This window comes from Amblyomma mixtum, chromosome 1 (genome assembly GCF_055824585.1).
Source record: "Amblyomma mixtum isolate Tamu chromosome 1, ASM5582458v1, whole genome shotgun sequence".
Taxonomy (NCBI): Eukaryota; Metazoa; Arthropoda; class Arachnida; order Ixodida; family Ixodidae; genus Amblyomma; species Amblyomma mixtum.
The window spans coordinates 174499720-174643898 of NC_143012.1; the positions used below are offsets into that span (position 1 = coordinate 174499720).

A 144179-nucleotide genomic window follows, 5' to 3' on the forward strand; every position below is an offset into this window, starting at 1 on the left:
GTCTTCTTCTCTGCCTGGATTGTCATCACCACGTGACAATATTTAGCGCAAGAGATAACAATTTTTCCTTCGTTATTTCAAAACCCGGCATTGTTAATGCTTGTATCTGTGACGGAAAATCCGATGGCGCAGTGTGCCATGACGGGCGGTAAACACTGACTGGAAAATCTTGTTATGAGCAGTTGCAACAAAAAAAAATCGGTAATCACTTGATAGTTGGCGACAAAGCTATATTCTAAGGGTCGTTGCCCTTCACTGACAAGTGACGGAAACACTGCTGTGGAGATTTCATGTAATTAGTTAGTGTCATCTAATACTTCGTTGTGGCTTGCCTCAGCAGTTCGCGCGAAAAGTCTGAAAATGAAAAGTTACACTAATATTCTTGCCCCGCAGGGGAATTTGCGACATGCAGATGATGGTGATTTCCGACAGCACGGTCTCTAGAGCATGCGCAGGGTCATCCCTGCTGGAGGAAGCTGATGAGCAGTGCGTTACCACGGGCCCGGGTACTCACGTTTTACCGTACGTGCCTGAGCCGTATGTAAAAAAGCGGATCCTGATGGTGGAGCCAATGCTGAGTGTGTTCTGTATCAGCAGGTCGCTCTGATAAGATTGTACCAACAATGAAGTGTGCCTGACCTTCATGCAGCGTTATCTATAAAAGTAGGCTGCTGCCTCGAATAAAGAGCTTTTTGCGTTGCTGCCACTGAAGCGTCTGTCTGGTGCTTAGAACAGAACATCTGGCGACGAGGATGGGATCCGGCACGCAGTAAACCGCCGCCGGCCAGCAGCAGTCACGAGGCTGAACTGCCTACGGTGCTAATCGACACGGAGCCCTTGCAGCCACGATTTCATCGACGGCTAAGAGCAGCGCAAGAACGTCGCTAGGAAGCAAGGCGTCACGGAGTCCTTGCATGGACTTCAGCTGCTGGCGGGAGCAAGCGAACAAGAACCGGCAACACGGACAAGGCACACCGAGGAAACCAGCTGGGCAGATAAGTGAAATTTGCTGTTTATGGCAGAGCCCAGATATGGTCCTAAGCTTGGTAGAATGCCCGAATTCAACCCGAAAATCGACAACATACGCTACTATTTTGAACGCTTCGAGAACTTCCTAGACATAAATGATGTCTCTACAGACAGGAAACTGAAGTTGTTTCTGCACGTACTCGGCGCGCAAGCATACGAAGAGCTAAAGAAAATAACTGTGCGTCATTTGCCTTCTCAGAGGACCTTCGAAGAAATTAAACAGCTTCTGGAAGCTCAATTCAGCCAAGCTCACTCAATTATCGCAAAGCGTTGTAAATTTTATCGCGGAGTGCAGCAAGAAAATGAAAGCGTCAAAGATTTCATCACTGAACTCAAGCATCTTGCAAGAGATTGCAATTTTGCCACGTTTTTGAATGATGCCTTAAGAGACAAACTTGTAGCTGGTTTGCGTGACGAGGAAACGCAACGGGCTCTTTTTGCACAGGCTGACTTGACGTTCGAGCTGGCGTGCAAAACGGCGCTAGAAAAAGAGCTAGCGGCACAACAGGCGAAGCAAATGAATGAGTTTGACACAAAACCGTGCAGCGTCAACGTCATTCAGGGCGAACGCCACCATGATAAGGAAAAGAAATCGAGTACGGTTGCATGGTCAAAAGACAAACGAGAGGAAGAGCAGCGAAGTGCTTGCAAGCATTGCGGAAAGCGTATGCAGGAGAAAAATGTTGGTATCGCAACCACACCTGCAGAAATTGCGACAAAAAAGGGCATTTGCAAGCCGTCTGCAAAAGCGGAGCCAAAGCAAAAGCTGTCAGATACGTCCACACCACTGACGACGAATCCGAAGACTTTAGTTGCCAAATTGTGTTCTTCTCGGGCAAAAGTTGAAGGGGCTACAGCGTCGACCTGAACATTGAAGAGAAGACTGTTTCGATGATAACTGACACAAGTGCAGCCGTCACGATCGTACCAAAGCAGTTCTACAAGCAGTATTTCCCGCATGTTAAATGTGTGGAATCAAATGTGTCGTTGCGCACTTACACCGGAGAAAAGTTGGAGGTACTTGGAAAAGCAAACGTCTTAGTCAAGCAGGACGCAAGCGAAATCTCTTTGCCCGTAGTCGTAGTGAAGGGGAACGCCGATGCCCGCTCTCATGGGAAGAGACTGGCTGGAAAAACTGGATATAAACAGGAAAGGAGTATGCAGTCTGTCCACGGATAGGCTATTGGAGCAGAGGGTAGAGAAGCCTTACGAAAAAATTATCCCGAGGTTTTCAAGAGCACCCCGGGAGTCGTCAAAAACTTCGAAGCTCGCATCTATGTGAAGGAAGGGGCTCAACCAGTATTCTCAAAAGCACGGCCAATACCGTTTGCCATCAAAGAGGAAGTAGCAAAGGAGCTGGAAAAGCTCCAGCAAGCCGGAATACTAAAGAGGGTCACGAAAAGTGACTGGGCTACGCCTCTGGTGAAGGTCGCGAAGAAAGGCAGCGCAGGATTAAGGTTATGCGGCGACTACAAGGTCACGATTAATCCTGTTCTAAAAACTGACCATTACCCTTTGCCACTGCCGGAAGATTTGTATTCTATGCTAGCAGGAGGTAAAATCTGGACCTATCGCCTGGATAGGTCCAGATCCTGGACCTATCGCAAGCCTATCAGCAAGTGCCGCTTGCTGAGGAAAGCAAAGCGCTGTTAACTGTTAACACTCATCTCGGATTATTTCAGTTTCAGCGCCTTCTATTCGGTATCTCTAGCGCACCCGCTATCTTTCAGTAGTTAATGGACGAGGCCTTAAAAGGGATTCCAAAAGTTGGCTGCTGTATCGACGACGACGTCATAGTAAGCGACAACATAGACGACTGTCAAAAACCGTGGAAAAGGTACTTTAACGACTGATAAAGCACAATATCACCGTAAAAAAACAGAAGAGCGAATTTTTCAAAAATTCCGTCCTTTATCTTGGACACAAAGTGACAGCAGACGGCATTTTTCCAACTTTAACAAAGATAAAATCCATCACGGAAGTACCTCAGCCAAGCAACGTAACTGAACTACGAGCCATCTTGGGCCTGCTGAATTTCGACGCCAAATTCATCAAATATTTAACTACAGTAGCTGCACCAATGTACGACCTGCTCAAAAAGGACATGAGTTGGGCGGGGACGGACGCATGTTCAAGATCATTCGTGGAAGCCAAGCAGCGCCTCATCGACAGTCAAATCCTGACTTTTTACGACGAGAAAAAGCCAATCGGTTTAAGCTGCGACGCGTCGGCCTGCGGTCTTGAGGCAGTAATTTTTCACGTTATGCCTGATAGTTCAGAAAGACCCATTTGCCTCCAGAACATTAAGTGCAGCGGAGCGTAACTATGCGCAAGGCGAGAAGGAAGCTCTGCCTTTAATTTTTGGTCTCAGCAGGTTTCATGGGCTGCATTTGTTTTTCAGTCCCGGACTGTCCGGGACTACTTGCGGACTCGAGTCCGGTATTTGTTTTTCTCGGGCAGGCCGAAAGCTCCGCCCACCTGCCTGCATCGCCATAGCAACGCGTTCGTTTTTAGCCTATGGAAGTCCGCGGGCTGCTTGGGGCTGCTGAGAAGGCAGCAGACGATAGCTGCGCGCCGCGCTGGCAGCCATATTGAGTTAGACTCCGTGTGCATTTCGAGTACTTTTCGTGTTCCTGAAGGTCGATATCATGCGTTAAACCTTCACATGAGCTCCGTAGCTGCTCTCTGAGCCATCGCAAGACTTTTTGTTCTTGCATCTTTGTTTATTTTCTTGAAATCCACCGCACACGGACGCGCGTTCGAAGCTGCGAGCGCGTATTGTTTGCTCGTGTCGTCAAGAGGTTCTCGTTCCCTTGTTTTGCGACATGCTGTCTGTACGTTTACCTGAAAGCATCGCAGGTGAACCACTAGTATAATGGAGCAGCTATAGAGCTTGTTGTCAACATTTTTGCGAAGGCTTTCGTCTATCTGCCTATCCGCAACGAGTTGGGCTACTTTGTGCGAACTTCGCCGCAAGCAGTAGCGGCGAGCATACCTCCGAAGCTGAGTTCTGTAATGCACCTACGCTAAGCTGACAGTACAGTCTTTAAATCGACTCAGTATCATGATCGAGCGCACGGCGTTGCTTCGGCGTCGGGGTGGCCGTGGCTTGCATCGTCTGCTAGCAGATGACAGCGTCGTTGTACGGTAACCGAGGGGGAGCCCGGCTCTGGCGGCGAGTTCGAAAGCAGCCTATGGCAAGTAAGTCATGTGATCATGATTCTTTTCCTGTCCGAGCGGAAGCCGAGGCCGGCCAGCAAGTAGTCCGGGGGCCTGATTCTCGATATTCGCCAATCCGCCATGAGCGGGGCGTACCCGTGACGTGTGAATCGGGGCGGTGCGAAAATGCGTAACAGCAGAATAGAATGACGACATTGAAGAATAAAGAAAAAAGTACGACAAAAAAATGAAGTGTCGTCTGCTACTTGGCGCCAAGTACAAAAAACAACGCCGAGTTGCGGCGCGAAGGTGAGTTAGCACAGTAGCGCCGTAGAGATGGACGGTGAAATGCGTTGCGGCGGCGGTCTCGGCGTACTCGCCGCACACATTAGCTGAGTGATGGTTCTGAATGCGACGCTAAAGACCCTGTGGCCGGTCGTCACGGAAATAAGAGCGACCGCTTATTGCCCGAAGCCATCGCGCAGCGTGTCGCGTCTCCGTACTTGTGAGATGCGATCAGCGTCACGGGGAGAGGAATTGGCGGAGAAACGGCTGGCTCTCGATCGTAACCTCAACGCGTCAATGGCGTTGGAAAGCTTTACCTCACCGTGTCACTTCTTCAGGTGCATAGAACTTAACGCTACCCTTGGTTACGTTTGCAAGCGGCCGCGCACGAAACGCGACTGCGAATCGCGTCAAGTGCAACGCTATGAGCGCGTACTTCTTATTATCAAAAGCGTCAAATGCGAAAGCAAAATAGGGAGATATTGTTTCCCGCCAGTACTTAAAGAAAAACAGACACAGCTAAAAGTCCACTGTCAACAGAAGCATGTATTTCAGTGTTGGCGTTTCACTTAATCTGAATAGGACATGGAACTCATCGTTTTCTTTGTGAACATAACCAAGTCTGCCGGCAAGCAGACTTCACGGACTTTATATAAAAGCACCTCACGAATGCATGGCGTAGAGTGGCAGGTACATTATTCCATTCAAATAAAGAAAGGCTCTCAATAATGCTATTTAATTTCAATGTTTGAAAAGGCCCTCAATCTCTTTAATTCTGTCTAACAATGAGCACACAGCACTTACCAAGGGCATATAGGCAGCTACACCACTCGTGTGATGCAAGCACGCACCAAAATGTGAGAGGTGAAACAAAATTTGTCATGCCCATCCCTACAATTCCTTTGCTGTAGGACAACAGTAATGCATCTACAGCAGCACCAGGCAGCTCCTTTCAATGCAGCAAAATTCCTTGTAAGAGGGCAACGTGTGATGTCAAGAGAGGTGAAGTCGGCTGGAAAAAGATATCTTCACATATGCTACTCAACATTGGGGAGTGGGACGAATATAGAAGAGGATAGTGGAAGTGGAGGGTGATGCCACATTACAAACAGCTAATGCAGCGTGCAAGACACTTGCTTTATTTGCTTCATGCAAGTTATTGGTTTGGTTTATTGGGGTTTAATGTCCCAAAGCAACTCAGGCTATGAGGGACGCCGTAGTGGAGGGCTCCGGAAATTTCGGCCACCTGGGGTTCTTTAACGTGCATGCAAGTTATCATAGGATGCACATACACGCGTATTATCTAGTGCACATATCATATTAAGCCTGAACATGCCATGGTGTCCGGTAAAGGAGCTGAAGGAGAATAAAAACAATGGTGAGTTAAGAAGGAAGAACAGCAACACAACAAGAAAAGCACAAGCATTGCACAGCAGCAAGATAACACACAAAGGGGGCATGAAATGCAAGGCTAACATGACCCACAGTATTTGAGGGAGGCAGCATCACAGACAAGCAGTGGTATTCTGGCAGAAGGTCCATTAATGCAGCATAACACTGGATAATGTGGATTGGTTTTGGCAAGCCATGTGCACTCCACGAGCAATCTACAAGAGGCCTCAGTCATGTTTCTAGCCTGATGTGCAAGTGCATGACTTTCGTTTTGTGCAAACTCCTGACCACATACATATCAGGGCCATTGTTGGTTCTCTTTGAGTGGTGGATCACAATGCCGTTAGGCAACATTTACACCATACGCTGATGCAATAAAAACGCTGTGATGCCACTATTGTGCACTACAGGAGAGTAATGCTCAATGAAATGCGTTCACTCTCAAAGTACTTTCCTTTACTGTGAACTAAAATAGACAACCCTCTATGTACACTCAAAATATGACATCTACAGTTCAGTGAAGGGCACCATACCAGATGTAGGTGCTGAAATGTCGGCAAATGTCTAAAAGGACACTGAGGACCAATCAAAGTTGCTCTGCAAAAGTAGATTACCATATTCCAATAACAAAGGGCCTACCTGTACTGAGAACAAAGCTTGTGTACAGCTCAGAGATTATTTGTTCAATGAAGCAGTTCAAAATTACTGTGGTGAAGCGCGTTGGCAGGAAGTAGCCCTTGGTTGGTAATAACTTTATTAGTCCCACTTCAGTGGATCAGGTGAGGGTGGCTGAAGGGGTGTTGAACAGGTTGGCGACGGCTGTCAGGCCACTCTAGGTGACCAGGCACTGTTTGGCTGCGGCGACCTTCGAGGCCTAGACCATGATGCAATGCGCAGAGCAGCCTCCCATCGCTCCTGTGATTCCATCCCTTGGAAAGGAGGTTTCGGTTTGTTTGGGCAAGCCTGATATGTGCATTTAAAATCCGCTCTGGTGCTTGAGCATAAGTGACAGGTTGGAGATTTCTCCCTTCTATCTATGTATTACACTCCACTGCATGAAAAAAAAAATAGAACACTTAAAATGCCTAGTGGTGTGTGCGCATGGAGGGTAAATTGTTTTTTTTTTTAGCATGATTAAGGCAGCTTGAAAAATGTCAAGCAAGTTTGACTCAGAGTTTCCACGAGGAGAGTGTTAAATGAATGAACAGAAGCTATTCATCGCCAATATAATGATAGAACAGGTTGGAAAATGTTGATGAAATTGGAGTCATTGCAAGTGCCTGTGCATAAAATTTAAGCCCCTGAAAAATTACCGTCTTGTACAGCTTTGCTGGCTAATTTCTCTTTAAGTTCTAGCAGAAGTATGAAACCAAACCAAGTCAGGTGGAAACAGGCTGCTATTCTTTTTTCACACTATAATAATAATTTTTTTTTCTGACTACCACTAAGTAATATCATTAGTGCTGTATGGTATGTGATGGCATCGCAATTAGTACTAAGAAGTTATTGGGTGCCATGTGCAACCAGAAAAGAAAGGTACGGAAAGCCTGCAAACACCACTGTCAAGGAGAGAGGCTGCGATTCTGCAGAAGACCCAGTGTTATCCAGCTGGCATTGTGTCAAAAAACAAGCTTCACGCGTGGATGTCCGCAGTGAAAGTCACTGAAATGAGGATTTGTAATCTGAATCAAACGTCAGCACATTTCTGAAACTACTTCACTTTATAAAATAATAGATTATACGTACAGAAAATTAATAAATTTCTGTCTGCCTTGAAACCCATGACCCCTGGATCGCCAGCCAGGCACGCTACCAACTAGGCCGTGCAGGCACATTGACTTTACTGAGGTACAAAGTGGGAGGGAGTGATGCGTGGGTGCTGTTGGCTTAATTTGAAGCCTAGCATTGTAATTACTGCAGTGAACTAGAGATGTGCCAATTAGTGAGAAACAAATTACAATAACATTATGTAGGTGAACTACAGTGTGGAAGAGTTCAAAGAACCTGTGTTGAGGCAACTGTGATAAATGTGTGAACACGAATGCAGAACAGTGACTGTGTGTGTGATGAGAAACCGCTGCAGGGAGCCATAAACACTGTTGTGTGATACCCATGTATGCTGAGCTTAAGTGTGCCCCTACATTTTTGGGGAGCGATACAAGTTGCATTGCCTCTTAGGTGTTACAATTTGCTTAAAAAAAGTGAGGTGTCTTTTACATGCAGAGTGAAAAGTTTGTGGAAGCCATTATTGGCAAAATAATTTATTTCCATCACTGAACTTCATGCATCCTAGAATTCATTATGCAGCCTAACTGCGAATCATTACCTAGTGCAACAACACACATTGACGAATATGTCTCGTCTACAAAGATGAGATTTTTTTTGGGACAGACCCGTCTTTCATAACCGTTTGACATTGGTATACATGCACATTAGTGTTGGCTAGTTCGCAAACTTAAGTAGCCAGCAGTCGCCTTTGCTAAACAGAAAAATGGCAGCACGTACAGTGATATGGTCCAGTCACACTAAGGGTTCAGGAAGTGAGCAGGTTGTCTAGGATTTTTCATAAAATGACCAAACAGCATCCCCAATTTGCACGAAGCAAAACGCAAAGGAACATGTCAATGAAAATGGGATCTAACAGAGTTTCACTGGAAGGACAGGTGGGCAGTGATCTTCTAATGCATGCATTCAAGCTTGATGGCCCAGCACAGAAAAAGAACACAGACTGCAAATCCTGGAAAGAGAAAAAGATCCCAAACCTGGGAAGACCGCTTGAGTAACCCAGAAACATCAACAAAGTTTACTACTAATACTACGACTATTATGATCCATTTCCAGTTGAATTATTGAACGGGATCATGCCCTTCCAGCTACAAAATGCCATTTGGGGTTTTATTATTGAAACACAAATTACGTCCAGCTGCATAATTTATGCCTCCATTTACCTTCAACTGAATTAATGTACAATTTCTAGGTTTCCGTCACGGGTACAAATTTGAGCTAGAAGATGAGAATGGGTACACGTGTCAGAGCGCTGGCCAGGCCTTGCATTTTCATCTGGGAAAATGACCATGAAACAATTACGTGACTTTTCCTTCAGGAAAAATAGTTCACTGCTGTATAACTACAAGCAGCATGTGAAAGAGGCAGTCGAAAGCAAGCACACAGAGGCAACCAGATGCCATGAGACAAAGCATGTTGCGATCTTATCACACAAACAGTACCACACAAGGCATGTTGCACCCTGAAGAACAGATGTTGTAAATGACTAGAGACACAACGACCATGCTGTATGTTGAGGATGTTGTGGTCTGCTAGCTCTCAACAAACACCAAAGCAAACAGAAAAGCACTGGTGAACGCATGTGCAGTGAACACCCTGGTGCTAGAAGGAAAACATTTTGGTGGCTTCCTGTCTTTCACTGAACTTAAGCATCGAATAAAATGTGCGTTGTGTACAAGCAGAACACATAGGGAGGCACCACATGAAGGAAAGCACTTCTTCACAATCACCAAAGCATGTGTTGAAGCACGCACTCAGCAAGTTGGCAGACGGTAGGTTGAAAACACTTGGGACACTTCCTGACTCACAAAAAAACTGCAGCACCAGACAAAACTGATTGGTCCAGTTTAATGAAGAACACCAAAATGATGAAGACTTCACCGGCTTCCTAGCAGTATGCCATCAGACTTGAAGCAGAGCAAATGTACACTGATTACTTGTGGCATAGCTACACGTGAAAACCGTGACAGTGAGTGCAATTCCCGCACGCAGCGGCTGATCATGCACTTCCGGTCTGTCAGGCAGAATCCAAATGGTGCTGTGTCCTCCTCCTTGTTGTAGATGTTGGTGCTCCTGTTATTACCACCACTTGCCAGTGGTGTCATGGTCCTGCAGCTGAGTGTGGATGAATATGTTGGGTTGCACAATGCAAGCTGTGGTTACCTTCGCAGAGGACTCTGGATCATGCTGTACCACGGCCTTTGCAGACACCTCAGGAGCCCGGTATGGCCACCCAGCTGGGTAACCAGACCAGCTGGGAGGTGAGCAAACATGAATCTGGTATCCTGGCTCCAGAGCACATGAGACCCCATGGTGAGGGTGGTCTGCCACATCTGCATAAGATGCACACCATCACTTGCACACTAATCAATGCTGTGCACTGAAATCTCCCAACGGGCTAGACATTGTGTTAAAAAATAGTCTAGTTTTACATACAAATGTAAAATACACTCACTGCAAAACCAATCATTAGTATCAAAACAAACTTTCTATATAGCTAAAGGTACTTGATGGCAGATTTCCCAAACTGATGCACAGAAATAATTACTACAATCCTTTTATACTCAAGAAAACCGCTACAGAATGCACTGCAAGGAAGGGCACAAGTTTAACTGTGTATGACTACCTTGAGTTTTTTAGTATATGCATGCTTTCGCATTTTGCACCAATCGAAATGGGGCTACCTTGACATTGTGGTCACTGAGAGAAATTCAAAACCACAGAACAACACTGTGTGTCACGCACACCTATCTCCGCTGTCACTTGAAAAGTACAGACATGATTAATTTACATTATTTTCATACGTGGTTCTATTTACACTGTTCGTGCTTGCTGAATAAACTATATATAAATACAATCAGATATCATTAGCCGTACGCAATCTTACTAAAGGCAAACATGTTATTCCTTAATGCTTGCCACTACACGCACACTAAGCGCGTGCTCACCAGTTTGACGATTTCCATGCGGGGCAGCACATGAAGAGAGATTGCACACAAAAGGGTCATGGATGGATCCCGCACAGACTTCGTGTGAGCTGGAACCTTCACCGGCAGGAACAACACGCCTGTAAATGAAATGTACAAGAGTCATAGATGTTTGTCTTTCGCGCGTCCTAAGAGAGATGATTTTTTTCACCCTCCTACGGTCATTTCCACGTGACTGCTGTGTAACTGATGATGTAACACTGTTATGAAAATTTTACCTTGAATAGCAAAATCACTTTTGTGTGCTTCACTAATAATGCTTAAGCCAGGGTATAGTATTCTTTTAGAGTTTCACGCATTTTTTTTTCCACACTTAAGGAAACGACGCCTTCCAGCTGATTCCACCTATGCTGCCTTTCACATTCATCAACACCAAAAACAAAGAAATCGACCAACGTACTAGCATGCTAGAATTTGTTATCTCAACTTGAGCCGTGTGAAAAACTGAAAACAGTATGATGAAAAAAGCAACGCGAAATGCCGAATAAAATTTCGGATTCGCAGCATGCATGCCAAAGGAATGAGAATGACGCTACACACACACGGATGTCTCGTCGAGAAGCCCGACACATTCCTGGAGTTTGTTGCTCGGCCGCGCGAGCACCTGTCGTGTCATCCGCTCATCACGCGCGCAAAGCCCATCCGTTCTGCGACGGTTCACAGCTGGCGATCGCCCCTCAGAGCTCGACAGTTCGGCACTGCTTCTCGCCGCAATGCATCCTTGCATAGCCACCACATCATATGCCTCGTCAGGTGATTGCACAGACGAGCTGTCTAGTCAGAGACAACTCGAAAGCATCGCGGTTACCTCGAAAGTCGCTCACCTTTCCCACTTCTAGGGTTTAACAAGCGACGAATGAATGCAAGGAGCAGCATATCGCAGCGCCGGCACCGCCATTCGAGCAATTTTCGCGCTTCACTAACCGCACGGAGGGATGTTTTCTCACTGCGAGCGAAGGGTTTGCAACGGGAGAGCAATTAGCGCCCCATGCGGCTATACGCTTAAGCCTTCACTATTAACGCTCTCAAGGGTTGCTTATCTCAGATGTGCTCTTATAACGCCATACCATTACATTGTGCAATCAAAACAAGACTTTTGTAAGCTTAGTTTTGTCTTGAAATAAATACCCGGTAAAGTGCGGCTACCTAACGCCGTATAAATCAACATTTCACTAACTCATTTGCATGATTCGGGTACCTTTCGCCGGGCGAAATGATGGCGGCGAATTTCAGCCATTTTTTGCGATGGCAGCACAACGTAAACGTGGTGAAACGTCATTCTGACATCACTCCAACATGTGTGCCTATCACGTGATTTACGTGATATTGTTCCAACCAATCAGATTTTAGGAAGTTGCCATTTCCGGTGTGCAGCTATTTTCTCCAAATTGGCAAGTCGAGCGCAAGTGCTCTCGCGCGGACCACTTGTAGCTTCTTTTCCCTTCACAATCACATATATGTACCAGCCGGGCACCAAGAATAGCGCTACGAAAATGCATTTTCAATGCCACGTCAAACGACGTCACCGCCGAAAGTGCTCGTGTAACCGACCCTGATTGACACGCCCATTGACGGCGATTGACACTTCTGACAGCCAATCAAAGAGGCAATATGGCGCCGACAGGCGAATGTGAATATCGAGAATCGGGCCCCGGGACTGGAAAAACAAATGCGGCCATATATACCTGTACGGGCACAAATTCACGCTGTATACAGACCACCAACCACTGCTGGGGATCTTTGCATCAGATAAACCAATTCCTTCTCTGGCTGCAGCTAGGATTCAGCGTTGGGCTATCACCTTAGCAGCTTATCAGTACACACTGCGCTACAAGAACGGCAAAAACAAGGAAGTTGCCGACGCTATTTCAAGGCTTCAACTTCTGGTCAAGCATAAAGACGACACTGAAGAATGTCTTGCAATGTTTGAGTCGACGCCTCTCACTGCGAGCCAGGTTGCTGCTGCGACTAAAAGGGATCGCCTTCTTTCCAAAGTCGTGCAGTTCACCTTATCTGGCTGGCCCACGCACCACGATGATAAATTTCAGCCCTTTTACGTTCGTCGAAACGAACTATCGTATGAGCAAGGCTGCATCACGTGGGGCCAGCGAGTGATCACTCCGCACGAACTTAGAGAAGCAGTATTAACATTGCTACATGAAGAACACCCTGGAATGCAAAGATGAAAATGCTTGCTAGGTCGTTTGTTTGGTGGCCGTTGATTGACAAGAACATTGAAGACACTGTCCGTCAATGTACAGTGTGCCAAACGGCCATGCCTGCGAAGGCACCAGGGCCATTGCATCCATGGACTTGTCCCACTCGTGTTTGGCAGAGAGGCCATGTCGATTTCGCCATTAAGGATGGCTCAAACTTGTTCCTTCTAGTAGACTGTTACTCAAAGTGGATAGAAGTAAAATGCCTCCGCACTACGACGAGGTCGAAAACAATCGACTATCTCAAGGAGATATTGGCATCGTATGGCTACCCGGAGGAACTGATCAGTGATAATGGACCTCAGTTTACTGCGCAGGAGTTCTCCAATCTCACCTCTTCTCATGGGATTCGCCACACGCGTACGCCACCCTACCACGCTTCATCGAACGGGGCAGCAGAAAGGCTAGTTAAGACGACAAAAGCTACTCTACTCAAGCAAGTGCTTCACGATAGCCTAACATGGCAGAACCGAAATCTGCATCAACGACTTAACGACTTCTTGCTTGCTTACAGGAACACCCCGAATTCCGTAACAGGAAGAACGCCGGCTGAGCTGTTCCTGAAATGACAACCTCGAGTGAAGCTTTCGCTCCTGCAGCCAAGTTTTGTGCAGGACATGCGCAGCCGTCAAGCCAGAGACACCACTCATCGCAACGAGGGCCGAGGAAGGGACCAGCAGATGGAAGACGGTGACGCAGTTCTCGTCAAGACTACGAGAGGGGAAACCCTGTCATGGGAGGAAGCGGCCGTAGTGCAACGCGTACGCGACTCTACGTTTGTAGTCAAAGTCGATGATCAGTTTCGTTTTGTGCATATCCACCACTTAAGACCCAGCTGGATATCTGGTGCAAAGACGTCACTCCATCCGGACGTCGCAAAAGAAGCGCATCCTGAGTCCACTCTAAGTGCCGCTGTTCAGCGAGACTTGCCACCAGCTCCCTCGGAAAAAGATCCTTCTGCTGACTCCATGATTACTGGTCTTACTGCGGACAAGCTTGAGCATGCTCGCTTAGATGACGCCACTTCAAATGAGGAACCGGCATCGCAGCCTGAGGCAAGACATTTGGCAGCGCAGCCTTCAAGTACCACCGCATCAACCATGGCTACACAAGAAGAGGCCCATTTGCGAAGAAGTACTCGTACAAGACGTCCTCCTGATCGTTATCAAGCCTCCAGTTACGAACGCGGAAAGAAACGCGTCTAGCTTTGATTAAAGAGGACGGAACGTTCTGTATCAGCCAGTCGGTCTGATAAGCTAGTACCAACAATGACGAGTGCCTGACCGGCATGCAGCGTTATCCATAAAAGTATGTTGCTGCCTCGAATAAAGAGCTTTTCGCGCTGCTGCCACTGAAGCGTCTGTCTGCTGCTTAGAACAGAACAGAGCGTTTGGTCGTTTAAGGCTCCCTCGGCGAAGGTACACACCAGTTTGGCCGAAACTTCTGGTAGACGGCATTTCCAGCCTTTCTCGACTTCCCTATCGTCTATCACAAGCTTCCAGTCTCCTCCTCCATTCTTGGTTTTTCTTTTTTGCTGCCGGCTAGGGTTAACCCTGTGCGCCAGACTACTCTGTGTTACGCCATGCTTGGTTATAGCCGGGCTGTATAAGTGACGTAGGCTGGTCTTGGAAGTTCCTGTCTCATTCCCTCGTTGCGCTGCGTGGTGGGCTGGTGGCAGCATGGCCGAACATTAACCATCTCTATGGCTCGACCTAACACAGGCTCCGGCCGCGCTCTGAAAAGGGTGCGGACCGAATACATCACTCGCCAGTGCTTCCGAAAAACGAAAGAAACCATTCAAACGTACCCCGTCCTCCACAGCGAAAAAAAGAAAGGCGGGAGCGAAGAATGGACGGCGGCCTGAGCCGTAAAGTAGCGGCAGCAAGTAAAGCGTATGGAAACAGACAGTGGCCGAAGCTCAGCATAGATTTGAGATGCACTCTCGTGTTGTCCATTTAAACGAGTAAACAACATACAACGAAGTCCGCCGCCCCTTCCCCATTTGCTTCGTTGTATTTTGTTTACTCGCCAGTACTTCTGCAAAAAGAAAGAAACCATTCAAAAGTACCACGTACTCAAAAGGAAAAAAAAAGAAAAAAAAGGCGGGATAGTGCATCTCAAACTATGCTGTGCTTCGGCCACTGTCTGTTTCCAAACGCTTTACTTGCTGCCGCTACGTTACGACTCAGGCTGCCGTGCATCCTTCCATCGCGTCTTTTTTTCTTTTATTTCCTTTTTTTGCTTCGTCTTTTCTCCCCGCTATCGCAGACGTGGGTGGCGGGCGACGTACCCTCCCCCCTCTCTGTTCCGTTTGTGTGTTTTCTTTTTTCTTCTTTTTTTCTTCCTTGAGCCGTTCTTCCCTCCCGCATCGTCTACTTGTTTTGTATCATGTGTCGAACACCTGTACAGATGGAAACCCTTTAAGAAGAGGAGCAAGAACCATGTAGCTTCAATCTTAAACAAAGGACAGGCTCTGTACGAAACGTCGACTCCCAATAAATGTTTACCTAAATGAAGCGTTTCTCAATTTCGCATTTTACCTCTAGTAACCAAGTACGTTTATCTTTTTGTGCTATATATATATAACCTCGAGCCGCACCTAACAGTTACACTACATGACTTAGAAACATTTTAAAACAGCTACAAGAACCATACCTTGTTTTTGGCGATATTAATCACCCCTCCGATTTATGGGGAGTGCACAAACTGATAGTGGAGGTCGTATGTTAGAGGGTTTAATTCTAAAAAACAGTTTATGCCTCCTAATACAAGCAAAAACGCATACTACTCTCCATGATGGGGCAATGTGAGCGGCATAGACATATTTTAGTTCGCCCTCTGTTTTTATGGATTTTAATAGAGATGTTCTCGAATAAATCGAACGGAAGCGTTCGCCTCTCTTTTGTAATAATCTTATCATCATCACCGTCAATCGTCCCAAGCAAACCACGTTGTTGGAAGCTCCACATAGCCCACTGGGTGCTGTTTCGTGAAAAGACCACTGTGGAGGGAAATTTTTTCATGCCATCTAAATGCCGATGAAATGACCGAACTGATCACAACCTCTCTCAATACTGCTGCACACTAAAATATTCCTCGGCCCTCTGGAGTGGTACGACAATATCACAAGGTTTGGTACAACCAAGAAATTAGAAAAAAACAGCATAAAACCTGTAGATTGTTTCGCAGGTACCCAATGCACCAGAACTTTACAAACTTTAAAACGGCGAGAGCTAATGCACACCGTATGCGTCGCAATGATAAGAATATTTCTTCAAAAGGGTACGCGTAATTCATAAAAAGTTCAATCACATAAAAAAATGTGGGATCAAGGTCGTAAACTACATGTCAGCTCCTCCCCTTCCACAATTCTTTTTCTTACGGCGCCTGGTAAACAAACCAGTATAAAGGAACAAGCAGATATCTTAAGTGAATATTTCTCATGTGTTTCCAGTTCCTCACACAAAATTTTTTTTTTTAACTACAAACGACAGGTGAGAAATAGACATCCAGGAGATGGTAACGCAAACGAACCGTGCAACACTTTAGTTACAGTCCAAGATATAACAGAGTTCTATCTGCCGGCAAACAGACTGCGCTTGGCCCTGACGATGAACACTGCGAAATGCTGGCGCATCTTTACGAACCTTCTGTAAACGCACTTTTGAATTTTTAAACAGGAGTGCTTGGAAAAAATACCGAAAGCTTGAAAAAAAGCCATTACAGTGTCCGCTATCAAACATGGAAAGCAGCCAACATCCTCTGGTAGTTATAAGTCAATAGCCCTTACCAGCTGCCTTGCCAAATCTTTTGAATGTGTTGTGAACATCAGGATAACCTTAGTGCTTGAACCTCGTGAACTTCACGACAATCAGAAAAGTGGTTTTAAAAAGGCATGCTCGACCACAGGCCACCTGGACCGCCTTGGATATACTGTCTGATAGTACTTGATACACACGCATCACTGTCTTGCTGTCTTCTTCAATCTGGAAAAGGCATACGACACAACTTCGAGACTGTGGATATTCCGCTGCCGAGCAGAGCTTGGCATATGGGGCAGGATGTTGAACTGCTTAAGGGACTTCCAATCCAACCGTTCCTTTTATGTATGCGTAGGCTCAACCCTCTCAAAAAAATTTAGTCAGGAGAATAGGCTACCTCAGGAGTGTTCTTAAAGCACAACACTCTTCGTCATCAAAATGATCTCCGCTGTCAAAATATTCAAAAAATCAATTATGTATTCAGTTTATGCCGCTAATCTTCGAAAGCCTGCGCGCCATCCAAAGTGTCAACATGCGAGAGGCCAGTAAAATTCACAGCACATAAACTAGCGTCATGGGCAGACAGAAATGAATTCGTTTTTTTCCTGAGAAAACAACGGTTCATACGTACTCGCTCAAATGAGGTTTACAAAGCGGTCCCACCCTATACCTAAGCAAAACCGAATTGCCACTAAAAAATGAACCTACATTTGAAGGCACAACTTTCGAAAAAAATTTCGAGGGGACACTTTGGTGATCTAAAGTGCGATGAGGCGAAAGCCTTTCCATCAACGCTCTCCAGCGTCCTCACCCTTGACAAAGAGAACTGCATGTGCGTTGACAGGAAGTCGGAGTAGCATGTTACCAGTTTAAAGTTTTTACAGGGAAACGACTTCTTTTTACCGTGGGGAACGAACTGCTCAATTTGTAAACATCCCGGAGCAATAGACCATATTTTTTTGCATTGCTGGGAAGGGGTTTATTTTTGGGATGTGTTACACAGGACAATAAATAAAGAGCTACCACCTGAGGCGCAGGGAAATCGTTATTTAAGCACTGATAATGAGGATGGGGTGCCATTTGATCTCATAATGCTCTTGGGCCTCCACTGTATATGGTGCTCAAGAATGGCAGGCTATCATTGTGATACAGATGCACGACTTGCCCTATCTTACTTTAGGGAAAGTATGGAGTGGTTTCTTGCCATCCACATAGCCGCTGCGGAGCCCCTCGAGTGGATATCAAGACTAGAGCCGTTGTGTATGTTACAGGAATTTTAATCTGACGAAGCCGGACTCGTGCTCACTGACCACAACAGTGTCGCATGTACATAGCGTTTTGTGTGTTTTTTGTTGAGTGTTTTTTGGCTAAATGTTATGTGCCGAAGCAGGGCAATAAATAGAAAATGTCGGCGTACCATAGTGGTTAGCATGCTCGGCTATGGAGGTTTGGAAGGATGGTGGTTCGCTTCTCGCCGTGCACAAGATTTTAGTATTTCTTTTCTGGCTTATGACTAGTTAGACATGGCTTGTGACTATTAATGACTAGTTAAGACTTTAACTTCAGATGTAACGGACGGACGAACAGAGTCATGGCCCCGAGTATGAGCCATTAAAGTTCACACATATACAACGTGAAGAAGAAAGATCCTCTGTGCTTGAATATCCAAATGGTTCATGGCGTGCATTTTGCTCATTTACCGCGCTTTAATATGATCCTGCCTAGAATAGGTGTGCATAGTGTAGAGGTTCGCAAGTCCGTCTTCTCTAAACAGATTGGACGCAGCACATAATGATGGACTGCGCCTCTCAAGTGGAGCATACAGGACATCGCCCATAAACCGTCTCTGCGTGGAATTCAATGAGCCAACCTTCGTAGACAGAAGAACTATGCTGACATGCACGTTCGTTTTAAAAACCCGCTCACTACATATCATCTCTGGTACCCCGTAGTTACGAAGTGCCTATTCAAAACAACAAACCCCAAGCACTCAAACTGTCCCTTCTCTGCTTTGAAAACAAATGCCAAGAATTAGGCATCCTGAGCGAATTGCCTCATATTAGCCAGAGACCTCACCAAATGCCACCGTCGCACACTTTGCCTTGTGTATGCCACTTTATGTTGACACAAATTCAAAGAAGTGGACCCTACAAGAACACATACTGCAGGAGAATTGCGCAGTATACAGAAATACACTTGCACTGATTTTTACACTGATGGCTCGAAAACGGCACTCTACATTTACAGTGCCGTAATCAAGAAAAATGGGCAAAAAATAGTCAGGCTACCTAAGACACATCATTGTGTACTGCCGGAAGTTGCGGTGGGTGTAGAAAAAATAATGAAGAAAAAAATTGAAAGCAGTGTTAGCTACGCTGACTCCCTCAGCGTAATTACATCACTAAACTCCAGAAATGCAGTTGAACCCATAATGGGAGACATAATACGTAATGTGAAAGCAGAGACAGACGGACGTACAATAAAGTTCTGCTGGGTCCCTAGTCACGTGAGAATTAGAAGGAACGAGAAAGCTGATGCATGTGCCGCAAGGAGAAAAAAGACAGGATACATGGGCCAACGAAGTTAACAATCTGAACACTGTAAACCCCTTCTTGGGTGAATGGAGCACCTGTAGACACGAAGAATGTTTTAGGGAAATAACTTTACGCTGTCTCCGTATTGGAGAAACACACCTTACGCACAAATTTCTGTTCGAAAAACATATCGAACAATTCTGAACTAACGCATTTGTGAACAGGAGAGTTTATGAGCTAATGTTTTTTTCATATATCATAAGATTTCACTAAAACAATCAACATATCCGCAGATATCCCGTCGACAGGCTTCCATTTTTATGCTATTAAAGAAGTGTAGGTACCTAAATTTGGTGGCATGTTTACTTCTCTACACTGATGCGGAAGAAACTGCTATACATGGGGTATTCACCTACGACCGCTAAATAGTTCATAATCAATTTTGCTTTCTTTGCTGTTGCTTCGGTTTCGGCTTCAACAGCAGAACGATGGCTATGACGTTAATGTGTAGTTACATCTCATGTGAGGCATGAAAAAACTGCAATATATTCGCTGCTTCATCGTTTTATCTCACGACAGTGCTGAAGCCAGCCTTCTTGAAGAGCCTGAATGACAATTAATGTAGAAGCAACGATTATATTCCAGTTTTTCATTTCTCACGTGACTTATAACCTCTCTTTGCCATCACAACCAGCCGCCGCGGTGGCTCAGTGGTTATGGTGCTCAGCAGCTGACCCGAAGGACGCGGGTTCGATCCCGGCCACGGCGGTGAAATTTCTGTGGAGGCGTAATTCTAGAGGCCCGTGTACTGTGCGATGTCCTTGCGCGTTAAAGAACCCCAGTTGGTCGAAATTTCCGGAGCCCTTCAATACGACGTCCCTTGTAGCCTGGGTCGCTTTGAGACGTTAAACCCTCATAAACCATGCAACCAGCCATCACAACCATCGTTCGGATGTTGAAACCGAATACGAAACAGCTCATGAAATCAATGCAATTTTCTATTGTTTAGCGGTCGTTGGACAACAGTACATGGCAATGCAAGTATACTAATGTCTTACGCATCATTACAATGAAGGAAACGCGCACCCAGAAGTTAGGTGTCTATACTCTAACATTTATGCTGTCGTCAAAAGCGTTGGCCATTGGTTTTCTACGGCAGTCCACTCCTCGATGCGAGCCATGAAAACACTACAAAATAAACGTTTTGCGGCATATCGGAAGAACGAATCATTGCTCACATTGTTTGTATACCAGTGCCTTACGATTTCTTGAATATTCAAACTTTATCCAATAATGTTGGACTAGGCTAAGGGAGTTTTCATTGAACTTATTACGGAATGCATTCCTTTTCACCCAACGCCGCTGTTAGGTGATAATATTGTTGCTGGCATACCTTACCTTTTCGCTTTTTAAGAGAACAAGGTTTCCTCTAGAAACTAAATTATGACTTAATGCTTCGCTTGACTTTCTGATACACTTAATCCACTTTTTCATCCGCGAGAAGAAGCCTGAGGTCTTTATTTGATTTGTTGAGACCCTGGAGATTCTGGCCCAGACAAGGATGGTCGCCAAGGTCACCCGAGCTTCTCTAGGGCTTTATTATGAGCCATTTCTAAGATTTGTTTCGTTTGTCGTCACTAGGCAAAACGAACCAAGGTTTTTGTGTCTTTTAGATCACCACTGTTTCTTTTGCATTATATAAAATATCTTGAGAAACCAACTTTTCTACACCTTGAGTTTGGCACATGATAGCTTAAAGTGCTCATTCACTACTAAACCCAACACAATGCAACAAACAAGTTCTTGGCGCTTTCTGCCTTCTGAAATATATATTATAAAAGTTTCTACCAGTTTCATTTTATCGAAAAAATTGGCGCAACTATCTACACGTTCCTCCATTTACGCCTGGGTTAGGTTCTGTGCGAAGCAAGGCTTGTCTGTGGTGCGAAACATTAGAGGTTTACAAGCAGGGAAGTTCGTGCGTGCGTTCAATCGATCCCAGAAGAGATTTCCGTCAGTTCTCACGTCTCTAGATAAAGATGACGCCATAATGAGGGCGAAGTGTTAGTAGAAATGGCTTGCCTGATGGTGTCATTGTTACGTAACGGCCAGCAGAAGAATGAGAGGGTTGACTGATGCCAATGAGATGATTTAATGGCCGATGGCCTAGCGCGAGTTCTCCGTCCCGCGCCACTGCCAGCTTCGCCTTCTTCGTCACATTACCCGGTCTCACCGACACCGACGAAGGGACGCCAGAAATGAAGATGGGCTACAGCAACGGCAAAACAGAAATGGCAAGGTGGTGAAGAGCTGGCCGCCACGATGAGAGAGATGAGAGAATAAGTCCCACTCCATGAAGCTGCCGGACCGCAGGTTGCCAGGAGCCGACAGCCGAGGCTCCAAAACGCGCCGAACTGCCTGGGCAGGGGAACGGTGTCGTCGCATGTGGGCAGCGGCTCGGGTAGCTCGTATCCGAGTTTCTAGTCGCGGCAGCGTGGTCGTTTCGTCGTGTCTTTTGGTCATGGAGGGGGACGGGGCTGTAGTGAGTTCCGAGGTTGGTTCAGGTCTGAAAGTCTTGGGCACGGCCGGGCAACGCAAGCCAGGAACTCACGGCCGACGACCATAGATGACTCAGGACGCCGAAGCTCTAGAACCAGGATGCCTCACTCCATTCTTCGGCCAGCCGAAGAATGAGAACAGTTGGTTGATGGCAATGAAATGGTATGATGGCCGCTGGCCTAGCGCGAGCGCTCCGTCCTGCGCCACTGTCAGCTTCGTCTTCTTGGTCAGAATGTAAGGTGAATGTCGGCTTGAGCCGGGGCTCACTTGGAGTGTCGTATTTGTAAACTTGGCGACCGCTTCGTAGCACCGACTTCATACGCGCTGGTTGGAAGGAATCGCTGAAGCGACAGCGCCTCTTTCGTGATCACCTGCATCCATTCCAAGCGGACAACCAGGACAGAATACTACGGCGGTATGATTCAGTCAGTGAAAGCGCCGCGTTTATACCAAGTCTGGTGCTTGGTGACATGGTGTGTCCCATGAAGTGCGATGATGTTATGTCCGCGCTTCTGAAAGCTGTTCTCGAGCTGCAGTTTTTTGTTGAGGGCAATCTGCGCATCCCTGCGGGGGCGATATCAGTGTCCACGTCAACACAGCGTCATGGATTGTGCCATAGTCCTTCAATGCTTTTATGGTCATGAAACTTCTTCGTAACGCTATGGGAGAACTTCATATGCAGGCCGTGCCTTCCAAGAGGCGGCGCTAACAGTCTCTAAGGGGGGACTGGGAAGCCGACGGTACGGCAGCAACTATTTTCTTTTTTCACGTTGCCTTCGTTTGCAAAATAAGTACAGTGCCCGTGACGTGCAAGCCTGCGATGCCGAATACTTGCTGCATGACGGGTTGCCGCTCCGGCTACGGAATTACGCAGGAAAAGGCCTCGCTGTTCTGTCTGCCGAGCGACGACGAGCAGCGTAAAATATGGAAGCGGGCGATACCCCGACAAGAAAGCGGTGGCTTTAGCTTAGACTCCAACCATATCCGTGTCTGCGAAATGCATTTTGCCCCGCGGATTTAATTCGGCCTCACGATTTCGTGATCAACGCAGAAGCAGTGTCGCCTCAACGCGACAAGCTGAAACTCAGGCCCGGCGCCGCCCCACGGATATTCGAAGGCCTACCAGCGTGCTTGAGCACGAATCTCTGACGATGTTGCATCTCAGACAGCTGTACTCTTCAATGTGCTCATGAAATTTGGTGCGAAAGCACTACTTCATGGGTTCAAACCCAACCAAGAATCTTGTGGCATCCCTGAATTTAAGGGTGCAGAAATAAAATAAATATTGCCGCGACTGCGAATTTCGAACCCCCGGCGGCGCGAAAGGACCAGCTTTGCTGGCCACTGCACGAGAGCACTGTGCTATCGGAGCAGCCGATCACGCTTCGTGTCGTTGTTTTTGTTGTTGCCTCAAAAACGATGGCACATACCCACGGCGGGAGATTGGCCAGGGTTTCGTGCAGACCCAAGCTGGAAAAGCCGCCGCGGTGGCTCAGTGGTTATGGTGCTCGGCTGCTGACCGGAAAGACGCGGGTTCGATCCTGGCCGCGGCGGTTGAATTTCTTTGGAGGAGAAATTCTAGAGGCCCGTGTACTGTGCAATGTCAGTGCATGTTAAAGAACCCCACGTGGTCGAAATTTCCGGAGCCCTTCACTACGGCGTCTCTCATAGCCTGAGTCGCTTTCGGACGTTAAACCCCATAAACCAAACCAAACCAAGCAGGAAAAAAACTAAACTGCAACACACTATCGCGCTGCGCGCATTGCACACCATCGTCTTCATCAACGTCCGCATTCGGAACGAACACATCAGACCAGTTTAACCTGGATCAGAGCTTAACTTCAGTCTAAAATCGTCGCCAGACGTGCCAACGACCCAGCAAAGCAAAACCATGAGCCAAACAGGCTAAACACATGCGTTTGCACGTCTGCTTGGTTTAACCACGTTAAACACCTAGCAGTTTTTTTTGGTACATGTTTCTCTGTGATTTCTATCATTCCTCATTTTTGGTTTATTGCGTGGCCGCTCACAGTTTGTCTCTTATTTTGGTAGTGCAAAGCCAGTACATGAGCAATGAAGAACAAAAATTCACATTTTTTTTGCACTCGTCCGCGCCTCCACAGTCGCAGCGTGACACAGTGTAAATAAATGGCTTATGTAGCAAGTCTTCAGCAGCTGGCTTTGCCACCTCCGAAAGTGTCAGCAAAAAAAATTTGAGATAGCACCATCAAAGTACCGGTGCATTCGTCATGCGATCGCTTTTGTAGCGTGCATGCCGGTTCATAAAATGCCTCCGTAACGTCTTGTTATCAGCATTATTGAGATTGCAGTATTTCTCAGAAGGTAAACGCCAGCCTTAGGCAGCCTTGTGCACTTAGATGAAAGCGAGGCCTCGGTCGAGACAGGCGCAACCCAGACAAATATAGATATGTTACTGATCGCTACGCTAATCTTCCAGAATGGCGTTGAAGGCAAGGTGCGGTAAAAATGAATGCGAAGGCTGGACCAAGGTACAAAAATAGCTTTTTTTGTAAAAAGCATGACAGAAAGTAAGCGCGTTAATTGTTTGGCAGAAAACAGCCGCTAACACGGTTTACTAGCGGCCGTCGCCGATCGCACAGGGTTTTCAGTGTCTCTATGTTGCAGCCAAGCTTTTAGGTGATAACGAGTAAAGTAGCGTCCATCCTAAGCCCAACTACTGAACCCCAGAAAGCACAACTAAAAAGCGAATATGTGCCTGTTGGCCGGAAAACAGCCGCTGCCGGCAAGGCTCGCGCACCGACAGCAGCGCCAGTAGTGGTGCGCGCTGTCCCTATATGAAACTTTGGCCGGAGTTTCGTGACGAGAAAAAATATTCAAGGACTATGATTGTGCGAAGTGTGGCGAAGGTTCATGTTGGAGTTGACTGTGGCGTCATTCGTACATGATGGCAGGACAGGGCGCGAAACGAAAATAACACGAAATGCCATTTTCCCTTCCCTTCGTCTAGCGCTTGAACGTGCCTATGAGCTCTTCTCCCCACCTTCTAACCTTTATATAGAAAATACAAGCCGTTCCAGTGCGGGATTCTTGGATGTGTTATTTGCTTTTTTTCTGAGCACGGTTCTTTTAAAAATATTTACTTTCATCTTTTGGTTCCTAAAGGGATGCATGCGCATTCGTCTGTTCCTACAGAAGATGCGCACTCCACTAGCGCATCAAAAAGTACGACTTCAGTTCATAACGTAACATAAAATTGTCCGTGAAGAATGCTCCGAACAAGGCGGTTATAATTCTTAATTTTAAGATAACTGCGCCCTCTTTGATACATGTTGTCTTTTTGCCTCGGCCGGTTTTGAATTCTTCACTTTTTTACCAAGCATACTGAGATCACCCCTGAAATCCCAATAAAAGACAAGCAAATTCATTTCGGCTAACTTGACAGCTCGCTTCAGCTTATGCAAGTCCACGATCGTCAAGCTACTTTTGAGAGGCACTCATACGTACGAGGAAAGGGATGATTGTCTCCGATTTCAGTGTGCTCTGATTGCGAACATCGTTTTTTCACCAAGGAGCGCGCTATAGATTATCTGAGCTTGCGCTAATGGCACAGGCTCTAACGGCTTTGGTGGAGTTTTTTTTTTTTATTAGCGATATGTTTCCGGCGGTTTCATTTCCTATTAGTAACAGCTGGAGGAATGCGCCCCGGTTGTCTGCTATGAGGGCACTATACCTTTATTCCAAAAGATTTGTGCTTTATTCTTTTTTGATAGATATTTGCCTGCTTCAGTCTTGCACTTCCACCGACAGGATTCGTCCCACTTTGGTATAATATCGCTATGCATAAGGAATGTTGCTGCGTTCGCAGGACAGCTGTTATCAGTTTCGACAGCTACACCGGATGAGCTGCATATGAAACACTTGCACGCAAAGCACCGGATCCAATTCGAGCGGGCTCTATTGCGGACTGCGGCCTTTTCTCTAGCCACGTGCCAACCAGTGCTGCCTCACCGAAGTTCTTGTTAAAAAAATGGCGACACTGTCAACACGCCCCTTACATGGAAAGCCCGCATCTCCTGCTGGCGCTTCGATGGATGAAAGCAGTCCTGTTCCACACTCACGGCCCTTGCTACCACTGGTGCGTAATTTCGAAAGTCATTGCTACCTTCACAACGCACTACTCCTGACATTGTGCGGCCACCAAGTAAGATTAATTATTTTAGATATACTGGGGCAAACATATTGCATCTTTCATGCACTTTTGCTTTTCAGGAAGAACTTTTGGAAAAAAATACTTAGCTATTGGCAAAGCAGCCAAGTGAAGAGATGTATTTGGTTTTTTCAAAAATGTCCTTGGCATTTGCTAATGAAAGCAATCGTCTTGCTGCTCCCAGTCATTTCAGATTGATTCATTATATTCACAAGCAACCATTGACCAAACGGAAATATGTATTAGAAAGAAACCTTCACTCACAGTCGTTTCCACATCTTTAGTGCAATCTCTAAATACACGATAAATTGGTAAATTGGTAGACTGAAAATCGTTGTAAAGAGCCAAATGCTCTGCATTACGTGCTTAACGACATCACGTGGAGGACGATTCGAACTGGTTATTTATATAAAATTAAATAATATAGAATATATTCAGTACAAACAAATACGTCAAAATAACAACCACTTTTATCGCTTGTAGCGAAAGTTCAGCTAATTATCACTGTAGTGCTTGCTCAAGAAAAATCTAAATCGTGGTATATAGACCACAGATATAAGTGGGCCGGGGCGAACAGCAGGCAGGCCAGATGCCAGGTGTGACTGAGAGGATGGGATGAGAAAAGAGAGAATACCATCTAACAACGCAAATAAATATGCAAGAATAAAAACCGACTGAAAAAAAAGGAAGAGAAAATTGCAAATTCATGAACAACACTTAGGAAGCCGAACGCAAAAGCAGTAGAAGTCACATATTCCTCCTTCGCAACTTCGCAAGCACGGTTACTCTAAGCACGAATCCGTCTCAGAGCGTTTCATTTTCAGCAACGCTCCCTCCCAGCTCCTCTGCAAAGCCGGCCGCGTCATCCGCCCAGTGACTAGACACGTGTACCACAGAGCAGTCAGAATTTTCCTCACGCTTTGACAGCTGGGCAGCTGGCACCCCGCAACCCCTACACTCTCTATTGCTGACGTCATACCTCGCCCTTATTGACTTACTGTGATGTGACATCGCGACCTCTGCCAACCAATATGAATGAGTGTGACAACGAGCACGGCTTTTCTTCTAAACGTTAGCTCTAGCACTCTTGCGCTAAAAGAAAATGACGGCAAGCTCTGAAAAACGCTGCCCTCAACAATTCCTTCGAACCTGTTGAAGAAAGCGCCAGGAAGTGTGGAACACGTGCAAAAGTGAACATGATAAAACCGCAAGAACCGCTTTCGATTAGTGTGGCGTTTTTTAACGACAGCTAAATTAACAACAGGCTCAGATACTTGTTTCCTGCTTTGATAGCGCGACATCCTTCGATAATCACTCCTTCCGTACTGGCTTTCGATCTGGAGATATCTGAGGTTGTGGCGGTGATGAAAATCTGCTACTCTTAGGAAGCGTGCATCTAGGAGCGCTCTGTAGTCCAGCATTCTGGTAGCTTCCGCTATTCTGTGGTGTGGTATATGTGGTTACGAAGGGGTTAAACACTCTCATGTAAAGTGGTATACGCTGTTGCATGACAGACAGTGCTAGCGATACATAGTGAAAAAGGTGGGCTTCTGAAGAAGCTCAGTGGTTAGAGTTCGCCTTTTAAAGTGCCTGCCCCCAATACAGTCCTTGAAAATGTGCTCAATGTAACCGCCACAATCACTTCACATTAATAAGCTTTGTGAAGTTGTTTATTCTACAAGATATGGACTGGTTTGCGCAATGTGGACACCACCACATGTCCGGAAAATCTTCTGTGGCACTCCTCAAACACAATTCCAGAACATTGTTTAGTGCTTCTACGCGCACTTCTGGCCCGTTGTTTTTCACTGCAAGGCCTGCATTGTTAACTTAGCGTGGTGGGAAGAAAACCATGCTGACGCCATTTCTACCTGCTACTTTAATGGTTTTAGGCCTGTCTCGATGTGGACGGCGCGTGACCTGTAGTAGTTGCCTACCAGCTGTTGGTTTTTCTCTCCTGCTACGTTTTGATTTTGTCATAAAATTTTACGAGCACCGGATCAGACTTTAACTATTCGTAGGGAAAACGGAAGCGCTGCGCTTGCTCGTTGAGATCTGCTTCAATTTTATGAAGACATAACTTTCCCGGCGCAGATTGGAAAGTAAAACATGCTTTCATTTTTTACTTGATAAGAATGAGCGCTTCAAAACTAAATTCTCTTGGTTTGTAATCATCCTTCTACTCTGTGTACTCTTTTTCAGCGTTTTGCAAGCGTGCGCGGCGATCTATTTTGGACACCTTTGATTATTATTGTATTGTTCATTTATATTTCATCTGTTTCCTGGGGAAAACCTTGTCGATGTCCTCATAACCTTCTAGGAACGTTTCCCCCTGTTTCCAAGCGAGCAAAATTCATTAACAAATTGGCTAGTGAGAACTACTTGCTTATTTTTTGCTTTTTCAGAGGTTTGGAAGTGCGCCGATAAATTTTGCACACCTTTGATTAATAATGTATTGTTTATTTATATTTCATCTGTCTCCTAGGGGTAACCTTAGCGGTAGCCTCATTAGCCTTCTAAGAAGGATGTCCTTTGTTTCCAACCCAACAAAATTTATTAACAAAGACTTCTCCCATGTCTCTCCAATTAACGCGATCCTTTGCGCGGCCACCTTATCCCCGCAAACTTCGTGACCTCATCCACCCACCCAACCTTCTGTCGCCCCCTGCTACGCTTGCCTTCTCTTAGAATCCACTCCGTTACGTTACAATTAAGCACCAGCGTTTATCTTGCCTTAACATTACAGACCCTTACGTAATGCCCTTGCATTGCGCACTTCAAGTTTATTGATTTTAACCTCGAACCAATGACCTAGTAACTTGGCTGGTCATACAGCCCACGTAAAGAAATAAAAGCCTGCTGTTATCTGACGAAGCGCATTTAAAGCTACTGAAACTTGGGACCATAATCATAACCCGCCAGTCTACATTCGGAAAGTCATATACGCATAAATTTCACTCATATCTCTAGTGTCGGTAACATGCCGAAATTTCATATACGTTTGCGCGGACTGATCCTCACCATGAAGCTAGTGTTTCTCATTGCAACACTAATGATAGGTGTAATGTTGAGTCATACGTTGGGTTGGACACCCTAAGAAATATTATAGGTACCGCCCTAAGCACAACAGACTTCATTTAAGGAATAGGAACTGTGGAGAATAAGGAATAGAACGCAAGGAACCAAGAATAATTGGACATGGGAAAAATATGTAATGCAAAGAAGTAACAACCGGTGTTTTTTTTTCGACAACGGAGTGGATTTTGACGCAAACGTAGCAGGGCACGGCAGAAAGTCAGATAGTAGGATGAGATTAGTAAATTCGGGGGATAAGGTGGCCGCTGCATGCACAGCACAGTTTTTTCATGAGGGGGCATGAGGAATATCTTTTTCTTGGAGTGGCCAAAGTCAGGTTAACGATAATAATGAGGAATATCTTTTTATTCTTTTCTTCCGAGAATGCCAAATGAAGAAAACCACTTTCCTTTCTCTATCGCAATTGACGTTCCTGCGTCTAAAACCGGCATTGAGGACTATTTCACTACACATGTTTTACCACTCTCGTTACGTCTCTTTTTATAAACCACTGCCTTCCGTAACGCCTTTGGGCATCGATGGTCTTGATTAAGTAAATAGATAAGGATATTCACAGATTTGGTTCCTCAAAACATCCTTCGTATTGAATGCTGGTTAAAACTTTAAATATGATGTTAAAAGTAACAGAAGTGTAAGAAAACATCTTATAAAGAACCACGATAAACAAGAACCAACTGCTAGGCTTTAGGTGCAATTCATTTTTGCGTAACACCAAAAAGACAACGCAAGGATACGATGCCGGGATTATTTTTTGCTCCGAGCAAACTTAGAAAGCTGTGCCCCATAATGAGTGCAGCAGATGCAATGCTGGGGGTGTGCTCAAAGAAGCATGCCAAGATATTATCCGAGCATATTTCAGGAGCCGTAGAGATGATTAGCAATCAGCGTGTCATTGGAATGGTTGTCGTTTCCAGACGGTAATCGGAAGGAAGGGAAAACTTTATTTTCACTAATGGTTTTTCCTGCGGTTTGGGGGCATCTTCAGAAACGTCTTGGTTCTACCCCCAGGAGCCTTCTCTGTCGAAGTCGTCCGCCTCTAATCAGTGGTCGGTTGCCCTCAGTCCAGGGCTCCGCTGGCCACTGCCGCCCGTTGAGCTCGCTGTACCAGACCTTGTTGGTCTTCACAGCGGTCGCTGGACAGCAGAGTCTCCCACTGCTCCGCACTCGGGTTTTGTACTTTGGGAACCACGTCTATGTTTTGGCAGACCCATGTGATGTGGTATACAGAAGATTTTTCGTCGCACCAGGGACATTTGTCCGCGTATATCGTAGGGTGCATTTTGTTTAAAACAATATTTTTGCGCCGAACTAACAAGTGGGCGGAAAGCTTAGAAGAATTTGATGTTAGAAAAGCCGGAGACAAGTATATTAGCCAGCCATCATTTCACTTCCACTGGTAGAAATGAGGTTCTAAAAGCCTTTGACAAGCTGACATTTAAACTTATTGTTTCCCCGTTCCCGCAATCATGTTCGTGTCACTTTTAGGGCTTTGTTTTAAAAAGGAATTTAGTTTAATCACCTACAAGTGCCCTTTCATGGTTTCAGGTTCTCTCGTGTCTGTAGTGTTCTTTTTTTTTATGATGTCGTGTTGCAGTGTTTCATTTCCTCGCCGTCAGTTTTACCTTACATATTTGTCACTTTTGATTCCGTACTGTTTGCGAATTGGTTTTCCTCTGCCTCTTCTCTATGCTTTCTGATCCGCCGTCACAGTGGTCGGATATCTCGTGTGCACAGGGCTTCATCCCGGCTTCGTCAACAGTACAGCTGTTGCCTCGGGTTCTCTTGTGTTTTTCTGTTGCCTGTAGTGAGAATTTTTTTTCTCTGGGAAGGAAATGTGCTCATACTTTTGTAACATGCCTGAGTGATATATAGAGTTTTAATAGAGTTTTTTTAGCGGATTTAGGTTTTCTTTTGCCTCGGATTTAGCTTGTCGTGAGCAAACACCCGGAATCCTGCGCATGAGGTGTATTTTATGCCTATGTACCTTTATCTCTTTTTCTGTACATTTCAGTTTCCTGTGTAAGTGTCTGTGTTGAAAAAACACCGCAGACTGGACTGGACGCAAAAAAGCAGAAAGACAGCCCACGCACCATCTGTTTCATTTCAACCTATCAATGATGGTCTGGGCATCGTTCCTGTGCACTGATAGGGTATTGAGACGAATACATGGCAGCAGAGAAACAGAAATGTAGCCACCTGTCTAGGCGGCTGCTCTGAATAGGTTTCGTGCCCCGAAGTGCGCAGAAAGACAAACGAAGCCTGCCCCTGGTCTGTACTTATGTGTCCCGTCCAGCTAGCGTTGTTCTTTTCATTAGTATGCCCAACTAGCCTACGCTTCTGCTTTTGAACATCAAATTGTCCGAGCTAAGATATCACGTGTATAGTAAGTGCGGATCGTGGAGGCCATCCAAAGACTCATGAGGCAAGTCTGCACCGAACAATCACCTGAGTGAGTGATTTCCAGATTCCACAACATAACGCCTATTGCACCAGCCGTGAACCAGGAGCAATAACTTATGCTTTTGCCTGTATGACTAGTAAATGCACAACATCATACTCCTAAACGTGGTGGCACGCAAAGGGAAAAAAGCTGACAAGCTTCCTTGAGATGTCCTGCACGATACAGCCCGCGTTTGGGCTGCTGCAAGTCGCAGTTACCAGCGAGACGTCTCCCGTTTATTAAAGCTGCTTGTGTCGAGCAAAGGGCTGAATCACATAATGCCTTGCTTGCAGGGATTCAACGCTGCACAATTGGTGAAGATGAAGGCCCGCATCGAAGAAGCCGTCGTCTATTCGCCCTTACCCAGCATCGAGATTCCCGTCTGCTCTTTCTATGTCCTGGCCAGAGAAAGGCTTCTCATGAATCCAGACAAGACAGCACTGGTGAGAACATTCTTGTTCGACAGCAGGCAGTCTTCTATGCCATGCTTCAATAGTCAAAGCGACGTTGGTCGCGATACACACTTTGTGTTTCCACGAGCTGCTTCCAAATAATTATTTTTTCTCTCCCATATTTAAGAAGGCATGTGTGGACCACTGGCTAGCCCATTTCTACTGAAGATTGTGAATGCATGTTTACTTTTTAGATATTAGGGATGTTTGCAAGGCCAGTAGAGTCAGGTAGATTTAAAGTAAGCAGAAAAACAATCAATGGGGCCAAAACGTGCAGGCTAACGAAGATAAATGGACTTCAAGTGAGGACAGCGCAACGAACAATGGGAAAGAAAATCGGAGGTGTAACGCTAAGAGACAGGAAGGGATCGGAGTTGGTCGGGCAACAAACTTGGGTGAATGACTTCCTCAGAGCCAAGAAGGGGTCGGCTTGGGCAGGGCATGTAATGCGAAGGCAAGATACTCGACGGTTACTATAACTAAAGTTAAGAAGCGCTTTGGACTGGGCTATAACTAACATAGCCCCGCCGCGGTGGCTCCGTGGTTACGGCGCTCGGTTGCTGACCCGAAAGACGCGGGTTCGATCCCGGCCGCGGAGGCTGAATTTCGATGAAGGCGAAATTGTAGAGGCCCGTGTACTGTGCGATGTCAGTGCATGTTAAAGAACCCCAGGTGGTCGAAATTTCCGGAGCCCTTCACTACGGCGTCCCTCATAGCTTGAGTTGCTTCGGGACGTTAAACCCCAATAAACCAAACTATAACTAACATACTATACTATAACTAACCTACTGCATTACTAGAGAAGGCAAGGTTAGCACGGAGGGGAAGGGGAGGAGGCATTTGGATGGATGCATGACACTAAGAAGTTTGCAGGTAATGGTTTGCGCGAAGAGGCTCTACGATATGGGGGACTTTATATCCGTGTTTGTAGGAAAGTGAAAGACGTGTTCAATAGTATTACGTAAATGGTTCTATTTTTTAGTTTCAGGATTCAGAACATATATTGCCAAACTGGTGACATTAAATGCCGTAGGCGAAGCCTGTTTTAAACATTTCTTAATGTGTATTCTCGTTGAGACAGAAAAACGTTGCATTATGCGCGTCGCTACCTTGCACAGAAACGCACGGCGCGAGGTACGTTGGAAGTAGTATAGCCCCACCTCAAACAGGGGATGTCGACCACGAAAAAAAGAACCCCCACATATTGATTTCAGAGAGAACCACCTGGCTGGTAGCGTTCTTGGTTAGGTGATTCCAACTAGGCCAGCCACGGCGGTGGCTCAGTGTTTATGGCGCTGGCTGCTGACCGGAAAGACGCGGGTTCGATCGCGACCGCGCCAGTCGCACCTCGATGGAAGCGAAATGCTAGCGGCCCGTGTGCTGTGTGGTGTCAGTGCACGGTAAAGGAGCCCAGGTGGTTAAAATTAACGAAGCCCTTCACTACGGCGTCCCTCATAGCATCAGTCGCTTTGGGACGTTAAACCCTCATAGATCAAACCAAACAAACTAGGCCACTGGACATAGCGTAATCATAATGGCTTACTCCACATCGGGCTTCCGCTGCGTTCTTGGCAGTATTAAAACAGAGAACGCTGTAACGGCTTCCGCTCTCGCTTATCGCTTCATCTCGTCGGCCTAGCCGTTGCATGCTTGCTCTCTGCGGAGCTGTACTGAACACTGCGCTAATCGCGCAATTAATCGCCGAAATATAACAGTCTTTATTTGGCGTCACAGCTCCTCCAGTGAACAGCAGAAAAGCGTCCTCAAGTTTCGGCACCAACATTGTCATCACCTACGCGTGCGACGCTTTGCGGGACCCAGCTCGAAATGATTGTATAGGCTATTAAGCATAAAAGTGTGCTAGCTCCCATTCGCGGCGTATTCAGCCCAGCATCATCTGGTGATCGCAGCACACTTACTATATTTATCATCGTATACGTTCAGTGCCTCTTAGTTAGGAGCGAAGAAAGTTGAAATGCACAACGCGCATAGTGACGGCTACTAGGCCGGACCTTCGTAATGAGCCCTTGCATTATTCGCTCGCCGTCGATGAGGTGAGGCACCTCTCATGACAGCGCTGTCGGTATTGGCGGCGCTTCGTCCGAAGCAGCTGCTGATGCTTCGGCGCCTCTAAAAGCGTCCGTGTTTCATACTTTCGTATAGGCGCCGGGACTTGCAGCGTCACGCTATTGACCAAGCAATGCCTTTAAATGCCTGGTGTGCCTGCGCTTCCCCTCGTTCCTTCGATTGCATTACTTTTGCATTAAAATGGGACGCTGTCGCTCGTTGTAGTGGAATTTGGTGCTGTCTTAAAACCTGCGCTGGCTGCCGCCGTTATTACGAGAGGTATATGCATGACGTTCCTGTTGCTTTTTCTAGTGCAGCAGCTAGCTGTGCAGGGCGGTTGAACCCTTTTCTCACCAGGCGTTAGGGGCTAGTTGTCAGCAACGAGCACATGCGCACAAAGGGAGCTGAAAGCTTCAGTTGCGATGTTGCAGTGGCGCGCATACCTCGGAAAACGTGATTTCAGTCGCTGCCGCGAGTTCGGCGTGGCTTGGCGACACTTTTGACGGACGTTTGGTGCACGCTTGGTCACTATCATGACGCTATACAGAGCTGGCTGGTACATAAGGTTGAAACACGCCGCGTTTTAGCAGCGCAACGCGCCATCTGCTGCTTCTCAGGAACCACCGCGACAGCCGTCACCCATAGCCCCGCTATAACCTTAAGCGTTTTTTTTCTTTACTGACCGCCAGAACCTTTACCGTTATTGTTGCAAAAGAATGCTCAGGCACATAGATCAGTGAGTGTGTCCCACCTTCAGGTGGAGTACTTAATTACGCTAGCTGCGCATTTTAGTTTCGTTGAACCAGGCTATGTGGCAATCTACAAATTTTTTACCTTGGCAGCGTAATTGGCGTTCGGTAATCGGACGTCAAGACGTACAGCCTTTCACAAAAAGTTCACAGTACAGGTGGTTCGCTCCTAACCCGTGTAGTGGTGCTTCGACGACATCCGTCGAAACCCTTGAACAGGGGAAGACCGTAGTTCCCTCATCTTCACGAGATTCTGAACACTGTTGTATAACGAACCACACATCGTGGCTTATAAGAAAAATCGCTTTGGGCTACAACCTTCTGTAAAAGGCTGTATTTCACAAACGAGTTTTACTGCGCTTTTGGTAATGAACAGCTTCAGGGCTCCGCGGCTTCGGAGGTTCCGAATCCGGCGGAGAGGAACGGGGTACATGGAGCAGATCAGTGAAGGAGGGTATTTGCCCGAGCGAATCGCAAGAGGGGTCTAGGCTCCCTTTGGTTGCATGGAAATACTTACGCGCATAAAGTCATGGAAGATTAACGCGCGTAGGGGGGTGAGCGGGAAGGAACGCAGGTGCTACCGACTCCGCAAGTAGTCATAAATTGAGCTACACTGAAGAGCTCTCTCTCTGCGTCTGCTGCAATGGCACTTCGCAAGCAGAAGCGCCGCTGCCATGGTGAGAATATCAATTATGAGTATTCTGCTGCAGCGGAAGAATGCGTATCGGGCACCAAAACACCCCTGTTCTGCTATCCGATGTGGTACCGAGCGGCGCCGCAGCGAGCATTCCACGTTTTGCCTAGTTTAAATGGAGGCCAAGCCGATGAGGCGTGAAGCATTATCAATATCGAATGCCTTTATCACGTTCAAACTACGATCAATAATCTCAGTAATGAGCCTATCGGTAAGTATCCCCCGCAGCTCCGCTGAATTTGAACTTTCCGAGTACTGAAACAGCTAAAATCAAATCAAATCAAATTTATTCATCTTCATTTAGTACATGAGTTTTCCCGTCCAACCTAAGCACAGCGTGCTTGTTGGTTGTTCAGGCAGTACAGTGAATCACCGAATGTGTACAAAAAATTATCCACAAAACATTAAATTTAAGAACACTAGTACATGCATATTATACAAAAATTATGTATGCATATTGAGCAAATAGAATTACAACTCGAGAAAAAGGAAAACAAACATGAACAGACGTCATCATAACTTGAAATGAGCCATCTAAACAACTGAAGAAATCTAAAATATCTAAACAACTCTAAAATCTGAAGCAAAAACAGGGAAAGTAGATTATAGCAAAAACAGGAAAAGTAGATTATAGCATGCAAGAGGCCATCAGTGATTTATCTGCAAGGATGAGCACCATTTTCTTATTGCTTTAGTCATTTTACGTTTTGTTTTGAAATTGTAAAATTCTTCACTAAGTGTATTGAATGCCTGTAGCACGTAATATATCCGTACCTTTTTCCCATATTGCGTGAAGCAGCGCGGCTTAATATAAGCTTCTGTCTTTCTTAAGGCAGCGTATTTCTTGACGGGTATTTTGAAAGCATTTGTAAAGTAATGACGTGTGAGCACTGTGTAATAAAATAGTTCCCGCATTTCCAGTACACCTAGTATACTGTATTTTTCCTCCTTATCAACCTCCTGCAGCATAGTACCATAAGTTATACGTTTTAGAAGTCTTTTAATTATGCGATTTATGGCTCCCATTTTGTGATCAGAGCTGGTGCCATATAATGTAATGCCGTAGGTTATAATAGAATCAGCTAGCGCCTTGAATATGACGCGCCTTAAGTGCATCGAAGTCTTACCTCTGAGGTTGTACATCACCGCGGACACGGCTCTAAGCCTGTTACATATATACTGCACATGATTAGTCTATGTCATATGCTCGTCAAATATTATTCCGAGATATTTTACTGAAGGTTCAAATGGTATGACATTACATGTGCACGGATCACAATGCGAGCCATGTAAAAGGAGTGACTCATTTAGGAGGACTCGCTTGTGCGGGTTTCTAAAACAGAGAAGTTTCGTTCTTTGCCGGTTTAAATAACTTGAGTTTTGAGCAAGCCAGTCTATTACCTTGCATATACCCTGCTGAAAGCTTTTGCTTGCAAAATGAAGATCAGTGAATTCTAGTGCTAGTGCTGTGTCATCTGCATACTGAAAGATTCTCGACGTTAATTCCAAAAAACCGAGTTCAGAGACGTACATATTGAATAGTAATGGGCCCAGTGTACTTCCTTGTGGAACACCAAATTTGTTCTTCTTAAATTCACTGTATTTATCATCAATTCTATCGCACTGTGCTCTGTCTGTGAAATAGCCCGGAAAGAATTGATGAAATCATCCCCGGAAACCCATGTCTTCTAATTTTTGCAACATTAATGCCTGATCAATAGTGTGAAAGGCTTTCGATAGGTCTAAAAATAGTGCTAATGCAAGATGATTGTTCTCAATTGCGGTGTTCACGTAATCCGAGAATTCTTCTAAGAGCGTAGTTGTGTTCCGGTCCCTTCTAAAGCCGTATTGTGCCGGGTTATTTAAAGAAAACTTCTCGCAAAAAGACTGAATAACTAATCCCACGTGTTTTTCCAAAATATGCGCAAGAGCAGATATAATAGAAATCGGTCTGTAGTTTGCGCAGTCATTTCTTTTTCTGCTTTTATACACAGGCGTCAATATCAATATTTTCAATTGTCTGGTCATTATTCCGGTTTCTAATATGCCGTTTAGTATTTTGAGGATCACACCTTTTAACATGTTAAAGTTGCAGTACGAATCGCGCACACGGATCTTATCAAAACTTGGCGGCTTGAACATCTTCATTCTACGTATGATGTTCCACAACTCAGCTTCTGTTAACTCGGGAAGGTATGATTGCATCACGAACTTCATCAGCGACAATCACGAAACTAACTTTCCTCCAAGCCGCCTTCCAGAGTAAACGCATGAGAACATTTTCCAGTGTTGTTCTCAGCGGAACAGTCCAAGTTACGCGTTACCGTTTTTTCGGTAACGGATGGATACTGCCAACGTGTAGTCACAGAAAAGCATGCGACGTTTTTGAAGTGCGCACTTTCAAATGGCCAAAAAGAAGAGAGTCGTCTCCTTGGCGCACCGCGTCAAATAGCACATGTTCACCGGTATTTTTACGGGACACACTGAAAACAGCCATACTATTTCTAGCACAATAATCCGCCATTAGAGAGGCCGTAGCCGTGAGGTTGTGGGAGTATAACTGCGTGGCAGTGCTTCCTTACGATTCTACCGCACAGCCATAGCGGCCTGTATGGACATTCTTTCGGTGGCATCTGATGTCACAAAGCGCCGCGCTGTAGCCGTCTTGAACAAATACAGCGAGCTTCACCAGCAGCACAGTGTCGGCCGAAGTGTCATGTGCGCAGGATTTGCCGAGCTAGTATTTTGCATCCCGAAGGCACCATTTTCAGAGCAGTTCGCGAAGAATCGAAAAAGATATTCCACTCACTTTGTGTTAAGCCTCAACGCCAAAAACCAATACAAGGGAAGCAGCTGCCTTTTGCAGAAATAACAGAAACGGATTCAGCAGAGTTAACCACATAACTAATCTATATCAGATCAAGACTCAGCAGAATAACAATAGCATATGTCACGAAAGAATACAGGTGACCTGTAACCTCAAGTGCGGTCACTGAAACATACCAAAGGCGTCACTGGAGAAAGCATGACCTATTTCAAGGCAGTTTGTTCTATTTAAGGATTGCTACAGCAAAATTAGAGAACAGAGGTATGTCAGAATGGCATGTCATCTCGCCTTCTTTAAACATATAGCCAAATCGGTCGAAGGTATGACGGGATGTAAGTAAATGTTTCCCGATCAGTACCGACAAGGCAATGTTAAATCATGCGACATACATTGAAGCGCCGCTTACACATTGAAGACACTGCTGATATTCCCATTGGAATCGTTCTTCCTGCAAATATCACTTCTTTAAATCCCTGACAAAATTCAAAATTTCACCAGCGCTGCGACTAGGAACAAGAACAGAGAAGGAAGGGCAAGGACAAGCGCTCGGGCAAAATTCGGGCTGCGAATTTCTCAGGTATTTCTATTCTTGCTACCCTTGCGCTTCCACTGAATCACAGACTGCCCAAGCCGATTCAGGATTTCACCTAGGTTTGTTCTAATACAAAAAATCGCATCCCACGATGAAAGGCTCAATACGTGTGATGTAACCGAGCATGAAAAGATATAAAGATGCTTCGGGTCTCGTTTTCACTTGATATCTTCTTTTCGGCTGTGACCATATGTTGCGTGACTCCTTTTGAACTCCGTGGTCGTTCTTGTTTCTAATCACAATGATTCTTTCACCGTAAAGTGAGTATTTTGTGTCGATGCCGGTAACGAGAAGAAATATTTCAAAATTGATTTCTTTACTTTTAGTGCTCAGGCAGAGGCGAATAAAACTTTCTGGGCGTTTAGTCATTGCAGTGCTTCAACAATAATTTCGGACTCCCACAGGAAGCGGTGAGAGAACTACAACTGTCTAACAGCACTAGCCCGTTGTGCTCTAAGCGGCGCGGGCCGGGAGCTATTATTTTTAATTCTTTTTTACTCGCCGACCCTGATTTCTGTCTAACAGCACTAACAGAAGTTTAGCGACATTAAGCGACGCATCTGAATATGCACCTCAACGTGTAACAAGTTCATTCGATTGGTGTCAAACAGACGGGGACTTCATAGGACGCGCCTAATGTGATCGCTCTTCACGGCCACTCGTAGGAGGCGAGGCTATGGCGGCCCAGGCCCCGCCCCTCGAGCTCTCTGCAGCGGCACGATTTTCCTCCAGCCCTTGCAGAGGGCACTGCGAGACTCCACGCGGATTGGAGTTCGCGCTAAGTGTGGACCAAGTGTAGTTCGTTAAATAAAACTTCACTGGCACTTAAAGCGCTCTATCATTCTTTACAGGTGGATGACGTCATGAGCCTCACTCGCGCAGAGGTGCTCACACACATGCAGCGGTACGCAGTAGGGTTTCGCCAAAATGGCCTCCTACCTGGCGACAGCGTGTGCGTGCATCTGAACAACACCGCAGCTAATATTATCGCCATGTACGGCTGCGTTCTGGCAGGAGCGACCATCGTGTTATCCAAAACATCACTGACTGAAGGTAAGGTACCGGCTGGAAAGCTCTGATTTTTTCGGTCCCACGTGCGCCAGAAAGGCACACATTACGTAGCTGAGCCGTCGGCAGAAACTCCTTTGGCTGTCGAAATGTTCCCCAGGTGGGGCAGAACTATTTAATCAATTTTCGCATAATAAAAAGAAAAGCAAGTATTGACCCTCTACGAAACCTACGGGGCCGTTTTTGACAAATGCACACATTTTAATCGTCTCTGCCTTTAAAAGAAATTTTAATTACATTACGTGTTCAGAATGCGATAACATTGAAGTCTGATGTCCGCTTGGCTTCCGTACCGTATCCCAACGACCACACCCGAAGCGCTAAATGTGTAAAGCGAAATCAAGAGGAAGAAGGGGCCTTGGCCATAGAATGTAATGCGCAGGCAAGACAACCGCTGGTCTTTAAGGGCAATGGAGTGGATTCCAAGAGGAGGCAAGCGTAGCAAGGGGCGGCAGAAAGTTAGGTGGGCGGATGAGGTTAAGAAATTTGCGGGGATGCAATGGCCGCCACTGGCGAAGGACAGGGTTAATTGGAGAGACATGGGAGAGGCCTTTGCCCTGCAGTGGGCGTAGTCAGGCTGCTGCTGCTGCTGATGATGATGACCCGCATTCATCAGAAAGGCTACAGCGAACGTGCCGGAATGGCCCCCGTGTTGCATTCTCACAGTGGATGCTTGTTCGAGTTCATCTTTTAGGCGAAAATCAACGGGAAAGAAAAAAGAAAGCTCTTGAAACGCTGTTCTTCACAGACATCTGTGCAAAACTCCCTTAGGGATTGTAAAAGACGTTTCCCATGCTTCATTAAAAATACTTCCTAAAAGCGTGAACTGACCGTAAACGCCAAAAGAAACTTGTGCTAGCCTCTCCCCTTTACTTTGTGGATTTCATGTGTAGTTCACCATCGTTTTGCTATACGTCGCGGCTTCTTCCGGTGATACGCTGCCGTTTAAGGTTATTCCTTTGTATTTGGGGCAAAATCTTCTACCGTTGCGGTCAATCATTTCCTAAAGAAGAGCATGATACACCTATACGTGTGACAAAACCTGCTGATTTCAGTGCATTGCTTGAAAAGTTAGATCAGTGTTTTCTCTGTTTTTAGCGATTTAGTACAGCGCAACATACACTGCGTTTCAAGTATTTCCCCCCATTTCATGACAATGTTGCGACTAGAAATCGAGGAAGTTTCACTAATGTGGACGTAAATATAAGGAGCTCATCCAAATAATAACATGACTTTGTATTGCAAGCTTGCGGTGATAGGGGAGGCATTTGACCTTTATGCGTGCACCGAGATCTGGATAAGAACGGATCTCACGCATAAGTTTTCCCTGCTATGATTATTTGTGTAGGCTAAATAGCTATCTTCGTGGGAAGTCTGGAATGTTTAGTTCAGCGACACATTTTCTTAACATTCACAGCTTTTATGGCAGATTTCCTTGCTCACTGTTTATTGAACTAAGAGTGTCTTCTTTTCTACAGGGTAAGATTTGTATTATCGGTGATACTAACATACACTTAAAAAAACTGACGCAGGTTCATCGCAATTCTGCCGAACTGTAATGCAGAGCGAAAGTTGGTTTTCAGCAAATCTTTACACATTTCTTTCTGCAATTATTTACCAATTCTTTACCCAGTTCTTTCTGAAATTCTGTACTTTTATATAAATGGCTTTTCATGTTCTTTTAATTCTCTTCTTTTCGTTTCTTTTTGTTTTTATTTATTTTATTGATTTCCTTTGTTTTCTTTTAGTTTTGTTTTGTAATTTCTGTTTAGGGCTCCGCTGCCTCCCAAGGTTGTTTTGCATAGCGACATGGCCTTCAACGAGAGGACCAGAGCTTTGGCCCTAAAACCAAAAAACAAATTGTCCTCGGGAATCTAACACACTCTTGCTGCTTCCGGTTATATCTACCACCATTTTTTCGACGGCGCGAGTATAACTGTCAGTAAGCTCTATCGATTCATGAAGTTCTGAATGTTAACATAAGATTTGAGGAGGGCAATGCATTTTCCTATCGAGGAAACGATGTCCGATCATTTCTTCGGCAGCCAAAGTTTTCTAGTGCATACTCCATGTCTAAAAATTGTGTCAAGACGCTCGACTTTTGTAGGTACTGATAAATGTTAGCTCGGCTCGCTTTTAAGTAATTGTAGCTAGAAACGGTTATTGAGTGCAGTGCTAAAAGGCGATATTTATGACATGCTTACTGAAATGCTTTACAATTTCATGCAATTCTTCGAACAGTTCCACTCAAACCGCTGGATCCTGTCTGCCGTTCGGATTAGTTCGCCAGTGTTGAATTAGAAAAAAGCGAGTCATAATTTATAATTTATGCATTTCTACGATATATAGTTACAAATTATTGTAATATGAGATAATAATATTAAAAATTAGAATAAGATTGCAATTAAAGCCTTCTCTTCACTATAATTTCATTTGAAATGTTTTCTTCTTATCCGCAGAAGCCATGAGTGTTTTGTTTTTTTCGGGCCACACAAGTACAGCGAGAGAGTGCAATTCAGATGCATCCACAAAAGTCAAAGAGACATGTATTTGCTCATACTTTAACCACAACATCACAAAGAAGTTCTCGTATGCCTGCTAGGAAAAACACTCACTGGTTGGGTCTCAGTTGATAACATTGTTGCCAGTGCTTCTCTGACGGCGCGGAATAAAGTCGGCCACACTTTGTTTTCTTTACCATCATAGTCTCAAGACATAAAGCTCCGTGTTCTTTTAATTGCAGAGTTTGTTGAGGGTAGGCATTGCTTACCGCATGCGGTTCATGCGGCAGATATCGCGCTTCGTCTACATGAAGTATTTGGGGTGATTGCATAGCAGCCAGATAAAAATACCATTTCTTTACATGGGAACGTACCATATTTGTCAAAAGTAACCAGGCTGCGTAGTTTGTTTCTTAGACGGGTAGTGGACCAGTTATGCCACTCTTCAAGCTCTAAATCGCTGTACGGTAAGAAAAGCCTTTGACATCAACATTCAAATTTTTTTATTGTTAGGAAAGCCGTAAAGGCGTTACTGTATTAGTAAGAAGCAAACCATACAGCCTGATTACTTTTAGTGATGAGGCTATACACGCCTGTCACTCCCCGGGACTGGCCGTCATTGTCCAAAAATGTTTTCACTCGTCTTCATGAAAGATTATTATAGTGTGGCAGCTGCTTCGAATTTGACCGGCTTTACATGAAACCGACAGCTATATCTCTTGAAGGCATTTCATTATCGACAACCCCCACCTTTCTCCGTTATATGGCGTCGATAATAGAAAATTTATGGCACGGAATAATGCAAATGCGTCGTATATTCCAGCAATCAAGCTCATTTTTAAAAAGTCCCGACAGAAGTTCTGCTGAAAGTTACAAGCCCATCTCGCTCACATGAAAACTACTTGCCGGACTTATATCTTTTTATCTTCGGCAGTCATTGTGAGTCCAATAAATTTCTCCTTCCTAACCAGCGTGGCCTGGCCAATAGTACACAGCTTCACGAGCTAACAGGTTATCTGAACATTAATAAGGAGCAAATGAACAAACTAACTACATCTTTCTTGTTTTTTTTTATTTGGCAGTGATTTTATTGGGCTGCCAATTTTTGTCTGATCTCCAAATTCTCACATTTTTTTTTTCGATTCCCTAGCATTATCATTGCTTCGAAACTTTTCCTTCGTGAACACTTCAGCTTGGGTAAAAATTACATCTCGTCTTGTGCTTATGTTACCTCAAGTTTTCCATAAGACAGCGCTCTCAGTCGTTCCTTGTTCCTTGTATATTTCTGATCTACAAACTAATAACCATTTTGTGCTGGCGCCTGTTTTCCAACGACTGCACATTTTACCATGCAATAAAATCCACTGATGACCATCACGTTCTTCTACAGGATCTAAATAATATTTCTAGGTGCTGTGAAAATTACATCACGACTCTAAACACCACAAAATATCAAATAGCGGCTTTCAGCCGAATGCGCGTCAGCTTCAAATTCGCTTCCTAAATATTGCGCGTGCTTCTCAGACTGGGCCCTACAAATACCTTAGGGCTCATTTATCGTGTAACCTGTCCCGATTCGAGCACATATTTCCATGTGTTCTAAAACTTCCCGTTCACTTGGTTATCTCCGTTGGAGCTTCCATCAAGCGTCCGACCGTGTCGGCAAATTAGCGTACGTAACCTATGACTACGCCCACGCATGGAATCTGGTTCTTCTATGCTCTCATCAAACCAAAACTACCTGAACAAAAACCAAGAATATACAAACAAGACCTGCCAGGTGCCCTTTCAACAACTAGAGCCACTATTCTAATGTATCTTAATATATCTTAAGTTGCGAGAGTACTTTGTATCTGTATAGATGTTCTGGTGAATAACTGTTTTCCATTGTCCCAAATATTTTTCTTTATATTTTCTTTTTTTTTTCACATCACACAACCATTGTAACCACATTATATAAACTGTTTGTTATTTTCTTGTGCACTTTTTTCTCTCTCTCGTGTTGGACTGATTTTATTTATTTTGATTTTGAATGTGTTTAAATCATCTATATATATGTTCTTTTTTCACTTTTTACATTACTTCACAACTGTACACACGGTTCTACTTGTTACCGTATTTTACACGTCTGTCTGTGCTGTGTGTTTAAGTATTGATATTTTTATGTTCCTTTATTTTGCTGTTTTTCAATGTCTGTATGACTTGCCCTGCCTTGTATGCTGGGCCCTGGGCCTCGTAAAGCTGACAAAAGCAGCTTTTAGCCCAGCTGTCCCACCAGAATTTTTTTTTCGGGAAATAAACTGAAACTGAAACTGAAATAAAAACAGATAACCTGCTCCCACTTTCAGGACAGCGTCGCCAGATTGCTTTCTTGACTTTTTGCTCAACTAAGCATATAAAAATAAAGCTTCACCCCCGGCCACTCAGCGCTCCTCTGGGCACGTCTGGACGCTTGGATAATGTTAGTTTTTCGCACATCTGCGTACCTGCAAAGTCTTTCAATTGGTCGGCATATCCTCACGCCATAGCACTCTGGGTTGACCTTCCTATTCCAACTGCGTCATTACTAATCCTCTTTCATTTCGCGAGCATGTTTCCCTTGTAATGTTCAGATACATACAGCTCCTTATACAGCTTTCATCGCATGCATGTTTGTTCTTATTGTGTATTGGTTTATATTTTTCTATTTATTTCAACTTTATTTTTGCAAAGCTTCAATTTACAACTGGAGCTAAAAAACTTATCGAACCCCCAAAAATTTTGGGGGGTATTCTTAACTAACAAAGCTACAAAGTATACGCACTGGCGACAGTGGATAGGACGCGGCGTTGTCATCCAGGAAGGTATTTTTCTTACAACAAAACACCATTACTCAAAACAAAACCTACACACCCATACAAGAAACATAATCAGTGCGTATATGCGGACGTAATACATCACATTACCAGAATTTCATGTTAGATGCCACGTTGGCACTCTGCGAAAAAATGGGATATTATGTTTCTTAACTAGCAACTGTGTTATGTGGTCCTGGACGCTCTACAATTGCAGTGAAACATGCATATTTCTGTTATTCTTAATAAAACTGCGACGCTTTAGAAACTACGGACTGCCTAGTGCGTCGCGCTATGTGTATTGCATCAGCTTTGATACTATAACCACCCTTGCACAAATGACCACTAGGACTTGTGTATTCAAAAACTGGAAGTAACAAATTGGAGACGCGTTAGAGACCGGCGATGTGCAAATACACTGCGCCGATAAGTAACTGACAGGAGAAATTCCGCAAATTATCATAAATTTTAAGATGAGCAGTGCTCAATTCCATGAACAAAGAATCAGAGAAAAAACGTTTACATCCACATTGGGTCTCGACCACGCGAGCGAGAAAGGAGGGCAACAAGAATTTTCAGGAGTGCATTTGGCATGCACCCTTAGTTGAATAGCAGGCCCCTTTAGGCCTACCCTAGAGCTCAAGAACAATGTATTTTCTGGTTGTTGCTTTCAAGCACTCTTCTATGGGGCACAAACTTGAAGGCCAACAAAAAGTCTTCAAAATTAAGTTCAGAATAGCTGAAAGAGGTATAAAAAGAAAACAATTGGGGTAACGTTAAGATACAGTAAGAGAGACGAGTGGGTCAGGAAACGAAAGCGCCCAAAGATACCTTACCTAAAGAACATCAGGAGTGTAACACCAGGGGTCTCTCAATGCGCCGGACTGTCACCGCTTCTATTCCTCATTTACATTAATGATCTCCCTTCTAACATAAACTCTAATTTGCGGCTTTTTGCAGATGATTGCGTCATATATGGAGTTATTTAGGCGACCAACGATTCATCTTTACTTCAAACCGATCTTAACACACTCGCCTCATGGGGTAATAAGTCCCTCTTTTACTTAAACATTAACAACTGAAAATCTATGTCTTTCACAAAAGACGCACTGTAAATACGCATCAGTACAGCATTGCCTCACTTTTTGTTGACCCCCAATTATCCTACAAATATCTCGGCCTCCACCTAACACCATCACTCTCTTGGATAACCCACATTTAAAACATTTTGCGCCGAAGCCTCACGCACACTAGCTTGCTTACGACGTAACTTGAAGGCCGCATCCCCTGAAGTAAAGAAACTAGCATACATGACATTCATTCGCCTGAAATTCGAATATGCGTCATCCATTTGGCATCCATCTCAAGCTTGTCTCGCCGCCGACCTCGAAACCGTACACGCCGTACACGCCCCATCGCCAGGAACATCAGCATCTGATAATTTTATCAGGCATATAAAGCCCATGCTGTCATCGCCGCCGCTCTGTGGGCTCGGTAGCTGTGTGTCAGCACAGACTACTAATCCTCTGCTTTTCGCAATGCAGGTTAGTAACAAGTTTTCCCTATTTGCTAAAAAAACCAGTAACTACTTTTTAATGCAGCTGCCGAGCCCTCAGTGCTGCTGTAGTATTGTTGCCGAGTGTTCACGTGTTCTCCGTTTTCTTTTACTATTGTCAGGCGATGTCGAATCTAACCCAGGCCCCGACCGTTACGATTGCATACTTTCCGAGCTCCAAAAACTAACTACCGGGCAAGCTACGTTAATTTCCGATCTACAGGACATTAAAGATCAACTAAACACTACCGAAACAACCTTGACCGACTTAAACAAGCACATGGACTCCCTGGAATCACACTACGCCACACTTTCCACTCTTCATTCTGAGATAGACGCCCTGAAAACTTTAAACACCAAACTTACCTGCAAGATCGACAAACTTGAAGCACGCATCGACGATGCAGAAAATCGCTCTCGCCGTAACAACCTCATATTTTACAATATTCCTTACACTAACCCCACTGAAACGTATGCAGACTCGGAAGAAACAGTCATTCGTCATTGCTCCACTCAACTAGATTTTGCCATCGAACCCAATCTAATCGAGCGTGCTCACCGCCTCGGGCGCCACTCAACTGATCGCACCAGGCCAATCATCGTTAAATTCACCTCCTCGAAAACTAAAGAAAGCATCCTTTCTTTAGGTACTAAGCTTAAAGGCACCAACTACAGTATTGGTGAAGACTTCTCCCTTCCCGTTCGTAACGCCCGCAAACATCTTGTAACCTTTGCCAAATCAGTATCCGATAAGTTCTCCTTGCGCTTCAAAACGTTACATATTGGTCCCAAACGCTACATATTCGATGAATCATCACAAACAGTAAAAGAGGTGAAATAGCAACCATCTCAGCACCTATCGACAGATCATTTGAAGCATGCACAGCAAGAAGCACTTTCATTGTCAGCGATCTTTACTAACGTGCGGAGTTTCATTTCAAAGCGCGACATTATTTCCCATATTGCCACTTCATCTGCTAGCAACATACTAGTCTTGACGGAAACGTGGCTGAACAGTGACATTCCTGATAGTGAAGTCCTTGCTGACTTGCCTAATTTCAGTGTTTTTCGGAAAGATCGCCCAGATCGAGGGGGAGGGGGGGGGGGGGGTACTGATTGCAACCGCTCGGGATCTATCATGCTCAGCTGTTCACCTTTCATCAGATATAGAAATATTATGGGTTTTATGCCATGCTTCACCTAAATCAGTTGTGACTGGCGTTTGCTACAGGCCTCCTAGCTGCCCAGACTTCCCTCGAAAACTTCATAACGCATTAAATGAAATTAAAGCTAAGCACCCTAACACCTGCACTATCCTATTCGGAGATTTCAATTTTCCGAGCATTGACTGGCATAATCTAACTGCTACAGGTAATAAGGAGGCTAATGAATTTCTAGACGTCTGCCTTAATTTTAACCTCGTTCGAACTATATCCGAACCAACCCGTGTAACTGTAGACTGCGCTAATATCCTGGACCTAATATTAACGGATAATCCTGAATGCGTTCATTCCATCACGTATCTACCAGGCGTCAGCGATCACCGCGTCATACATGCCGGCTTCACGATTAAACCGTCCTTACGCGTAACTACAAAACGAACTATCCGACTGTACGATAAAGGAAACTACACAGCAATAAATAATGAACTTCGCGCATTTTTACCAATATTTCAATCCAGCTTTCATCAAAGATCCATCCATGATAACTGGTCCTTGTTTAAGAGGAAAATCGAAGATTTGGTCGACAGGTTTATTCCAAACATAAATATACGAAATAACCCTCAAAACCCATGGTTCACAAATACACTCAAATGTCTTGAAAATAAAAAGAAGCGTCTTTTCCGATCAGCCAAGTTGCTTCGTAGTCAGAACGCTTGGAACAAATATTATGCAGCCGAAAAAACTTATTTATCAAGTATTCGAGAAGCCAAACGCACTTTCTTTAACTCCGATCTGCCTAAAATGTTGTCAACTAACCCCCGTAGGTTCTGGCAAGTCATTAACCCCCAGCACACACGCACTGTTTCCCTCACCGATGCTTCGGGTGCAACTGTCTCTGAAACTGAATGCGCCAACATGTTCAACACAGCCTTTTCATCCGTGTTTACTAATGAAACAGAGCCGACATTTCCTCCAAACCCCCCAATTATTCAAGATACTATGCCTCCTCTTATATTTTCTTCTGCAGGAATTTTGTCACTAATAGAAAACATTAAAATATCATCCTCTGCTGGAATTGACAATATCAACGCTAAAATACTGATTAATACCAAAGATATATGTTCATCTCTGTTGTGCTTGTTATTCGCTCAGTCACTCTTCACAGGTCAACTGCCCATAGACTGGAAAAATGGGAAGGTCGTTCCAGTCTACAAATCAGGTAACAAGAACTCCCCGCTTAATTACCGTCCCATCTCTCTAACTAGTATTCCCTGCAAAATCATGGAACACGTACGTCATCTATACCCACATCATGACATTCCTTGATTCGAATAACTTCTTCCATTCTGCTCAGCACGGGTTTCGCCGGGGTTACTCCTGCGAGACCCAACGTGCCACATTCATTCATGATCTGCATGCTAACCTTGATTCTAATCTACAGACTGATATCATTTTTCTAGAATTCGCCAAAGCCTTTGATAAAGTACCCCATAAACGCCTGATGATAAAATTTTCTCGATTAAATTTGCACCCCCATATTTTGAAGTGGATCGAAGAATTTTTGACTAATCGTTCGCAGTTTGTCTCCGTTAACAATAAAAACTGTAACTCACTCTCAGTAACGTCGGGCGTCACTCAGGGATCTGTGCTTGGCCCACTACTGTTTCTTATATACATTAATGATCTGCCTTCAAATGTAACATCTAACATACGCATGTTCGCTGACGACTGTGTACTTTATCGTGCTATTCTCACCACCGCTGACCAATCTTCTCTTCAAAATGATCTTAATGCCGTTCAGGAGTGGTGTAATAAATGGCTAATGGAACTTAACCCACGTAAGTGTAATCTTTTATCCATTAGCCGTCGCCGTAATCCTTTAACCTTCTCTTACGTAATATCTGAAGTTCCCGTACAACTAGTTCAATCATACAAGTATCTAGGCATAACTATTTCTAGCGATCTTTCTTGGAGCCTGCATGTTACTAATATAATATCGTCAGCAAACAAGACATTAGGTTTCCTAAAGCGTCATCTTCATCATGCTCCCCATCCTGTCAAGTTATTAGCTTACAAGTCATTAGTCAGGTCCAAACTAGAATTTGCGTCGCCCATCTGGAATCCTCATCAAGCATATCTCATCAATGCCCTCGAATCTGTTCAGAATCGCGCTGCTCGTTTCATTCATTCATCCTATTCTTATGACATCAGTGTTTAGTCCTTAAAAACAGCACCCGGATTATCACCCTTATCGCTCCGCCGTCGCATTGCCAGCATGTCTTTATTTCACAAATTCTTCCACAGCCCTATGCACATCGCACCTTATATTCTTTCACCCGCACGCATGTCTCACCGCACCAGCCATCACCTACAAGTTTCCCGTCCACGATCACGCACCGTCACTTTTTCTAATTCCTTCTTTCCTCGTGCAGCCGCAGACTGGAACGGCCTTCCAAACAACGTTGCCATCATCACCTGCCCACGACTTTTCACTGATAATGTAGAAACTTTCCTGTCATTGTGAAATTGTGCTTTTATTCTTGCCACCCCTTATGTAACACCCCTTTTAAGGGGCCTTTAAGGTAATAAAATGAAATGAAATGAAACAACCGCGCCATCCGATTTATAACATCTTCCTATTCAGGAAAAGCAGCATCACAGCAGTGAAACAGTCCGTCTCCATTCCATCGCTCACGTCACGCCGCATCATATATCGCCTCTGTCTTCTGCATCATTTCTATTATCATCCGCGCTCAAGACGCGCAAAACTAGAACCCCACCACAGGACGCCTAGCCGCTGGAACCATAATCATAGCGTCGCTCGCATCAACTGTCTAACGTTAGCACTCAGTTCTTTTTTCCCGCACGCAATAGCACTGTGGAATGCCCTGTCAAACACCATTGTATCATGCACTAATCGCAAATCATTCCGAGAACTACTGTAAGACCATTTTTCGGGACAGCAATCTTTTCAATTATATATTGTACTTTATACAACCAATTGTCTTTGCTTTTTTATATCATTCCTTCTAGTCTGTGTTTACTCATGTGTTCTATTTTTTTTAGTACTTCATACATATTGTATAACCTTTTCGGCGCCACTTACCGGCTGTACATTCTTATTTCTTTTTACTGTTATTTTTTTATTTCTCAGTAGAGTTCTTGTTTTCGTCCGCACAAATCTTGAGTTTGCTCCCCCCTTATGTAATGCTCTCGGGCCTTTAAGGAAATATAAATGAAAAATGATGAAAATGGAAAACTCTACGTGCAGAAGGAATACAATACGCAAGCGAAGTAACCCATCTTCTGCTAACAGAGCTGATAAGTAGAATTCAAGACAAGACATGGGCAGCAGAGGAGAAACGTTGCGCATCTGACACCGGACAGAATTATTTGGAAGGGGCCTTTGGCCTTCAGTGTGCGTAGTTGGGCTGACAGGTAACGTCACAATGAGTAAACTCATGAGTGAGCCCGCCGGCTTGTGGGCTCGATAGAATCTACTTTCTGGAAAATCTTTCGGCGGCTTTAAAAGTACATTATCTTCAAATATAAGCAAGCACAAAAAAATATTTATTTTGAACATACTGCAGGCTGAGCGCCCAAGCAGGAGTGGTATACATTTACATAAAATAAAAAAGCATGAAAGCACAAGTTACAAAAGGCATCAACACATTGAGTAGACCAGTTGAAGCGGGTATTACTGCGCATAAAATATGAGCGCAAAAATATTAATTTTGAACATACTGCTGGCTGAGCGCCCAAGCAGGAGTGGTATACATTTACATAAAATAAAAAAAGCATGAAAGCACAAGTTACAAAAGGCATCAACACATTGAGTAGACCAGTTGAAGCGGGTATTACTGCGCATAAAATATGAGCGCAAAAATATTAATTTTGAACATACTGCTGGCTGAGCGCCCAAGCAGGAGTGGTATACATTTACATAAAATTAAAAAAAGCATGAAAGCACAAGTTACAAAACACATCAACACATTTTCGTTTCTACTTCAACTCCAATGAGTACAAGCGATGACATTCACATCCTACATTCAAAATTTACCACTGGTAATATTTAAAGTTTTCATTCAAATTATCTGTTCAGTCTCGTCAGCTCTTTTAAGCAATTGTCCTCAGATAAAGAAAGTCTGTAGTTATAGGCATGGCTGCAACTTTTCTTTTTAATACTTGCTACGTGACTGCACTCTCAAATAATACTGGAGGGTGACAAGCCCCTAGCCGGTTTTTCTTGTTTTTACATTGTTTTTCTTCTTCTATAGCAAGTTCTTCTTGCGTAAATACGTTTTGATTACGTTATCGTTTTACCAAGTCGATGCCACTCTCGTGGGCGTTCTCTTTTGATCCAGCTCTGTTTAGGCACCGCACTTTGATTCCTTTTTTATCGGGGTCAACGTCCCAAAGCGACTCAGGCTATGAGAGACGCCGTGGAGAAGGGCTCCCGAAATTTCGGCCACCTGGGGTTCTTGAACGTGCACTGACATCGCACAGTACCCGAGACTCTAGAATTTCGCCTCCATCGAAATTCGACCGCCACAGCTGGGATCGAACACGCGTCTTTCGGGTCAGCAGCCGAGCGCCATAACCACTGAGCCATCGCGGCGGCTTTAGTTACTTTTGGTCCTGTCAACTCCTTTAACCACGGCGCATTGTATCTTTCAGGGGAACTTCGCTATCAAGCGCAGGACAGCGACAGCACGCACATCCTAACCGACGAAGAGTACACAGAGAAGGTCAGCAAAGCTATCGCCAATCTTAGAATGAAGGTAAGTTGTTGCGCTGAACACTGCCACGCGCGACGATAAGGACAATAAAAAAATTACCGGGGAACCACTCTATAGGTCGGACCATATTGAAGCACCAGGACAGCATGAGATATGCTAAGTAAGCTGTATTTTTGGAGGAAAACAATAGACTCAGCGCCATCAAACTTCAGCTCAGAACGAGGAGCAGGAGACTTGAAGTATAGGCGCTGCAGGATTCTGAAAAACCCAATCAGAGGAAAGTGCGACAGCTCCCACATACGCAAACGTACGGCTAGTTATTACATTTTCTCGATGGGACTTTTTCTACGATGTCAAGAGGAGCCAGGAATGATACCATATATTCATTAAATGTCGCAGGTGTTAATGGAGGCTGCAAGCATGCGCAGAGTACGGGCAGTTTTAATGCGCGAAGAAAACTAATCGTCTTCTACTACGAAATCATTACAAGATAAAGCCGTTTAAAACATAAATGTGAAATTAAGCAATTTGAGTTCTTTTTTTAGTGCAAGAAAGAAATCTTACATGAAAGCCCTATATCACTTGGGAGGCTCTGTATCAGGCAGTCCATCAGGTGTGTAAACGTGCGGCAAAAACTACACCAGAATAAGTGAAAGAAAATTAGCCACCCCGGATACTTTGCATAGCATTTTCGCCGGCGAAGAGTCAAGTGCACGCCATGGTTGTAAAAACAGAAATAAGTGTGAAAGAGACAGATAGGAATGGGAAATCTTGAATGCATTTGTGATACTGAGTGCAGGCACAGGAACGTGCGCGAAGAAACCATTTCAGGGATTTTTTTTTTCAAAATATCGCCAATCCACCTATACTCTAACAGGGAAAAGCACTCAAGTCTATTATGTGCATAAATTATAGTGCTAGAGAAGCTGTTATTTAATAAGTGTCACATGTTACAGCACGCATGGGATGGTTGTTTTTAACGTCTACAGATTTGTATTTCAAAAACCATGGAGAAGCGTAGGCGGGCGCGATTTGTGAATATGATCAAATAAAAGGTAGTTAATAGGATTTTGATGACAATACAACCAATACAACACACAACTACGCCATTCTGTGAATACGCACTGTGGGAAAGGCCACTCGACAAGATTTCGGGAGATGATTTTTGCCGTTCCTTATTTCACACTACGGGGTCGTTTAAGAAAATTTAAAAACTATGCTGAATTTTAATGTTGATGGCCGTCAATTTGGCAATATATTATTTCGCCTTAAAATGAAGAGTAAAAAGTTTTTGCTTAATTTTAGTGATTGATCGTCTATTCGTTTGTTAGGCTTTAGCACTGACTTTGTCAGTCTTGCTGTACAATTCACCTGCACAGACCACACCGACATATCTCTAGCAGATTTTAGACTGGAAAATCAGTAAACGTTAAAAAAAAATCGCCTCCTACACACTACCGTGGACTGAAAAATTATGCAGATAATTTGGTCAATGGCTACATAAAAACTTTGAATTTCCCTCTTTTCAATGTAAAACTTAATAGTAGTTCAGTTTTTTTCACTATGCCTAATTGCTGCAGTAGTAAGTGAAACTCTTTGAAAACAGATCATATTAACACTAAATATGCTGTGAAGTCAGCACGAACACTATTCGGACGTTCATTGTGAGCAGCCAGGAGCACTTCTGTGGTTTAAGACCAAAAGTACGTAAATATTAATAAGTGGCTTCGGTTCAAAATCTCTGACGTGACAGCCTTCTTTTCTTATGTTCTCACTTTGGGAGCGGAAAAGTAAGCTAGCTAGGTTCTATTATATGTGGAGTTTATTCTGCTTCACTGTAGCCTTACGAACTTGTGAGTTGTGGCGAAATGACAACTCAGGCAGGAAACATAATTTCAATTTCAATTCAATTTCATTTTTGATTTATTTCTCATGACAGTAGAGTCCGTAGTCTTGACGTTTCCTTTCTGCCATTTCGCTAGCAATCATAAGTTTAGGAAGCCAGTACCAACTAGTCCATGTAAACGCTTTATTGTTCAATGTAGCGATTGTGCATCAATGCTTCTTTGGGGATGAGGCTACGGATATCTTCGTTATTGTCATCTTTAGAGTTCAGATCTTCCGCCGGTCTCTTCATACCGCAGGCAGTCGGTCGTCAAGAAGCGCTGGTGAAGGAATAAACGAAACACGAAACCACGCTGGAAATGGTACAAGCCCTGAGGCTGAAGTTTTCAAAGAAGGCCCTCACATGTAAACGGGACGAATGAAACAGACTTGATGCTTCGTGCGCTCTTTCAAGAAGTCATGTACTGTAGATTTGGGTAATTTAATCCGTACATCTGCCGGATGGAGCTCATTTTTTATTTGAAATACGATTTGCGCGCAGGCTTTGTACCATTATAGGGCAACTTTCGTTGTCATATTTTTTCTAAAGGCAAGATGTACCAACTTTCTTAGTTTCGGTTTCTAGATGTTGTTCATTTCAAAAATAAAATCTCCTCCTGAACAGCCTTTCCATAAAGCAGGGTTGATATGATCGCGCTTACACCGTCAGGAAGAGGACAGGGTTACTTTGCATCCATGCAAGTACGACATTTGCTGGTACATAGCTTTAATTCGAAGCAACGCTTATTAAGACAACCGGTTTCAAGAGTTGGAAAGAGAACAAGCGAGGAATCAGAGATAATATTGCAGTTTATTTTCACGCTTCATGAACATAGCTTTGAAGTCACGATCATCGTATGGTTCTTGAAATCGAAGCAGCCTAAACAAACAAGAGAGTCAGTTATAAATTATTCAGCGATCGAAGGCAAATGGAACTCGGTGATCCATGTATATTAGTGTCAAACGCATCATTTCAAATAAGTGAACACGCAAGCCGAAATTTCGCATCTGTACTTATTTAAGCTTTAGCATGGTGTGCACTGACAAAACGGGTAACTCGGTGAAAGATCTGCACAGGTCAGCGGCAATATAACATGGGGAAAATTATATTCGGCCATCTTGGAGCCAACTGCAGGGAATTCGGGTGCGTACCGTCCTTGGGAACCCTCTAGATAATCATTAAAAGCAGAAGTCTACTTCAAAGACATGTTATAGAAGCCTTGCGACACTTTCGCCACAAAGACCAGTGTGTGAGCGTATCTTCTATGGTCCTCACTAAAAGGCAAGAGGAATATCATTGCGCTAAATAGGATGTTGATTCGGGACTTCCGTACGTTGCATTTTTCTACTCCCTCTCCGGCAGGTATAATTTTTTGCACTTATTTTTACAGGTCTCTCACCCGCGCTCTAAGATAGCAAACTCTCATCCACTTTCCCAGAGTGGCGCTACAGGGCATTGCTAAAGCATTGTTGCTTTCTAATCCGTAATGACTGAACAACGAATTGTTCTTCCACCTAAGGTGTAGGGCGCTATGAAAGCAGTGATAGCACGTACCGTGTGGGTCAAAAGTTGCCAGGCCACAGGGTTTGCTATTAAGCAGTATATTTTGCCGCTTAAAGAGACTCTAAAGCAGCCAAAAGTGATTAGAAGTGAACATAATACTTCTACTGCCTCCTACACACTTGACAAGGTCATTCACTTCAAGCTGCACACCGACCACCACTGGCTCTTCTGCCATCACCGTTTTTCCGAGCAGCTACTGACTGCAGGCCTACTTGATATCATAGTCATCGTTTCCACGCATCCTTTCTGAGAGAATGTAACCTATAACTATCAATTTTAACTATTCTTCCCTGTTTTGAAGGGCGATTTCACCCCTTATGTGATATTGGGTGTATTTAAGAAAACAGCAATTAACAGAACTGAACGATATTTCTTCGCGTTTCCTCAAACTATCCCACGTATTCTCTGTAACTGTCAGTCCTTGATGTTAAACAAGTTGAAAGGAAGATAGTCTGTAGGACTGCATCGATGGTTGTGCCCACTGTTGGCTCAGCATATCCTCATGCCTTTCATATCAATCAGAAGGTAACATCCGGGTGCTGAATCGTACGGTAGGAGCAATCCAGTTCATTTACCACTTATAACGAACAGTATGATACAGAGTGAATCCTAATGAACTTTGATCAAGCTTTTTTGCCCGAGCCCACCCCAATATGCGAGAGCGAGCACTGGTCTTGAAACAACCTTGCGGCATTGGCTGCATTTGCTCGCAGCACGGACTGTCTTTGCAGCTAACACAAATGAGACTATCAAAGGATTTATGTTTACTAACCGCAAGACATTTACACAATTCTAAAGAGGCAACCACTTTGCTGACGCCTCAGGAAACCAATGTCGGAATGGTCGCTTACTAGTCTCATCGGACGCCGGTGGCCCATAGGCGGCCTATATATAAGCCGGACGGCAGCAGCAGCACCCAATACGAGATCGGGACTCAGTGATCTGAGCGATGTGCCCTTTAATATTAGGGTATTGCACGTTTTGGGTACCATTTTCGTTTAACTGCCTCGTTCACAGCTCGCATCGCTTAAATTGTTTTGACACTTGCTGCTAGCCTGGTTGGTGCTATCCGATTTTGCACCGAAGTTTTCTTCTCTCAGAAGTATTTCGAGATCTGTGACGGCACCTCTCGTTCTGTGCCAGGGCCTCTTCTGCATGGGACGCGCTGCGGGTTTCGTCTCAGCCTCGGCGTTTTCAGCGCTGGACGAACGACAGTTCGAGGAGAGCCCGGTCCTCGATCCTCGCAACACAGTTCTCGCTCTGTGCTACACGTCAGGGACTACGGGATTGCCCAAGGGCGCTGAGGTGACCCACTATAGCTACGTCAGCAGCTTCTACATCACCAGGTACGAAGTGCTGTCACAAGACGAGCGGTTCTTGTCCTGAAAACGGCATAAATATCAGAATCACATTTAGGTTTGGTAAGATCAAAATAGCGAATGCAGGTTGCAAGAATCTCATTCATGATATCACTATTAATTTTTACGCATTCATTTCCCACAACTGCGTAGATTGCAGTGATGAAAAAATGCTTGAACTGAAAACTTTATCTCACAGGAGAGGTTAGTGGGAACCAACGTGAAAAAATGGAACGGTGATAACAGGCGGAGTTGAGCCATTTTTTGGCTCTAGCCGCACGAGATGTATATTTCCAAGTATAGAGAAGTGTTTTCTTCTTCAAGACGCAAAGCATTAAGTAGATAACGAATCCCAGAAAGAAATTTTTTATGCAGATACCTAACATTTCTTGAGACGAGAGTAGTTAAGCGGGTAATTATAGCGGCGTGTTTCGCTAATGGCTTTCAGAAAGTTTGATAATTCTTCAGATGATGGAACACCTGTAGTAGCAGAACTTTAAATCGCATGTATTATTCAGCAAAGAACGATTTGTTTCTTATTAGGAACGATCATAATTTAAACAGCGAAGGTGTGCAGTCACTATAAGGCCAAGCGGAGACGGTGAATCCGCTCTGCAACAAGAAAAAAAGCCCGACAACAATAATTAGTTGGTTACTTATCTGGATGTCGTAACCGATAACCAGTGGTTTCGGTTGCACCAGACCAATGAAGCCCATAACCATTGCAAACGTGACGCTTCCTGCAAGTCTTCGACTCTTTGGGTTGAGTATCTCAAAAGGCTTGGTTTTTGGTTTTTGGTAGGAATATGCAATGTCCAGATGATATAGTTCGTCGCTCCTTGTGGCAATGCATTAGATACATGAAGTAAACAGAAGGTAGCAAAGGACGCCGGACGTTCCTCGTAAAGGTAATGTGAGAATACATTACATGTTGCATGATTTTTTCTCGTAAGGTAGTCAAGAAAGTGGCACAGTAATTAACAGATTAGGCATCTTTTTACCTAATTTTGTTGACGACGACTCTTACGAATGTTTAACCGCTTGGTGACGCTACCTCCCGATGTGTCTGTGAAAACAGGGTTGATAAATAATGAGCAAAATTTCCGAGTACATTTTACAAGGTTGGAGGTGATGTTGTGTGCGCGTGGTGATGGTGACAGCTGAATATTCTCGATAATGCAGGTGAGGCCAAATGCAGAAAATGGGATAGAAGTGATAAGAAAAATTGGACAGGTACCTGTCAGAGATAGCGGTGTATCAGTTTATTTTAGCAATTCAGCGGGGCACGGTTCCCGGTCCAGCATGCTAGCAATTTCGATACTGCGTCGCGTATTCAATGGTTTTAGTTATGCCCGCGACATTCTGGGGCAAATAATTAAAGCGTTCAAGTGGTCGCTTTGAAAATTTATGAATTGGCTCGAAAACTTTCTTTTTTCTCGGGCGATTGGGCTTAGCACTGCGTGTCGTAGAAATGATTTTTTTTCGCTATTTATGAGAGAAGCCAACAGCCACAGAAACCAAGGGACACAAGGGATTTTTAATTAATTTATTCATTCTGTGCTGTTGTTCGATTTATAATATTGCTGAATATGTTATCGCTTAAAGCTAATTGATTAGAAAAGCAGAAGAAAAAACAACCACATGCCGCCGGTGGGATCCAAACCCACGACCTCCGAATTACGCGTCCGGTGCTCTACCTCTGAGCTACGGCGACGGCTGTCAATTCTTCTGCTTTCGGGGGTATTTATGTTTACAAATAACCTAACCTTTAGAGTGTTCACCAGCGCCACCCACGCTCTTAAGCGGCGGACGTAGCACGTCCTAGCCAGCAGGCAAATCATTTATTTTTTGCTCCCTACGAGGACCACACTACTTTTTCATCGCGGACGCAGGCAGACCAAACAAGAAGATTGGTTTGAGGAAAGGAAAGGCGCCGTCTCAATTTTCAGTGGACACGTCAACGACACCGTAAGAGAAGGGAGTAAGGTGGGAGTGAAAGAGGAAAGAAAGGGGGAGGAACGCGCTGGCTTTTAGAGCTGTGCAGGCTGTGTATGAAACGGAGATATGGTTAGCAATTGGGCCAGATTTTCATCGCGAAGGAAATTATGTTTTTTCCGGATAGCATTCGGAGCAGGCTTTTAATGAGAAAAAAAAATGTTTTTGCTGTTAGCCATGGATCTTGTTTAGCTGGAATGACAAGAGACAGGCTGCCAAAACAGTGGGCAAAGCTACCTTTCCTTGTTTTTGGAGTCATTGTTGTCGTTAGTTCTTAATATGTATAAAACGCAACTAAACCAAAAAGCATGCTAATTAGCCGAGTTTATACATTCAGCAATAAAAGTATTCCTTTTCCCCTCAGGAGTTTTCACATATTTCTGGGGTGTATTTCATGCTAAATAAAGGTTCTCATTTGTAATCTTTTGCAGTCTTTAATGAACATTTGAAAACAATTTTATTTCACGCTCCACTCGGGCATTCTAGGGACTAAAGAAGGTACTCTCGAGAGTACCGTTAGTTTTCATTCCAGTAGTCCTACAGAAGCAATATTGGTGCACATATTTCACATTAAAAACGCAGGACTGTTCTGCAAACTTACCTGGCCTGACTTAAGTGGCGAGTAGAGGGCCTTGCTCACTATAGCCGTCCGGACAATTTCATTTTTGTGCTTGTCGATGCGTTCCATGTATTTCGCGGAGAGAAGCATCCCTCATAGACAAGCAAAAAAAAAAAGAACAAAAAATGAGCGAACAAAACACCGGCAATGCCCTAAAACATTCACCTTTAAAAACTTCGTAATCAGTGTTGAGGATCAAATGCCCGGGCGCTTCGCCATTGTAGTTGCCGATACGGACAACGTGCTGTTCTCCGGGATATTTTTTTCCACAATATATAGCCAATATTATTCGCGGGACGTAGTTTCCGCGAGGTTTGTGGAATTGGAGCTCACCTGAAGGACATTAACCGCCACATACAACACACAATAACTGTCGCGTGTACATCAGTACATTCTTACGTACTATAAACGCAGTGTTCAATAAGAATGTGCTCTTTGTTTGCAGATTGTCATGTCATTCTTTTATGCAGCTTGCATGTGCCCTATGGAGAAGGTGACGTGGTGCTGGGTCACAATCCAATCACACATCAGTCCGGGATGCTCTACTACTTTATAGCCGTCCTAGACGGTGCCGTGGGTGCTGTCACGCCGGCCATGATTGGCCCCCATGAACTTATGGATGCGATCTATAAGTACAAGGTAAAAATCAACGTTCCATCGCAAAAGCTGTCGCGATTATTTTACTGATATCTTTGTGGCAGTTATTGCTCGTGATTTTACAAAGAACTACATTAAGAGGCCGCGGTGGCTCAGTGGTTATTGTGCTCGGCTGCTCACCCGAAAGACTCGGGTTCGATCCCGGCCGCGGCGGTTGTACAGCATAAATCTACAGCACATAATCTACAGCATAAATCTACAGCAGCATAAATCTAGTGTCAAATAAACGAGAAGGAAGCACGGTGGCGGAACACTGCGAGGCACGCCACAGCAAGATTGACTTCGAGGAAACCATTGTGCTGGACACCGAGCCTTGCCCACTCAGAAGACTCTTACTACAGTCAAGGCATACTAAGCAGACGCGGGGAAATAACAGCTCCCTAGGAACCCTTCTCCCTCTTACATCTACGCTTTGCGGTCACTGACCAGGCGCCTGACTAAACAAGGGCTTGAAAAGGAGAGGTGCCACTGGCTCGCAGTCACACCTGATGAAGAAACCGAGTAGGTTCTGAAACATCGTGTGTGTAGTTTATAAATAAGAGCCTTTCATGCTATATCACAGCTTCCTTTCAGTACGTGAGTACCTCCTACCTTTTTTTTCTAGTTATAACCGGTTAACAATTGAAAAAAGTATCGGGAACAAATTAGCAAAATTTAATAAAGAAACCTTTGACATTAATTAAATAAACACGTTTCTGCGAACAAATATTTCATTTCACGATCAGCTTATGATTTCGGCGCCACAGTTATTAAGTTTGCAACCCGCGTAGAAATTAACCTTTTCAAAACCTCACCTATCATACACCCTGTATTGAATACTTGCCGCGGAGAACTACATTTAGAGCTTTGAAGCTAACACACCAAGTTAGTTTATGAATGAGGTTTAGACTATGCTGAATGAACTAAACAGAGCACGCTTCTGCACTTTCTTACATCCGTTGTCTTTCCTTTTACTCTTGTATTTGTCTTGCTTCATATATGTGTACAGTGATAAAATGTATGAGCGCGAACACGGGAGCGCGTGTCTGATAGCCTCGATAGTAGGATAGGATGGGATAACTTTATTTAGCTCTAGCACAAGTGCTTTTATGCGGTCAGATGAGTCCATCCGTAACGGTCGGTTGCCCCTACTCCAGGGCTCCGCTGGATTCTGCCGTCAGCTGGGCTCGCCGTATCAAACCGATCTGGTCATCGCGGCAGTCGCTGGAGAGCAGACCCTCCCATTGTTCCGCACTTGGGATTGGTATAACTGGGACGACGTCGACTTTTTGACATGCCCATGTTATGTGATACAGTGTAGGTTTTTCGTGGCTTCACGGACAATTGTGTGCATAATGTGTGGGGTGAATTTTACTTAGTGTGTTTAGATTTGGATATGACCCAGTTTGAAATTGTCTCCATGTGACAGCCTCTTTGTTTAAGGATTTGTGCGGTGGTGGGTACCGCATCCTGCTGCCTTTGTAGTTGTTCAGTATGGCCGAGTATTCCTGAGGTACTGGCAGGGATTCCTCAAGGTCTTTGACGTTGGATTCTCGGTAGTTACTATAGTAACTACCGAGCATCCATGATGGCCTCGAACTCTAGTTGCGGCGATACGCGGCGGCTGGTGTCCGCAACGCAGGGGAAAGGGTTACGCCACCTTACCCGCTTTCGGCAAGCGGAAGAACACACCTCCATTTCCACTTTGTTTATAAAAGTGACTGCCGCCGCGTATAGCCACGAGTTGGGTTCCAGGCTATCGGGCACGCGCTCCCGTGTTCACGCTCATAAATTTTATGACTGTACGTGCGTTGGTTTTGAGTTCTGTTCTGTTTTTTTTTCTTCACTCTAGAGGGCTTCTGTGCAGAATTATAGACATGATGCTAGCTGATCAATGTAGTCTTCCAAGAGGAGAGGCCCTCGTCAGGTGTTTTTTAACACTTTAGGCCTGCAGGGGCTCAGCTTTTTATTTAATCAACCGAAAGAAGCAAAAATGATAATTGATACTTTTCAACGCAGTAAGGCTTCTAAAACCTAAGATTACCCTAGCCGTCTTGCTCATTATTTCAAGCAGCCTCTTTGATAATAGTTTGTCCCGCCTAGAATATATCATATTGCTACGTAGGTTAATGCTATCCTGGTGCATCTGTCAGGATATCGTGGGCGGCTTGATGTTTGGTTGGCGCCGAAATCATAATTATTCGTGCCAACCTGCCCACCACTGCACTCTCCGTAAATTTGGAGGTGGAGGAGCGACAAACTTTTCCACCCCGCGTGCAAAAGATGAGGTTCGACTGCTGGCAGGCGATAGGGGCCACGCCTGATTAGCCGTTGACCTGAGGCATGAGGCTTAGGCAGGTTTCTTTAGAAACCCTTTTACTCGGGCAAAGAGCCACAACCTAATGGGTATATAACAAACCCAGCAAACAGGCGGTCATGCACAGACGCTACACGAATAAACACAGAATCAGGACACAACCAACTATTAACAAGAAGAAGAAAACAGAAGGGCGAGAACTACACAACAACGTTACAAGAACAAATCAGTACTATACAAAAGGTTCGGACAAGAAAGAGCGACAGGACAAAGAGAAGAGTAAAGCGAGTGGGGAGAAACGATGGCTTAGCTGCGTTGTGGCAAAGTCCGGTCGCGGGGAGCGTCGGGCAGCTGAGGCGCGCGGGGCTGATGGGGGGGTTGCGGGTACGGGCGAACTTGGGCCACGCGTCTTCCGCGCGTCTTCGGGGCCGCCGTCGCCGCGCTCTACGCGTCAGACACCCGCCTAGGCTCGCTTGCCGATCACATCCCTGGCTGACCTCACACACTTCCGCAAGCACCGAAATCTCCCAACCAACTCCTCGGCTCGCGGTTTTCCCGCCGCCGCGTTCTCGTGGCAAACTAAAAAACAACAAACGAATCCTCAAGGCCCAGTGCGCCAACGCTTTGCAGATGTTGACGAGGGGGGGGGGGGGGGGAAGAAACACCAGGAAACTGAGAAGGGACGCGAGGGAAGGCAACGGTCCTCACGAGGAGCTTGCTAACTTGCCAAGGTCGGGAAGGGTGTCGGGGCATTCAACCGACCGCGTCCCATCCCCCGCAGCGTCGCAAGCGTCGCAAGCGGTCAACTGTCCACGCGCGGGGGAGATAGGGGATGGGTCAAAATCATCGCCGCTGCATTGCGAAATGCCTGCGAACCACCGGTGCCGTGGCCACCTCGGTCGCAAAAGAAAAAAGAAAGACAAGGCATGCACGCACTTTGTGACAGCATCAAAGGCGAAGCGCGAAGAGTCAGGAATAGCAGCGTTCGAAAATTCAGGATCCGGCGTCTTTCTTCCACCGGCTCTTCATTGTCGTCTTCTTGAGCACTTGGGGCATTAGCCCCTCCCCTCGAAAACCATCGAACCGATGCTAAAAAGGAATTGCGGTAACAGTGCCAGTGCGCCCTGATGTGTTAAGGTAAGGCAGACCCCGTAGAGCACCGCGTAGCGCTTGCGCCGTGGGTGTCTTGGTTTCATGAGGAACGACCTTATAATTGAGTTGAGAAACGCGTTACAGAACACTATGGTTATGACATCCTACGTGTATAGTATCGGTGACGGGGGGAGGGGTGATGGCGAGGGCGCAAAGGGAGCGATTTCACAGGTGACATCAGTCACTCGGGGCACCACACGATAACGCACACTAATGGAAAATAAGCTGCTCCAAGAGACCGACGCGTTGAGAAGGCGACCACAGAAGGCGAAGTGAACCGGGTTTAAAGAAAACATAGCAGTGTCGGCGGTATTAGGCAGGCTTTCATTGGATTCTGATGTTTCTAATTTGCAAGTACCTCGGCTTCATATAGTTAACATTGAGGCAATAAGAGCGATGTCATCGGTGTATGACGCTGCCGGAGCGTACTGAAGGGAACTGTGGAACAGGGAGAAAAATAAAATTCATAAAAAACGAACCCTGGATCTTTAATTACTGCTTGATATTCATTTATAAATCATGACGCAGAGAAATATAAAACACGGCCGAAAAATATGGGAAATCAAACGATCGGGTCATAATGAATTATAGACTGCTATTAAATCAGTCCTCACTAAATATTATTCAAGACTGGAAATACCATGATCAATAACGGAAATACCATGATCAATGACGTAGTCATTAAACTTGTTGGTCAGTGATGGAATTTTTGAAGATGTTGAGCAAGTAAAGGTTTATGAATAGCTTCTCCCCGCTTCGGCGTCGCCTGAACGAATGTGACGAGGCAAGGCTTGACATTTTGAAACGATGTGCGCCGCAGCGTGCAGTCTTCAAAGAACTTCACCTCAGATGGCACTCCCCTCCGGGCCTTGGGCATTTCGACGAAGACGTGAGAACCGATATCCACGCTAATGCAAGTAGGTTGGGTCTAGTCGCGGCTCTCGTATGGGATGCAGTTATTGCCTCCGCAATGTGCTCTCTGCCCTAGGCCAAGATAAGTTTTCGGCAATCGAGAGGACCGCTCCGCGTAATCTGGACCATGTCCAAATTCCCGTCTTACTAGTAACGCAGACCGCTGAAAAATGGTAAGTGGTCACCATGATTTGTATTGGCTTGCCAAGACCCGTGAGGCCGCCTCACCGGTGAAGTTCGCGCCTCCAGCAGCTCAATGACATTATTTTCTATAAGTCTAGACGCTAAAAACTGATGCAGACTGCTGTTCGCAAGTCCCTGTTGACACTCTGCTGGACGAAGACGATTCGCACACCTTTTTAGGGCCGATAAGCACCAGTGAGCTACAGTGCCTCAACGATTGCCTGTAAAGCAAACCTTCTTCATCTCGTAGCGCGTTCATACGGGGTTAATCCACATTTTGTCTTGAAAATGTCTTCCACATGAAGTGAATACTCGCAAACATTAAGACACCTTCCTTCTCAACTTGCGTACAAATCTGTGTGAAGAAATTCTACAGGCATCACATGATAAACAAACAGCTGGAAACCTCGCCCTCATTCTTACCCTCAGTGGAGTTCAACACCACTATTACTGGCACCGTCTGTCCTCTCGCGTCGCACACTGAGAGAAGAGTTCTCCTGGCTTTAAGCCCGGCAGTATGCTGCCAACGAGACCGTGCGTATTTATGGAGGCTATTCAACCACCAGGTGAAAGAGAAAGAACTTGTTCGGTGTCAGAACGCCGGCTTCATGTCTCTGCAGTTTTTTATATTTTGTGTCATAATTAGGGAGGCGCCGCTCCCTTTGTGTTACGGCGATGGAAGTGGAGGCCGCTCTGCCTTCTGTGGATCCCGATTGGTCGGCAACGGCAGCCCAGAGGAAGCGCCTGTACGCCCCGAGTGACTCAAGCAGCCAGGACACCGTTGTGTACGGTGATGACTACTCGGCTCCTCGAAGTGGTGACTCCTCGACCGACGATGGGTTCATACCCATCGTTAGTAAGAAGGCCATGCGCAGACTGCGCAGACAAAATGAGTCGACGTCAACGACGTCCTCAAGTAAGGATACGATCATCAGGGCGCGAAGTGCCGAGGCACATACAGCCTTGTTCGTGCCATTGGAGTCTACGGACAACTTGAATCTACTAAACAGGCAAGCCATCTCTGTGTTTCTTCAGAGTGTCGTACCAGGAGGGATTAAGAATAAACCCCCACAAGAACATTATTGCCATTGATGTCATGAAGCGAAGCGAGCTAGACAGTTTGGCTGCCATCACCAAACTTGGCAATTTCAGTGTACGTCCTCTTATTCTAAAAGACAGCGGAACCACGGCTGGCGTAATTTACAACGTCGACATCGCCATCCCTGACGCCGACTTGCCCATCTTAATCAAGCCGGCAACCAACAGCATTTCCATAATGCAAGTTCAGCGCCTTGGAAGGTCTACATGCATCAAGCTGACGTTCAAGTGTGATTTCATTCCATCATACGTGAAGGTGGGGCACTTTCTTCACCCAGTTCATCCATTCATACCTAAACCGCTACAGTGTAGGAAATGTATGAGGACTGGCCATGTGAGCGGCGTCTGTCACAGCTCCATCGTGTGCCCAAGATGCTCTGAGCCACACAGCGGCGACAGTAGCCGCGCGACTGCCTTGAAGTGCGTCAACTGTCGTGGCCCTCACGACTCTTCCTCAAAGGACTGCCCTCGCCTAAAGACCGAGAGGACGGTACTGAAGCAAATGGTGCGTGACCATTCCACTAACTGAGAAGCCGCTGCTAAGGTGCGACGACGTCGTTCGCGCCGCCGCCGAAGGTTATTGAAGGAAACAAATACCTTCGAAGAGAACACCCCAAGTGGCACTGCAGTTTGTCCGCCTCCACCGACAACAAATCAGGAAAGCCCGGCGACCGGTGACTCACGACCTGCTGCCTCTGATACCACGTGGCCACCACTACCAAAGCCTAGAGCGCGCACTGCGTCAAGTACGTTGCCGCACCGCATGTCTGCGTCACCTACGACTGATCTGGGCAAAAGGCATGATTCCGACCTTGGCCAAGATATGCAAGTGATTCCAATCCTCACGTCACTGATGAATGTCATGCGTGATCTGCTGTCCAGCTTACGCACGCCAGTAGCACACGACGCATTGCAAGTACTGCACGCTCTACAGCCAGTTCTTGCAGCTCTACAATAGAAGACACCATGGCTCCCCCGGAACTATCTTTTCCGAAGAAAGTCAAACAAGCTTTCATTTCTCAGTGGAATGCCCGCGGGCTCCAATCCCGGATTTCAGACACAACCGCTTCCCATTCTGGGGATCTGTGAACCGAATCTGCCCAACATTTTACGATTATCCCCGCCGTTTCACAGAGCCCAAGATCCTCGGCCCGTGGCCACAACAGGCGACTACCATCAAGGCTCATAAGGCACTGTTTTGTCTTTCCGAGAGACGGCCTTGCTTGCTAGATTGTGACTTTGTCTCTCGTTCCTTCTCTCTTCTCTTCCCTTTTTATCCCCTCATTCCCTTCCCCAGTGCAGGGTAGCCAACCGGAAACCTTTCTGGTTAACATTCCTGCCTTTCCCCCTCTCTTCATCTCTCTCTTTCTCTATTCAACCACCAACTATGCCTTTCCGTCAGATCGGCACAGAGCTATTAGTCGCTTTATCAACATCCGCATCACTTAGCACGCGGATAACAGCAGTAATCTACTACTTCACCCGCTACGCTCAAGCGAAAGCCCTACCGACTGGTAGCTCAGCAGAAGTTGCCAGAGTCTTCATTAAAAACACCTTCCTTCGCCACGATGCTTCCGGAGTCGTAATCACGGACAGGAACTGCATTTATGCCCACAGTTTGCTGTACTGCGAAGCCAACCACCGGAAGAAGGCTGCGTACGACCCGCAGACTAACGTGCTTGCGGACCGTTTAAAGAAAACAATCGTCGACTTGCTAGTCATGAGTGTTGACGCTTAGCACAAGACGTGGGAAATCAACCTGCCTTACGTCGCCTTCACCTACATTGCAGTACAATTTAGATACCACCTTATGACGCCTTTTAGACTGGTCCGCGGTAGGGTCGCCACGACCACGGTCCACTCCACGCATCTAAACGTAACCGACAAAGGCAACCTCAATGTCTCTGCCTACCGGAAGCTCACAGAAGCCAGACGTCTTGCGCAGCGACGGACCGCAGATCCGGAGCAGACTACACAGGACGCTAGAAGATATGACGACGCGACGCAGAATACAAGCTAGAGAGTGGGTTTGGAACCCAATCCGCCGCCTAGGACTTAGTGAAAAACTATTACGGCTCCGTTCCGGACATTACAAGACACATCGACGACTAGATGCACTGGACTGTAAATCCGCTTATTTTCGGAGGAGCACCAGCATCCTAGCAACGCCAGGCACGTTCAGGAGCGGTGCACATATGGCGCTAAAGCCTGATTACAAGAGTGAATGGACGGTAGTGTTTGCATTTTAACTCTCCATTTTTGCCACCTTTCTCATTTGACCCACAGGGTTGATGCTTAAGACTTGGGCAATGTCGTATTTTAATAATTGTTTATCGCAAGCACGTTTTGGAAGAGAGAGAAATAGCTTTATTACGACGCAGGATTAAGCACCGAGACGTCCTCTGCTAGGGTCACTACAGCCAACTAGACCATCACCTTGTCCACGGCTAGCAATAACCACCGTGTTAGGCGACAGGGGTTGTGATGCGGAAGAGCAGGAGTGATTCGGTTCATCGACCGCCCAGCGCACTCGCCGCTATTATCGTCACCGAGTATATTCCCTTTGCGGGAAAAAGATCACCCAATCAACAGCTTCCAAATTGTTTCTAGTCTACCAGTTTTTGTTCTCGACTGCCTGCTCTCTTCACTACGATACAATGTTTACAGGGGCGCACAGTTGCGATTTACTTCAATGCCAATAAGCCTTCTTTAAGGGAGGAGACCTTATCCGGAGTGGCACGGTCAGCCGAAGTTCTCTCGTAAGTGTTAGGTAACGTGAGGCACTTCGAAGCATACTACTCACATTTCATTAGGCGTTCCTTCACACATCTCTCGTGCACCGTTATGCCTTGGTTTGTCCCCCGTTAGTCCCTTTTTGTTTAGGTGTAGTTCCAAGGTTTGCGCATGCGATCCATTTAGTAAAGACACAGACCGTGGCAAACATATGTGACTAGCGAATTGTTTTCTGGAGTGAACTTTAAATTACTTCGTTCCTTAACCGGTTTTTTTCCTTAATGTGTATGGTAGGAACTTTATATTGATATTCAAAAGTACGAAGAGAATTTATCTTGTTTACCTGTTTACCTGTTTACCTGTTTACCAGTGTCAATCAAACTCATAGTGTACAATGCACTGTTTTTGCCCTATCTCAGTTACTGTTTTTTGGTCTGGGGCAGTACCACGGAAACAAATATCCAAAAGCTTTTTCGTGTGCAAAAGAAAGCAATTCATTTTATTGCAAACGCTGAATACCGAGCTCACACGGATGAGTTGTTTACCCGCCTCAATATCCTCAAAATTTCAAAGCTCTACGAATATTACTTAGCGACAAGGTATAAAAAATCCCTTCACCATATCCACGACAGCTTTCTGGACATGTGCGCGCTAAAACCAAATGACCCAGCATATACTCTTCGAAATCCTGAATTTTGGTGGATCCCCTTTTCACGCACTACATATGGTCATCAAATGCTCCGCCATAGCGTTCCAACACTGCTAAATAAGCTTACCTTGAACAACGTCTGTATTGACACCTGCAATCAGAGAGACATCCGGGACATATGTTTACGATTGTAATGTTATTTATGTTGTTTGTGCCTGAGACCGCATTTTAATCACTTGACGCACTTTTTTTTTATATTTGAGATCTAGTGACCGCTTTGCTTGACATGTTTTTTGCATTACTAGAATGTACAGTTTAAGTGCCAAATTTTTTGCTCTTTATTTCACACGCAAATCTTATTCGTGTTCTTTTTTTGTTTTGTTTTGTACACGTGTCCCCCCGCGCTGCAAGTCATGTATACGGGGGGTTCAGGCTGTTTCAAGTGGAAGTTGTTTCCACTTTTTGCCTGAACCAACCCTCATCAATTTGTGATGAAAATAAAAACGTTTGATCTTAAGCGCAGTTAGAGCATGTCTTTCGATTCACGTTAACTCGGTGTTCTGAAAAAGAATTGAAAAAGCTATGCGGCTCTTCACTGCCGTTATTTTTATGATGACAGAGTGGAACTGGGGTCACGCTCAGTGGCCATAGCTCCTAGACAATACCCGAGTTCGCCTATGGCTATCAATGCTCCACTCTAAAATTCACTAAGCCTTTCGCGCAATGCACTTTTTTTTTGTCGCTTGTAGATTGTAGAGCACAAATTTGTTTTGGGAATGCCTTTCTTCCCTTCCTTCTTTTTTGGTATGCGAGCCGAGTACCGTTCATCATTAATAATTTCTTTTTCCACCCATCTCCCAGCATTGCTGTCTTTCACTTTCGCTTTGTCTGACTTTGACGCCGACCGCAGAGATGGAAGTCGTGCTTGGCATCAATCGACTCAAGATTAAAACTACCGCGTGTATTGAAGGTAGAGCTTTAATTGCGCAAGCACTTTTCCACCAAAAGAGACTAGAGCAGTTATCTTTTGCATCTGAATTATCCCTGAAAGCCCCTTTCTTGGAGCTTTCGAGTAAAAATATCATATTGAGCAATCACTTCAACTTCGCAGCGCCTCCATTCCCACCGTATTACGCCTGTATTGCACGGTTAACAGACATTTGTTAAGGTTTGAAAGCAGTGGAAAGAATTCTTGGGAGAACATATTGCGAGCGTTAAGCCCCGCTATGAAAGCATGTTCTTTTATTCTCGGCACTAATGCTTCCGCTGAGGAGAAGCTTGGTGCTGATGTGAAGCAGGGGCGCACACCTTGTCGCATGAAGACAGAGTATTAACAAGCAATGCAATGATCACATTACGACTGTGCGGCTCATTGGTGGAGCCAGCGATCGGAATAAATCTTCCGGTGTCGTTATGCTGGCAGCCGTCACTTCCCATCTCATAGAAGCCGAATCATGTTCCTGTTCTGAATACAAAGTTTTAAATGTACTGCCTTACATGATTCCCTTTACTCACCCCAATTGAGGATGGTTCGCCCCAATTAAAGGTTGCTCATTGCGATCATAAAAAACTTCAGCATATCCGCAAAACGGGCTATGTGGCTATCATGCTACCGTTCTGGAAAAGCTCACTGGGAAATTTTTTCTGAGTGTATTTGTAGTAGTTAAGCAGTCCCGCTTCGTACGTCTTCAAGAGCGTTATTGGCGACACCAGTTCACTGACATGCCTCGCTGTTCCTATGTTCCTCTCCTTGGCGCAGGCGACTGCGGCAATATTTTTCCCGGCCCAGCTGCAAGGTCTGGTGCGTGAGATGCAGCGCACAGGCCGAGGTCTACCGAGCATGCGCAGGATCGCAGTGGGTGGGAGCGTGCTCCCTATGCCCGTGGCAGAGGCAGCTTGCAAGGCATTTGCCGGCATCGAGAGGATGACGAACATCTACGGCTTGACTGAGTCCTGTGGACTCGTTCTTAGTCAGCCAGTAGCCGGCAAGCCATCAATCGGAGCTGACGTTGGTGTCCCCGTAACGATGGCAGCGGTCAAGGTACGCTAAGGAGTGTGATAATGATATTAAAAGCATTAAAGTCTCACGAAGGTATAGAATTGAAAATCTACATCGCGGAGAGGTTCTCTGGTATTCCGTATACAAAGTGTGGAAGATGTATATGTAAAGGTGGTATGAAAGAGAATGCCGAGCGATCATAGTCCTCTATACGGAAAGTAATAAAATGTCAGTCAGGAAGGGCGACACGGGAAGGAACACAATCTAACCAGTGCTAGTCACCATCGGTTTCTAAGAGGCATTTAATAGGTTTGATGTGAAGAAGTTGGGAAGAAATGTAAGCGGACAGTACCTGAATACTCCCACATTTGTTGACTATGTTTGCCTGCATGGTAACGCGGGTACGAAATAGTGGCGTATCACTCAGGACTTACAAATGGAGAGTAGAACGGTGGGTATAAAATTCTTATGCATGAATCTAATGTGTTATTGAACAATATGAGAAGGGACGGAATTGGCAGATAGGCTTTGGAAGTGGCAACCGTATTCATCTAAATGGAAGCGAAAAAGCTTGGAGAATAGGAATTGCGTGTATTGTGTTCTCGCAGTTACACTGATGTCATGTAAGGCAACTTGGCAGTACCCATCAATATGAAATTGTATAATATAAATAACAACGATTATTAAAGAAATATGGGCCAGTTGGTATATACTCATGGTCCACAACAGCGCAACAAACACGGACAAAAGGGAGACTCGACAAACCAAGCGCTGACTTCAACTCAGCTTTATTGCGGGAAAGGAAGAATGTATGCTTCACGAATCTTACAAAAAAAATAAAAACGAAACCGGCATGCAAGGCGCGAACTATCTGCGCACATGTCCAACAACAAAAACACTCTGTCCAGACGAGGACAACTCTAGACGCTTCATTATTCGCGCTGACAATCTTTAGAAAATCTAATTCATTTTGTGAAACAACTGACTGATGGTCGACTGACGCAAGCGGCATAAAGGCTGTTTTTTTTCGGCCCCTAATAAGTTGAGTGACATCTGTTCACGACAGCAAAGGGTATCTAACATAAGCCTGTGTAGTAAAACGAGTGGCTCTCAGGTGAAGCATTGTTCGAAGTTCATTTCGTGCAGTTTTCGAGTTTTTTTACAGGTTTTCACTTCCTTGCGGTGCTGTGTATATTGGTCAGACCCGCCATTTCAAGGCTTCAGGAACACTCTAATTCCTGCGATAATGACTCGTCAAAATCGCAGATTAATCTTACCCTGCGCCGTCGTTTGTGTGATTGCCCCCCGGTTTTTTCTGGTATAACCATTCTTTTTGGGCACAAGGACAATTTGTCTAGAGAAATAATGGAAGCGTATTACATGCATAATTCTAGAGATACCTGCGTGAGTCAGCCATCAGTTGTGGTTTCACAAAATAAATTAAATATTTTTATTTACTTTGATAAAATTATATAATTGAATAAATAAAGAAATAAATTTCACAAAATAAGTTAAAGTGTGCCTATGTCGATTGATAGCGTGAATAGGACGCGTCCAGCGTTATCTTCCTCTGGTCACTGAGTTTTTGTTATTGAATACGTGCGCAGTTAGTTCGCGCCTTGTGTGCCGGTTTCGTTTTTGTTTGTTTGTTTGTTTTTGTTGGTTTGTTTGTTTGTTTGTTTGCTTTGTAGCGAGATTTCCGGGGAAAGAGCCTAAGAACAGCTAGCCAAAATGGCGGTCCGAGCTCCGGGGCATAACGATCTCGCGCCGTGCGCTGGCGGTGCGGCTGCCGCCGCTGCCCATCTTCCTCTTTACAATCACCCCAGGCTGAAGGCGAAGCCATCCTGGCGAGTCAGGGAGACAACAGTACACACGGGTCATAGTACGCTTTCCGGCGTGACACATGAACAGCCTCGCGGCTACGTCGGCGTTGATCTATGGCGGGTGTAACAGGGTCGACAATGTAGTTGACCAGGGAAGTGCGCTCTATGATGCGTTAAGGGCCGTGGTACTTGGGGAGAAGTTTGGAGCAGAGGCCAGGTGTGCATGGTAGACGGCACGCGAAGCCAGACGAGAGAGCCGTGTAGAAAACTGTCAGCAGTGTGTATGGTGTCGAAGAGGAATTTTTGACGCCCCTGCTCGCCGGACGTTAACGACCGAGCGAGCTGACGACACTCCTCGGCATGCTTGGAAGCCTCCGAAATGGTGGTGCCCTCAGACTGGTCAGGTCGGTAAGGAAGTACAGTGTCGAGCGGTGAGGAAGGTTCCCGTCCGTAGAGAAGAAAAAACGGCGAGAAGCCGGTGGTGGTCTGCGTGGCGGTGTTGTAGGCGTAGGTGATGAACGGCAGGATCTTGTCCCAGTCGGAATGGTCGGAGGACACGTACATCGACAGCATATCGCCCAAGGTGCGGTTAAACCGTTCCGTCAAACCGTTAGTCTGAGGATGGTAGGGCGTGGCGGTGTGCTGAGTGATCTTACACTGTTTTAGAAGGGGCTCCACTACCTCGGACAGAAAGACGCGTCCACGGTCGCTCAGCAGTTCGCGGGGCGCTCCGTGGCGAAGAATGAAGTGATGCAGGATGAAAGAGGCAACGTGGGGTGCCGTAGCAGCAGGAAGAGCCGCGGTTTCGGCGTAACGCGTGAGGTGGTCGACGGCTACAATAACCCAGCGGTTGCCAGCAGCAGTATAAGGAAGCGGGCCGTAGAGGTCGATCCCAACTCGGTCGAAAGGACAGCAAGGGCAAGGGAGAGGCTGCATCAGGCCGACTGAATGGTGAGGAGCGAGCTTGCGACGTTGACAGTCAGGGCACGAGCGGACGTACTTGCGGACGGAGGTGAACATACCGCGCCAATAATAGCGGAGACGGAGTCGCGTGTATGTTTTAAAGGCACCGGCATGAGCAGACTGCGGGTCATTGTGAAACAGGGCGCAGAATGTTGACCGTAAATGGGCAGGGACGACAAGCAACCACTTCCGGCCGGTAGAGACGTAGTTGCGGCGGTACAGGAGACCATCACGAATGGCGAAGTGAGCAGCCTGGTGGCATAGGGCACGAGGCACGGGTGCCGCCGAGGAATTGGCGAGAAAACGTAGAAGCGCAGATATCCAGGGGTCCTTTTGTTGCTCGTTGTCCATGGTATCTGTTGGAATCGACAGCGAAGCGCAACCGACTGGCGAGCGGCAGACAGCGTCAGGCGGCAGTGGAGAGCGGGGCAAAGCGTCGGCGTCGTTGTGTTTTCGGCCGGAGCGATAGATGACACGGATATCGTACTCCTGTAGACGTAGGACCCAGCGAGCGAGGCGGCCTTTAGGGTCTTTTAAGAAGGCCAGCCAACACAGGGAATGATGGTCCGTGACGATGTCGAAAGGGCGCCCGTAAACGTAAGGGCGATACTTTCCGATCGCCCAAACAAAAAATTCAGGGGCACTTTGACTGTCTAAAGTGCGTAGAGGCGAAAGCGTTTTCCGCACCACTTTGCTTATGTGACACTGGTGACGTAACCACTGGATGACGTCACACATAATTGGTTGGTTTATTGGGGTTGGACGTCACAAAGCAACTGAGGCTATGATGGACGCAGTAGTGAAGGACTCCGGAAATTTCGACCATCTGGTGTTATTTAATGTGCACTGACATCGTACAGCACACGGGCTTCTAGAATTTCGCCTTCATCGAAATTCAGTCGCCGCGGCCGGGATCAAACCCGCGTCTTTCCGGTCAGCAGCCGAGCGCCGTAAACACTGAGCCACTGCGGCGGGGCTGATGACGAAGCAATGACAAATTACTAATTAGTGACTAATTACCGATTAATGACTAACTACTAATTAACTGCTAATTAATGACGCTTAACCTTCACCTTTAGGAGTGGAGCGCGACAGCGTGTTGTAGCCCTGCCAGGCAGTCCACGGAACGCCACCACCTGTTCGGCGCGATGACTTGCCCTTTGAACGCGACGCTTTTTGAGGAAAGGAAATGGGGCAGTAATTCTCTGTCATCTCGGTGGACACCCAAACCGCACCGTAAAGGAAGCGAGGAACGCCACCACCCCTTCGGCGCGATGCCTTACAGCTTGAACGCAGTGCTTTTTGAGGAAAGGAAATGGCGCAGTAATTCTCTGTCATCTCGGTGGACACCCGAACTGCACCGTACAGGAAGGGAAGAACGCCACCAACCGTTCGGCGCGATGCCTTGCCCTTTGGACGCAACGCTTTTTGAGGAAAGGAAATGGCGCAGTAATTCTGTCATCTCGGTGGACACCCGAACCGCACCGCACAGGAAGGGACGAACGCCACCACCCGTTCGGCGGGATGCCTTGCCCTTCGAACGCAACGCTTTTTGAGGACAAGAAGTTCTCCGTCATCTCGATGGACGCCCGAACCGCACCGTACATGAAGGGAGGAAGTGGGAGTGAGAGAAGAAAGAGAAAGAGTGGCCGTAATGAAGAAACTGAAAATTGTATTTGAGGAAAGGAAATTATGCAGTAACTGTCTCGCATATCTCGGTGGACACCCGTCAAAACGCGGACACATCTGTCGAAACGGACGCAGACACGGCTGCCGACCCGGACGGAGACACGGCTGCCGACACGGACGGAGACACGGCTGCCGACACGGATTGCTAACGACAGCATGAGGCATTAAAGGCTTTCGCCTTAATAGCCAAGCATTCTTTCTCGGTGACTGAGTGGTTGGATTCCGGCTTTGTGAGTGCACGGCTCGCGTAAGCAACGACATACTCAGGAAATCCGGGTTTACGTTGCGTAAGGACAGCACCGAAGCCAACGCCACTGGCATCGGTGTGGATTTGGGTGGGAGCAGTAGGGTCGAAGTGGCGTAAAATGGGAGGCGCTGTGAGCAGCCGTCGTAAGGTGATGAAGGCGTCGTCGCAGTAAGGTGACCAACCGGACAGGTCGTTGGCGCCCCGAAGAAGGTTCGTAAGTGGCGCGATGATAGAGGCAAAATTTCGGACGAAAAGTCGGAAGAAAGAGAACATAGGCTGAGAAAGGTGCGAAGTTCCTTCAGAGTCGACGGCTTGGGGAACTCAGCGACGGCACGAAGTTTGGCTGGGTCAGGAAGCACGCCGTCCTTAGAGACGACGTGACCCAAAATTGTCAGTTGGCGGGCGCCAAAGCGACACTTTTTGAGATTCAGTTGGAGCCCCGCGGAAGTTAAACATGTAAACACGTGCTCCAAGCGGTGAAGGTGCGTCTCAAAATCAGGCGCGAAGACGACAACGTCGTCTAAGTAGCACAGGCATGTTGTCCACTTCAGGCCGCGTAAAATGGAGTCCATCATGCGCTCGAAACTCTCCGGGGCATTACAGAGGCCGAAAGGCATGACGATAAATTCGTAGAGGCCATCTGGTGTAACAAAAGCCGTCTTGGCACGGTCAGCCTCCGCCACAGGGACCTGTCAATAGCCCGATCGCAGGACTAAAGATGAAAAGAATTCCGCGCCCTGGAGACAGTCAAGGGCGTCGTCGATTCGCGGCAGCGGGTAAACGTTTTTACGGGTGATCTTATTAAGGCGCCGATAATCGACGCAAAACCGTATTGTGCCATCTTTGTTTTTTCACCAGAACGACAGGAGAGGCCCACGGACTACTGGCTGGTTGAATTACGCCTCGCTGAAGCATGTCGTCCACCTGATTGTTGATAATCTGGCGTTCGGCTGCCGAAACGCGGTACGGGCGCTGACGATGCGGCAAGTGGGCTCCGGTGTCGATCTCGTGGGTGACGGTAGACGTGCGACCGAGTCGGTTTTGAGCGACGTCGAAGGAAGAACGAAACTGATTCAGTAGGTTAAGGAGTCGGGCGCGTTGCGGTGCGGCAAGTCTGGCGTCGATGCAATCAGTAAAGGCGTCGTCCGTGGCCAAAGCGGGAGATGCGGGCAAAGTAAGCGAATTAGTAGGAAGAGAACATGAGTCGGCGCAACGTTCGGGTTCGAGCAAAGAGTCGACGGGCTGAATATGGCCAAGACATTCGCCACGGAGAAATATGCAAGGGCTCAGAAAAGGGTTCGAGATGGGGATAAGGCTGCAGGCGTCTTGAACCGTGAGCACAGCGAACGGCAGAGGTAGACTGTTGTGTAATCGTCGCGATAGCGGCGGCGCGACGATCGCGAGAGCTGGCTATAAGATAAGCCGCGCTGCTCGGCCACCGGGCATTCCACTACGAGCTGTGATGGAATAAACCACGTTCGGTTTTCCGTCCACCTGGCCTTCGTCTGCTGTCCCCGACAAAACACGACATTTGGCGAGGAGGTCGGGATTCTGACCAGTTCTACAGCAAGCTGACATGGCAACGGATGGTTCGGTAGCGGCGGGAGCAGTGACGCAACTCGTGGGTCGACTGGGACACATCGAGCCCTTCGACGAGTCTACGAGCGACTGGCCGTCGTACGAGGAACGCTTAACGTCGTTTCTTCTGGTCAACCGTATCCCCGAGGACGACAAGGTACACGCTTTTTTGAGTCTCGTAGGCCCAAAGACGTACAGTCTCCTCAAGTCATTGACAGCGCCGGAATTGCCGTCAGCTAAAAGTTCCGACGTGCTAAAGAAACTTCTAGGCGACCACTTGTCAACGAAGCCGTCGGTAATTAGTGAACGCGCGAAATTTCACAGGAGAGCGCAACTCGAGACTGAATCGATTTTGGAATATGTTGCACAGTTGCGGAAATTGGCACAGACATGTGAATTTGCGAGACCGTTTTGAATTTGCGAGACCAGTCGCTGCGAGACCGTTTTGTTTGCGGTTTGCGCAGAGAAGATATACAGCGAGTGTTATTCACGGAGGATAACAAGCTAACCTTTCAAAAAGCCATGGAACGAGCGCTAGCCATGGAAGCAGCGAAAAAGAGCGTAGCAGAAGCGCATGCCTCTGATACGGGCGTTCCGGACGTTTACAAGGTCAGAGCCGTTGGGGAAAGCGATATGACGCAGCGAAACTGCTATTGCTGCGGGTCGGCGAAGCATGCAAGCCGACTGTGTCCGCACATTGCGGCCACCTGTTTCAAATGTGATAAGAAAGGACACATTCAAAGGGTGTGCCAAGCTAACAAACAGCAAAAGACGAAGGGAGCAAGGCGAAACTCGATGTAGATGTTGGTTCCCGTTCAAGCTTCTGTAAGCATGAAGGAAATTATTTCGCCTGGTCTGGCTCCGATAAAAATTTCTGTGCACGTGGAAGGGCGCGGCCCTTGTACATGGAGCTGGATACAGGAGCTACTGTGCCTGTCATGTCTTTATATCAGTTTCGGCAGATGTTTCCCTCAATCAAGGTCATGCCAACGACGCTGAAGCTGCGGACGTTCCAGGGAGCCATAGTCCAGCCTGTTAGAGTCGCTCACGTGGCCGTGCAGTACGGAGAGCAGAGGGCCCAGCTGCCTCTCTACATCACGAAAGAAAAGGGACTTCCGCTGCTAGGTCGACAATGGTTGCAAGCCATCCGACTCAATTGGAGCAGTATCTACGAGCTCAACGCTATTTCCAGGTCAGATGGTTCTGCCTGTTCGAGTCAAACTGCCAGACTACGCGCACTTCTAGACAGATACCAGAGTTTGTTTAATGACGAACTGGGAACAATTTCAGAAGAAAGAGCAGAGTTGTCGCTAAAAGATGGTAGCGTGCCGAAGTTTCTGAAGGCAAGAAGTGTGCCCTTTGCATTACAACCTGCAGTCGAGGCCGAGCTTAATAAGCTGGAAGGCATGGGAGTCATTTCACCAGTTGCGACAAGCAGCTATGCCACACCGGTAGTACCAGTAGTAAAGAAGGACGGTCGCATAAGACTATGCGGTGATTACAAGACTACCCTAAATCCTTGTCTTGAAACTGACCGGTACCCACTGCCGAGAGTCGATGAGTTGTTTGCGGCGCTCGCAGGGGGCCAAGAATTTTCTGAGATTGATCTCAACAGAGCCTATCATCAGGTGGTGGTGTCGGAGTCGTCAAGAGAGTACTTGACACTCAATACCCATAAAGGACTTTTTGCGGTAAACAGACTACCGTTCGGGGTTTCATCGGCACCACCCATTTTCCAAAGAATTATGGACACAATGCTGAAAGACCTGAAAGGCGTCAGCTGCTATTTGGATGACGTTCTCATCACTGGAAGGACGCCAGACGAGCATTTTGCAAATCTGGAAGATGTCCTAAAGCGGTTGACGGAGCGCGGGGTTCGAGTAAAGAAAGAAAAGTGTTCGTTCTTTCAAAAAGAACTGCGCTGTCTTGGTCATGTTATCAGCGCGCCCACAAGCAAGCAGCAGCTGCAGTCGTTTCTGGGCGTCGTAAATTACTACGGGAAGTTCGTTCCACGATTGTCTACTCTGGCCAGTCCTCTTTACAAACTGCTGCGTCGCGATCATCCATGGCGCTGGGATGCATCGTGCCAAGCGGCGTTCGAGGAAGTCAAAAATGCGTTGGCGTCATCCGCGATACTGGCGCATTACGACCCCGATAAGCCTTTGCAAGTGCCGCCGCGGTGGCTCAGCGGTTATGGTGCTCGGCTGCTGTCCCGAAAGACGCGGGTTCGATCCTGGCCGCGGCGGCTAGAATTTCTTTGGAGGAGAAATTCTAGAGGCCCGTGTACTGTGCGATGTCAGTGCACGTTAAAGAACCCCAGGTGGTCGAAATTTCCGGAGCCCTTCACTACGGCGTCTCTCATAGCCTCAGTCGCTTTGGGACGTTAAACCCCATAAACCAAAGTAAACCAAGCCTTTGCAAGTGGCTTGTCACGCTTCCCAGTACGGCGTGGGTGCAGTACTTTCTCATGTTGCGGACGATTGAAGCCCACGCCCGGTCGCTTATGCGTCGCGCACATTAAATGACGCTGAGAAAAAGTACAGTCAGCTAGAAAAGGAAGCAGTGGCCATCATTTTTGCAGTCAAAAAGTTTCATTTCTACATCTATGGAAGATGTTTCACATTGATCACGGATCACAAGCCGTTACAAACCATCCTGGGGCAGACGACAGGCATTCCATCGATCACGGCAGCACGCTTGCAGCGATGGGCCGTCACTTTGTCTGCTTACAAGTACTCGCTCGTGTACAAAAAGTCCAGTGACAACGCAGAGGCAGATTTTTTTTCAAGGTTCCCTCTCCAGGGCCAGCAAGACGGAGCGTCCGAAGGCGAGGAATCATTCTATGCATTGCGCCTGGAGTCGATGCCCCTATCCGCCAAAGAGATTGCGCGTGCCACATCACGTGATCCCATGCTTAGCAAGGTGCTCCAGTTTACCAGCACAGGTTGGCCATCGTACCTGCGAGATACAAGCCTAAAGCAGTTTTTCGACAGACGTTTGCAGATCAGCGTGTGTCATGTATGGCATGAGGGTTGTTATCCCGTCTGCCCTTCGAGAGTGTGTTCTCGACGAACTGCACCAAGGTCATCCTGGAATCGTGCGGAGCAAGGAATTGGCTTGCAGCTACGTCTGGTGGCCGTCAATTGATGCAGATTTGGAAACAAGGGTACGAAGTTGTCAAACGTGCCAGCAACGACGTAATGATCCATGTAAGGCACCTCTGCTTCCTTGGGCATGGCCGACCGCACCATGGAGGCGAATTCACTTGGACTTCGCGGGGCCTTTTCGAGGAACCATGTTTCTAGTGGTTGTAGATGCCCACTCGAAGTGGCCAGAGGTGTTCGTCATGCGGAGCACAACATCCGAACGTACTGTTGCTTGCTTGCGTGAACTTTTCTGCAGATTCGGATTACCAGAGACGGTAGTGGCCGACAATGGTCCACAACTGGTGTCCGAAGAGTTCAAGGCATTCATGCCGGACATCGGGGCCAGACATGTCGTGACCGCCCCTTATCACCCAAGCACAAATGGTCTGGCTGAACGTTTTGTGCAAACATTGAAGTCGGCTCTCCGCAAATCACCTCCAGGTGAACCTGTCGAAGTGACACTTTATAATTTTTTTTTGGCATACCGTAATACGCCTCATCCTACGACAGGAGAGGCACCAGCTAACCTCTTGATGGGTAGAAGATAGCGTACTAAGCTGGATGCATTCAAGCCGACAGTGGAGGGGAAGGTGATGCGCAGTCAGTTCACCCAAATGCAACAAAGGAAAAGCAACAGAGACGGTTTTTGCATTAATGACAGTGTTTTAGTTCGCAATTAGAGGCTCGCCGAAGTGGGTTCGTGGAACTTTCCTCAAGAAAACTGGACCAGTCTCCTACAAAGTCTTGGTGAGCACGCCCCGAGGCAAGTTCATCTGGCGTCGGCACCTCGACCAACTGCTGGGTAACACAAGCCCTGAGGTGACACCAGGGTCATCCGACGTAGACAACGTGGACGGGTTCCTGTTTTTCCCTCCAGACCAAACAGGTGACCAGCCAGCATCAGATGAGCCGGTGCCCGTGCAGCCTCCCGAGGTCCCTCCGGCGCCCGCTCCTACATCCGAGACGTCGGCTCTTGGAAGGCGCTACCCGTCAAGAATTCGTCGTCCACCCGAGCGATACGAAGCTGGCTTTTAACTATTCTATAAGGATATGATTGCACCCTCTAAATAAAAGGGGAGGAGTGTTGTGTAATCGTCGCGGCTAGAGCGATAGCGGCGGCGCGACGATCGCGAGAGCTGGCTATAAGATAAGTCGCGCTGCTCGGCCACCGGGCATTCCACTACGAGCTGTGATGGAATAAATCACGTTCGGTTTTCCACCCACCTGGCCTTCGTCTGCTGTCCCCGACAAAACACGACACAGACCGTGTCGAGAGATGAAGACGTCGGATGGTGTAAAGACGAAGGCGCTGTCAGATGCAGTGAGGCAGGAGACAGGGACATGAACAGATGCGCGTGGAGGAATCTCGATGTCGTCAGCCACAGACAGTTTGCAACACGTAGATAATATATCAGATGAGGCATCACTGCACGGAAGAAGTTCGAGCTCGGCACGAGCACAGTCGATGAGGGCCTCATGTTGGGAGAGGAAGTCCCAACCTAAAATAATGTCATGCGAGCACGATGAGAGAACGACGAATTTGACAGTATATAAAGAACCGTGGATGATTACCCTGGCTGTGCAGGCGGCGAAAGGCGAGATTCGCTGCGCATTAGCTGTATGAAGCGAAAATCCAGATAACGGCGTCGTCACTTTGCGAAGTTTGCGGCACAGTTTCTCATTCATCACAGAAACAGCAGCGCCAGTATTGACAAGCGCCAAGGCGGTGTGGCCCTCCACAAAAACATCGAGCACATTAGCGGGGAACAAACGAGGTCTTGAACTTGCCGCCGAATACGCATTTCTTGCCTCGGGAACTGCGGCAACTAATTTTTCTGGCGCATAGGGGAATGAGGACGCAGTGGGGGCACAGAGCGGCGCCGCGGGGATGGCGAACGGCGGCGAGTATACGGGCGGCGATCGGAGGCATCAAACTGTTCGGCAGACGACGGACGTGGCGGGGGCTGTGGTGCCGCATAGACGTAGGTTCTGGGGTCATCCACAGGTGGCAGCCCACGGCGACGGCAGAGAAGCGCAACGTGACCAGGGACACCACATGCATAACAAATGGGGAGGTTGTCACGGGTGCGCCAGGGGTTAACGCGAGAAGGAGGTGGCCGGGTTGGAAAGGTAGGCTGCGGCATCAAAGGATAGAACGGGACAGACGCCTCGGGCTTTGGCCTTCGGACGACGTCGGCGTAAGTGAGCGGCGCCGCAGCAGGAGCCGGCGGACCAACAGGTGGTAACGCTTCAGACACTTGCTCGCGAATCACAGTTTGGAGGGTCAAAGCCAGGTTGGAGGGAGGTCCCTGGACGCCGTGAAGAAGTGACAGCTGTCGAGCCACCTCCTCACGCACAAAGTCTTTGATTTGGTCCAGCAGCGAGCTGTGAGAGGTCGTTAGAGTGAGGCTGGAAAGCGAGTCAGGCTGCACGGAAGGTGATGGTACCAGAATACGCTGCTTACGGAGCTCATCGTAGCTCTGACACAGGGTGAAGACGTCGGCAACGGTGGTAGGGTTCCGGGCGATAAGCATCTGGAATGCATCACCTTCGATGCCTTTCAAGACATGCTTGATTCGGTCCGCCTCGGACATAGACGAGTCCACCCTTGTACAGAGGCTGATGACATCCTCGATATAACTCGTGAACGATTCACCCTGAAGCTGGGCTCTCACTCGAAGGCGCTGTTCGGCTCTCAGCTTGCGTACTGCAGGGCGCCCAAAGATGTCAGAAAAGGCTCGTTTGAAAGCCGACCAGGTGGTAAAGTCTGCTTCGTGGTTCCTGTGCCATAGGCCGGCCACGTCCGACAGGTAAAAATTCAGGGGGCACTTTGACTGTCTAAAGTGCGTAGAGGCGAAAGCGTTTTCCGAACCACTTTCGCTGCTTCTGCGCCACTATTGGCGTCACATTAACTGAGTACGAATTACTAAGTGATGACGAATCACTAATTAATGGTTAATTACTGATTAATGCCTGAATACTAATTAACTGCTGATTAATTACGCCAAAGCTTTGCCTATAGAAGTGGAACGCGACAGCGTGTTGTAGCACTGCCAGGGAGTCCACCGAACGCTACCACCCGTTCGGCGCGATAACTTCCCTTTGAACGCAACGCTTTTTGAGGAAAGGAAATGGCGCAGTAATTCTCTGTCATCTCGGTGGACAATTGAACCGCACCGTAGAGGAAGGAAGGAAGTGGGAGTGAAAGAAGACAAAGAGGGCCCGTAATGAAGAAAATGAAAATTGTATTTGAGGACAGGAAATTAAGCAGTAACTGTCTCACATATCTCGGTGAACACCCGTCAAAATTCAGGGGGCACTTTTTTGACCTAAAGTATGGTCACTGATGTGTGGTTAAGATGTTAAGCTTCGCCTCTAAGAGTGGAACGCGACAGCGTCTTGCAACGCTGCCAGGGTGTCCATAGAACGCCATCGCCCATTCGGTTCTACGCCTCGCTCGTCGGTAAATTGGTTTTTGAGGAAAGGAAATGTATATGTCTCTCATATTTCGGCGGACACCTAAACCTCGCCGGAAGGAAAGGAAGGAGGACGGGAGGGAGCGAAGACACCGTATTCACTAGACGCACCTTTGTTCATTCCAAACCATCGAGCTGGCATGGCGGAGTGGATAGCATGCTCGTCTCGCACGCCGAAGACCGGGGTTCGATTCCCGAGCTCCACCAATTTCCTAATCGGTTTTATTTGTTTATGTGGCCTGACTTGAAAATTTAAGTAGGCTAATTGGGTAATTAAGCAATTAACTAAGCTCAGTCCCACACACTTGGAGCATCACTATACGATCCCTTCAATTGGTTGCATGGTTACTAGCCAAAGTACAATTGGCCCCGCTTGAAATTCGCGCACTGTGACGTCACGACCGTTTCGACCAATTGAAAAGCGTGACATTTCTGTCGACAGCTGCTGCTTACAATGATGAGACATTTAAAGGCTTTCGCCTTAAAACACCACGTTGTTGAGCTTCGTGGCGTCGTCCCACCGGTTGTGGCCGCTTACCCGCTCATAGGAGGCAAGCCAATCTTCCACGCCGTGGCCATCGGACCCGTTAAATATGGCTGGGTCCCGTTGCCGGAGAGCGCCAGGGCAAACGACGGGCGTAGGCGAAGGGGAAGATGACTGTCCTGCGTTGGCTGACATAGTTGACGCGATGGTTCTGCTTCGAAGTTCCAGGACGTAGGTCCAAGGCTGTACACAGCACAGCTCCACCAAATTGTAGCGACATTTCCGGGGAAACAGCCTAAGAACAGCTAGCCAAAATGGCGGTCCGAGCTCCGGGGCGCGTGTTCGCCAAATGCAGCCGGTACAGCCAGCGCTGACAGCGCCGCCCACCGGCAGGTAGCAGCCACATTAAGGCTGGTTATAAATATTCATTCAGAACGACGGCTTGGCATCGCCGCTATGGCGCAGTGGATTAGAGGCTCGTGTTGCGTATGGAAGGTCGGCCGTTCGACTCCGCTTTCTGTACTGTAGTTTTGATGTTTTTTTCAATTTCATTTTTTTCAATTTTTTCCCTTTTAGGTCGCAAATCGTGATGCTCAGTGCCATATAACGCCGTTTAAGAGGATTATTATCCCTTTTAGGTAAGGCGTTGCGACAATCCTCAGTCACCGTGATAAATTCACCGTGGTTTCAAGCCTTGTGGCTGTACAGGCTGCAGTTGGCGAATACGCCTCCGGGGCATCAAACCGACGATTTCGCGCCGTGCGCTGGCGGTGCGGCTGCCGCCGCTGCCCATCTTCCTCTTTACAGTTTGTTTGTTTGTTTGTTTGTTTGTTGTAATATTCGTGAGGTACATATTCTTTCCTTGCAGCAATTAAGTTCAGTTGAAGTCAGCGCTTGTTTTGTCCAGTCTCCCTTTCGTCCGTCATTGCTGCGCTGTTGTGAATGATGATTTTATGCTATATCTTGACAGTACTGACTTATGGCGCAGGAAGTTGGAGGCGAGCCTATGGCTTGAAATTAAATCGAAGACAACGCAGGGAGTTACAGAAGATAAAAAGACATGGTTAAGGTTATCGGACCGAGAAAGAATAGACGAGGTACTAGAGCTAACTGGAGCAAACGTTATCCTTTCTGGGATCAAGAAGAAGAAATGAACATGGGCTGGCACGTGATACGGAGAGCAAAGTCTGCTCAGACGACGGAGCGGATTCTAAGAGAAGACAAACGTAGATGAGGTTGCAGAGGCTGATGTGAACGGAGGAGATTAGGAAGCTTGCAAGAAGAGGGAAGCAGCAGCAGGCGCACGAGACGTCTGACCGGAGGTGAATTAGAGCGGCGTTTGTCCTCCAGTGGATTTAGCTGGGCTGATGGTTATGATTGCAGCGTCTCCCTGCTGAAAAAAAGTTCTATGATGCAATAACCTCATAGATCATTCATCATAGAATATCATACAATCTGTATGACATATCATACAATCTGTATGATATATCATACAGTTCGTATGATATATCACACAGATTGTATGATATGTCATACAGATTGTATGATATTCTATGATGAATGATCTATGAGGTTTATGCATCATAGAACTTTTTTTCAGCAGGGCTGGGTGGGATGGAATTGTGTGTTCAGACCTCTGTTCATAACGATGCGGTATAGGAATAATCCAGGCAAGTTTCTTGACCGCCTGTCAGCTCTTTTGACAGGTGAACAATTCTATGGTAAGTGTTCGGCCACACAATAGCACGTACAGATTTATTAGAGATGCTTGGGACAATTCCAGCTGGGTTTGGCCATTTCGCAATAGATGGCTGCTCGGGAGTCTGGCTACGCTATCTGCAAGCCGTTAAAGCTTGTGGGCAATTCCTCTGCGCGGGGGCGCACAGGCAGTCACTCGAGGCAGGACTTTGTACAAAGGGTTTATTCTCACATCAGGGGGGCCGGTCGTCGTCGTGGCAGCTGGGTCAGGTGGTCCTTTCGGCAGGGCTGGTCCAAGAGCAAGAGACCGCGAGCCTCTCCGGTCTCGCCTTATAAAGGCTTTCTCCTCGCCTCTCTCCCCCCGCCCCACCACTCGGGAAGAAGGGGTCCGAGAGTACCCGCGGTGAACGGCGCGAGATTTGACTTGCCCGCGAGCAGACCCTACATCTCCCCCCCCCCCCCCTCAAACGTCCGTCCCGGGGTCCGCCAGTAGGCGGTCGATGACCTCCGGGTCCGGGTCCATAGAGTCGTCGCAGGGGGGAGGGGTGCTCGCCGGGGGGCCGCTCACCGCTGGCTGGACGGGCTCCTCACGAGCCGCCTGGGGGGGCGAGGCGCCTGGCTCCGCTGGGGGCCCTGCCGGCAGCGCCCTCCAAAGCTCCTCGGCCGCCGGGGACAGCAGGTCTGGGCGGCTGGACTGGAGGATTGCTAAGGGCCGCCTCCTCCGGGCTGCCCCTCTGCAGTGGCGCAGCGGGGGAAGGCGCTGCAGCCGCCAAGCGCCTTTCCGCCGCGAAGGGGCTGCGCCTGGTCCCGCCACCTGGACCGCACGCAGTAAGAGATGGCCGCTCCGTTGGCGACCGTGGTCCAGGTGGCCACGTGCCGCAGGACCCTGGGCCGCTTGGGTTGCGGCTGCTCGGCGGCCGAAGCGCCGGCTGGGTGCTGAGGGGGGCCCTGCGCCTGGTCGTCACTGGCCCTCTTGCGTTGGCCTGCACCACTGGGAGGTGCTCTCCAGTGGTTAGGCATGTGGTTTGGCGGGCGGTGGGGGCCACCGCGGCCGTGGAACCTGCGCCACTCGCGCGGCTCCTGCCGCCAGCCGGGTGGCGCGCCTTGATGGCGGCCACCGTTCGACGGTGGTCTGCCTTGCCTTCTGGAGTCCGAGCCACGGGCGTCGGTCCGCTGGAGCTTCCTAGAAGACATACTGAGAGGGCGAGAGCACTGCGAGTGATAATTGATCGAGAGACACGGGTGCTACCTGGTCCTCAGGTTGTAGCGTCGGTTGCGAACCGCACCGCTACCTGCTCGTCCTCCCGGGGGTGAGATCGCCGCATCGCGCTGATTTTCCACCGCTTCGCAGTCATCGTCCTTGCGAAGGTGGAAAGCCTTCAAATCAGCGACATGCACCGGACCGGCGGTTTCGCCGTTTGTCAACAACCGCAACTGGTAGGTGAGCGGCGTAGTCCGTGCCGTAACTTCGTACGGCCCAGCCCACTTGTGCGCTAGCGACGCGGCGAAACCGCGCGCTGCGTTACTAAGTGGGTGCGTTCTCTTGAGTACTAGGTCGCCCGTGTTGAAAACGACGTGACGGCGACCTTTGTTGTACTGATCCGCCTGCTCCATGCGCGCCACATCGAGGTTTTCGCGGGCTGCTCGCTGCGCTGCCTCCAGGCGCTCCCGGAGCCTTGCCGCGTACTGCGAAAGCGGAGGGGGCGCAGGCCCCGCCGCGTCGAGTAGGGCATTCTCTAGCGGAAAAGCGATCTCTCTCCCAAAATTCAAGTAAGCGGGTGTAATACCCACTGACCTGTTCACGGTTGTCCTTGTAGCGAACGCCAGTTCGGACAGCCGCGCGTCCCAATCTCTGTGCTGCTCGGTCGTCGCGACCAGCATGCTCTTCAGATTTCGATTCACCCGCTCGGTCATGTTGCTCTGAGCGTGGTAGGGACTCGTTCTCCTGTGGCGGATTTGAAGCGCCGGACAGGAGTCTACAAAGACTTTGCTTGTGAAATACGAAGCATTGTCTGTAATCAGGTCGGAAGGGAAACCGAAACGAGTGAAAGTCTCCAACAGTTTTTCCCAAATTCGTTCCGACACAAGCTTCCTAAGGGGGAAAACCTCAACCCACTTGGAATAGTGGTCCGTTATTACCAGGATGAATTGGTTTCCGCGCGCGGACCGAGGGAGGGGTCCCATGATATCGCACGCGACCACTTGCCACGGGTAGTTGCTAACTACCGCCTTCATCATGCCAGCGGGCTTGCCCGCCCGCGGCTTGGCTACCTGGCATACCGGGCAGGTACGGGCGTATCCCAGCACATCCTTTCTCATGCCTGGCCAGGTCGCGACACGGCATAACTTGTCGTAAGTCTTACTGCCGCTGCCATGGCCTGCCAGCGCTGAGTCATGGAAGTACTGCAGGAACCGTTTCCGCAACCTTCTCGGGACCACGACTCGGAAAGGGGATGCTATCGCCTCTTCCTCGTCAAGTTGGGGGATGTAGCGGAGCAGCAAGCCATCATCGCCCAGCAGATACGCGTCGTACTTGCCCTCAGCGTTCCCGGTGCAAGCTGCGCTGCTCGCAAGCTCCTTCAGCACCCGCTGGCAAAGACCGTCTGCTTTCTGGGGCTCGATCAGCTCTTCTCTACTGACCGCTACTCCCCAAGACAGATTTCTTTCTGCCTCGCTCCTAGGCAGGCGAGCGGTCGCCGCCACGAGCTGCTGTGTTTCCCTTCCGTCACAGCACCGTGCGGGACCTTTGTCCGTCTCCTCTCTCTCCAAACAGGGCGCGACACTCCCGTCCGCCCTCTCCTCCTCTCCAACAGCGGTGACGCCGCTTTTTACAAAGCTGGGCTGCGCCTCTGAAGCGCTTCCGCCAGCATTCCATGGTGCGCGCGATAAAGCATCGGCCACCTTGTTCAAGCTGCCCCGGCGGTACTCGATGGCGTACGCGTAACGTTGCAACGTCAGCGCCCATCTCGCGAGTCTGCCTGCGGGGTTCTTGAGCCTCTTTAACCAAGACAATGCCTGATGATCTGTCTGCACGGTGAAGACCGCTCCGTCTAGGTACATGTCGAACTTCGACAATGCGAACATGATCGCCAGGCATTCTTTTTCGGTCACGGAGTAATTCCGCTCCGCCGATGTGAGCGTGCGACTAGCGAACGCGACAGGGCGCAGTTTGCCCTCGTGTTCCTGTAACAAAACAGCTCCAACACCGTAGTCACTACCGTCTGTCTGCAAGACAAACTGCTTGTTCAGGTCGGGGAGGCGCAGACTAGCGGTATTCGCTATCGCGCGAGCCAAGGCAACAAATGCGTCACTCTGTTCCTTGCCCCAGACCCACTTCGAGCCTTTACGCAACAGCAGGTTCAGCGGCCTTGCAAGCTCCGAACAGCGCGGGATGAATTGCCTGTAGAACGCAACCATCCCCAAAAACCTCTGCAAGCTTTTCACATCCATGGGGCAGGGGTAGTTCAGAATTTCCTGCAGTTTGTCATCATTCGGTCTCAGTGTGCCATCATCCACGACAAAGCCCAAGAGGTTCACTCTCTTCGATGCCAACTGCACTTTCTTTGGATTTATGGTTAGACCGGCACGTCTCATTCTATCGAGAACGGAATTCAGGTGAATGAGGTGCTCCTCGAACGACTGTGAGAATATCACAACGTCGTCGAGGTACGCCATGGCGTAGTTGAACCTTGCATCGCCCAGCACGATGTCCATCAGTCGCATGAACGTGCTCGGGGCGTTAGACAAACCAAACGGGAGTCGAGTAAATTCGAAGAGCCCGCGGTGGCAGGTGAATGCGGTTTTCTCAATGTCACCTTCGGCCACCTCAATCTGCAGATACCCTCTGCTTGCATCTAGGACTGTGGAGAACCTCGCGTTCCCTAACGCGTACATCACAGCCTCGATCGACTGAAAAGGGTACGCAACCGTAAGCGTCAGTGAGTTGAGCTTACGATAATCAACACACAGCCTGACCGATCCATCTTTCTTCGGTGCTAGAACCACTGGTGACGCCCAGGGACTTTGTGAGGGTCTCACCGCACCGGTGTCAATCATCTCGTCAAGGGCACAGTCGAGAAGCTGCCTCTTATGCGCACTTAACGGCCTCGGGTTACACCTGAAAGGGCGCGTATCACCCGTCTGAATCTCGTGCTGAAGCAGGTCGGTTCTGCCCGGTTTCTCCGTGAAGCAATCCGAAAACGGGAGTAAAGTTTCCGCGAGCCTTCGGCGCTGACTACTGGGTCCTGAGAAAGACGCAATAATCGCTTCTAACGGGCCACCGTCTCTCAGCGTCTCGAGGGAGCTCACCTGCCTTTCTGTCGCACAGGTGTGGACAACCACCTTTTGTGCAGGACAGCCGGGCAAGGATGCGCTTTCGAAGGGAATGAGGGGGGCGAGCTGGCTGTAACGATAGCCATTCTCCCCCATGTCGAGCACAATGCCTTCGCTCGAGAGAAAATCCCTTCCCAGAATTACTGGTATTGACAAGCCAGGCAGATAGACGAAGCGATGTCCCCGCTTTCTGCCGTCAAAACGCATCGTAAGACGCACTGCTCCCTTTGCCTTTGCCGCCCCAGCTGCTAAGCTTAACGGGGTTTCGGCCGGTCTGACACGGATGTTACCTATCCGGCAGGCCTCGTACACCTCGTCACCGACCAGTGACAGCGTTGAGCCCGTGTCTATGAGTGCAGAGTAGCATCGACCCGCTAACTGCACTAGCATAAAAGGGCTCGAGCGCGGAACGACTCCCTGAGTTCTACAGGCGAGCGGGACAAAGGCCTCCCCGTCGCCGGCGCGGGAGTTCTTTTCCTGACTAGCGCCTTGACAACCATGAAATTCTCCCGCTGACGGTGAAAGGCCGCTGCCACCAGACATCACCGCCAGCGCCTGGCGTTTCCCTGCATACGCCTAGCTTGGCATTCGCGTGCCACGTGGCCGGGCTGGTTGCAATTCCAGCAAAGCCAGTCATTCACCCGCCGCGTAGACGGAGGACCCCTCGTTCCACGAAGCGGTTGGGGACGGCTCTCCCCTTTCTCCGCGCATTCCTGACGCTCGCTCCGCGCGTGGCCTGTGAGACCGGCACGACGCCGCTGCTCGAATGCGTACGGGTCAAGCGCACGAGGGACAACAGGGGGTTCCGCCTGATTTTCCACGGCCATTACCTCGGCGCGCCGAGCCCTCATCGCGCATTCTCGGCCTCCATCCCATGCGCATCCCGGTTCCAGCGATTCGGCCGGCCTGGGGGGCGGCCGGTAGCGCAGTTCGGCGAGTAAATCCGCCTGCACGGTCTTGGCCTCCTGCGCTAGGGCCTCGAGGTTTGTAAAACTGCGGCCCCGCAGATACGGCTTGAAGCGTGGATGGCACTGCCTGATCACACGCGCAACCTGATCTCGGTCGGTTGCCGTCGGGTCTGCCCTCTTGTACAGCTCTTGCATTGCGCGTACGTACTCGAGGAGCCTTTCCTCTGGGTGTTGGGTGCGCAACGCGAGCTCATCCAGCATCCGGCGCTCATAATCAGGCGGCAAGAACTCGGCGCGGAAACGGTCTTTGAAGTCCGCCAGCGACTGGAAAGTCGGCTGGCAGCGCCTCCATCGCGCCGCGCTCTCGACGAGTGCTACAGGCAGGACCTGCCCTAGCATTACGTCATCTGGGGCGCCCAGAGCCGTCTGGTAGTCCTCGAGTTGTTGCAAAAACTCGTGGACTGATTTCGCGTCCGTGTACCCGGAAAAGGAGGGGACCTCCATATTTATCCGCGGGCGCGATGCTGTCGCCGATGCTACCGATGCTGCGGCCTGGTTGGCGCCAGCCACCGAACCGAGCTGACGGGCTAATGCGGCAAACATCTCAGTCACATGCCCCATTACGGCCGCCGCGTCGGCCGTCTCACTACCGGCTGCCCCGCCATCCAAAGCCGTGGCTGAAACATCCTTTCTGGGAGGCATAGTTCGCGCTAACTGTCCGGCCGCACCGGCTAACTGCTCATGGCAACAAGAACATTCACATACACAACAATCTATCTACAAACACGCGGAAATACACAACACAAAACGCCCGAAAACTACATAAATAACACAAGACCCCTAACAAATTTACAACACTGCACAAGTCGCTACCCCGCGAACATTCCGCCTGACCCGCTCCTTAACCCTATCGGTCCGGCGTGGCCCTGAACAAAGAGGGCCTGCCACGAGTCTGGCTGCACGTCCCAAAATCGGCAGAGAAATCGTCCACAAGGTGTTAATTAAAGCCCCACGTTGGGCGCCATTATTTGTGGGCAATTCCTCTGCGCGGGGGCGCACAGGCAGTCACTCGAGGCAGGACTTTGTACAAAGGGTTTATTCTCACATCAGGGGGGCCGGTCGTCGTCGTGGCAGCTGGGTCAGGTGGTCCTTTCGGCAGGGCTGGTCCAAGAGCAAGAGACCGCGAGCCTCTCCGGTCTCGCCTTATAAAGGCTTTCTCCTCGCCTCTCTCCCCCCGCCCCACCACTCGGGAAGAAGGGGTCCGAGAGTACCCGCGGTGAACGGCGCGAGATTTGACTTGCCCGCGAGCAGACCCTACAAGCTGTATCCCTTCCGAACTGTAACCATGAATTGCCAGCCTCTCCTAGTTGCGCATTACCGGAAGCAAAGCGTTACTTGGTCCGGGTGTGCGGGAAAAAATTTGTTTAACTGTTGTCACGCAATCGAATCGCCCTAAAGGCGATTGAGCCCGACATGTTATCTCTGGCTCATCAGTGAACGTCATCTCTCAATTGGTAAGATTAGATAGCTGTATGCTTAAACAATAGACCAGTATGTTTACATGCACAGAAGCTGTGAGCGTCGTCGACGTTATCAAGGTAGCTGAGACAGGTTGTGCCGTCACTGCAACATTCGTCAGCTTACGGCTGTATATTTACACGTTTCATAAATTCCGGCAATTGTCCTTTCGTCGGCAGGAGAGCTCCGAGGAACGAGTAGACTCTGAGGCCGTACAGTTACCACAAGCATCTATCTAACCACTATTACTATTGTTAGCCGGATGATAACTAACTCTGGACCAAAGCAACTCGTAGTGATACTTGTATACCCCTGTAGCGCGATTGGCAGCCATTTTTCCGTTCCCTACATACCACCAAGTGGCCCTCCTGCTTCTTGCATGCGTAGCCGAGTACACCGGGCTGTTTTTTTAAAAGGCGCAAAATGAAAAAAAAAAAAAGGGAGAGGTGTTTGAGGTAGAGAGAAGTTTTTGCGGCATAGTAATACCAGTGTTGGCGGTCATCAAAAACCAGGAGAATCAAGGAAACGAGTGAAGTGATTAACTAAATTCTAAAAGTTAACTTTTTTACCATTACAATTAGCCACGTGACTGCAGTTGGAGATTTGTAGCCGGACGATAGTAATAGCGATATTATTTTTGAGAATTTCGAAAACGCGGTTACCCACGCCGGTTTCTAAAATAATTTGTGCCATTTCTAACGCCATTCGAAAGCCGCGCGCTTGCGGGAGGGTGCAAAACCGACGTCAATAAAATCGCGACACTCGATAACGCGCGTACCATGCGACAACCTCAGCCCCGCCCGTGCTGGCGTGCTGCCCGATCCTCGCTACTTCGCTGCTCCAGAGTAGTTGGGCAACAAATGTCGCGTTATTCGTGCGTCGCCGAGTGTCGCGATTTTATTTACGCCGCTCTGGGCCCTCTCGCAACCGCGCGGCTTTCAAATACCGCGAGAAATGGCCCACATTAGCCGAGCCATAGCAAAAAGGGCAATTCCGTTTTCAAAATTCTGAAAACGAGCGCCTACAAATATCTAATTGCAATCAGTTGGCCATCGGCAACAGGTAAAAAGTTAACTGTTTGAATTTAATTGAACACTTTAATAGTTAACATGACGCCTGTTTTTTTTTTGGCGTCCGTCAACACTGGCATTACTATGCCGTACAAAGCTTGTGATTACCTCAAAAACCCTTTTTTCAAATTCTCGGACATTGTAAAAAGAAAAGAACACCCGGTATGTTTCAGTAAAGCAGATTTAAGCACTGTTAATCCATTGCTTCCAAGGCAAGTCAATTTAAGGCTGAATCCAAGCCAAGTAAGAGATTTGTATGTCCGTGAGCGTCTGTACTTACTGTGCAGTACTCAATACAATTAAATGCGAAAAATCGAACTTGTAAATTATGGCGCCAGAATTCCTGTTTCCATGTAATGTATTTGTGCAGGACAAAATTAACCTTCTGTCAGTACAGAGCCTGATGCTACTTGTCATAAATTTCTAGGTGCAAGCTGTGGCGACTGGCGAGAAACTGGGCCCTCATGAAACCGGGGAGATTTGCTACCGGTGCGAATCCGTGGTGAGAAACTACTACAAGAGGCCAGAAGAGAATGCCGAGCTCGTCGACCAGGAAGGATGGCGCAAGTCAGGTGCGCACCTATCGTCGATTAAATAACCGTTCTATTTGTTTCAGAAACTGAGCGTAGGGTTGTCCGCTTGCAAACGGCACCGAATAACTGCTGGAGGGGTACGAGTACCTAAAGCGGGAGCAGCGAAACACGCGTGCACGGTAATGGCAGGCAAAGGATGTGTGCGCAGAGTTGAGGACGGAAGGGGCGAACGAACGCGTGCAGAGAGATAATTCTCATGCAGGAAACAGCAGGCACACAAAATGCACGCACAAAACACCGCGTTTTTTGTATTCTAGCGAAGGATGAAAGCGGGCCCACCAGGCACTCGCAGAGGGAATGTCGCAAGGATGGCAGCGCCGCGATGAGCGCTGAAGGAGCGGGCGAGCAGAGGCACATGCGGTTGCACTGCGCGGAACGAACCCGTGCGATGTCAAAAGTTCTCCTGGAGAAACGTTTGCTAGGCAGGAGCGCAACAAGCAGGGAGCGCGTCACAAGAGGCGCTGGTTGTAACAGTCGCATGGGGGTAAAGAAAAAAATCTACTGGTGGAACGCTTCCGAAACTGCAGCCCGGCAAAAGCCTGTCTAAGGATGGTCTCCCGCTAATTCAATGCCTGGTTGTTGACGCTGCTCGTGGGGTAACAGCCGAAATGGCGAGTGTGGCCACCGCCCGCCGGCTGAGAGACGAAGAAATCGAGACGAGAAATGCGTGTAAATGTCGCGCAAATGTGCTCCCTGCAAGAACACACCTATAACTAACACTACGCTCCAGCATTGTTTACGGCCGTCCTAAGCAGGATCGGGGGAACGTGCTGCTCGAGGTAGGCTACGGGAGAGAGTAGATTAGGTTGCCCACTTTTGGCAAGCGACTGGAGCAGCAAACAACCGTCAGTGTAAATTCTCGTGTCCAGGCTTAAGCGTGCAAGTTGTTTTACTGTAGAGTAATGAATCTCACCCATAGTGACCCTAGTCTCTACATCGTTCTAATTCTTAGTCCAAGATCAAAAATACGGCCGAGCAAAGCGTTTCACGTGAGACCAATATCCTTCCCCATCCATCCCTTAAATTGCTTGGAATGACTCTTGCAGGCGACTGTGGCCACTACGATGAGGATGGGCGATTCTACATTGTGGGTCGGCTCAAGCAGATGATAAAGTGCATGGATAACCAGGTAGTTCCGTCCGAACTGGAGGAGTTACTGCTCCGCGAGCACGGGGCGGATATCGCTGAGTTGTCTGTGGTGGGCCTACCGCACAGAGAGTTTGGTGAGGTTCCCGCTGCTGCAGCCGTGCTCACGGAAGAAAGCCGCAAGCGCGATCGCCACCTACTTGCCGAGAGCATCAAGGACACTGTTAAGCGTGAGTGTTCTTTGCTGCGGTCTGGACACGATGTGTGGCCTGGGAAGGGCGCGTGAAAAAGCGAAGATATCTCACTTCCGACACTTTTCCTGCTCGATTTTTGATAGGAAAGAATTGCCTACGCACACAGGACAAAACGCATGTCTAGAACGACCAAACTGTGTGTTCCGCAGCTTCCAAAGCGGCTGCGACCAGGAAGGCAAAACATGTCGATCTATGAGTTTAGCTGTGCATGCTTACATCCAGACCATTTTTAACCAAATGCTATCGCTAAATATCGCGTGTTCAACCAGAAACATGCACACAACTTGTTCTAGGCAAGCGTTTTGCCCTCTGTACAAGTATGCACAGGAACACACCCTCGCACAAGCGCTCTCTCTAACCACACAACTGTAAGCCAATGCATGCAATGGAGTTTGTGTTATTTCCCACCCTGTATGCCTTTTAATTTCGCCAAGCGATGTCGATGGAGACGTCAGAGACATCTTTTCTGTCAAGGCGTGATGCCAGACTCTTCGATGATTATCCTTTTAGGCCTCTGAGAGGTACACATAAGACATTCACGTGGTGTCATCTGCTGGCCAATGATATCTTGAGTCATACGAAAGATGAGCGTTATTTATCGTGCCGGTTTCATGAAAAATTGAGAGATGGCAGTAAGCTCCCGTCCTGTTGTGTGTTTTCTCTCTTGGCACGTTTTTTTTTATTTCAGATTCGCCTTAGAATTTGCGGTACTTGAAATTCGCTCGTGCTCCAGGAAATTCATAATGGGAGTTTGCTATCGTAATCCGTCCTGTTCCCGCACCTTCACCGAAGACTTTCATGACGTCATCCATATGATTGCAGTCATGCACCCGAATAATTCTTTCGTTTCACTAGGCGAATTTAATTTTCCTAGTAATGTGTTTTCAAATGTACATTCCTATTGTAATCTTTTTTTCCAGTGAAGGCAACATATTTTTGAATCTGTGCAGTGATTTCAACTTGTGATAGCTTGAAATGCAGGCAACTCGAATTTCTTCTATTACTTCCAATATCTTACATTTGGTATTCACCACTTCACCTGGCTTTTTCCAGTCCATATCGTACCTACAAGGATTAAGTGATCACTTACTGCTTCATTTTTCTTTCACCTGCACCATGCTTCACAGGAGAGAGAGAGAAAAACGTTTAATTCATAGAATGGCTAGATAGGCACTCATTCCACAACAGAAAACACAATAAATATATTCGCGACTATAAAAACTCTGATCTTTGTGCTCTTAACCGTGAGCTGTCTGTTTTTTTACACGCTTACTTAGCAAGCTTTCACGATCGCTCTGTTGGTATCAACTGGAATTTGTGTAATGAAAAAATTTTCATCGCTCTCCAATAAAAACGCCCTGCGCAGTCATCATTTCTGTTCGGCAATCACTATTGTTCAGTCAAGCGTTAAAAAGCCTCGGTAACAAGAAAAAATGAATTTTCTAACTAACCGGTTCTCAAGAACGCTGGACTGCTTATCAGTTCGTGGCTACCGAATACAAAAAAAACTCAAGCATGCCAACGATTTATTTTTCAATGCAACATAACCATCTCCTTTTATCGGTAAGCGCATGCAATTTGAGAATTTAGTTAACGAAAGAGACGATACCGCTATTAAAGATTCAAGCGACAAACTAATGCAGCGAGATGAGTGCGGAAATCTTGTGAACTCTGTATTCGTTTCTGCTTCTTGTAAAAACACGTGCTCTGTACCACCTGCCTATCCTGGTACTCACTTTCTGGCAATGCACCCTAATGTTTTTGATATTACTGGCGTGGAAAAAATAGTGCAAAAACATAAAATCTCATCATGTGGAGTTGATAACATGTATTCAAAGTTTCTGATCAGGACTAAAGCATACAGCACTATAATACTTTCTAATCTTTTCCAGCAATCTCTTCAGGTAGCCTTCATTTCGGGAGATTGGAAGGTCGGGAACGTGACTCTCTTGGATAATTCTGGAATTAAACGTTCCCATTTAATTAGAGACCCATTTCACTTACGAGCTTTCCATGTACAGTTATGGAGCACGTCATTTACTCTCGCGTTCTCTTATTTCTTCAGTCAAATGTCTTTTTTACAGATCATCAACACAGATTTCGTAGATCATTCTCCTGTGAAACTCAAGCCGTATCGTAGAAACGCGATCTCAATACCATCCTTGATTGGGCTCTAATGTCGATTGTATATTCCCAAATTTTTCAAAAGCGTTTGAAAAGATGTCACATCAGCTGCTTTTTTTTAAAAAAGCAAACTTAACCTTGATACTGATGTTCTTGCGTAGTTCCACTCTTTTCTCACAAATCGCTCGCAATTTGTCACAATAAATTACACTTGCTCCCTCACTTCGCCAGTTGAATCGGACGTGCCATAAGGCTGTGTGCAGGGGACTTTTGCTTTATCTCATATATATTAAAGGCTTAGCTGATAGCTTATGTTCATAAATTAACCTTTTTACAGATGATTCGTTATATACCTTGAAATTAACAGCGACTCGGATGTGACTCGTCTTCAGTCAGATATTCATAATGTTCCTGACTGAGATTGTGGGGACCTGCCCCGGTTGCCCCCTGTGGTTTGCTTCCCCGCGATGCGTCTTCCCAGTTAGTTACCTTAACCAACAAGGGAGGGCGCCGGCGTCGCAGTGACACGAGCGCCACGGACGGCGTGATTGCTGCGCGCGCGCGCTGGGGAGACGACTCTCTCTTCAGCTGGGAAACAGATTGCGAACGGACGTGTCGGCGCGACGCTCCGCTCTTAGCCAGCGAGGCTAGGGCATGGGGGAGAACGACCTCCCTCATCTCGTCCCGTCCGGGCGTGGAGTATCTCCCCTGCCCTAGTGTGGGCGAACGTTCGCTTGTAACCTTTCTGGTGAGTCGAACGACCTCGAATCCTTAGCGTATATTGTTTCTAGCTGCTGTTATTTTTGTTATGGCAATAAATGCCTGTTTGTGTCAGCCAGAGTGTTGTTCCTTTGTTCCCTCAGAGCAAGGACCGCCGTGGTCGGTGTGCGCTCGGTAGCGTACGCGATAGCGGGTTGGGTTCGGCGGTCTTGCACTATGTGAGACTCAAGTAACCGCGGAAAAACGTACTTATCCCCCCATCAATTCCCCATAGGCTAGACCGTGACACTACTAGAACTAAACCCTAAGAAATGCAAGCACATGCGTGTTTCTCGTCATAATGCTACATAGCCCTCTTATCATCTTAATAATAGTAACATCGAATCTCACTCCTATTAAAATACGTAGGCATTCTTATTCCTTTTAGTCGCTCTTAGAAGATGCACGTAATTATATAACAAACACCGGTAATCACTGGGCTATATACGCCGCAACATTTGCCTTTCTTCTATTCCTGTAAAATTACTTCTTACAAATCATTTGTTCATACTAAACTTGAATATGCTGCCCCCGTCCTGGACCCTATCACAAGCATGATTGAAGGGATGATTGTGATGAATCAATCACAAGCATGATTGAAGGGATGATTGTGATGAATGAGCGACTCACAAATATGGCCCCTCTATTACGAGTTTCGCTATAGTGTTCAACCTAACTGTCAAGTTGCCGCACCCATTGCTAATGAGTCGAGAAGCCACGACCAGCTTCTTTTTCATGGGTTCTGCGCTTCGCCATTTTTGTGTTTGTTGTGCATTCACCGCACAGTGTACTGCCGGCCTCTCATCGTCATGTGCGTATACGCAGCATGTGCTTCCTTTCGTGCTTTTGCGCGCGCGCGCGTGCGTGTGTGTGTGTGGTAGGGGCGTTGTTACGGCTCTGAATCTGAATTTCGTAGAGGGCATGTGTGCTCACTCATCGTACAGCGTGCCCGCCTAGTTCCGTACTGTAGAAGCGCGCAAGACAGTTATTGCCACGTAAATTCACTGCAAGAAGCAACAAACGATTGCTGATTTTTTTTCTTTGAAAACGTAAAGCTGCGGGACATTTTTTTTTTGTGGGCATTCCCGATAATTCTGTATTCCTTAAGCGGATGTTTTCTCCAATTCCGTGAAATGCTGATTCACGGGGTTTCAATGTATGTAAGTGCCTCAGGTTCTCTCTAAAAAGTCTTGATGGCAGACCGTGCTTTTGTCGTCCTGTACTACTTGTTGGTGCGCGTGCTTTCTGTACCAATTCTTGGATGCTGAAGTACCCAAATGCCTACTTATCGATTTTAGATCACGAGCTACTGGTGACTAACGGTCGGCTGATACATGCACTGAGATTTCAAGCTTTTGCCGACACCATGTACTCTAAGACCTCATTTCTTCTCTCTCTTTTTGCAGGTAACCTCGCCGTGCACAAGCACCTCTATGGTGGCGTCTTCTTTGTGGACTCCTTGCCGAAGACCGAGACGGCCAAAATCGACCGACCAGCGCTGGTCCGCACACTCGTAGGAGCCTAACACTCAGCGCGACGAAGTCAAAGAAAAGCTTCCCGAGCGGCATGTGACATGTGCACTAGTGCCTTCTCCGGCCATTGCTCGCAGCGAAGTTTTTACTAGTGTTTACTCTCAATTATGCGTCAGCCCATTCCATCCATTCTGACTAGCTCAATAAAAAAAATCCTTGGCAGTGAAATAAAAAGTCATGTGTAGAGGAGAATATATGGTGCCGTTCAGCCTGTACTGGCATCTTCAGTACACGCAAAACGAAAAAACCACTTCTTTGCGCGTAACAATGCGTACAGCGCATGGACGGGGGGGGGGGGGGGGATTTTCGAATAGTGAAAACGCACTAAATGCCTAGCTGTAAGCACTTAGCGAAGATGCTGGCAGATAGGAAAAGTTGAGTGAACGATTGAGTGCTCGAAATCACGTTTCGGGAAAAGGCATTTGCGTGTTGTCAACGTATTTGAAGTGTACTTCCGTAAATACGCAATTAATTCGTCCAAAGAATACTTAAATTCTAGCAAATTGGCAGTCCGCCTTGGCATATTTGCAGCACACTTCGAGTTGCCTTTGAACAATCTAATGCTCGAAATCGAGTTTAGGGAAATCGCATTTTGGTGTTGGCAATGTTTTTAAAGTGTACTTTCGTAAATACGCAATTAATCCGTCCATGTATACTTCGATTCGAACAAATGGGCAGTACGCGTAAACATATTTGCATCACACTCCAAGCTACCGTGGAACAATCTAGAGCTCGAAATGACGGTTCAGGGGACAGCGAAAACTCTCCCTTTGCTGTCGTCCTTTCGTTGCAACACAGTAATCATAGTGCGGGAACAACGCAGGACAAAGACGAGACCGGACGAGAACGCCTGCGTTGTACCCGCGCTATGATTACTGTGTTGCAATGAATTACCAACCTGCCCAAGCCTTTTCTGTTTTGAAGTCCTTTTGTTTATAGTAACTTCTAGCAGGAAGGTAATCACCACTTATTTACATTACGTGCGGAGAACGTGATAGCCTGATACCGGCAAAGGCGCCTTGGGTAATTCTGGGCCCGAATATGCCAGCGAAAAGGACCACGGCCGGCAAAGCCGACCGGCGCCCATAGACGCCCGTGCATCTGTTGGTTGACAGTTCGACTTCTGACCTATTTCTGACGCAAGTTTCGACTAGCAGTTCGGTTCTAGATCGCCTTCCGATTCCAACGCGAACAGTAGGGTTCTTCTCGGATAATTTTTGGGCCCACAGTCTTTGCGCAAATAACCGCCACACCGGGCAAGTTGTGCGTCGCTCTCGGTGAGAGAGAGAAAAACTTTATCATGGCAAGTGTGTTTAGACCCCCCTTGGGTCCCTGGACCACCGCACGGTCCCACTCTACGTCGTAACGTTCATGCGGTGTTTGTCCATGACGTCGGCACCCCGAAGCACCGCAGCAAGCTGCGATGGCGGGTCCGGAGACGAGAGCACGACCTCCCAGTCCTCCCAACTTGATAACGCGGGCTGTCCCTGCGGGGGAGGATCAGCAGGGCAGCCGAAAAGGATGTGGGAGAGTGTGGCGTGAGGGTCGCCGCACAGGGTGCATGCAGGGGAGGTGCCACAGTAGAGAGATAGGAGCTGAGGGGATGAGAGAGAGCGGGTCTGGAGGCGTCTCCAGAGGATTTGTTGGGAATGGGTAAGGGAGGGGTGTGGAGGAGGGTAAGTCCGACGGTCCAAGCGGGGCATTTGCGTGAGCTCTGCAAAGGTGTGCGCCCGCTCTCTCGAGAAACCTGGACCGAGGCCGTCCTGAGCCCGGCAAATCAAACCTCGGGCCAATTTATCGGCAGCCTCGTTTCCTGGATTCCCAGAGTGAGCCGGCACCCACTGGAGCTCTACCCTGCGTGGTAAGTTTTTGGAGGGGGTGTTCAACAACTTCCAAGCAGGGGCGTGAATCCTGCCTCTCGCGAAGTTGAACAGAGCCGTTTTGGAGTCGCTAAAGATGTAGTTTGCATTGGAATGTACAAGGGCTAGGGCGATGGCGGTTTCCTCTGCCTCCTCAGACGTACAGCCCGAGGGAAGGCGGTGTGTGAGGGGCTGTGCTAGGACTGGATTGTAACCAACTGCTACAGCTTCATGAGTTGTGCACGCGGCGTCTACCCAAATGGCGTCCTGGGCTTGTCCGTAATACTTGTGTAGGGCCTTAGCGCGAGCCATGCGGCGAGGGATGTGGTACTGGGGATGAATGTTCCGGGGAAGGGGTTTCACAACGAGGGGGGTATGAATGTGTCGAGGAATGGCTATAAGGGATGTCTGATTAGCGGGAATGTTGATGCGAAGGGAAGCGAGGATATGCCTGCCAGTTGCGCTCGCGGCAAGTCTTAGATACTGTGTCTGAAGGTGCGCGTCTACTAGTTCCTGAATGGTGTTATGCATGCCTAATTCAAGGAGCTTGGCTGTGCTAGTGCTGCGGGGTAGGTTTAAGGCTGCCTTGGTTGCTAGACGAATCATGGCGTTCACTCGCTCTGTTTCTATGCGGTTCAGCTTAAGATATGGGGTGGCGTATAAAATGCGGCTAAGTGTAAAAGCATGCACTACTTTCATGCTATCCGCTTCGTCTAAACCTTTGTGCAGGGAGGATACGCGGCGTAGAAGTTGCAACACGGATTGCGTGGAGGCCTTGAGTGTTTTAAGGGTATGATCATTGCGTCCGGAATCCTGCAAGTAAAGGCCAAGGATACAGAGGGTGGGGGTGACGGGGATAGGGGTTCCTTGTAAAGTGATTTGAATGGGCGAATTAGCTGCAGATTTCGGTCTTATGAGGAGAAGCGCGGATTTAGAGGGGGAGCATTCGAGCCCAATAGATGACGCATGAGCGGAGATGGTGTCAGCTGCTAATTGAAGAGTTTCCTCAATTTCTCCATCAGATCCGTGAGTGGTCCATGCCGTAATATCATCAGCGTACAAGGTATGCCTTAGGTGTGGGATGAGAGTATATATAAGACAAGTATATATATATATAAGTGAGTATATATAAGACAAGTCAAGTATGGCGCTTGCCAGAGCATTTGGTGTTTGCTGCGGCCCTTCCGCCATGGTTTGCTCTGTAGGTACCTTTGCCGTTCCCATGCCGTAACGTGACCTTATAATCTCATGTACATTGTGATTGATGAAAATTGCGCTTATACAATTTGTTCTGAAGTTGAAGCATTAAGCCGTATCATTCTGTGAAGTCCACATTTTTTAAGCCAAAGTGAATATACTTTTAATGTATTAAATGTATATTTTTGTGTATTTCTAAAGTAATCTAATGTATTTAATGGGTATTTTTAGTATATTTTTAATGTATTACAAATATTCTCAGCGGGCAAAAATGTACTTTCCACGTATTTTAAAGAACGCTCAATATATTATTCGTAGCATATTTAGAAAGCATTCGTATAGCAGTTTAAGCATAGGGACAAAAAGATGCGAAATAAATATGGAATTAATACAATATTGTTACGTTGCCCGAAAGGCTAGTCACAAGCAAGGACGACCGGAGCGCAGAGCGAACAACACAGGAAGCACCGAACAATAGCGCGCGCACACCAGTCAGGCACTTCCTTCTCATCGGCTTCTGTGAATATCCGTTGCATGGTCCCCCGTCCGGAAACACACGGTGTACTGGAAGACGTCGAGCGGCAGGGCGAGAGGTAGGGTTTCAGGCGAGACACGTGGACGATATCACGTTGAAGGTGGCGGGAGGAAGCGGTTGGAAGGCCGGAGCGATCTCGTAAGTGACAGCAGTTACCTGGCGCAGGACACGGTACGGGCCAACATAACGGGACAGAAGTTTTTCGGAGAGGCCGACGCGGCGAGATGGAGACCAAAGCAAGACGAGGGAGCCAGGAGAGAAAGAGACTGTGCGGTGACGGCGGTTGTAGAACTCCTGCTGGGAGGCCTGCGAGGCGAGAAGTCGGGAGCGGGCAAGTTGACGGGCGTAGTCAGCACGGGCAATGGCGTCTTGGGCGTATTCAGAGGACGGAGAAGCAGGAGTAGGCAGCAGCGTGTCCAAAGGCAATTGGGGCTCGCGGCTGTATAAAAGGTAAAAAGGGGAGTAACCGGCTGTATCATGGCGCGAGGAGTTGTATGCGAAGGTAACATAGGGCAGAGCGAGGTCCCAGTCGCTTTGATCGGGGGAAACGTACATAGCGAGCATATCGGTCAGAGTGCGGTTGAGACGCTCAGTAAGTCCTTTTGTCTGCGGGTGATAGGCGGTGGTGAGCTTGTGCTTAGTAGAGCAGGACTGAAGAATGTCGTAGACAACCTTGGACAGAAAGCAGCGGCCGCGGTCGGTAAGAAGTTGGCGGGGAGCACCATGGTGCAATGTGAGGTCGTATAGTAAAAAGTCCGCAACATCTGTAGCTGTACTGGTTGGCAGTGCCCGCGTGATCGCATAACGGGTGGCGTAGTCCGTGGCAACTGCAACCCATCTGTTGCCGGAGGTGGACTCCGGAAACGGACCCAGAAGATCCAAGCCGACGCGATGGAAAGGTTCTGGGGGCACGTCAATAGGTTGAAGTGTGCCAGCTGGGAGAGTAGCAGGGCGTTTCCGGCGCTGACACTCATCGCAGGCTGCAACATAGCGGCGTACGGAGCGGAACAGGCCGGGCCAGAAGAAGCGACGTCGCGCACGGTCGTATGTACGCGATACACCCAAGTGGCCAGCAGTGGGGAGATCATGGAGTTCATGAAGGATAGCAGGACGAAGGTGCTTGGGGACAACGAGTAGAAGTTTGGGGCCATCCGGATTGAGGCTGCGGCGATACAAGATTCCGTCAGAGAGCACAAAGCGCCGCATCGAGGGATCAGACGGAGTGGAATTGAGGCGGTCGATAATTGATCTCAAATCGTCATCGCGGCGCTGTTCTTCGCCCATGTTGGCAAGGACAGAGATAGAAAACAGGTCGGCTTCGGTGGCAGTGCCAAACAAGTCATACTGGCCAATGGGGTAACGGGAGAGGCTGTCGGCATCTTGGTGTAACCTGCCAGACTTGTAAGTCACGGTGTAATCATACTCTTGCAGACGCAATGCCCATCTCCCAAGCCGCCCTGTAGGGTCCTTCAGAGAGGAGAGCCAGCATAGCGCATGGTGGTCGGTTTTAACCGTAAAAAGGGGGCCGTATAAATAAGGACGGAATTTGCCAACTGCCCAGACAAGGGCTAAGCACTCACGTTCTGTTATGGAGTAATTGCGCTCGGGCGCAGAAAGAAGCCGGCTGGCATAGGCGATGACACGGTCCTGACCGGATTGCCGCTGAGAGAGCACAGCGCCGATGCCGTAGTCACTGGCGTCAGTACGGACTTCGGTGGGGGCCGCAACATCAAAGTGCGTCAAAACTGGTGTGGTGGTCAGCTTGGCGATCAAAGTGGAGAAGGCTCGTTATTGGTCAGGTCCCCAGACGAAGGTGGCGTCTTTCGTCAATAGGTCGGTAAGGGGACGGGCGAGGTCGGCGAAGCCCTGAATGAATCGACGGAAGTACGAGCAGAGCCCCAAGAAGCTTCGGATGTCGTGGCAAGATCGGGGAAGGGGAAAGTCTTTCACGGCCCGGATCTTATCGGGATCAGGGTGAACCCCCTGGAAATCAACGATATGGCCCAAAATAGTGATCTGACGTCTCGCGAAACGGCACTTCGAGGAGTTAAAGGGTCAGTCTACTGAATTTTATCGACCATATTTTCTTTGCGGCAACCGATAGCTCTTTACTCAAATTACCGTTTAGCAAACTGTGGTGCCAAGGAGTGCGGTAGAACATTTTAAAATAGAATTTATTAATGTGGGAACACATCTGTACGAGATGGTAGTCTCATCTGGCAACCATCTGGATTTCCGCCGCGCGGCGACAAACATGGCGACTCCCGTCGAAGCCGGACCTCTCGCTTCGGACTGAATTCTCGTTGTTGCTGCCTTTTTCAGTGCGTTCACTGGCCATAAATGGGGCGCCTGTCTTTCGCTTCGTCTCATCTCGCCTATAAGAAAACATATAAGAGATAAATTTGCTTTATTTTAATAATTAGAGTGACGATTCTGCCGGTCCTAGGCTTAAGTGGACAGTCGGTTTGTTTACAGCAATGGTTCCCGTCCTGACGACCAGATGGCGCCACTATAGGCTGAGTTTATTTTTGCGTCTCTGCTAGCATACGCTGAACTAAAAGTGCGAATGTGCCTGCGTTTTGCGTACGTGTAACTATAAATATTCATGTGATTTACAGAAAAAGCGAGCGGTACGCCTTCTACAGTTTACTAGAACAAAACGTGCGTTTCTCTGACATTGGGGCATACAAATGGTACGTAGTATATTCACTTATGCTTCTACAAAATAAGACTACCACTTTCTTGAACAAAATGAACGTTTGGGGTCGCCACCATGCTTTTTTACGCGACTTTTAACGCCGAAATAAAATATAAATTCCTGCCTAAACCGGGCGCAGACCCCTCGTTATTGATGTTATAGGGTGCCAACTACCAGAATATGCCATTATTTATACATTCATCTCGGTGAGTAGACTGACCCTTTAAGCTGTAGGCCGGCACGACGAAAGAGGGAAAGAATCTGGGAAATGTCTTCGAGGTGGGATGAAAATGTGAGCGAAAATACAACGACGTCGTCCAGATAACACAGGCAAGTGGTCCACTTAAATCCCTGCAAAAGAGTGTCCATCATGCGCTCAAATGTGGCTGGCGTGTTGCATAGGCCAAAAGGCATTACTTTGAACTGATATAGCCCATCAGGGGTCACAAAAGCGGTTTTCTCACGGTCCTTCTCATCGACGGCAATTTGCCAGTAGCCGGAACGAAGATCTATGGAGGATAAGAATTTGGCTCCGTGTAGGCAGTCAAGGGCGTCGTCAATACGCGGCAGAGGATAGACGTCTTTTTTAGTGATCTTATTGAGGTGTCGATAATCTATGAAAAACCGCCATGAGCCGTCCTTTTTCTTCAATAGTACCACTGGAGAGGCCCAGGGACTGTGGGATGGGTCGATTATGTTCTTGGAAAGCATTTTTGAGACCTCGTTGTTTATGACCTCGCGCTCGGCGTGGGAGACAGGGTAGGGCCTGCGGCGAATGGGAGGGGCATCGCCGGTGTCAATGCGGTGCGTCACAGCGAGAGTTTGGCCCAGTGAGGTGTTGTAGAGGTCAAAAATGTCGGAGAACGACTGGAGAAGGTCACGAAGCTGAGAAGTTTGGGCGGGGCGGAGATCGGTGGGCATCATGGTCGTGAATGCGTCCGAGGACAGCGGAGTGGACCGCGGTGGGTCTGGTGGGTCGCGATTAGGAGAGGCATCTAATGGAGCCACATGGCACTGGGCGAGTGGGGACAACATAGCGACGCACATGCCGGCTGGAAGCAGCTGTGAGAAGCCGAAGTTCAAGAAAGGTAGAGACAGGTTGTTGGCTGTGACGGTGGCGATGGTATGGGGCAGGACAACACTGCGGGTCAGTGCGAGGTCAAGGACTGGCGCAACGATGTAGTCACCATAGGGAACAGGGCGAGAAGGTGTGAGGGAAACGAAAGATAAGGCTTGAGGGGGCAGGTGGGCATAGTCGGGGCAGGTCAACCGGAGCGTCGAGTCGATGGGGTCAGGATTGAGTTGGGGAAGCTCAAGGTGAAGGACACCCTGCGAGCAGTCAATGAGGGCAGAATGATCCGACAAAAAGTCTAAACCGAGAATGAGGTCATGGGCGCATGTGGTAAGGACGGTGAACTGAACCGGCGTACTGTGGTCACCGATTGTCACGCGAGCGGTGCACAGTCCCTCGACAGCAGGCATGGCACCATCCGCGACGCGCACACAGGACGTTGCAGGCGTAAGGACTTTGCGTAGGCGACGGCGGAGGTCAGCACTCATCACGGAAATATGGGCACCGGTGGCAATAAGGGCGCGCACAGGAACACCGTCAACTGTAACGTCTAGCAGATTGGGTCGAGTCGTCAGTAGAGGGTTTGAGGTCCGGGTCGTTGATGCAGCGTCACCTCCGGGAGCTGCATCACTTAGTTTTCCCGATGAGAGGGGCGGTAGGACGCAGCAGTCGAAACACGAGGCGACTGCGGTGAGCGTGAGCGGCGGGCTAGCGGCGAAGGCGAACGGGAGGACTGTCGTGGAGGTTGATCGGCGGCCTCAGACGTCTCGGATGGGCGGCGGGGTGAAAAGCGGCGAGTGTAGTTTGAACGGTAGTAGGAGGCGTCTCGCGGGGGTGACGTCCAGGGGCTGCGGCAGTGGCGGGCAATGTGGCCGACCCGAGAGCATTGAAAACAGATTGGGCGGTCGTCTGGCGTGCGCCACTCATTCGGATCGCGGTAACGCCGTGGTGAATAATAGGTGGGACGGAAAGGGACTGGAGGTGGTGGCTGTGGGGACGGGTTTCCGATGGCACACAAAGCCGGAGGGAGGTTGAGATGGGCGAGTTCTTGCCGCACGACAGCCTGAATAAGCGACACGGAAGGCAGTGTGTCATGAGGTGTGGTCGATGATGTTACCACAGGGGCTAGGGCTTCGAGTTCACGGCGAACAATTCTTGTCACAGTGTCGGTGACAGGAGGAGACTCTGAGGGCACTTGAGTTTGAAGTCGTTGGTCCTGGCAAGAAGATGTAGCGGCTGTGTTTGGAAGTCGGGAAAACTGCTGAGAAATGGAACGGCTTTTGACTTGTTCGAAGCGACGGCACTCCTTGATAATGCTGTCAACAGTTGTGCAGTCTTTGCAAACGAGCAGATGAAAGGCATCGTCAGCAATGCCTTTCAGCACGTGACCCACCTTGTCGGACTCGCTCATGGTGGCATCGACTTTGTGGCAAAGTGCCAATACGTCCTGTATATAGGCCACGTAACTTTCCGTCGACGACTGCGCACGAGAAGCAAGCTGTTTTTTCGCAGTGATCTGCCTATCGTAAGGTCTTCCGAAGAGTGCTCGCAATTTCTCTTTGAATATATCCCAACTTGTAAGTTCTTCTTCGTTGGTTTCAAACCACACCCTCGCCGTTCCATTCAGATAGAAAATTACGTTAGCAAGCATTAACGTTTGATCCCACCGGTTATATGCGCGTATACTCTTTCGTAAAGGCTTAACCAGTCGTCGACATCGGTGCCGTCGTTTCCAGAAAATGTACCGGGGTCACGGGACGAAGCCATGACTACGAAAGGAGCAGCAGAAGTGGTCGGCAATTCGCTGGGTGGGGCCATGATGGTAGTAGCACCGGTTTGACGACCGCTTCGGAGCTCCGTGGTACTGGGAACGATACCCGGCACGCTCCACCAAAGATGTTACGTTGCCCGAAAGGCTAGTCACAAGCAAGGGCGACCGGAGCGCAGAGCGAACAACACAGGAAGCACCGAACAATAGCGCGCGGACACCAGTCAGGCACTTCCTTCTCATCGGCTTCTGTGAATATCCGTTGCAATATGTTTGAAATGCATTTTAAGCGCATCCACTTTTTCGCTAAGGGGATGGATGGATGGACGAATGGATGGAGAGCGCCCCCTTTGAAACGGGGTGGTGGCAATTGCCACCAAGCTCAGCTTTCTTTATTTTTGTTCAACTGTGTTGTAAATTCTCATTAATATTCGCCATTTTCTTTCACTACGGTTTCCTACACTTCTAACCTTATATCACCTCTCTGCTTTTCAGACACGGTCTGGATGGATGGATAGGAGCGCACCCTTTGAAACGGGGTGGTGGCTATTGCCACCATGCTCAGCTTTTCGTTATTATTTTTTTCTTTACTGTGTTGGCAATTCTCATTAAGAATCGCCATCATCTTTACCTACGGTTTCCTACAATTCTAACCTTATGCCACATCTCAGCTTTTCAGCCACCAATCCTCCAATCGCTTTTTGCTAACTTCCACTGCAGATTTATTTACATGACCATTGTTATCTTTAAACCCTAGGGCCTCAGGAAGAGTGACTGCGCCCCCATCGACATCCGGATGGATACCATCACCATTGATTATGAGGTGTTCAATTGTTTCCACAGATCTACCACACACTGCACATGTGTCATCTTCTTCGTTAACCTTCTTTTTGTAGCTGCGCGTTCTAAGACACCCTGACCTAGCTTCAAAAAGTAGGGCACTGCCTCTTGAGTTATCATAGAAAAATTCTTTCCTGATCTGCCTTTTCCAGTATCGATATAGTTCTACACTATGTTTCTTTTCCATTGAATTCATCCAATTTTTAACTTCCGCGCTTTTAACCTGTCGTTTAATGCTCTTTCTTTCTCCGTCCTCATGACCGGCATTCTTACTGGTTAGTTTTCTTGTTCTTTTCCGCCACTGTGAGTCAACGCTCTTTCTGTATAAATATTTAAATATCTTAGCTGCCCACCTGTTATCGTCCAATTTCCTCAGGCGTTCTTCATATAGTATTTTACTCTTAGCTTCCCGTGCTTCGAACGATGCCCAGCCCATATCCCCTTGTACTGCCTCGTTTGTGGTTTTGCCGTGGGCACCTAGTGCTAATCTTTCAACAGCTCTCTGATTTACGTCTAATCTCGACTGAACTTCTGCCCTTATGCACAGACCCGCATTGCCGAAAGTAAGTCCCGGCACCATTATTCATTTGCAAATACCTCTTAGTACTTCATATTTGTTGTACCCCCATAATGCCCTATGTTTCATTATCCCGGCGTCTCTTCGTCCTTTCGCCCTTAGAGCCTGTTCGTGCATTTCCGTGTATATCTGCCCTTCGTTTAGCCATATCTCAAGGTATTTGTATTCGGCCACTTTGGGTATTTCGTGGCCTTGTATTGTAAGCACCTGGTCAGTTTTATCGTTAAAAATCATCACACCTGATTTAGTTGCGCTAAAACTGAATCCTAGAGCGTCTCCTTCGTCTCCACAGCAATTAACCAAAGTTTGTAAATCTTCCTGGCTATCTGCTAACAGTAAAATATCGTCCGCATACATTAAACCTGGCAGTCGCTGCTCAACTACATTTCCGCCTAATCTGTGCGACAGATTATAGCCTAGATTACTTTCTTCTAGCCTTCTTTCCATAGATTTCCTGTAGAAAATCAATTACCTCATCACAAATACCTAAATCTTTCAATATGCTCCACAGGAGTTCCCTGTTCACGTTACCGTATGCACCGCTTATGTACAGAAAGGCTAAAAACAAAGGTCTATTTTCCGCCTTAGCTATTTCTATGCATTGTTTAAGCACGAACAGGCTATCATCTAACCGCCTAACCCTTCTGAACCCATTCTGAAGTTCACCGAGTATCCTATTGCCATTAGTATGCCTAGGCATGACGTTAAAGAAATCGGGCGTAGATTCTCAGTGCTAAGTTTCTTACCCGCTTTAGGCATAAAGGTGATGTGCGCGTGTTTCCACTCGTGAAATGTTGACAGCCTGCCAGTATTTGTTCATAACGTCCGTAACCACCGCGATCGACGTTGTGCGCAAGTTCCTGAGAGCCTTATTTGTTATTATGTGAAGCATATTGCTAGAGCTACCACTCACGCCGTCGCCGTGGGACCCCTAGCCGTGAAACCACGTGACACCGTGACGTCACACCACGTGACACCGTGACGTCACATCACGCGACATCGGATGAGAGAGCCGGCCTCCACCTCGCGCCGTCGCCGTGGGACCCCTAGCCGTCACACCACGTGACACCGTGACGTCACACCACGTGACATCGGATGAGAGAGCCGGCCTCCACCTTGCGCCGTCGCCGTGGGACCCCTAGCCGTCACGCCACGTGATACCGTGACGTCACACCACGTGACATCGGATGAGAGAGCCGGCCTCCACCTCGCGCCGTCGCCGTGGGATGCTTCGCATTCCCAAGGCTTAGCCAAGCTGAGCCTCAGCAATTTTTTATTTGTTTTGTCTGTTCCTGCCGCAGATGTCCACAGGTTTCCAACTGCGTACCAGACCTCTGCGTCTGTGATGTCTCCGTCTGGAAGCTAAGAGCGCGCGACGCCAGGTTAAACGCCTCTCTCTCTCTCTCGTGAGCGCGTGATAAGAGCGTGCTTGTGAAAGCCTTGCGCCTCGCCCTCGTGGCTCCCGCTGCATAGCCACAAAAACCTGTACGATTTCTTTGAAGATGACGTATCAACATCATCATCATCAGCCTGACTACACCCACTGCAGGGCAAAGGCCTCTCCCATGTCTCTCCAATTAAACCTGTCCTTTGTCAGCTGCCGCCACTGTATCCCCGCAAACTTCTTAATCTCATCCGCCCACCTAACTTTCTGCCGTCCCCTGCTACGCTTGCTTTCTCTTGGAATCCCCTCCGTTACCCTTAAGGACCAGCGGTTATCTTGCCTTCGCATTACATGCCCTGCCCAAGCCCATTTCTTCCTCTTGATTTCAACTAAGATGTCATTAACCTGCGCATTAGTGACCGCAGATCCGACCATGAGGGAAATAACTAGAAGAATAAGAATGGGGTGGAGCGCATATGGCAGGTTCTCTCAGATGACGTATACATCAAGTGAAATACCAACCCCTGGCCCAACGCTGAAATCCGCCTCAGAATGAAGTCAATTAGATCCTCTGCTGATGACAATTGATTTTTAAAAAATTGGAGAGGGCACTTGAGCTTCGGTTTTAGGGTATGACACCATATTTTAATCGGTTAATGCCCATATATGCAGAATTGATCATTTCCTACCATTCATCTCGGGAAAGCTAGGAGAATCTGGACAGATAGTTAACAGATAGATATCATGTATGTTCCTTTGATTTACTTCTCGAGATGGGTATATATGTCATGTGTTCTTCCATTAAAGTTTTAGTTGCTAAAAAGCGCTCGTGTTGTGTCCTCTCTCCTACTTTGGTCCTCGTTTTTGGCGCTAACTTCATCATGAGATAGTTAACAGTGCCACACTCGACACACGAGCTGTGGGAGGTCTTGACCAGCGACAACCTGGACCAGCAAGCCTGGGCGATCCAGCTAGTCCGCAAGTCAGCTGCCGCTAGCGCAGCCCTAGACTTGGAGGCCCGACCACCTGGCTCCTGTGAATTAATATCTTCAAAACAAAAGTTCTCTCTCTACTTAACATTCGTAGGTCCCTGGGAGTCCTCATGCCCCTCCTGACGAGGAGCTGCAGTGGTTAAGCAATGAGCCGCTTCGATGTCTGGCGCTGCCACCGGAGGGGCTTGTGCGACCCCGGTCGCTCTTCCCGAGCAACCTCTAGTGACCGATGATTAAATTTACTGCCACCAGCCACGGTGGGCAGTTTGGGATGACGCTTCAAGACAACGTGACCTAGATGGTCCACCTGCATTCTAGTTTGCTTTTCTGGGGTTTTGAAGCGAAAAGCTTCACTAGGCTAGACAACACCGAGGCTAGCCTGGGCCCCGTCGTCAGAAAAAGCCACAGGTGCGCATGCGCGAACTGCGTGACGTCACGATGGACACCCGAACCGCGCCGTAAGGAAAGGAAAATGAAAAGAAAATTGGTTTTAAGGAAAGGAAACGACTCCTGTCTCTCTCATGTCTCGGTGGATACCTTGAACCGCGCCGTAAGGGCCTTAAGGGAAATGAAATGAAAATTGGTTTTAAGGAAAGGAAATGTCTGTCTCTCATATCTTAGTGTACACCCGAAAGGAGTGACGTCACACGCTGCACAAATAAAAAAAAATTCAGGGGGCACTGACTGTCTAAAGTGGGTAGAGGCGGAAGCGTTTTCCGCACCACCTTCGCTGTTTCTGTGGCACTGGTGGCGTCATATATAATTGAGTACTAATTACTAAGTGATGACAAATCACTAATTAATGCTTAATTACTGATGAATGCCTGAATACCAATTAACTGCTAATTATTGACACTTAAGCTTCGCTTTTAGGAGTGGAACGCGACAGCGCGTTGTAGCGCTGCCAGGGAGTCCACGGAACGCCACCACCCGTTCGGCGCGATGCCTTGCCCTTTGAACGCAACGCTTTTTGAGGAAAGGAAATGGCGCAGTAATTCTCTGTCATCTCGGTGGACACCTGAACCGCTCCGTAGAGGAAGGGAGGTGGGAGTGAAAGAAGATAGATAAAGAGGAGCCGTAATGAAGAAAATGAAAATTGTATTTGAGGAAAGGAAATTACGCAGTAACTGTCTAACATATCTCGGTGGACACCCGTCAAAATTCAGGGGGGCACTGTTTTGACCTAAAGTGTGGTCACTGATGTGTGGTTAAGATGTTAAGCTTCGCCCCTAAGAGTGGAACGCGACAGCGTCTTGCAACGCTGCCAAGGAGTCCATAGAACGCCATCGCCCATTCGGTTTTACGCCTCCCTCGTCGGTAAATTGGTTTTTGAGGAAAGGAAATGTACCTGTCTCTCATTTGTCGGCGGACACCTAAACCTCGCCGGAAGGGAATGGAGGAGGATGAGAGTGAATGAAGACACCGTATTCACTAGACGCGCCTTTGTTCATTCCAAACCATTGAGCTGGCATGGCGGAGTGGATAGCATGCTCGTCTCTCATGCTGAAGACCGGGGTTCGATTCCTGAGCTCGACCAATTTCCTAATCGGTTTTACTTATTTATATGGCCTGGCTAGTAAAGCTAATTAGGCTAATTGGGTAATTAAGCAATTAACTAAGCTCAGTCCCACTTACTTGGAGCATCACTATACGATCCCTTCAATTGGTTGCATGGTTACTAGCCAAAGTGCAATTGGCCCCGTTTGAAATTCGCGCACTGTGACGTCACGACCGTTTCCACCAATTGAAAAGCGTGACATTTTCTGCCGACAACTGCTGCTTACAACGATGAGACATTAAAGGCTTTCGCCTTAATAAAGAAAAGACAAGCAGTGCGTGAGGAACCTCTCATATCTCGGTGGACACCCGAACCGCGCCGTGTCCGAACCACGTTGTAAAGAAAGGAAAATGAAAAGAGAATTGGTTTTAAGGAAAGGAAACGACTCCTTCCTCTCTCATATCTCGGTGGATACCCGAACCGCGCCGTAAGGGCCTTAAGGAAATGAAATGAAATGAAAATTGCTTTTAAGGAAAGCAAATGCGTGTTTCTCATATCTTGGTGTACACCCCAGTACAATGCACGCCACAGTACATGTCTCTAAAGCAACCTTCTAAGACAGCACCGTATTCACTACACGCGCGGCTCCTCCTCCGCCTTGCCGCAGCTTTTCGCTTCGAGATATCCAGGCTTAACCTTAGCTAAGCGACAGCCAATTTTTTTCATGGATTTTTCGCTCACAGTCAACGACGGCTACGCCGGATTTTCTGCGACACGAGCTCCTTAACGCTATCGCGCTAATTAAAACCCAACAAAGCCATGAAATATTCTACGGAAATGGCACACACTATGAGGATGCTTCCCGGCCGTCTTTCCAAATGATTTTTGACACACAAGGCACGAGATGGTCTGAGTCGCGGAATAGCTTCGTTCTTTCATGTGAAAGCCACCTGAGCTGCCTCAGATGCGCTAAACACTCAGCATATTTGATTTAATCTTAAGGTATTCTCCGGCATTTCAGCGAGGAATTGCAAGTAAAAAATAAAGTAAAGAGATTACATAGGAACGGCGTGGAAATCATGATAGTTAACAATCCGCATTTACTTTCATGTCCTTCACGCATGGGCTGCCGCCTTCTTTTCAAAAGCCGTTGAGTCGTTCGCTCTCTTTCTTACGTCATGGGTAATTTCAGCACGGTAGTTTTGATTCAATGCACATCCCCTATGCGACGTTGTGGCAGCCGAGTAAATTAGAAACGCTTGTCCCTGATTCCTCGCAAAATGTAGCGCGCATGCAGACAATGAAAATGACACGTGTCCAGCAAAACTAACAAGCAGAAGCAATGTAATGGCATGAACCCAGTAGACCAAGAGCTGGAGAAGAGAAGGAAACAAAGAAAAATTGGAGAGGACATTTAAGCTGCGCCTTAACGGTATGACGCGAGATAGTTCATGTGTTAATGCCCATATATGCTGAATTGGTCATTCTTGACATTCATAAGTCCTTGGGGGTCTTCATGCAACTTCTTCCTCAATTGTGACGAGGTTAAGCGATGCGCTACTGCTCGGCTACGGCAGAAACAACCTCTCACGTCCACTAATTAACTTAATTCACACCAGCCGCGGTTGGCAGTTTGCTCACAATCCTGTGAGCAAGTTTTGATGGCGCCACAAAGTCACGCGATCTAGATGGCAGGCCTAGGTTGGTTCTGCGGGGATTTTTCGCTCACAGTGCCCTAGATACCGGATTTTTTGCAGAACCGAAGCCTTAACAATATCGCGTCGAAAGTTATCAGTACATTTAAACATAATATTTCCCAGTTTTTGCCAGCGGAACTATATGAACGATATGAAAAAAGTGGCTGTGTCCAACTCGGAGAACTATGGAGAGACAACCCTTTCTACTTAGTACAAAATAGGACTAAACGGTGGCCGCAGAAACAAGAAGTGCGTAAAACACCAGACAACTCGCACACCCAGCCAGTGATTCCGAACCATGGGACCGTCATGCCGGACCAAGCGCTATATATGATCAGCGGACAAGTGTGAAATCCTGGCCTGTCGGGTCAGAACACTACCTTCCAGCCAGTGTTGAGTGAGTCTTCAACCTTCCCCATCACGCATTCCTAATAAATATTGTTAGGCCAGGAAACCGCTTCATTGGCTCCTTTCTCTTTGTTTCAGCGGGATCTGTAGAGTGCAACCCATTTCGTTTCGTCGTGGCTAAACCCTAAACTGTGGACGTAGCGACATCCGCTCAACTACCGTTTGTTTAGGTAAGGGGTTGTCACAGCTTAAAGGGACAGTGAGGAGAGCTCTATTAATATTTTTTTAAGCAAAATCCGATAGTTCGGCATTTCATGGCTTCGTTGCCACTTGGCCGGCAGCGAAAGATGCATTTATTTCTAAGAAATTTGGATTCGAAGTAGAAAAAGTTTTTCCCGCCGCTCTGATTCAGACTTGAGATTCTCTTATGACCACACACACTGGACTAAGTGACGTGAAACATAACGTGCACATGACGTAACGCAGACTCCGTGATTTCCGGCGCCAAGCAGTGCGGCCAAGCAGCAGCCGAAAAGAAAGCTACCGCCGGCCGCACGTTGAAGGCATCTATCGGCTAATGCGGCCGTCGCTACCGTGGCTCCGTTCACGTTTGCACCGGCGTTTTGCCAGCGTTACGATGAATCCCGTTCTCGAAGTCGTCAACGAAGTTCTCGCAAATAGACATCTTTAGCATACCGTGTACCTTGTTACCGTTAGCGGAATACGGGGAGGCCGCCTACCGCCGATGAGCAGGCGCTGATTAGTCCCGATGCTGCAGCCGTGCGCGTAGCTGCTGGGTACGTGGCGCCATCTGGCGACGTCAAGCAGATTTGCGCATGCATGGGCTCCGCCTCACTGATTCGTGGCTTCTCGTGTCCTAGTGTTGCTAGAACCATTGGTTCTAGCAACACTGTTTCGTCCTATGACGTCATCACGCTTGTACTTGCGAGTTTGGCCTGTGGTGGCGATACCTGTATTTTGGTTCTTGCTCTTTTCTACGTTACAAGAGCTTTTTTGTCAGTGTGAGTGGCGTTTTGTAATCAGGAGCTGGTATTCTTTCGATACAAGCCAACTTCAATTGCTCCTCAGTGTCCCGTTAAGAGGCAAATTCAGAACTCTATCGCACCGTCTCATATCTATTCTACACAGTGATTCATGCTGGCGATGCAAAAGCCTTTTTTTTAAACCGAAAGATGCAATAAAGGGTGCACTAAACATGATAAATTAATAAGAACGCTTTAAAATTTAATTTCCGGCGCTCACTAAGTTATCAGTGCCTTATGTTAGCAGATATACTGGCTAGAAACATAACAGTCATAATTTTGGAGATAGCTAAGTGGTTAGAGACACCGATTGGCACGTTATGAGCCATGCACTCGAATCTCACTTTATATTTTTCACTGAGCGTTTTATTTTGCCGAGTTTCTGAATAATGTGGATGGGCGTTGGGAAAAAAGTGTGTTGACAAGGAGAGGACACGTGAATATATGGCTCTGAACTGCATTCCTATATTAATGAAAACGTAGCATTCGAAGCGCATTATTGTATAATTACTACAACTGCCATAAGATAGAGCATGTGACGCCAGGTTGCTGAAGCCTGCGCGTAGTGTTCTCTTAGGTGTACGGTAACGGCGAAAATCTCCTCCTTCTGAACCCTTACGTAAGAGAGAGCGTAGTCAACGGAAAGGTTTGGAAACTTCACCGAGACTGTACCATATTGTTGGATATTGTGTAACCTTCGTACGTCAGCACCAAATATTTTATGGGCGAGTATGCTTGGATCATTCACGGTATGGAAGAAAACAGCGCTTATTTGCCTCGTATCTTTATAGACGGACCTTTCTAGTCATTTGACGCCACTGCGGCAGCCTCAAAGGCACAAAACACTCTTTGTGCCTTCACATCGCATGCGGGAGGCGCAGGGTTTCAGCACCGATGCCGCCGCGTACCCCCCCCCCCCCCCCCCCCCCCCCCCCCGCCGGTTATACGATGCTTTCCTCTAGGCAGACACTCGCGTTATGTTGAGTGAAAAGCATAAGAAGTTTATTTTGTCCCACCTTCAGTCATTTTGCCTTGGCGCTCTTCCTCCACAGATTCCCGTGGGCCGTAAACATTCACCCTCACCATCAAGCAGTCGCCTAGCTAGCTCAGAACCGGCGATTTCGGTCAACCTTCCAAAGGATCATACTTATCTATTTTCTGTACAAGTTATGTAAGCTGAAAATACCAAGGGGCGAGTTTCAGTGCTCTCACCCGGGCAATATCAAGAGCAATGGTAAGCATGTAAGCCAGTAAACACTGAGCGCAAGAAGTGATAAAGGTTGCGGAAGAAAGTGCATGGAAAAGCAGTCGTTGGGAAGACAGCCGCAAACGTCTAGTAGGAGGTGACGGCGACAGAAAAAAGGGGACCATTTTTGTCTTGTCTTTTCCTTCATTACATTGGTTGCATGCTTGCTTCAGTTGATTGTAGTTTTGTGTAATATCTTCTATATATTGTGTAATATTGTGTAATATTTTTCTTTCTTATGTTGACGCCTGGGTACGCTATTTTGTGCACTTATTGCATGGGCCCGAACTAGCAGTTTGCTAAGCGTCCGGATGCTTTTATCACCCTGTTTTGTATAACTCTCATCCAAAGTAAATAAACTGAAACTGAAACTGAAAAACGAATTCACCCCGTATGCCGATACGGACAGATTATAAAGAATGCAACTCGACGTCACGAAAAAAAGGAAAGAAGGAAATGGACGCAAAAGAACAAAGAAACCAATTATCGCCCTACAAAGTAGGATACCTCTTTTCGGTGCAAGGACACCGACGGGGTGCTGTCGCGTAATTGCCTTTCTGCACAGTGTGTCATGCTTCGACTCTATCTTGGGCCGTCTGCTCCCAGTATCTTTCCAGAATCTCCTACTGAATGAATGCGTGGTGCGGGCGTGCTTGGGGTCGCAGGAATGAAGGACCTGCACTGCTGTTACCCCGAGCAATCGTGCACCCCATTATGTAATTAGTGCAAGATGAAGAGATACCGTGAACAGACAACAATACAGACAGTCGAAGCATTACTACAGACAGCAGCACCCCGTCCGTGTGCTTGCACCGCACAGAGGTATCCTACAAATCAGGGCCAAAACTAATTTCCTTGTTTTTTTCCTCTCCCTTTTCTTATTTGCCTTTCCTTACACCACGCCGCATCCTTCGTATAAATGTCCTCGACAGCATACGAGATCATTTTGCTGCTACTGCGGACTGTGTCACAGTTCATTTACCGCCCTTTTTGTTCACGGCTCCATTCATTCCCACAACTGCTTTCCACTAACCCGGCGAAGTCGCCAATCTCCTCCACAAAAGAAGACTTGTTCAGTATTACCTTTATCTTGAGCGCATGCTGTTAGTGCAGAAAGCACAGCACAGTGACACAAAGCGGAGTAAAATAACAGGTTACATATCTGTGGAATTTTTACTGTTTTTACTGTATAAAACACACTACAATTACTCGCTTTAAAAGTGCTTCAGATGTGTATATTCGATTTGAAATTCCATGGCTTTTTATAAAAATTATTTATGTTCGCTTCCCTCACAGCAAAGGCAGCAAGGGCAGCTGCTCTTATCCCTACCGCATTGAATATTCTGCGCTTTCCCGCTATCTGTCGGCGTATCTGGTCATCTCGTGTCTTTGTTGCGATCAGCTTCTCGTCTCTGCTCGGTTGCTTTTTATGCTCGTCCTTCGTTCTCCTCGGATATCTGTGCGCCCTTGTTTTCTGCCACACCGGGCACAGTTCCAGTCGTACGGTTTTGCGTTGCTTACTTCGAAAAGACGTGCTGGTTCGAAACGAAGAGCGCACAACACGCGAAGAAGTGCTGCTCCGTAGGAAAGGGTTGAAGTGAGAACTCCGGGAGTATAAAATTCTCTGCCTCTCCCGTAACCGAGAGTAGAGTAAGCATGAAATGTTTACGGGTCTAATGTCATCTCGGTGGACACCCGAACCGCACCGTACAGGAAGGGAGGAACGCCACCACCCGTTCAGCGCGATGCCTTGTCATTTGAACGCAAGGTTTTTTGAGGAAAGGAAATGGCGCAGTAATTCTCTGCCATCTCGGTGGACACCCGAACCGCACCGTAAAGGAAGGGAGGAACGCCACCACCCGTTCGGCACGATGCCTTGCCCTTTGAACGCAGCGCTTCTCCCCCGGATCACGTACGACAACGAAGTGCAACATGCAATTTATGTGGTTTTTGCACGCGTTATTAGAAATCGGAAATTATAATTCCGTGCGTTATCAAACCCACAGCTCCACTGATATCTTGATAAACATTGAGAAGGCACTGGCAGCAGTTATTTTTTGTCTCGTTTGGAGACCAACCAGCGCTTGCATGCCGGTCGCGTAGGAGGGCTTACGGAGTCTCGTTAAATCTCGCTAAGTCCCGTACGGTGCCCGGATGTTCTCGTTTCAGAGCCCGGATGACTGGAATTCAGTGCCCGGATGAGTGGATTTCAGTGCCCGGATGACTGGATTTCAGTGCCCGGATGACTGGAATTCAGTGCCCGGATGACTGGATTTCAGTGCCCGGATGACTGGATTTCAGTGCCCGGATATCTGGATTTCAGTGCCCGGATAACTGGATTTCAGTGCCCGGATGATGGCTCTCGGTCTCGGCGTGACGTCACCACACTGCCGACAACGGGGGCTAAAAGCATTTCATGCTTAAAATATTGTAGCGGCAGGGTGTTACAGTCGCTTTGATATTGTGGTCTCTTCTTGCTACTGAGCGCTTACACTAGCCAGAAAGGTGCCTTAAAAGGTCTGTGTGGGAGGTGTCAAATGTGACTTCCGGATGATCGCTTCCTAGTTTGTATGAAAGCGCATGTTCCGCAGTGAATCTTGTTAATTCCCGTGCACCAGCAGTGAGACTGAGTTATGGTGCTTTGGGTTAACTGTACTCAGTGAAATACTAAACAATAACAACGCTGATTCTAGCCGTCGAGCGGAATTAGTGTCGAGTGGTGAGAAACAAACGTTCAGTCACTTCTTCGTTAGCCTGACAGCTTAGGTGTGTAAAAACCTGTCACTCAGCTTTCGGATCCTTCGACGAATACGCTGTAAAACTGTGGATAAAGTAATCACGCGCAGTATAACAATTGTTTTTAGAAATACTTTTCTCACGCACACCAACATTTGCTTTTGTAAGGCGGGCGAATTACACTATACCCTCATTTCTGCACTCGTACAATGTAAAGAGCCTGCGCACTAAATTTTCTTCACACGTAACTCTATGGTGTAGCGGTCTCCGTCGAAACAGTTTCCTCTTTATGCAAGGCATCTGCTAAAGAATGATTTTCATTAGAACAAACGCATCTAGGGGACTGCGCACAAGACACGAAGGTGTCTCCTGGATACTAGATTGAAGCCTGGATGGTTTTATCATTCTACGTGTCCGCATTATTGATTTCTGCGCACAACCAACAAAAACTATATACACACGAGATGCTCCGCTTTCCACCCACCAGGCTTATTCGCCAGGCAGAAAAGAAAAAAAAGCTGATGCAGGTGACTACACATTTATTTCTACGCTAACAAGCATATCTGCACGTGATATGAAAGAAAGCAAAGAACAAGAAAAACAGTACCGAACAAAACGAATGCAGCGGATGCCAGAGACGGATGATTTATTGTCTTTCTGGCAGAAACATCCAGCTGTTTAAACTGCATATTGCACTACAGACAACTGAACGTTCGGCACTAGCGTGCAATCTTCAAATCAATACATCGCTTTCGAATCTCCTTGCTTTCACTCCAATATAATTAAGTGATCGCGATAGCTCAAAAAGCTGAACGGCGTTCCTGACTACTACCTTAGTTTACCACGCCCATTCCGATTTTGTTGAAGTTATAAACCTGGCGATGAAATTTACATTTCTGTACGTATTTAGCATCACGCGCCATCGATCCTCATTTACTTCCAGGTACTGTCGCAAAGCTCACTTTCCTACATGCTTGCAAATGATATTTCATAAGTACTCGAAAAGTGGCTGCTTTTGGCACAACACTGTTCCTTGGGTACCGCGCAAGCAAGCCTGTAGCATTCATTTTCCAACGTAGCCCTATGGCTGCGCACGGGAGGACGTCAATCAGTAATTATTCAATTATTATGATATGGGAATACCACAACGGAAGTCCCACGCTCATCACAGTCATTCTCGGTGCTCAGTGGTGCAAGAACCACGTTCACAAGCCTCCAAAAAAATAAACCCACAAAATGTAACGCCTACCTTCTCTAATCCGCTGTTCTCATCTGCCATCCGTATTCTACCCCACAGCTACTGCTTTTCAACAACCTAGCGAACAAATATATGTGTTTACGGCTCTTCTTGACAACAATGCCTCGCCTTCCGTTCTTCCACACTATCTGTTGCAAGAAGAGAGTGACAAGTCCTTTAGTCTTCGCGCATTCGTCGGAAGTTAGCAGGTGCACGGCGTTTTCATCGACTGAACAATACCCGCCACTTGCTGTGTGCATGGTGCGCCTTGCTCTTTGAAAAGGGAACCAATGTCAGCTTATTTTGGGGGGCTAGAGGCTCAGAGAAATCTATGGATGCATGGCACCACATGACCACATGTGAGGTCCTGAAGCGAACTTCTGCAGATGGTCCAGTAAGGAGGAGGCGTTGGAGTCCTTGCACGTATGACACCACGTAACAGCGGGCGCTCTCACTGAACCTTGCTCTTCAGGTCACTGCGGTCCACACTTTCGTTGTTGAGGGTCTTCCTCTCTTTATAGGTCTGAACGTAGAATCGAGTGAACATGGCAATGAAGAAGGCGGCCTCGCAGAGCGAGATGTAGATGTGAACCCTCGGATATCCGCAGTTGATGAACAGGGGTACGAGTATGTGTACGAACATTAAGAGGAACTGGACCAACTGCAATTGGGTCAAGTAGCGCTTCCACCAAAGGTGCTTCCGGACAGCCGGTCCCAGCATCGAGAGGAAGTAATACGTGTACATGATCACGTGCACGAAACAGTTGAGGGTGAGGCCCAGCATAGCTTGGCCGTCAGGACCGTAGCCGAGTCCGTAGCAGCCGTTGTATACCACCAGAATATGGTGAACGACGTGAAGAAAAGAGACGTGCGAGTCCTTCTTGCGAAGCACGAAGAACATGGTGTCCAGAAAGTCGGAGATCCTCACTAGGAAATACCACCAGAGCAGGTTCAGGATGCTCATGGTATTCTCATCTCGAGCCTCGTAGTTGATCCCCTGGCAGACGAAGCTGTAGCCGCCGCCAACGTACGTCTTGGAGAAGAACGCCACCATGAAGTACGTGTTTAACACCACATTGCAGGCGTTGTAGAGGGCGACGATTGGTTTGATGCCTTCGTATGGCTTGCGGTCCTTCATGAAGCGAGGCCCGGCTATTTTGACTACGTAGACGTACGCTGTAAACAGAGAAATTAGAAACACTTTGTTTCCTGGCAACAACCAGTCGGCCGTGCGGGGATCCCGCTCTCGAATTACATCCCTCTTGAAGGTGTAGAGCAGGTCTCTAATTCCGGTAGAAGACATGATTCCTACTCTTCACGTTCCACTTCTGCTGTCTCTCGCACAGTGTCGTTGCTTCCCACAGATGCTACAGGAAGAAGCCGTTCAAAATTGTAAGGAGAGACCTGACGGTTCGACTAGCCCAGCTTCCCGCTGCCGCTAAACAGCCGAACCTTAAAGCCAAGACATGAACGCATTTACTGACTCCGCAGCCGCCGGCAGAGGAGGTGAGAAAACGGCAGCCCGATGGCGCGAGAGAAAGGGCGCCACTTGCGTGGAGAGGGGCGAGAGCAGGTTGCGTTGGTTGTTTATACTATCCCGCATTTGGTTAGAACTTCCCTCAAGGTTTTCGGGGCACGAGCAGAAACATCTAAACCTTGATCGGCAGTTACAGCGGGTTCTTTTTCTTTTTGTCTTCTAAAGAACCTCGGGACGTCAATATGCTCCTGACTAACCTGGTTTCAGCGACCTACCGAGCAAGGTATCTTGTTTTTAGCGCTCGTGTTCGTTTTTCCTTCTTCTTGCTCCCGACCTGGTTGCGCTAAAGATATGTATCATTTGTCACATACTCAACTAGCCCAACATCTAACTCTTATAAAGTATATTTCTTGTACATCGGGCGCTTCTGTCTTTGTGTCTCCTAAAGAACTTCAGGACGTCAACCTGCTCCTGACAAACATCTAAACCTCACGGCCTGGAAGCATGGAGTGCAGCTTTTGCACTGGAGTGGGTGACAACTACTGAAATAAAGGTACTGTTACCTGTAGATTTGCCTGTAGGTTTTCTTGTAGTTTTTTCTTTTACACATGTGATTAGCTTCCCCTCTTCTACCCGATACAGGGCATCCACGGATTAGGGGACTACGTGTGTGTGAAAAAAAAAACAAACGTTACAATATCCTTTGTTAAATCTCGAAATAACTTGAGGAGTTGGCTTTGGGTTTCTCTCTGTGAAATTATCATCAAGGAAGGGCTTGTGAAAAGCCTGCTTAGTGGACAAGAAAGAAAATTAAACTCTATGTTATGCATTAATATGCTGGCATAGTCTGCATGGTATGACAGATGCCGTAGTGGAGGGCTCCTGATTATTTGGATCAGGTTAGAGTAACCCGAGGCACAATAGCCACATTTGGCTGGCGGAGTGGATATGGCTGTGGGTATCGGTATGGCCAGAAGCGAGCCCAAATGTCAGAGGACGAGCGAGCCAGAGAAAAAGAGAGAAGCGAAGCGTACATTCGAGACTTCAAGCGTCAGTTAGCGATAGCTGAAGAGAACCTTCGGCAGGAGAGAAAGAGATTTGAGGAGGAGGAACGCTCACGGAGAGCGGCTAGTGTACTGTCGGAGACGGCACAGTTGCCGTCGTACCGTATCGTATGGGATGCTGATCAAACGCTGATTGAGGCAGTGAATAAAGACGATAGGGGGAACCGGCGTTCAGTCGGTTCCTTTCGAGAACAGTCAGGAGGAACCCCGGATTCCTACAGACAGTGCAGCTAGCATTAGCGTTGAGGAGCCGCAAATTGTGGAGTCAACAAATAATCTTGACTCAGACCAAGAGTCCTTGATTCCCTAGGTGGAGTTGAGCTCAACGGACGTGCCTGGGAAAAATTCTCCCATTGATCAGACCGTGCAGGTCGAGTGCTGCGAGGCAGCCGAGCATGTCGTTAGCGATGCTAATGGCACTGATGAGCGCGACGAAATGGAATGCTCGGCCGGCCGGGTTGCCCAGTGCGACCTTTTGTTGCCAACTCAGGCACCAGTATGCCAGACAGGGCTGGGTGTAAGCGGCATGTGTTTCCAAGCACCATGCGCAAACACTCACAGCGATGGCGGAGAAGCCAGCAGCACAGCTGAATAAGCGAGGCTGTTCCGAGCCGGAAAGCTCAGATTCATGTAACGCCGCGATGAGCTTGGTGGTAAACGAGCGGAATGTGAGCCGTGGGGACGGCGAATTCTCCTCATTACCTGAGAGAAGCAAGCTTACACTGCCGCTGACAGAGGCCAACCGCGACCCATCCTGCGATCCCCTGGCGGGTCTGCGCAGCAGGTGGACCGCTAACCTAGAGGGCAGTTACGATGAATTGGTTGAGCTGGCCATGCCACATTCAAGAGGGTCCTCTAGGACATTCAAGATGGCCCTCTAGGCACAAGCACTTAGAGCCTTCCGCGGAGGCTTGCGGCCCATAGGTCCACATGGTCGGCGGCTCCATCGAGGCAGATGAGCGAACGCGGAAGGCAGGAAGAATGCGAGGATTGTGCACGCTGCAGCACGTAATGCTCACTTTCATGCGAACAGATGACGTGTTCGATCCTGATGGCTAGCGACGAATGCCTAAGTCCACAGCCGTAGCCAACTCTGCCACTGACAGGTGGCTGTAAGCGTAAAGTGCCATGTGGCTCGAGCACACAATGTGGCAGTGAGTGAGAGTCGAGAAACGAGAGTAGTTTACTGCTAAGAGACTCTGGGAAATGATTGGACAGAGCCATGCTAGTGTGTTTGTGCTGATTTTGTCTTGTGTGAACTGCTTACTTTTTGTTTTACTTTGTGCGGGCAAATAATCACTGCCGGACTAGGAGCGCCGTGCTATAATGTTTGTCTTGCCCTCGTGGGGATCATATCAGGATCAGTGTTGTTGCATGTACCTATGATTTTTTAAATCTTTGTTACCAGAGGGTTCCATTTGCGCTTCTCTGCCTGTAATTGAAGTGTGTTAACTGAGAAATCCTTTTGTACCTGCATGCAGGCAGCTTACTGAGCATTTTTCTTTTGCAGATGTTAGTAGGACGCAGAAGCGCTCCTTTTTTATGTTGTTGTACAGCGCTCCTCGTTCTTGTGTTGGTACAGCGCCCGGGTGACGGTCGGGTCTTGTGCTGTTGTGTTTTGTTTTATGTTGTTGACAGCCGAGTCTTTGTGCTTTTGCGCGCTTTTGTATGTTGTGTGTACGGCGAGCGTCCACCCAACATTCTTGGTGGGGAGGTGTTAAGCTAGACGCCTACGGCGCCAGTAGCTTCTTTCCCCCTCTCGACGATTACTACCGTGGCCGTCGGAAGTCTGGAGGGGTCGAGAATGGAGACAGCGCGTGGCGCACTTCGGGCGCTTTCTAAGGCCGCGGGAAACAGAGAGCAGACCGCGAACAGCCTTGTCTGGGTTGCAGAGGGTCGGCGACCATTTCCCATTGAAAAGAGATGAGCTGTCAAGTGGGGGTGGGGTACAATAAGGTTGGCGCCTTCTGAAACCACCCGACTGTCTCGTTAAGGCCGGGATACATGCCACGTTTTTTTCGACGACATTCGCGCGGCAGAAAACGTGGCGGCGGCGCGACGCCCGGTCGGAGATACATAAAACGTTGAAGCGGCGGCGCGCCGCCGCGTATCCCTCGACGCGAAATCAAATGTGATCAACAAGTGACAAACACCACTGCGCAGGGAGGTCTGTGAGAACAGCGACGCTGACCATTCAGTTAAAATCAGGAAAGTTTCACTTCGACACCATTGTACAAATTTTAGCGCGCGCGCTTAAGTATCTATAAAGATTTGCGTGCTCGAATGCATGCCGTCGCGTACCTTTGGATGCCCGCTCAGCCGCGGACACCAGCGGCTGCGGTTTTCTTCGACACATTCGCTTCAGGGAGGGAGCGCAGGCATTCCGATCAAAGGTTCGGCCGAGTTCTCCAAAAAAAAAAGCGACATTTCAAGTCTGTTGAAGCGTTTATTTTCACGATAAAAACATTTCCGTGCCAAAAACACTGCGTAGCTCGACGGCCATGGCGGCCATGTTGGAGGCGCTAGGCAGAGGACCGGAAGAGCGGGCTTTCTGCGCTGCTATTGGCTAGCTTCAGCCGCCGCTTCCGGTCTCAGCGGACGCCGCGCGTCACAATCTAGCCGGTCCTGATCGGCTGCGGCGGGCGTTTTTCTCGACGCCGGGCGTCAAATCTGCGCCGTCGGGCGAAAATCGATGACTCGCCGCGGTAAAAACGCTCCATGTATTCCGGCCTTTAAGCGGTGGAGTTCGACTTTGCTGGCGCCTCGGAAAGTGCGAATGTTCCAGGAAAAATTCGCGGTCGGGCTCTGGCGCCAGAGTCGGGCTCTGGCAAGCACTGGGCTCCGCCCACTTGTACCTACAGTGTCATTGCAGCGGGATTGGTCGAAATTGGGCGAGAGCAGATTTAATAAAGCTCCGCCCAAATATCGAAGTCATTAAAACCCGCTGCAAACAAAGAGGAGGAGCGCGCCGAGTCTCAGTCTGGGCCGCTTTTATACAGCCCTTTTTTTTTTAAACAGCCTTTCTTTAAACCGCATTTTTCTCTTATCGCCTTCATTTTTGGTGTCGTCTTCATTAAAAAATTTTGTTTCTCAAGAAGTTTGGAGTGGCTGCCCCAACCGGCAACGTGTCGCCGGACGAGTGGACGAAGACGCGAAGCGCTTCGTGCTATTGTCATTCGTCGCATCGACGAGCAACCGACGCGACCAAACCGGCCATTCCGACGACGATCCGGAGGAGAAACTTAACTGGTGTCCTGACCAGGAGGACCAGCGTTTCAAGTTAACTAGGCACCAACGAGAGAAGGACCCCATGCGCAGACGGCGGCTGTAGGATTCCTGCTGTGAGGCTTGCGAGGCTAGTAGTTGGGAGCGCGGAAGTTGCAGGGCGTGGTCGACACGGGTAATTTTGTCGCGGGCGTATTGAGAGGGTGAACCCCTGAGCTATAGTAAGAAGCCTGTCCAGTGCTAATTGAAGCTCGCGGCTCTGCAAAAGGTGCAAAGGTGAACAACCGGTAGCATCATTGAGGGAGGATTGGAGAGAGAGAGAGAGAGAGAGAAAAACTTTATTATGGTAAGGGTGTTTAGACCCCCCTTGGGTCCCTGGACCACCGCACGGTCCCACTCTACGTCGGAACGTTCATGTGGTGTTTGTCCATGACGTCGGCACCCCGAAGCACCGCAGCAAGCTGCGATGGCGGGTCCGGAGACGAGAGCACGACCTCCCAGTCCTCCCAACTTGATAACGCGGGCTGTCCCTGCGGGGGAGGATCAGCAGGGCAGCCGAAAAGGATGCGGGAGAGTGTGGCGTGAGGGTCGCCGCAGAGGGTGCATGCAGGGGAGGTGCCACAGTAGTGGGATAGCAGCTGAGGGGATGAGAGAGAGGCTAACGTAGCGTAAGGGTGAGCAATGTCCCTGTGACACGGGTCTGGTGAAACGTAAATTGCAAGCAAATCGTTCATAACGTGGTTGGGGCGCTCTGTGAGGCTGTTTTTTGAGGGTGGCTGAGAGGGGGGGGGGGGGCTAAGCTTATGTTTGGTGGAGTGAGGAACGAACTGAGTATGCGCTCGACAACTTTGGAAGGAAAGGAGCGGCCGAGTTAACGAACGCCCTCTATGGGCGCCGCCATTGCCGCCTTGTAGCTTCGGCGCGGAGCGATGATTTCTTGCTGTGAGCGAAGAGCTTTCAATGAAAGAGCAGCTACACCCTTCATGTGACTGCGATTTTGTGTCGTCATTATTACGCACTCAAGTGTTGCTTATTTAAAAAGTACCCTTATGACGCCGCTTGAATGTACTCTGAAAAAAAACGAGACGTTTTTGAACAATTTCTTACTTCAAATAAATGCATGCCAGACTGAGGTGAGTTAACAGTCGTATAAAACATAAATCACCATTCTGTTTGCACTTTGTCATAACTCGGCTACCTCACGGCCGTCCCAAATTGTAGCGGCAAATCGCGGCAATCTGCCGCAATGGCGGTACATCCTTTGCTTCATGTGGCCTCATTTTTACATCACTTTGTAATGCTTGCGTGTCAGATAATCCGCGTGATAGTGGTCCAGCCAATATTATTTCAGGAAATGGGCCATCCTCAGATGAATGGTACGGCAAAACAGCGCTGAGGTACGGGACGGAAGAAGACGAGACAGACACATGCGCTGAACTAACATCCAAATGGTTTATTGAGAAAGAGGGGGGGGGGGGGGGGGGCAATATAAAGCATAGAAGGGAAGAAAAATGCGATGCAAACATGACATGGCATACATTCAGGATATCACCACTGATTAAGAAAAGCGATCTCCTGTGGGAATAGAGCCACCGATGGTTGACTTACACATGAGTTGCCTAATGCGTGAATGTGAAATGCCTTCGATATCAGGCGCGAGGTGGGATCTCTATACTTGGCGATGATAGTGGTTTGGTTCAAAAATGCCTCTCATTCGTCGCAATCTGCGAAATGAATGACCGTGTTATTTCTGCGTGACTTGTTTTGAATGTCTTTCGCGTGTTCGCGTAGCCGATCGTTGACGCACCGTTCGGTCTCCCCGCTGTAAAAACGGCCGCATGACAGTGGGACCTTGTAAGCCACACCAAAGCAACAGTTGACAAATTTGTTTCTGTGGAGTAGCAGGCCAGGGCTATGTCACCACCGGCCGACCTCTCCACCTTTTCCTCATTAAAATTCCTTTTCTCTCTCTCTCTTTGTTTCTATGTTTCTTCTGACAAGCCTTCTTTCCACTTTCCTGATTCACTCTTTTGCACAGGCCTCCCAACTTGTTCCTGGCAGAGAAAAGGAGCTTCACGCCGGCTTTGTTCCCAATCTTTTTCAGGTTGTGCGATACTTGGTGAACATACGGAATACATGTTATACGAATTGGAAAAACAGCGCGATCAAAGACCAGACACAAGAAGGACAAAACACCTTGTGTTTTGTCCTTCTCTTGTGTCTTGTGTCTCGTCTTGTGCCTCGTCTTTGATTGCGCTGTTTTTCCAATTCGTAAAACATGTACCAACCAGCCCGTATTTGCCCTCTTCTGGAATACATGTTATGTGCTCAATGTCCAGTTTGCGCGTCTCCTTCTGAATTCTGCATTCTTTTAATATCGACTCTGCTATGCTAGATAAGATCTTCATCGGGTAGCCTGCAGCGGTAAGCCTAGTAACCTGCGCGTCAAAGCTGGCTTGGGTTTTATGCGTACATGATCTAAACAGAGCGGCTTTCATGCATGTTTTCTCTATCCCGCGCTTAACTATCTTAGAGTGTGCCGACCGGAAGGGAAGCAGGCTCTTCTGGGAGCGCGGGCAGTACATCTAACAAACATGGTCACACGATAGCACAAGTTCCAGATGTAGAAACCTTAGTTTGTTATTAGTAGGTAGCTCTGTGGTCAATTACTTTTCAATACTTTGCAGTAGGTTCAGTACTGAACACGTCAAAAATCTGAGCAACAGTTTGTTGGGCGTCACCTTTGCGATAAAATACCAAAAAGTCATCTACATAACGCATAACCTTAACAATGGTGCCGTCAAGGTTGGCTTGAAGTCGTCTATCGGACGAAGCTAAGAACAGATCGCTGAGAACGGGAGCGAGGCTTGATCCAATACAAACACCTCGTTTTTGGACCAAAAGCTATCGTCAACTCTTGCAAACGTGGACTGTAAATAAAAGCGGAGCATTTCTAGAAACATGCTAACGTTCATATCACTAGAGTTCTGGAACTTTGTAACTCCGTAACGGTCGACGCAACTGCTGATTTCTGCGATCACCGCGCTTTGCGGCAGGGAGAAGTACAAGTCCTTGACATCCATCGAAAACGCGCTAACGTGGGCACGACACTCATTTTGAAGGAATTCTGACACGGTCCCAGGCTTTCTCATGAGGAAAGGATCTTCAACTTCAAGGTGCGACAAGCACTTCTGCAGGAACACCGTTACCTCGCGCTGCCACGTTCCTCGTTCGGACACAATGACACGGAAGGGGCAGTATACTTTACGCGTCTTGGCGCTGAAGAAGACGGTTAGGCTAGATGCCTTCGACGCCTTAACAGAAGAGGACAGTCTTGAAAGGCCAGTGCGCTCACAAAGCTGTACTGCCTGCTCTTCCACTTTGGATGGCTTGACAGTTTTTACTTGTCTGAAGTTGGCAGCGACTGCAGCTTCAGCCTTGTCCTTGTAGAGGTCGTTTGACACGACACAAAACCACCCTCTTTGTCCGACTGAAGGAGTTTTCTTCACCTCCTGGAGGAGGGAATCCACGCCTTCCTCGAAGAGACATCTTGGAGACCGGACGGTGCGTCAACAATCGGCTACGAGGACACGCTAAAGACATTGAAAACAAGTCACGAAGAAATAACATGGTCATTCGATTCGCAGATTGCGACGAATGTGAGGTATTTTTGAACCAAACCACTATCATCGCCAAGTATAGAGATCACACTTCGCGCCTGATATCGGAGGCATTTCACATTCACGGATTAGGCAACTAATGTGTAAGCCAACCATCGGGGGCTCTATTCCCACAGGAAATCGCTTTTCTTAATCAGTGATGATATCCCGAATGTATGCCATGTCATGTTTGTACGGCATTTTTCTTCTCTTCTATGCTTTATATTGCCCCCCTCTTTCGCAATAAACCATTTGGTTGTTAGTTCAGTGCATGTGTCTGTCTCGTCTTCTTTCGTTCCCTCCGTCAGCGCTGTTTTGCCGTACCATACAACATGAACCAACCAGCCCGACTCAGCCCTCTCCTTGCATCCTCAGATGCATTTATTTTCTCTGTGTGATAAATTTAGAGCAAGCTAGTGCTTTCTTTTGTAATAGTGTAGCTTCGTCTACCCCTCCACAAACACTAATATCTACAATCCAGGCGCCAAAAATAGCTTTCCCTCAAATCACTTTTCAGGGTGATGTCATTGAGACCGATTTCGAAAACTGGTGGTTTCGCATCCCAGATTTGAAACTCGTGACCAGCGTCCGAAAGCTTTGACAATCAATCAGAGAGGAAATGTAGCACAGAAAATCTGTCATGCATATAGAGAAAAGGGCCCCAGAACTCAGTTCCCAGTGCATCGTGCGGCTGCAGACTCGCAACCAAACAGGCAAAAACGTCGGCCTTGTTCTTGATGCTCTGATAGCTTGCTGAGAGCACGGTATGTATCTTCGCCTGAATCAGGGCGGCGCCGAGGCCTGTGAGAGGGGCTTATCGAGTGCATATCAGTTCCGTTCGTTCAATGGTGCAGGCGCTCTGAATGGCAGAAATTGCATCGTATCGTCAAATTTCGTTAGGCTAGTTCTTTGTCAGGGAGGCCAAGAAAAGCCAAGATTAATCCTACAGCGCTTTTTTCGAGATTGTTAAATCTAGCATTCAGCCTCCACTCTGATACGTAAACTTCCTGAATGCAATTCTCGGTCATCTCGATCACAGTACCCTTATTGTCACGCTGCCAATTTTCTTTTCCGGTTCTGTTTGCTTCGTCTCAAGAGCTGCTAGCTTTGCTAACACGCCCGTCTCGTCTGTCTGTAGCTACGAGAGTACCCGTTCGACGTCTGCGAAATTCTCGGCTTTTGACTATTACATTGGCTTATCTCAATAGCATCAGAAAGAAGCAACAGCCGACAGCGAAACGGGAGCAATAATTCAAGAGACAAGCTTTGCAATCTATAGAGAATACGGCTGCGCCAAATTAATGAAATCTTTCGCAGCATGCGCTCGTGCACAGCCCTAGAACACTGTGCCGTGCATGTACAGCGTTGTGCTAAACGTTATCATGGGATTTTGAAGGGCATATTCTGATATTCACTGCAAGCATTAACTGTATATGTCGGGTTCGATATACCCGGGCTCGACAAATCCCTCCTACAAGAAGCATTTTCAGCTTTGATAGATCATTTTGTGGCAGTCAGGTACTGAACTTATTGTGCACCCTCGTACTGTCACGATGTTCGCGACAATAAAAAGGCTCTCCTTTAGTTTCTTAGTAATACTCATGCCCAGCTACGAAGCACGACCACAAGGGGCGGAGCCGACGAAGTCGAACCATTTTATCCAAACTCTACCTGTCATCCCCTCCTCCTTAAACGAAATTGAATACACCACCACGCACAAGCGCAAACACAACAGAAAGCAAAGTGTGAATGTATCGTTGTTCATTTGTCGACAAAAAAAATTCGAGATCACTGCGGTAACCCGCATTGCAGTAATGCGAGAGCAATGACGTCGTCTCATTTGAAGCTGCTTTTTTGTTTTTAATTGCTTCCTTAATTACCCACTTTATTCAGATATGGTTGATTTTAATTAACATGTTTTCAAAATTAGTTCGCAATTACTTCATTTTAATTCACTCTTAATTCTCTTTATTGTCCCATTAATTCATATTTAAAACACAATACTTCACCTTAATTAAAAATTAAATCGCATTTTCACAAGTAATGTCCTTCATTGACTGTTGTCACTTTCCATAATCATTAATTATTGATTATATTTTGATTAATTCCACATTTTCTGTCATTTCGTCTAAGTATTCATTCCGCACATTCAAATTTGGCGCCACACGTTGGCTCCGCCCGGACTTCTAGGTCACGTGGTCACGCACTTCCGGCATTTTCAAATTTGGCGCTACTTTTGCTCTGGACCACCCACATTGTGAACATTTTTGGCTCTAATTAATCAAGTATTCATTCGATTTCGATTTTGTGTTTTTGCGCAGCATGCTGACATCACCCTCTTTCAATTACAGCCAGTCGTTTGACGCTAACTCTTCTGAGTTGTCCACGACTGCTGCCGTCAAATTTCGCAGAGACGACCCGGCGACATGACCCAGTAATGCTTTCGTATTAATAAAAAAAGGCTTTTTTTTTTGCACCGAAAGATGCAATAAAGGGTCACTAACCATGATCAAATAATAAGAACACTTTACAATTGCATTTCGAACGCTCACTAAGATATCAGTGCCTTTGGTTAGCAGAAATACTGGCTGGAAACATAACAGTCAATACTTTAGGGATACCCAAGTGGTTAAAGGCGCCGATCAGCACGTTATGAGCCGTGTATTCGAGTTTCACTCTAACTTGTATTTTTCACTGAGCATTCTCTTTTGTCCAGTTTTCTGTTAATGTGGATGGGCTGTAGGAAAAAAAGTGTGTTGACAAGCAGAGGTGACTAAGGGGCTGTTAACTGCATTCATATCTTGATGAAAAGGTAGCTTTCGAAGCGCAAGATTGCATAATTACTACAATTGCTACAAAGAAGAGCATGTGGCGCCAGGTTGCTGAGGTCTGCGCGTAGTGCCAACGGCGATAATCTCGCCCTTCCGAAGCCTTACATAAAAGAGAGCGTAGTCAACGGAAAGTATTGACAAATTCACCAAGACAGCACCAAATTGTTGGATATTGTGTATCCTTTGTACGTCAGCACCAAATATTTTATGGGCGAGTGTGCTTGGATCAGTAGCGGTATGTAAGAAAACAGCGCTTATCTGCCTCGTATCTTTATAGACGGACCTTTCTAGTCATTTGCCACGACTGCGGCGGCGGCCTCAAAGGCGCAATGCACTCTTTGTACCTTCACATCGCATGCGCGAGGTGCAGGTTCGAATCTCCAACGCCGCTGTGTACCCCCCGGTGACACGATGCTTTCCTCTAGGCAGGAACTCGCGTTATGTTGGGTGAAATGCATAAGAAGTTTATTTTGTTCCCACCTTGTGTCGTTGTGCCTTGGCACTCTTCGGCCACAGATGCACGTGAGTCGTGAACATTAACCATCACCATCAAGCAGTCGCCTATCCTAGAACCGGTCGTTTCGGTTAACCTTCCAGAGGACCACGTTTATCTATCTACTGTAAATATTAGGTAAGCTGGAAATAGCAAGGGGCGGATTTCAGGGAGATCTCACCCGTGCAAAATAAAGAGAGCAATGGTAAGCATGAAAGCTATGACACACTGAGAGCAATAAGTGATAAAGGTCCTAGAAGAACGTTCATGAAATGCAGTCATTGGGAAGGCAGCCGCAAACGTATAGGAGGAGGTGACGGCGACAGCAAAAAGGGGACCATAGAAGAACGAATTCACCCCGTGTGCCGATACGGAAATCTTATAAAGAATGCAGCTAGACGTCACGAAAAACAGAAAAGAAGAAAATGAAGACAAAAGAACAAAGAAACCAATTATCGCCCTAAAATTAGGATACCTCTTCTAGGTGCAGGGACACCTGCGGGATGACGTGGCATAATCGCCTTTCTGTACAGTGTGTAACACTTTGACTATACCTTGGGCCGTCTGCTCCCAGTATCCTTCCAGAATCTCACACTGAATGAATTCGTGGTGCGTGCGTACTCGGGGTCGCAGGAATGAAGGACCTACACTCCAGTGACCCGAACATTCGTGCACCCAGTTATGTAATGAGTGCAAGATGGTGAAGAGATACCGTGAACAGATAACCCTACACACAGTCGAAGTATTACTACAGACACCTCCCCGTCCGCGTGCTTGCACCGCACAGAGATATCCTACACATCAGGGCCGTAACTAATTTCTTTGTTTTTTTTCCTCTCCCTCTTCTTCTTTGTCTTTCGTTACGCCAAGCCGCATCCTTCATATAAATGCCCTCGACAGCACACGACATCATTTTGCTGCTTCTGCGCTTTGTGTCACTGTTCATTTATTGCCCTTTTTGTTCATTGCTCCATTTCCTCCCTCGAAAACTTTCCAATAACCCTTTGAGGTAACCAATCTTCTCCACAAAAGAATTGTTCAATATTACCTCCATCTTGAGCGCATGTTGATAGTGGAGAAAGCTGTTTGTGACAGAACAAGAGGACAATGAATCCGTCCAGGAATTGTAAGGTTCCTTCAAAGAAAGAATTTGCAGAAAAAATATAACACTACACAAAAAAGTACCCACCTGACACGCCACTGAGAGAACAAGCGATGTGTGATACTTGGCCAGCTTACTGCGCCAGAAACGTGCAGAAACGACGCGCTCCATGTCAATAAAGGTTCGTTGAGATATGCCGCCCCGGAAGTCCGTCAGAGACGATGCAAAGACGATATCAAGAAAGAACGAGTGAGACTCCCTGGAATATAGCCGGAAGTTGTCGACTCCCAAAAATTAACTTCAGCTTTAAAACAACTATTAGTGAGAGTGAGGGAGGGTCGACAATAAGAGGCTGAGGGCAAAGGAGGGCGGGCAAGTTTTGCAAAGTGAGGGTGAGACTGGGGGAGTGCCAGAAAATTTTTAAACTGACGGCGATGGTCAGGAGGGGCCACGGATTTAAAAGTGACGGTGAGGGAGGAAAACATAAAATGACGGCATTTGTCCACCTCTGGACGGAAATCACCTACTGTATACAAGCTGCATACAAAGTGCACGTCACCGCCGCCGCCGCAAGGTGAACTGACATGGCTCGATTTTCAACTGGAGTGTGCAACTGAAGCGTAAAACTGTCGTTGAGGATGACAAAAATCAGAGAAAAATAACGGGTTATACTCGTATATTTGTTGCATTCTTACTGTTTTTCCGTATAAAACACACTACAATTACTCGCTTTAAAAGTGTTGCAGTTTTGTATATTATTGCGAAAGCAATACTGCTAGCCCTTTTCTGCCGTCGGTGGAGGTCCTTCCTTCGCTCCGGCGCAGCTGTGGCGCACGACTACGTGACAGCGTGGCGTCACGACCAGAGGAGAGCAGGGGCCCCAACTCGTCTGTTCGGCCGTAGTCGTTCCTTCGCTCGGCGCTGCGGCTATCATGTGGCGGCCTCCTTGGCCCGCCGCGTGAGGGCGCTCACTAGGAGAGAAACGGGGCGCCGCAGGCATGTCAGGAGTTTTGCAAGGCGTCGCTGGAGCGACGTGCTGCGCGCAAACGCCGGCGCCGTGCCGAGGAGACAGATGAAGAAAGGCAAGAGCGGTTCGCTAAGCAACGTGCCTATGCCGCACAATGGCGAGCCCGGCGGCGTTCTACAAGTTCAGTGAGCGAGAGTAGTTTCATGGACTCTCTGAATGCCGAAGAATCGTCTATGAGTAGTGCATAGACCGATATAATGACGACTATGTAATTACCACTGTTCAGACCAAGAGTCACTACTTTACGGACCACCAAAGCGTGTTCATTGGAATAAACAAACAGTAGAAACGATGTTGTGTCCAGAGTAAATCCTTTAGTTGCACAAAAGGCGAAGCCATAAATCATTTATGTTTGCTGCCCTCACAGCAAAGGCAGCAAGGGCAGCTGCTCTTATTCCAACCGCATTGAATATTCTGCGTTTTCCCGCTATCTGTCGGCGTATCTGGTCATCTCGTGACTTCGTTGCGATCAGGTTCTCGTGTTTGCTCGGTTTCTTTTTATCCTCGTCCTTCGTTCTCGTCGGATATCTGTGCGCCCTTGTTTCCTGCCACACCGGGCACACTTCCAGTCGTACGGTTTTGCGTTGCTTCCTTCGGAAAGACGTGCTGGTTCGAAACGAAGCGCGCACAACACGCGAAGAACTGCTGCTCCGTAGGAAAAGGTTGAAGTGAGAACTCCGCGAGTATAACATTGTAGCGGCAGGGTGTTACAGTCGATTTGATATTGGGGTCTCTTCTTGCCACTAAGCGCTTACACCAGCCAGAAAGGTGCCTTAAAAGGTCTGTGTGGTAGGTGTCAAATGTGACTTCCGGATGATCGCTTCCTACTTTGTATGAAAGCGCATGTTCCGCAGTGAATCTTAATTCCCTGACACCTGCAGTGAAACTGAGTTATTGTGCTTTTTATTAACTGTACTGAGTTAACGCTGGTTCTAGCCGTCGAGCGGAATTAGTGTCGAGTGGTGAGAAACAAACGCTGCGGCACTTCTTTGTAAGAATCAGAGCTTAAGGGTATAAAAACCTGTCACTCAGTTGTCCGATTCTTCGAAGAATACGCTGTAAAACTGTAGATAAAGTAATCACCTGCAGTATAACAATTGTTTTTATAAATACCTTTCTCACACACACAACATGTGCTTCTGTAAGGTGGGCAAATTAAAGACTATAACCTCATTTCTGCTCTCGTAGAATGTAAAGAGCTTGTGCACAAAATTTTCTTCGCACGTAAGTCTATGGTGCACCAGTCTCCGTCAAAACAGCTTTCCCTTTATGCGAGACATCTGCTAGAGAATGATTTTCATTACAACGAACATATCTACGAGACTGCGCACAGGACGCGAAGGTGCCTCCTATTTTGATTTTCCAAATGCTAGATTTAAGCCTGAATGGTTTTATCATTCTACGTATCAGCATTATTGATTTCTGCGCATAACCAATAAGAAGTATATACTCAAGAGATGCGTCTCTTTCTACAAACAAGGCTCAATCGCCAGGCGGCAAAGAAAAACAACTGATGCTTGTGACAACACAGATAATTTATTTGTACGTTAACAAGCATATCTGCACATGATATGAAGGAAGCAAAGAACAAGCAAAAAGGTGGAAAACAAAACGAATGCAGCGGAAGCCGCCGACGGGTGATTTATCTCTTTCAGGCAGAAGTATGCAGCTGCTAAAACTGTATATTGCCCTCCAGATATCTGAACATTCAAAACTAGCATACTTCCCTTTCGCATCTCCTTGCTTCGGCTCCAATACAACTCAGTGATCGTGATAGCTCGAAAAGCTGAACGGCGGTCTTGACTAATACCTCAGTTTACCAGGCCCACTCCATTTTGTTGATATTATAAACCTACAAATTCGACGTATATTTCTGTAGGTATTTAGGTTTACGCGCCACCGATCCTCAATTCCTTCCACACACTGTCGCGAAACCTCCTTTACCTACGTGCTTGCAAATGATTTTTCCTAAAGTTCTCGAAAATTGGCTGCTATTGAAAAGACACTATTCCATGTGTACCACGCAAGCAACTCTGTAGCATTCATTTTTCAACGTATAAAATATGGGAACACCAAGACGGAAGTCGCACGATCATCACAATCAGTGTCGGTGCTCCGTGGTGCAAAAACCACGCTCACAAGCCCCCGAATAAAAAAATACACAAAAAGGCAATCCCTACCTTCTCTAATAGCCAGTTCTAATCGGCCATCCGCATTCTACCCCGCAGCTACTGCTTTTCAGCAAGCTAGCGAACAAATTTATGTATTTCTGGCTCTTCTTGACAACGCAGCCCCGAATTCCGTTCTTCCACTTTATGTGTTGCAAGAAGAGAGTTTGGCAAGCAGTCCTTTGGTCTTCGCGCATTCGTCAAAAGTTAGCAGGTGCACGGCGTTTTCATCTACTGAACAATACCCGCCACTTGCTCTGTGCGCTTTGAAAAGGGAACCAATATCAGCTTATTTTAGGGGCCAAAGGCCCAGAGAAAGTTATGGATGCATAGCACCACATGTGAGATCCGGAAGCGAACTTCTGCGGATCGCCCAGTAGGGAGGTGCTGGAGTCCTTGCACGTATGACACCACGAAAGAGCGAGCGCTCTCACTGAACTTTGCTCTTGAGGTCACTGCTGTCCACAGTTTCGTTGTTGGAGGCTTTCCCCTCCTTATAGGTCTGAACGTAGAATCGAACGAACATGGTGATGATGAAGACGCCTTCGCAGAGCGAGATGTAGATGTGAACCCTCGGATAACCGCAGTTGATGAACAGGGGTACGAGTATATGTACGAACATTAAGATGAACTGGACCAACTGCAATTGGGTCAAGTAGCGCTTCCACCAAAGGTGCTTCCGGACAGCCGGTCCCAGCAGGGAGAGGAGGTAATACGTGTACATGATCACGTGCACAAAACAGTTGAGGGTGACGCCTAGAATAGCTTGGCCGTCAGGACCGTAGCCGAGTCCGTAGCAGCCGTTGTAGACCACCAGCATATGGTGAACGACGTGAAGAAAAGAGACGTGCGAGTCCTTCTTGCGAAGCACGAAAAACACGGTGTCCACAAAGTCGGAGATCCTCACTAGGAAATACCACCAGAGCAGGTTCAGCATGCTCATGGTATTCTCGTCCCGAGCCTCGAAGTTGATGCCCTGGCAGATGAAGCTGTAGCCGCCGCCAACGTACGTCTTGGAGAGGAACGCCACCATGAAGTACGTGTTTAACACCACATTGCAGGCGTTGTAGAGTGTGACGATTGGTTTGATGCCGTCGTATGGCTTGCGGTCCTTCATGAAGCGAGGCCCGGCTATTTTGACTACGTAGACGTACACTGTAAACAGAGAAACTAGAAACACTTTGTTTCCTGGCAACACCCAGTCGGCCGTGCGGGGATCCCGCTCTCGGATTACATCCCTCTTGAAGGTGTCGAGCAGGTCTCTAATTCCGGTAGAAGACATGTTTGCTACTCTTCACGTTCCACTTCTGCTGTATCTCGCACACTGTCGTTGCTTCCCAGAGCTGCTACAGCAAGAAGCCTTTCAATACTGTAAGGGGAGACCTGATGGTTCGAGCCCAGCTTCCCGCTGCCGCGAAACAGATGAGCCTTAGAGTCAAGACACGCACGCATTTATTGTCTCCGCAGCCGCCGGCAGAGAAAGTGAGAAAACGGCAGAGCAGATGGCACGAGAGAAAGGGCGCGACTCGCGCGGAGAGGGGCGAGAGCTCGTTGCGTTTGTTATTTATACTATCCCGCATTTGGTTAGAACTTTCCTCAAGGTACTCAGGGCACGAGCAGAAACATCTAAACCTTGATCGGCAGGTACACCGGGCTCTTCTTTCTTTGTGTCTTCTAAAAAACTCCAGGACGTCAACCTGTTCCTGACGAACATCGTTTCAGCGACCTGCAGAGGAAGGTATCTTGGATTTCGCGCTCGTGTTTGTCCTTCGTTGTCTGTGTTACTGTCCTGGTAGCGCTAAAATATGTATAATCTGTCACAAATCCAATTAGCCCAATATCTAACACTTTTAAAGTATATTTCTTGCACATCGGGCTCTTGTTCCTTTCTGTCGTCTACCGAACTTCAGCACGTCAACCTGCTCCTGACATGGTTTCAGTGACCTACCGAGCAAGGTATCTTGGATTTAGCGCTCATGTTTGTTTTTCCTTCTTTGTGCTCCTGTCCTGGTTGCGCTAAAGATATGTGTAATTTGTCACAAACCCAACAGGCCCAACATCTAACTCTTTTAAAGCATATTTCTTGTACATCGGACTGTTCTGTTTTTTTTTTTTTGTCTTCTAAAGAAATTCAGAATGTCAACCTGCTCCTGACGAACATCTCACCCTCACAACCTGCAAACATGGAGTGCAGCTTTTGCACTGGAGTGGGAGGCAACTACTGAAATAGTTACTGTTGCTTGTTGGTTTGCCTATAGGTTTCTTGTAGCTTTTTCTTATAAACATGTGATTTTCGTCCCGTCTTCTAACCAAAAAAAGGGCGTCTAGGAATTAGTGGACTACGTGTGTGTGAAAAAAATTACCGACGATTACGTTACTTCCTAATGCGAAATTTGAGCGCAGCAAATAAGCTGTTTCACCTTTTCGATAGATTGAGGCAAAGAAATCGAGCAACACATGTATGCGCTATCACAGAATTTTTTTTTTATTTTTCGCAGGAAGAGGGGGGAGGGGGGCGGCGTGTACACCCAGCGGCAAACGATGGGGGCAGAAGCGCGCGCAGCAAGCGGACAACACGATAAAGGGAGGAGGGAAGAGATAGCAGCGACTGACTGATGCCGCTGACGCCGATAGTGAGTCAACCCCAGCTGCGGAGTTGGTTTCAGGGACAACGCCGCCGATGCCGACACAAACAATATGATACCCTCGCTTCCGCAGCGCTAAGAACCAGGTCTAGCCGTGGGAAGGTGGTCACGTATTCGTCGACGTGCCGGGGCCTACGTGAAATAACCGGCGCGTCGGCAACTGAAGCGCACCCTATCCGCCACACAAGAACAGGGGGGGGGGGACCCTTTCCTCCTCTTTCTGCATGGCGGCGACGGTGTTCTATGCAGTCACGTTATCTTGACCCTCTAGCGGCGTCAGCGGCATCCAGCGGTATCAGTCGGTCGCTGCTAGCGCTGGGGGGATGAAAGGGGGGCGAAGCTGGTTACGAGGCCGACGGCAACGCCGACGACGACGCGAAACCCAGGAACGGACGCCAAAGAGCTGCGCTCTAAAAAAAAACAAACGTTAGAATTCCCTGTGTTAAATGTGGAAATAACTTGACGAGTTCGTTTTCGGTTTCTCTCCTTATCTTGAATTTATCATCAATGAAGGGCTTGTGAAAAGCGTGTTTAGTGGACAAGAAATAAAATTAGTTTCAATGTTTTGCATTAATATGCTGGCATAGTTTGGTATGATGGACACAGTAGTGGAGAGCACCTGATTATTTTAATCAGTTGAGGTTCCTTAACGTGCACTGACATCGCACAGTACTCAGTCCTCCAGCATTTTGCCTCCATCGAAATACGA

The 144179-nt window shown here is 47.6% G+C and overlaps 3 protein-coding genes and 2 pseudogenes across 4 annotated transcripts; 2 read left to right on the forward strand and 3 right to left on the reverse strand.

The window, feature by feature from the left end:
* The first annotated feature begins 31752 nt into the window (after positions 1-31752).
* Positions 31753-101074, forward strand: LOC149369877 (uncharacterized). 2 transcript variants are annotated; one of them, XM_089559602.1, is made up of 10 exons: positions 31753-31875; positions 39665-39866; positions 52612-52715; positions 57265-57479; positions 58437-58444; positions 60584-60732; positions 71533-71814; positions 95132-95276; positions 96344-96613; positions 100927-101074. In XM_089559602.1, the coding sequence occupies exons 1-10, from the start codon at positions 31753-31755 to the stop codon at positions 101043-101045; spliced, it is 1617 nt and encodes a 538-aa protein (XP_089415728.1). In that variant the 3' UTR covers positions 101046-101074. The 2 variants fall into 2 exon arrangements, with proteins under 2 accessions (XP_089415728.1, XP_089415719.1); XM_089559593.1 differs by lacking the exon at positions 58437-58444 and having other exon boundaries at positions 57265-57467; positions 60564-60732.
* On the forward strand, positions 46755-47612 carry LOC149369878 (uncharacterized). Its single transcript, XM_089567441.1, has one exon. It carries the CDS (start codon positions 46755-46757, stop codon positions 47610-47612), a length of 858 nt encoding a protein of 285 aa, XP_089423567.1.
* Positions 82399-85373, reverse strand: LOC149369879 (uncharacterized). Its single transcript, XM_089567443.1, has 3 exons — positions 85185-85373; positions 83130-84046; positions 82399-82405 (listed from the first exon to the last, which is right to left on the reverse strand). Exons 1-3 carry the CDS (start codon positions 85371-85373, stop codon positions 82399-82401), a joined length of 1113 nt encoding a protein of 370 aa, XP_089423569.1.
* A 23156-nt stretch (positions 101075-124230) lies between the features above and the next one.
* LOC149369880 (very long chain fatty acid elongase AAEL008004 pseudogene) lies at positions 124231-135469 on the reverse strand (annotated as a pseudogene).
* A 5786-nt stretch (positions 135470-141255) lies between these two features.
* Positions 141256-142107, reverse strand: LOC149369881 (very long chain fatty acid elongase AAEL008004 pseudogene; annotated as a pseudogene).
* Positions 142108-144179: the final 2072 nt, after the last annotated feature.

Bases quoted from the DNA above. Each gene is read 5' to 3' on its own strand.
- LOC149369877 (XM_089559602.1), top strand. From the start codon at position 31,753: ATGAAGGCCCGCATCGAAGAAGCCGTCGTCTATTCGCCCTTACCCAGC. The intron at 31,876-39,664 runs GTGAGAACATTC...CATTCTTTACAG, and splicing joins ATCCAGACAAGACAGCACTG to GTGGATGACGTCATGAGCCT. The intron at 39,867-52,611 runs GTAAGGTACCGG...TGTATCTTTCAG, and splicing joins CAAAACATCACTGACTGAAG to GGGAACTTCGCTATCAAGCG.
- LOC149369878 (XM_089567441.1), top strand. From the start codon at position 46,755: ATGCAGGTTAGTAACAAGTTTTCCCTATTTGCTAAAAAAACCAGTAAC.
- LOC149369879 (XM_089567443.1), bottom strand. From the start codon at position 85,373: ATGTCAGCCAACGCAGGACAGTCATCTTCCCCTTCGCCTACGCCCGTC. The intron at 84,047-85,184 runs GTGTTTTAAGGC...AGACAGTCAAAG, and splicing joins CCACGAAGCTCAACAACGTG to TGCCCCCTGAATTTTTACCT.